The sequence below is a fragment of the Melozone crissalis genome, unplaced genomic scaffold, assembly GCF_028551555.1.
Source record: "Melozone crissalis strain CALT ecotype California unplaced genomic scaffold, PUWL_Pcris_2 ptg000006l_1, whole genome shotgun sequence".
Taxonomy (NCBI): Eukaryota; Metazoa; Chordata; class Aves; order Passeriformes; family Passerellidae; genus Melozone; species Melozone crissalis.
In genome coordinates, this window is record NW_026535784.1 from 37034662 (window position 1) to 37178840 (window position 144179).

Consider the following 144179-nt stretch of genomic DNA (forward strand, 5'->3'; position numbering starts at 1 on the left):
GTTTCTCTGTTCTCTGAATTTTCAGTCAAGTAAGTACTGTGCTGTAGAGGAACAATGTCATTTGAATTTATTAGGATATTTAATGCCCTTCTCAGTGCTGGTTTGTTTTTGCTAGATGTGAACAAAACTGGGATTTCTGGTATAAACTGCCCCTTCCAGGCAGTCACACCTCCTTCTGCCTGAGGTCTACTCCTTCAGTGTGTGATCTGCTGCATATCCTGCTCTAGAGCTAAACACTTCACAATTCCTTTCAAGAGTGTCATATCATTCTTATTGGTAAAGTCTGAAAAGCATAGCATTAATTCTTTTCCTGGGTGACTTAAAAAAGGCTAGTAACTATTGTTAGGAAAAAAATTGTATTTAAAAATAGATGCACTTTTCTAATCCCCAAAGTGCTGGCACCCAGTTTTAGAGTATGACTGTGGCTGGGGGCATTGTGGCACTGGGAGAGGCCACCCCAGCTGTGCTGTACCCAAGACACCTACTCTGATAAACATGTTTAGGAATCCAGTTTCATTTTCCTGATGGCATTTTTCAGCGCAGTTCAGAGATGGGATGCATATTGAGTTATTTTGAAAGAAGCAGCCATAAACCCTTTGATGCAGGAATTCAGAAACAATGTGGTCAATTCAGGCATGAACACATGGCAAATGTAATTGAAATAGTAAGCTGGGCCTACAGACAGTTCTTGCCTAAAATTAGCAGTAGGAATTTAGTCTCTTTATGGTATCTTCTTGTTCCTGTTGTCATATTCTAGTGCATGAATGTACATGGGTTTAGAAGTCCTGCATTCCTTTTACAGATGCCTAGCAATCTTTCTTTTTTCTCTAAATACATTACAGAAGTTTATCTTATGCCTTACTTAAAGGCTTAAGAAACTTCTCCTTCCTATCCTTTTTGGCTGAGTTCACTCTGAAACACACTGATTTCTGTATTTACTGCAGTATGATACATGGAAGTATTGCAACCCATGCCTAGGGTTATGTTAAAGGTAATATAGTCAAAGATGTGAATATTTGTGAATATTCTAGGAGTGATGAAAAAACATTTAGAAATATATTTTTATTGACTATTTTATGGTGGGGAATAATCTGTTGTGGGTAACAGTGTGATGTCCATGTTTGAAGCTTTAAAACCACTGCTGTGATGCTGTGATCTCAAGCATCTCATAGTTGACATTCCCACCGCCAGAGCAGAAAATACATAGCTAAAATTGGTAAAAACCTGTGTTATTTTATTCTTGAATGCCCCCCCACACACACAGAGAAAAAAAAAAAAAAAGAAAAAGGTCAACAGTGAAATACAGCTAAAACAGGCTGGGAAAAGCAAGCAGGGAAGAACAAGCCCAAAGCCAATGCCTTGGGATGCAGGTTGTGCAGGTTGCATTGCTGATGCACACATGGAGCGAGGGCTCCACAGGGAGCTCCCCACCCCAGTGCATTCACTTTCTGTCATCACTGTCTTTGCAAAACTGCAAAGACTGTTTGGCACTAGAAACTGTGATGGTGAGATGGTTGGGGCTTTTCTGGCATATAACCCCACCTTGGGTCTGCTCTTTCAGGCTGGGGCCCTTTAGGGTGATGCTGTGACACCTCCAGCTGAAGAGCAGGTTCAGTTTCACCTCAGGGGTCTCTGTCCATGGCAAGATGTAAATGTGCCTTATCTTAGCATCTGCCTGCAGTCCTCTGTGGCATGGTGATTATGAGCCTTCTCAGCCCCATAAAGATTCTGTAGTGATAAACCCTTGGATAATATCTTGGATAATTCAGTGACAGCACTGTAAAAGTAGGATTTCCCCCTGCTGACATGAAGAGGCTCGAGGAAGCTGTCAAGAGCTGCTTTTAGATGCAGCTTATATGACCTAAATTAAAACAGGCAATCATCTTCTGTCTCCAGCCCTCATCTGGTGTACTTTCAATCAAATAGGATTTATTAATTAAGATTTGGATAAATTTGTTTTCACATCTAGTAAAAATAAGTCCCTATGGAGAAGGTACTAGGTGCTCCACTACCACCAACCAAAGTGACATGAGCAGAATTACCCAGCAATTGTACACACTGGCATTTGTATTACAGTTGCCAATAGAAACAAACCTGCTACAGGAGGTAACACAAACATCTGCTCCCCTACGGCTGCTGGGGGGTTTTCACCCCATCCAGCCACACCTCCAGCTGTCACCTCCCAAAGAAATACGTAGTACTGCATAATACTATGTGCCCTGAAAACCAGCAGGTCAGGGCACTTAGAGTGGGACAAGGAAAACTGCTTTGTTCTTGTGTATTTATAGCTTCGTCTTAATAGACTGTTTAAGAAAACATGTGAACCTTTCAGGAATGCAATTGTGGTAGTGTCAGTTGCAGCACAGCAGCCAAAACTCAGGCATCAAAACTCTTTATGAAATTATCATCTGGAAGAGGAATACAAAGGCTCAAAAACTGCTGGTGAATTCATTGCTTTTAGTGCTTGTACACGTGAGAGAGAGAAAGTAGCCAGGGGCATTAATTCACACGTGGATTATAGTATATTTCACTTTTACAAGCAAAGCTCTTTTCTGATTTACAGCTATTTAAAATAATTACTTAGCTCAATGCAGCAAGGGAATGCACTCTCAGCTGGCAGAGTGGCTTAGCATATTAAGATACAGCTTTATGTGTAGACCCTCCCTCCTCTCAGGGCCACAAGTCCTCAGCGGGGACCTCAGCTGATGAAGTGATAGCAGCAGGTTTCCAGTCTCAAGCACACTGTGTGGGCTGCTCTTCTGTGAGCAGGGCAGCTGCCCTGGGAAGCTGGATTTTCATAGATGGGAAAGCCAGAAAGGAACAGCCTAATCGTTTAGCTTGACTTCATTTTACTCTGCAATTCCTGCCTAAAGCCCTGTCATTTGTGGCTGAAATAGAACATGTCTGTTAGCTGTGTAACCTTGATTTAAAGACTGCAAGGGACAGAAAATGCATCCTATCCCATGGCATGCCATTGCAATCGTTCTTGCTATTTGTATCTTGTTTGCAGCTTGAACTCTGCTAACTGACTTTAACTTCCAGCTCCTGTATTTTGGCTCGCTGGCACCACTAGTGCTGTGCACAGTGCGGGCCAACATTCACATCAGCTAACTGACATCACTGAAGGGAAATCTGGGAAGAGCTAATTCAGAGCAATCCTCTGCTTGACGACTTCTGGGTCTTTAGATACAGTTGTAATGGTTTTGTTTTGCATGCTCTCAGACAGTTCTTGATCTTTAAAGCTTCAAAGCTTAGAGAAACATAGATTGGGAAGCATAGTAAGTGCTAGGATATCATCTCCTGTAGATATGGAATAACTTTCATAATGCTGCACTTACATAGCTGATTTAAGAGGCTGCATTCAGATGAAGATTATCTGGATTTGGAGCTCCTGCAAATGTGTTTGGTCATTGCATACTTTCAGTATCAGCTGCAGCTCAGACAAACACACCCAACAACAGGATTTGGTCCCATTTTGTTTCTCATATCTGCATCTTTTTTTCCTTCATTCTTCTATACACATAGAATTTGACTACTGGATCTGATTGCAGGTTGTAATCTATTACTGTGTGAGAAAAGTTGGTAATGTAGATAATCTCATAAATTTTATGTGAAAATTCAACATAGTGGTCAAGGGAGATATTATATCCAAGGAGTATTAAATCCAGCCTGGGATATATTTTTTCACGCTTTCTGGAGCTACCTTTCAGGTTTTAGAGAGGCCACCAAGGTCTGGATTCAGCAGTGGCAAGCAGATGGCAAAGGACGGCTTTATGTGGATTGCAACCCATGTAGTGGGAAGCTCTTGCGTGTTTGTTCCTGGCCTGTAAGGGTGAACCCTTTGTCATCCTAAAGAGATTTCTTCAAATCTGCATCAGCTTGTTGGAATAACAGGCAGCTAAAGAAATAAGCCTTTTTTTCTATTTTAAAGATAACCCCATATCATGTTAATAACAAATGAGGCAGTGAACAGCTATCAAATATGGGGTCTTTTACTTTTGGATAAAATCTCATTGCTAGATTAATTAAATCAGTGACCAAGTTTATAAACTAAATATAGGTATAGATATAAAATTAGTTAGGATGTCAAAATCTGAATGAACACCTACCTAGTACAATTAAATTAATTATGTTAATATTTTTAAATATTAACAAAATTAAATTAATAAATTAATTAATAAATATTTGATATTTCCTGTAAACTTTGCTCATAATAAAGGATCAGTTATATATTGTGCATAACAAGAAATGTCCTCATCCTGTAGTGGATAATGGGATAAATTTAACGTGTAGGACAAAACCAATCTTTTCAGGCAAAAGTAAGTATATTTGAGCAATCATCTTGAAAAGTGATTGGATTTGCAGCTGGGAAAGTGTGTAGCAACAGAATGGGATTGACAGCAAAGAGATTAATGAAGATCCATAAAATGGAAACACAAAATTGGGACAGACAATTAAGTCTGGTTGACAGCATATGAGATAAGTGGACTAGAAACAAAGTTAATGTGAAAATATTGATCTCAGTAATCCTACCTTAAATGGTTATATCTGAGTGACAAATTCTGAAGTAATTGCCCACAGAAGGCAGCAGCAACATGCTCTACAGGTGGAGTGAAGGCATTGTGGTATATCTGGAATGAAACTGAAACCCCCCCACTACTACTATCTGTATTAAAGTCTGTCCTACTTTTGAAGACCAACTCAGGTATATTATTTTCAATCAGATTCTGGCAACTACATGATTTTTCCACAGAGAAGGCAAAGCATCTATTATTTCACAGCAAAAGGAGTTCGGCAAATTAGCATGTGAGTAAGAGTTAAATGATGGCTACCAGAAAAAAAAATACTCTTAATTACATTTCTCTGCATTTATAAGAAGAGCAGTCCCTACATAGCTTTTTATTATAGTAACTGTGACCAGCCTCCATGTGGTCACCAGAAAATCTTTTGTGCAGCTGACACTCCTTCAAGGAGGTGTTGCTGAAATCAATATATGTGTGCCTGGGGAACTATAAATAATGAAACACCTGATGCTCTGCAAAGTTAATGCTTTCCCCATATATCACATATTAGAGGCTGAATATCCATAGTGACCCCAGCCAGTGAGGCTGGAGACAAACATCCTTTCTTAGATCCAGCTGCAATAGTTGAAGATATTAGTGCTTCCCCACACCACCATTTTGCCAGAAAGCTGATTTATATGGGCGTTCTGTAACCCAGCATAGGAAAAAAAATCGCTGGGGTTAATGGAAATCATTGTTTCAGCATTGCTTAAACTAATCTCTGTCCTTAAACTAAGCCCACAGAGGATCAGGGAACACCACCTGGTAGGCAGAAATGGAAGCATGGTGCACACTGGCTGAAAGGCAGTAACAAGCAGCTGAGACCATGCTGTTTTCAAACAGCAGGAAATAACTTCATGGAAAAATTTTCAGGTTTTATTTTATTTGCTTCAGCTCTGTCTGGAGCAGTTCAGCCACGCTCTGCCCTCAGCTGGCTGCTGCCGCCCATCTAATGAGCGCTGGAATGGATCCTGCAGCGCTCCCGCCCTGCGTCAGCCCGAGTCAGGTGCCTTGGCTTAAACTCCTGCTGCTGCTGAAGATGGTCTGCAGTGAGCCAGCGAGTGGCAGGAAAGGAAGTGGTCATCCTGCTTTACCACCTCAGCCATGTCTTCAGCATGGGAGAATCACACCTTCAGCTGCCACAGCTGTTGCGTGGGTGAGGCAATGTTTGCAGGCAGAATTAACTCTGTTGTGATAGACCTTCCTGGTTGTAGCAACACTATCTCTGTTTCAGTGATCTTTTGCACTCTAGTGTCATACCCGACTTTGGTTTGCTATAGTTTAATTCTCCGTGAAGGAAAAAGAATTTCCAATTATTCCAAGGAGGATTAAGCTATAGTAAATTGTGATTTGCAAATATGGGCTGATTTAATTTGAGCAGCTGATACAGCTATCACCTTCCAGCTTCCTTCCTTGCTCCTTTCCTGGAGGTTGGGTCCCTGCCATAGGACAGCTGAATTTGGTATGTGGAGCTGCTCGGGAGCACCAGAGTTCACTGCCTTGCATACTGGATTAGAGGGATGCTCATGTAGGGTTGCCTGAAGACACGGAGTTCAAAACTTCTGTGGCTTGAAAGTGGATTCCTATGCTGTTCACTTGCCTACAAAGTCAGAGGTGGCCACCTCCAGGAATGGGATGGAGAACAGCAGGAGAAGTAACTTTCTTCTATCTAACTGAGCAGGCTGGCTCACCAACAGGCAATCCCTTCTAAACTGAAATGCTTTGGCATTTTGTGTACTCTAACCAACTCATCTTCAAATAATATGCATCTCCTCCTGCTCAATTTTTACAGTGGAATACTTCATAGATCTGAGGAGCTGGCAAGTGTCTTCACTATGAGAGTGATCTACTGAGCATGTCAGAGGTGGCTAGTGCACTAAAACTTTGACACCCTGCTTCCCCTGGGATGTCATTGCTGCAGCTTCCCATCATGTCTTAGAACTGTCAGTTCTCTTTTTTGTGTAGGTCAGCCTGTCACTGAGAAGATGGGGAACAGCAGGGGCAGCTAAATATATCCAGGAGATGGCAAACATCTCCTTAAGATTTTAAAACTTCTGTTTGTGATTTGTGGAAGAAAAGAATGAGGTCATGAACATGGCAAAAGAGAGGAAGAAAAATGTTTAAGAAAAGAACAGAAAAAAGAACAGACTCAGAGAAGGCAGAAACGCAAAGAAGGTAGAGGAACACTTAAGAGGTAAAGTTCATGCTCACAATAGGCAAAACATCCATAGTGTCCCAAAGATGTAGTATTTCTGGAAACATGCTGTAGTTGGGCAGTGCTTTCATATGACTTTACTTCATATAAAACTGTTAAAGTGTCCTAGATTCACAAAATACATGGATACTGCCAGAACCACAGATAACTACGTCAGTCTCATTTTTCCCCTGCTATCTTTATGCATGCTGTATCTGAAGACAGAATTTTGCTCTTTAGGCACTGCCTGACCATGTCAACAGCAGGTTTTGTTTAGTTTTTTGGTGAATGTGCCTGACTGAACATGATTCACATGTTTTCTTAGTGACAGCATGGGCTGCAAGGGACATGGCCGTTTTTCCAAACTTGCTGTGATTCAGTGGAATTCAGGCATTTTCATATTGAACATCTGTGACTTGGGGAGGATCCATGTGTTTTCTCAATGAATATGAACTAAGCTGGCAAGGGTCTCTGCATTTCCTTCTTGCTTCTATGCTTGTAATTATCACAGTGTATAAATATACAGAGACTTTCTCAGAATGTGCCTAAGAAGATCTGACAAGACCTAAGCTTTGCTCTGCCCCGTTTATCTGTGTAAGGAGGCAAGTCAGATACAGTGGATGTGATCTCACGTGTTCCCCCTCCTGTCCATGCAACTACACATATGGAGTAGGACTTCTAAACTTTCTTTAGAACCTAGTTCTCTCTCTTAACCCAGATATGTGGTATTATGTAGGTTTCAAAAATGTTGGGAAAAAATCCTCTTCATCTTCTCCTCACTTGCAGTGAGTTTGCTCCCTCCTTAGAGTGCTCTGGCAGTGCACTTGGGTAGTTCTTCCATGACTTGGAAAAGAGGCAAATAGTAGAACAGCTGCCCTGTCAAGTGCCCCTTCATAGAAGAGGACTAAGCTATAGTAACTCCTGCTACTTACTGTCTTTGCCCTGATTTTACTTGTCTGTCCTGGGATGAATTTACTTTTCTCTAAACAGCTGTTAAATCTTGCCTGAAAGCTAAAGTTAAGTTTGTAAAGGATCAGTGGGAACAGCAAGAGACGAGTAACCACTAAAGTATTGTACTTGGCTTTCATGGATAGATGGATGGCTGGTACTTAGCATTTATATGACACTGTGTATTCTTGGTGTAATTGAAAAACACTTATTCATTCTTAGACCATTCTGAGATAGATACGGGAGTCAGGAATAGTGGTAAAGGAAAGAAGTTCCAGTCTTGCTGAAACTGATTGAAATTTCTACTTAAAGCTTACTTCTGGTAAATGCTTCCCTGCCATGCCGAGTTGCTATTTACTGACTCAGTGCTAGGATAACAAGGAAGCCTTTTAATGGAAAATGAGGACCAGAATATTAAGGCAAGACAAATCCTTGCTGAATTGTGCAAACTCGTTTATCCTCGCAGATTTCTGTTTCATTTAAATTCCTGTCCTTCACGAGCCATGCCTCAGCATCTAGAGGCAGCCCGTGCGCTAGTCACGCTTTGTCCCACTAGCAGGAAGCCAGCTGATTCCCCGAGTAATCAATTTCGGCGAAGGCTTCTCCGGATCCTGGGCGGCACCGGAGCAGCGCCACACCATCCCGACACGTCCGTGCGCGGGGGAAGCGGCCGCCCCCCAGGGCTGCGGAGGCGCGGCGGGGCGGGGGCTGCGCGGGGCGGCGGCGGCGGGAGCCGCTCTCCCGCCTCCTCGCACACGCTCGTCCTTCCCATCCCCGGCGGCGGCGTTCCGAGTCGCTCCCGCGGCGGCGAGGCGGAGGCACCTGCGTGTGGCGAGCAGCAGGGCGCGGGCTGCCCGCGATGCCGGCTTAGCGGCCAAGCATGGCGCGGCGGCTGCGGGCGGGCAGGTGCCGGGCCGGGCAGGGCGGCGCTCCCCCGACGGGACGGGCGCTGGCGCTGCTGCTGCCGCTGTGGCTGTGCGCGGCGGGCGGCGGCGCGGCGCCGGTGTATAACCTCAGCCTGGCAGTGGACGAGGGGCTGCCGGCCGAGACGCTGGTGGGTGACATCCGCGCGGGACTGCCGCCGGGCTCAGACCCGCCCGGGGGCTTCCTGCTGTCGGAGGGGAGCGGCGAGTCGGCGGTGTTGGCGGACTTCCACGTCCAGCCGGAGACGGGCATCATCCGCACGGCGCGGCGGCTGGACCGGGAGCGGCGGGCGCGCTACAGCTTCGCGGCGGCCACGCTGCGCGGCGAGGTGGTGCAGGTGGAGATCGCTGTCACCGACGTGAACGACCACCCGCCGCGCTTCCCGAAGGACAGTCTGCAGCTCAACATCTCCGAGCTCAGCCCGCCCGGCACCGCTTTCCGCCTGCCGGCTGCCCGCGACCCCGACGCGGGCGGCTTCGGCACGCAGGGCTACGCGCTGCTGGAGGAGGGCGGCGCGGCGGGGGAGCCGCCGCTGTTCCAGCTGCGCTATGTGCGGCCGGAGCCGCTGGAGCTGGTGCTGCTGCGGCGGCTGGACCGCGAACGGGCGGACGTCCACCTGCTGGTGGTGGAGGCGTGGGACGGCGGCAGCCCGCGGCGACGCGGCCGCCTGCGGGTGTCGGTGCGGGTGCTGGACGAGAACGACAACGCGCCCGCCTTCAGCCGCGGCGAGTACCGGGCGCGGCTGCGGGAGGATGCGCCGCCGGGCACCGCCGTCTGCCGCCTGCGGGCCACCGACCCCGACCTGGGCGCCAACGGCGAGGTGCGGTACGCCATCAATCGCCGGCAGAGCGACCCCGACGGCTACTTCGCGGTGGAGGAGCGCAGCGGCGTCCTGCGCCTCCGCCGCCCGCTGGACCGCGAGACGCGGGCCCTGCACCGCCTGGTCGTGGAGGCGCGGGACGGCGGCGCCCAGCCCGAGGTCTCCAGCGTCCTCGTCTCCGTGGCCGTGCTGGACGTGAACGACAACCGGCCCTCCATCCGTCTGCTCTACCTCACCGAGACCGGCGGCCCGCGGGTCTCCGAAGGGGCGCGGCCCGGCGACTACGTGGCCCGAGTCTCCGTCTCAGACGCCGACGAGGGCGGCGACGAGGAGGACGAGGAGGGCGACGGCGGCGGCATCGCGCTGGCCCTGCTGGGCGGCGACGGCGCCTTCGCCTTGCGGACGGCCGGGGCCGGCGTCTTCTTCCTCTGCGTGGCGGGGCCGCTGGACCGCGAGAGCCGCGACCTGTACGAGCTGCGGCTGGTGGCCACGGACGGCGGCACGCCGCCGCTCTCCGCCGAGGAGCCGCTGCTGCTGCGCGTCGCCGACCTCAACGACGAGACGCCCGCGTTCCCGCAGCCCCACTACCGCGCCGCCGTCTCGGAGGCCGCCTCCCCCGGCACCGCCGTGCTCCGCCTCAGCGCCTCGGACGCCGACGAGCCGGGCTCGCCCAACGCCGAGGTGCGGTACGCGCTGGAGGGCGACGCGGCCGCCCTGGCCCTGCTGCGCATCGACGCGCGGAGCGGCGCCGTCAGCACCCGCGCGCGCCTGGACCGGGAGCGGCAGGCGGCGCTGGAGCTGCGCGTGGTGGCGCGGGACGGCGGCGTCCCCCCGCGCGCCGCCGCGTGCCGCCTCAGCGTGCGCGTGGAGGACGCCAACGACAACGAGCCGCGCTTCGAGCGCGCCGTGTACCGAGCGCGCATGCCCGAGCACGCCGCGCGCGGCCGCCGCCTCCTCCAGGTGAGCCCCACACGGCCCCGCTCGGCCCGGCACTGTCCGGCACGGCCCGGCCCCGCTCGGCCCGGCACGGTCCGGCCTCCGGGGCCGCTGCCCTGGAACGCCGGCGCTCCGTGGCACCGCCGCCGCTCTCCAGCACTCCCGCGGCAAGCAGGGAGCGCGGCAGGCGGAGCGCAGTTAGTCAGCGCGGCCCTCGTACCGACAGTCTCACAAGCGCTCTGAGAAACGCGTTCGTTGTCCCGTAACACTTGCAGCGTGGGTAATGAGCACAGCTCAGGTCTTCAGAGGGAGTCAAGTGTCAGCTCTGGTTAAACCTCAGAGGGAGTTAAACCAGCTGTGATACTTCTGAGGACTTGAGATGATGTTCAGAGAGCCGGTAGGATCCGTCCCGAAGGCAGCATGACCCAAACTGAGCCAGAGAGAAGGGCCAGCATGACCCAAACTGAGCCAAGAGAGAAGGGCAGCCAGTGTAACATACAATTAACATGCACTTCAGGGTCTTTGTGATGGTTCCTGAGCTTTCTGATAACGATGTGAATCAACTCACCCTGCCTTTGAAGAAACTGATTAGTTCTAATAGAGAAAAAAGTTCTACTTGTTCATAAAAACCCCTTTTTAGTCTTTGCAGGTGAAGTTGAAGGAAAGCTTTGGAGAACCAGAAATTGACAGAGAGCCCTTTTGCTTTTAGCTTGGAAAAGCATTGCAGAATGTATACCTTTGAAATGAACAAAGCCTTTTCCATCAGAAGAAAATTCACAGCAGTTGGGCCTGTGAATGCTTCTGAGTTTGTGCAGAGCTTACATGAATTTGGGAAAAACCACTGCTTAAAGAGGAAACCTAGGGAGAACTGCAATGTGTTTCGTCAGTATATTTGATGAAAAATCCATCTTTCTTTATCTTCAGGTGGCCTACTAAATTAATTTTTTTCTTTTCAAGTCAGGAGTCATTGGTGATATTTTGGGTTTGACAATAGCTGATTGGAACAAAAGGCGTTTCCTTCCCTATATAAGTTTTTCTCTTTTTTCCAAATTTTACTCGGAGCTCAAAAAGTACACATTTTTTACAGCCCTAATACAATTTAACCTATAAAACCTTGGGCAGGTTGAGCTTATGGAACTTTTCATTTGGTATCCCAAGCCAGAAAGAAAATCCCATCACTGCCCTTTCTTTTTCTTTCAACACGATGGAGGAAAAAAGCCACCAAAAACCCAAACCCCAAAAAGACCTCAGAACGTCGTGCACCGCTGGCCCCAGGAAAGCCCAGGAGAAGGACAACGATATAATTTTAGGAGTTGGCGATGTCCCGGGGCGGAGCGAGCGGCGGTGCGGTGCCGTGCGGTGCGGCAGCCCCGGCCCCGCCGCGGGCGTCCGTGGTGCTGAAAGGCGGCGGGGCCGGCGGGGAGCGCTGCCACAGCCCCACACCCGGCCCGGCTGGCGGACAGCGGCCGTTTGCTTCCGATTGGAGCGGGTAGAAACCTCCCGAAGGGTTCCTGAGTGTCTCAAAGCGAATCACTTGTAATTGTGATTTTTAATATTTTTTTAAATGTTTTGGTGCATTAATAGCGCAGATTTTCTAGGGCTGCACCTGTCATGCACTGTGATGTCATAGGCGTGGATATCACTAACGGTGCACTGAATTTTGGAAGTGTCACCATGCTGCCATAATCCTGTTTAGAGAGTAGAAAGAAATAGTCATGTTCATGATTGAACCAGGAGTAATAAAGTCAGACATGAATGAGAAGGAGGCATGAGAGACGTGCGCAGGAAGAATAGCCGGTGAGTATGCTATGGCCTGCCAGGAGAGGAAGCTGGTTCTACTTGCAGCTTAATCCAGGATCATTGTAGTGATGTCCAAGTTTAATTCTACATTGTGTAGCGGGCTTAAACTTCAAACATGTCCACCTTCTACAATAATCCATGTACCTTTTCCCCCAGGAAAGGAAATCTTCTGCTCAAAGATTGTGAGCATGAAGCAGGCAGCTTCGTTTATGTTGCTCCAGGAGTTGGAGTGAGTGATGAGAATGTAGAAAATAGTTTTTGGTTTGGCCAAAACTGTTTTTCAGGATCTGTGGTATGAGTCAGCTCCAGGTGGGCTCATGAACTTCAGAGCTAGCATGAGAAGGAGGTAACCGTGGTACTGTTTTTGCTGGTCCTGGAGAATAGGAAACAAACCAAGATATTGAAGGAGGCTACTCATGTCACATCTGCCTCTGTTCCACAGCCTGGGAGGTGGTGATGAACATTTGTTTTATATTTGAGTCACAATCATGATACCTGGAAGTCTTCTAAACCCTCTAGTCTTTTCTCTGCAAGCAGAGGGCATTACTGAAGCAGTCATGTTCATCAGTAACCTTTGTTTGGGGACCAGCGGGTGACAAAGCACTGCCTCGTACACTGTTTGTCTAGAGCCTTCTGCCTTAGTGCTTTGCTGTGCCTCTACCCAGCCATTAAATAGCTGCACAACTTGTTCCCATATGTTCTTGACTGCATGTGGATAATGGGGGATTTCTTTCCTTCTGGGAAATCTTGAACTCCTATGGTGATCATTCAAGTTATCTCCATTTCCCCCCTACTCTCCACAGATGTAGCCCATAATAGGGTCTAGTCCTGTGAAAAGGATCAACTTGCATGTAAGTCTGTATTGGTGGTTCCTCCTAGTCCGTAGGAATTCACCAATTAGAAGAATTAACCATCTACTTAAAAGACATATTTTTCAACCACTTCTGGAAGTACTGCTTTGTTCTGGGCATGTGTCTGGGCTTTTCCTTGTGAACAAAAGACTCAGCCTTCCAGTGCAGATTGACCAGTAAGGGAGAATCTGAATCCTGACAAATAAATGGAATTTGTTGCATTAATTAATATATTGCATATAAAATATCACATCCTCAGGGTAGATAATGCAGGGTGAGATCAGAAATATGAGCAGACAAATGGGAGAATGTTAAATGAAGAAAAGGGAAAATCAGTGGGAAAATAGTGGGTTATCAGACTTTAGAAAGTAGAGCAGATTTATGCAGTGAAAGACCTAAGTAGAATTTTGAAGTCATTAACAGCATTTGTTTAACTTTGGCCTATTTTTGATGCTGAACTTCTGGTTTGTTACCAGTTGTTATAGACACACCTTTGTTAAAATTTAAGCATTACTGATGGCATGCCTAAAAAAAAAAAGGTACAGGAAGGTAAAAGTGAACACAATCAGAAATAAATTGTAGATCAAGGCAATTTGCGGTAACTAAAAGGGAAGCAGCAGAAGCACTCTTGGTGTCTTGTGATGTCTGCAGACATTTTAGTAATGCTTTGATTTTTGCAGATATGGCAACATCCTGGTTTCTTCATGTAGAGGTACTGCATGTTAATTTTGAGTGGCCACTGGCCTTAATCAGTTATTATGATGATGTTTCAGCATAATAAGAATCTATTTTCCTGAAGATCTTCAGCATGACCCAGAAATGGAATAAGATGGAGGAACGAGTGAGAACTCATTGGGTGTTTTCCTGTCTTTCTCACTATGCTTTCGCAAAGACCAGTGTGATTACAAATGTCCATCGACTGTTGAGTGATGGTGGTGATTATGTCCTATTTCTGCACTCTTTGGTGTAAGCTTGACAATTTTAGGTAGATTTAGCATCTGATGATGTGTAACTCTTTGATAACTGCACCTCTGTGGCCTAAGGGTAAGGGGGTGTGACAAAATGTCTGTCTTCTGAGACATTCACTTATCCTGAATTAAGAAATAAAGCTTTGTCATAGACCTGCCTTGATAATAGAGGTTTAATTCTGGTTACAAATTTTATTTTCAAGCTTTTTTTGATGGTTATAATGCTTCTCAATACTCATTGTTAAGGTTCTCTTTAGCACAATATATCTCGTAATTATAGTACTGTGTTGCCAGATTTGTCAGGATTTCCTGTCTTCTAGCTGAAGTAGGGTATTGAAAGGTAATATTCTTTCTCCCTCTTTCTGTCTCTGAGGAGGCTGCAACATTATCTGAATTAGGAGAAATCAGCACATCATGTTGGCATCAATTTGCCTGGTGTTTTTTACCTAGATGGGACGGAAACACCACATTCTCTTTCTTATCCTCCATGGACTCCTACATAAAAGATTATTTCCCTTACTGGCTTCTGCAAAGCTTAACAGTTTGGTGATGGTGACAGCTGTCAGTTCAACTCAAAGTTTGAACTTAATGAAGGTGTTTGTTTTGAGTTATATAGCACAGTACATTCTGTATGTGTTTGGGGCTTGTAGGTTAAACTTGCTTCCACTGCCAGAGTGTGCTGTAGCTTGTAGTGTGTAAATGTGGGATGGTCATTCTCTTACAGTGCACGTGCATTCTTATGAAAAGTCTAACAAGTTATGTACTTGTAATTGCATATTGAAGAGAACATTGTCATGAATTAGTAACAGCTATGTCAGTAGCTTTTTAGTAAATTTATTTTCTTTTATGGTGTATTAGAAAATTCATGTTTATTGGCTTTAGAGTCATTGCTGAAAGAGCAGAGGAAGTGAAAAAACATATGTTATCTGGCAAATGATAGAGAATCACATGCATTCCAGTGTTATGAGAACTTGTACTTTTCTGATCCATTAAGGAGGCTGTTTCAACTTACTGGGTAGTTTCTCTATTCCTTTTATTTAAAAATAATAGACTTTCTGATGCTGAGATTGTGGGAGGTTTGTAAATACAATGACATCAAAGAAAGATTTTGTTTGAAGGTCTTAAAGCTAATCTAGGTATGCCAGGAATTATGGAATAATAAATCAGTGAGACTTTAGAAAATACTATTTAAAGGTATAATATATGTAAGAAGGATGCATGTGGTTTGAGGATTTTTTAAGTGCTTAGTATATTTGAGAGTTGTTAATTGTACTTTCTTGAAATACACATTTCCAAGAGCTACTTGCAGAAAGAGAGAATTCTAAAAAGACAGTATAACATGCATCTTCTCTAATTTTTCTCTGCCTTCTGCAAAACTAAAAAGAAAACTAAGAGGACAAAAAGGAATGGAGGATTCATCCCTGCTTTGAGGGATGGAGACTTAGAGACCGTAATCTGTCATTGAGACACTAAGCAGGTAGCACCAGCATTGGCTGCAGACCGCATTTCTCTTCCTTTTCTTTCCCTGAATGTTGAAACAAGGAGCTAAAAGGGCAGTCCTTTCCCTCTTGGTTTTGGTTCTGGATCATTTAAGCCCCACTGCAATTACCAAAAGCAGAAATGAAGCCAGCAAAGAAGGTTCATGCAAATTCTAAAGAGTTATGAAATCCAACTCATCCCTGTTAGAGGTAAGCCAGAAAGATGCTAAAGATGTCATGCCATGAATTCCTCTGCTTCTTGAGTTCTCCAGGTCCTATTTTCACTGTATTCAATTTAAAGTCAGCTGCAAAAAAGACAGATTTGTTTTGTTGACTTGAAATGCTACTGTGTTTTAAGACTAACACAGTTGAAAACAGAGACCAAACCCCAGACTGAACTACAGCAACAGCAAAGAAATTTGTCATCTAATCTGTAACTATACGAACTGACTATACAAATTTGTCATCTAATCTGTAACTATCTATAACTAACACGAAACTACTTGTTCATCCAATTTCTGTTCTTATACTGAATCTGAAAGCAGTTAACATGTCATCATTTATCAGTTAAAAGTGTAATTTTGTAGCAATTATTTATTTTTAAATTCACAACAAGTATCTCTTTGCACTCCAGAAGCTGTTCAGTAGATTCTCAGTATATTGTCATATCTTTGTGGATATAAAATAGGTTTTTGTAGCTATGCACAGCTTTTTGTGATTTATTAATATGTAGCTTTAGGAAGTGTGTGTGGTCTGGGCTCAAAGATAAATAGATGTCTCTTTGAATCTGTGCAGTGGTAGTAGATGGCCATGCTGAGTTGATTGCAGGAAGGAAGAAAAAAAAATCAACCCCCAAAATACATAATTTTAATCATTAGGTAACTTCAGGTGAATTGGAACTCTCCAAATACTTTTGCTTAAGAATTCTCTGATGGTGGCCTTTTAGCATTTTAAAAATAGAAAAACTGTTCCATTTAATAATTAAAGCATTTGTAAGAATGAGACTCTGCTCCTTGGTGCAATCCTTACCTGACATCGAATGGGTGCTTTGTAGATTTAAGAAGCTCTGATCCTGGGAAATTGGTATTGGAAGCCTTTCACTTTGCTTCTCTTAGTTTGTGGTTACTCTTAAATGTGGCAAGTGTTAAATTTTCAGTGTCTAACACCTGCAAAAAACCAGTTCTCCAAAGGTAATTGCCCCCCATCTGTGTAATAAATCTTCAGCTGTTTGCTACTTTAATCCATGATTTTGAGAACATATGAAATATTGAAACATCAAAAACACATTGACACAGAAACATTTGGCTTTTATTTGAGAATTAAAAATTATGCTAAAGTTTGAGAACAAAAACTTTTAAAAAGTTGTGGCAGTAAATTACCTTTTTTTCCCAGTTCTCAGGAAAATCTTTTAATTGATGTCAGCAAACTGGGTCTGGAAAGAGGGAAGTTTTGAAAGTTTATGTAAGTCCAAAATTTTCTGCATACTTCACTCTATAGCTGTGATAGAATGCGAGCATATGTAATATTCTTGTTGGAGAAATTAGATGTGTCCCTAACTATGGAAAAGGAGTAATGATATTAAAAAGTCTTAATCATAGACTTTATATTGCAGAGAGCTGTGTATTAAAATATTAGCTAATAGCCTACTCAGAGCACCCGTGGCAAAGACAGAGTTCTTGAATACCTTTGGCTGTTAAATTTTTAGATTTTTATGCAGCGTAATGAATAACATTTCTTACAAGTGTCCAGCAAGAGTTCATTTATAGCCACTGACCTTCTGGAGTAATGGTCCTGAACTACTTTTTTAGATGGAAGTCATCCCAATTCAGAAATGGATGGATTTTGCTGGCGTACACTTTTATACAAAGAATTGGCATCAGCAGTTGTCTTATAGTACACTAGAGCAAATTATTAAAAATCTGTAAATGGATGGATATGGTTGGTTCTGTCAATTTATCAAATATTAATGGCATTTTATCATCCTCACAGATTTTCATGAATTGCTGGGTGAGCAGAATGCTCAGGCTTTCCTGGAAGGCTTTAAAGCATTGGGAAACAGATGAGTTAGGAATCCCTTAAATTCCACCTTACTATGCAAGCAGATTGACATGCAGCAGGATGAGCCTTTTAATTTTACTTCATGGCTCATTTCATTCCTGAAAACAAACTTCTAGTTGCATGCTGAAAAAAAAAAAAATCAATGATTTCCAGAGTCTGCATTTTTCTTTTAAATTTGTCTGAGCAATCTGTACTCCACATTGAGTGTCAAACTATTGTGAACACTTCTGTAGTGAGGAATGGGGCTCTCTGTCCACCTGATTGTTCAAATCCTTCTGCAGGTGTGAACAGCATGGAAGCAGAGATATCAGCTAACAAAACTCTTGGGGTAAAATATCACACAGCTCATTTGGGGCAGGTGTTATGTGCAGCAGTCATTATATGTATTGTATCAGACCAATAAATTTCCCATCTAGCCCCATATCCTTCTTGTTTTAGAAGCTAAAAGCATACATCCTGGATGAGTGCAAGAGCAGGGCAAACGTGACATTTTCCCTCATGGATTCTTGGTGTTTGACCATTTTCAGTTTCAGGACATCCCAGGCAAGGTAGTTTGTGCACATTTGTAACCCTGAATGGATTTTTTTCATTTTAGTTTTAATGAAATTACCTAGCCCTCACGTCAGCATTTCCCAAGTATCATTGACCCTAACATGTTGTGGTGGTGGATGTGTCAATCTGCTGCCTACTCCAGGAGAAAGCACCTTTTGCTCTCAACCTAGAGACAAAGAGGATGTTGGTCCAACTCCTCTTGATTTCACATCTGCTGTATCACCTCTCCATTCATTTCCAGTACTCCTTCGTGTTAGCTGAAAAAAATAAAAAGCATCTGGCCAGCAGCTACTCTTTAACACCAAATGCTGAAACGTGCCACTGGTGAAAATATAAAATTAAGTGTTGTTTATAAAGGAAATGTAGCAGAAGAAAGTTCACATGTTACAGAATTAATAGAAGATAGTGCCTTGCTCAGTCTATGAGAAAAGCATACTAATCTGTGTAAAAAGGCACTTCTTTCAGGAGGAGTAATGGATTTTTAAAATGATGCTCATAAATCACAGTTCATTCAATCAGTTCTAAGCTCTTTGAGACAAGTATATAAGAAGCTGTACAAAATCATTAATTTCATTGGCACTTAGGTGAAATAATTCTTCTCAGAATATTGAATTGCAAAGGATTTCTGTCATGCCTGAAGAGTGGTGGTATATTTAGCATTGCAACAGAAGATGTGCAGCAACTTCTCACCTCTTTGTACTGAGCTACTCTCCTATATAAACTTGTGTATATAATTTTATATTATATTTAAATAATCTGCAGGTGATTAAATAGCTGTATTCTTTCTAACACATGCTTGGCCAAATGTAGTAACTGTAAGGATTTACAGGAACTACTAGTGCACTCTAATGCAGAAGGGATCTTTGTAAGGACCTGTGTGCTGGCTGGATATGCTCGGATATAAAATCTCTGCTGACTCCTCTGAATACTTGTTAAGTGTTTTTAGGGTGGAGGCAGGAAATATGTACCAAAGTAGGTGGGTTGCTGGTTGTGTTGTGTATGGAGTCAAATCATATTTCTCAGTTAATCCTATTAAAATGAAATAGGATAAAGAAAGTTTTAACTGGGCTTTCTTTAAGTGGGTGGACTTGACAGTACAACCTAAGCTTCATTGTAGCATCTGACAGGGAGAGTTAGCAGAACATAGTTTTAAGGGACGCACAATGCTTATGTTGCAATCCTTTTTTGTGCCTATTTCCTCACTTCCACAAGCTTCCCGTTGATAACTTGGGTTACTCTGGATGGGTCAAATCTATGGACTTTGAAATGCTTTGAAGTGCTTTGTGTGGAAGTGGGTTTTCATTCTATTACTGAAAGTATGTTAGAAACTCATCTCTAGGTTCTCTTTCTTCCTGTTCTCTGAACTAAATGAAAACAAGCATTACATTTATGCCAAACTTTACTAGTTCCATTTCCTGGGGAAATGATTTAAAATAAAAAATCAGAGTAGTTGTGCCTATGTAGTTATGCTCACAGGCTGCACTGCTTTCAGCATAAACTGTTGCAGTACTAACATTATTGGCTGTAATAAAAGCAAATGTACTAACTTCCAGCCCTGACAGATGTCTCAATCCCCTGCACTGACCTTGTGTAAAGTGTTTATGTCTCCCCTTCCCCCTCCTTGTCCCCAGCTACTTCCTTCATGCAGCGAATTAGGTTGTCATGCCTATGTCTGCTCCACTTCCACTGACTTGTGCCTACATCTGGTACTAGGAAAAGGGCAACAGGAAGGGCAGTTTTTAGCTAATGTCTGGCTAAACAGATGTGAGACAAACAACTTGTGTATGCTCTTTTTTCAACAGTTATAAACAAACACATATGGTTTAATGCGGTGTCCAAGGAACTGGATGTATCTTACCAATGAAAGAAACTGTGGAGATGACTGCATTCTGCTTCTGGTGCATTACCTTCTACATGACCTTTTGTTTTCAGTTGCATAAACCCCCAATGAATAGAATTTTATCCTACACATTCAGTTTTTCCTGCTTTGAATTTTGAGCTCATGTCCAGACATACCAGAGTAATCATTTACGAAAGCCTTTTCTTCCATGTGTCCTTCTGTATTGTGGCATTAATATTAAACCTATCATTTGCATGAAGCTGTTTTCTCATAGGCTGTCACAGATATATTGATAGCTTCATCTCTGCTTCTTTACACCAGTAAGGTCACATATTAAACACTTCATAGATACATAGACACCTAATTATTTTTACTTAAGGTTATTTCATTAATCATTGGATAGGCTATTGCATTTTTATTAATTAGGTAATTTTATAGATACATTTCAGTTTGGAACTTTGATCACTAAGATGCTTAATTGACATTTCTGTAGGATTAATGTGTGTTTACGTGGACATGGACTCAATAAAACATGTCTGTTATTCTCTTCTGAAAAGATTGTCTTAAGATGCTCGCAAATGGAAGAGAATAATCTCTGGGAGAGAGGGATTATCCCTCTGTTAATATTTAAGCCATGCATGGGACTATAAGTGCATGTGGTATAGATAGGGTTTTTGGTGTACCACTGGAAAATACATTCATCTACATACATGTATCAATCAGGGTTTAGACTTTAGAATTTGCAGTTACATTCAGGGGAAGGGAAGCAGTGACCTTAAAGCACCAACTCAGCACTTGCTCAGTATAGTACACAAAACACTCAAAACCTGTTTTGTGTACTGTACTGCTGCTGCTGCTCACGAAGACATGCAAGAAAACCTGATTTACAGCATTTTGAGAAAATAAATCACTTTGGATGTTTTGGAGCATACTGTGCTTACACTTGTGGTTATTCCAGTGAAGCTCTGGGGTAGCTGTTCAGCACCAGTGGTACCAAGGGTCACTTGGTGTTTGGAGCCCCATCAGGGTCTAGTCTCCAGCTCATGGTGCAAAAGAAGGATGGGGCAAAAATTACTCGAATTGAACATTGTCTATTGAATCAGACCACAAGGTTTGGTAATGATGGGTTTTAAAATAGACAAAACCTGGTGTTTCCTGCCTCTGCCTTGTGCTTGTGTAGGTCTATAGTAAGACTATACAACAACATCACTCCAGCTGGTGGCTGGACAAGTTGAGAGACAGTGGGGAGAACTGGGAGCATCTTTTCAAAAAACTTCAGTTGTTCAAACATACAGGGAGCTCAGGAACATATTCTGCAATGAAATCAGCCACAGCTTGTCCTTTGGGGGGATTTTCTGCATTTTTAAAATCCCAGTTAGTTTAATGTGTGTCTGTGGCTTTCTGAGAGGAAGAGAATGCTGTTTGCATGCCCTGTAGGAGCAAGGGGATGAAACAAACTAATACTAAACAAACTAAATATGACCTGCTTTCCCAGAGCCCAGAACTCCTTCTTAATGTAACACATTTCAAAACAATGTGTTACTGTGTCTAGTAATAGTAGAATAATTATTTTCCCCAAAAGATTACATTGAAAATGAAGTCAAAAGTTAGAAAATTCTTTCTCCTTTAGTTTTAGATTTGTATAACTTTTAAAGGATCTAAGAGAGAGCATTTCATTCTGGTTTTCAAAAGAAAGAAGAATGGCAACCTCCCATGTATTTGGCTCTTGTTTGCTTGTTTGCTCTCTTTTGTTACTATGAAAGTAAAATTCCATATCCTGGAATTTGTTTCTTTTCCTTTTTTAGCTGTCTTTGAAGTTGGTGTCTTTAGCAATAATTTTGGCAGGGGTACAGCTTTATAATGATTTTGCTATGATACCAGACTGCTTTTGTGTTCACTTTCCATTGATAAAAACCAAACCCTAGGTCTCTTAGCTTTGTAATATTCAATTAAAGAAGTAATGTTTACATTTTCTCAAAACTAATCAAAATTTTGGTTGAGTTTTTAAAATTTTATTTTGATATCCACTGTGCCTGTATCTGAGGATGGGGGAAAGACCTGACAGTTGAAACAGACTTTTTGGAAGGCTAACTGCTTTTAATTTTCAGAAATGTTTGTCTGAAAGGAAGACTCTAACCAGTGTTTGGGAGTTACACTAGACCATGTGTTAAATTTCCAGAACACTGTGGTTGTGGGACACAAGTTATCCCTCGGTTTCTAAACGTTGTTGAAATGCCATGTTCAGAAATTGCCAGGAAGCACAAATGTTTTCTATGTCTGTTACATCTTATTGGAGGCCATTTATCGTGCACTCTCTGAGATTTTGATTTCATGCTATGCCATCATTCTTGCTAATTGCTTCTAATGGAAACCATGTTTCAGGCCTATGAGCATGCACTAATCATGGTAATTTTTCCTTGAAAGTATGGATGAAAATTAGAAACATTGGTAGGGATTATCAGGTGCAAATCTCAGTACCCACCATCCCCAGAGGCTCCCAGTGACTAAACCTCCCCTTGCCTACCCCACATTTCTGGAAAACATACCAGAACTGCTGTGCCTTCTGAAATACATGGTCAGGCAGGTGTTTTCATCAGGTCACTGGCTCTAGTCAGACCACTGGACCTTGTGGATATTCTCAGTTCAGTCAAAGAAAGAACAGAGATGATTTCTCCCCAGGCTGAGCCTGGAAATTTTAGAGGAAAATAATTAAAACAATTACTGTCTCTCTTTCTGTAACAATTGCTTATAGATATGGTTCTCCCCAGTGTGCTATTCACAGCTCACCAACAGTGTGAGATGTTTCTACTTTGAGACCAATCCAGCATCACCTTAGTGAGTCACATTATAAAAGACCTGCTGCTTTCATTAAATGCCTTTGCCTTCTGATCCACCTGGAGACTGGAGTCTTTCTTTCCTTCCCTGACTCAACAGCATCAGGACCTCTCTGATCCAACATCCATATTCAGCGTTTTTTAAGTGGACAAGTTATTTGCTGAGGAAGGTTAGTACTTAAGGGGTAACATCTCACCTAAATCAGTTTGCATTTATCTTTTTTCAGGCTGGATCTCTTTAACTTATAGTCATCCATGTTTGGGGTTATTTTCTTCAGATTTCAATGAATAAATTCCCAGGTCACAGCAACAGATATTAGTGTGTTTGTTGGTATGTAATTTCATATATTGTCATTCTATATTTATTACTTCAGTCTTCTTGTTCTTCTGTATAAAGATCCTCTTGATCTCTTATACTGATAGTGCTTTCTAGTTTCAGGAATTAGTGAATGTTAATTGAGTTGCTTATGTTCTGTTTTGTTTTTCTGGTTAATTAATAGATTTAACAAGCTGGTTATCAATACAACATATTTGTTAATTCCCTTTTTCGAGGCAACTTGTTTTGGTTCCTTCTTTACCTAGTTTTATAAAATATAACTCTTTGACTAAAAGTTGTGCTGCCTCTACTAAGTAGTATGTAAAGAAATGTGATTTCTATTGGTTGCTTTATTAAATACAGATCAGCTTTCTTCTGTGCATAGAGAAAATCTGTTATTGGAAAGATACTGAAGTACTTGACAAATATTTTGTCTTCCTTTCTGTCTTTATTCCTTGAAAGTTGTTCTAATAGTCTGTTTAAGTCAGGCTGATAGGATTGTAGTTGCCACATTCAGTTTTTCTCCTTTTCTAGTAGTCCCTCCATTTGATTTTTTTTAGAGAGATTGTTTTGTTAAGGTCTAGAATGCTTACAGCTGCAGGCTTGCAGTTTGATTTGTCTGTTTTATAATAATTCTATATCGGGTCCTCCCACTTGGAATGCTGTTTGAATTTTATTTGTAAGGACCTGTTGTGTCCTCACTGTAGTTATGCTGGCCACAGTCACTGCTGATAGCAGAAGTGGGGAAGGTACTCCTTCCCCAATGGCCAATTAAAATGGCCAGTTTTAACAGCATGCTCTCATTTCATCTTGAGACACACATTTCTCTTCATTTTCTTCTATCCAGAAATACCTATATTTTTTAATATAAAAAAATATCACTTCAGTGATTAATTGAAGTACTAGGCTTTTCTCATACCTCATACATTTCTCAAACCCTCCAGGATTTTTTGGTCTGTGTTAACTGCTCATTTGAGCATTATGTATTTATCACATAAACTTTGAGATACAGGCTAACTGTTGTTCATTCCTCCATTTAATTTAAACTTAAGTGGTAATTATATGGTCTGCAACATTCAAGTCCAATGGCTTGGCTGTTTTCATTGGCTTATGAGTCTCTGAGAAGTCAAAGCTTCTTATAAAGAAGTGATTCCTGGTGATATTCTTTCTCCAAGAGCATGGTAATTCTCTCTGTATATCTTCAAGTCTAGTCCTGGGACCAAGGAGGCTTAGAGCAGATACTCAGCTTTACTCCATGTGATGCTGAGGGAAAGAATCCACCAAACAGCAGAATATCCTCTGAAGCATTAGCTCAACACTTTGCAGCTGTTAAAATCTCATCTTCTTGCTCTGAGGACTAACCATCTATGTTTCTCTTGGCTCATGGACTTGCACATGAATTCATTCTGTTTTTTTTTCTTTTTAATAACATACAGGTTAACTGGGGTTGCCGGTAGAGTTCCTTCTCTGGTGGGACATTTCACTGGCTTATGTGTTAGGGATTTATTTCATTAGGCCATTCATTCTTTGAGCCCCTGGAATCTGAACCTCTGTGGGGTCTCTAAGCACCTTCTGAAGATATCATAAATCTTTCATGTGACTATTGGGATTCAGCCCAGCTCCTCTTGGCTTCTGCACTTTCTGGCTTTTCTTCATAACAAAGCTTTTCTGACATTTTGTTCCCATGTGAACTTATGTGTCTCCAACTAAATAAGACCACCTTCTTTCTGCTCTCTGAAAATGTCTGAGATTGCCCCCTCTGTAGGCTTTTCTTTCAAAGCTTTTTAAGCTTATGTTTTATCTGCTCAGTGAATATTTCTTGCTCGGGTGTTCTCTGCTCTCTCCACTTCCTCCTTGTGGACAAGCAGGAGAAAACTCTTTACTGACTATAATCAATCTCTCTCAATGAAGCTGTTGTTATTCTTAATGGCCAGTCATTCTGTCTGGTTCGAGTGGTATGATTGGAAATAGTGTTGTGAGAGTTAGTCAATTAAAAAACAATATTTATTTAAAAATTTCCAAATGTCAGACAAAGTTAATGAATTGTTTGCAGGGAGGATTCATGAACTGTCACAGTGAGTGTGGATATTCTTATCATGCTGTACTAAAATTGCTTTTCTTGAGTGGAATTGTTAATGAAGCCTTCACAGAGCCTCAAGAGACAGTCATCTGTCATATTCCTCACCCTGCTTTTAAAAATCCTCTAGAAAATTCAGGACCTCTGAATATTTAGAATATCTGTAATCCCTTTTCGAAATTAATATTCATTGAATTAAATAAGATACATCACTATAAGCAAGAGATAGGATCTCTGACTTGGAAGAATAAAAATCTCAGTTGTATTCCTCTTGAATCTGTGATAATGTAATTGTGGTTATAATTCAGCCTAGTTTTGTTTATAGGTTTGCTGTTGCATGTATGGAATGGGAGAAAAGATTACACAGGTAATTAAAGTCCTGATGGAAGGTTTTAAAAACAGTTTTAAGATAATAGGAAGGAGGCAGACTAACAAATACAGAGATGAGACTGGAATATTAAGCTGCCCTTCATAGCAGCTGGGAAAAAAGAGGTATTGTGTCATTATCATGGTGGATAGCACCCTTTAATACCAAATAAATCTAGAATAATTATTTCTCTTCAGGTATCTGAATGCTTTTTACCAAGTATACAGTACTAAGGCCATTCAATATTCTTGCCATATCCTTTTGCAGCAATAAAGTGGTACTGTTAATTCTTATCCTTTAAATTATAATAAAAATGGGATTCAATATAATACAGAACCATAAGTTGAGTCCTAATTATTTGGCTACTCTCATTTAAAATGTGAACTTTAAGAACAGTTTTTTTCCGTAGAACTCCTCTAGAATCATTCATCTCACTGGATTAGTTCACATTCTCCTCACATCTACAGTCATTGCTGGCCTTGGAAACCATAATGTAGTACACAGATTTAGATTCTGGAAACATTGTGTGTATTCGTGACAATTGCAGAGGGATTTTATATCTTCAGAGGGTTACTAAGCTATAAGTATATTGATCACATCCAGCTGCAGCATCAATGAATATGGATGATTTTTATGTGATATATTATTCAAAACCTTAAAATACTAACATTGATTTGGTGGAGCCGTCCTTAATTTGCTCTTCCAATCTGTGTTTTGGAGTATTTTGTCAATTTCCAGTCACTCCAGTACCATTAGTCTGAAGTTCTTTTCAGTGGATTTTTTTGATGTTAATATGGTTTTGACATTTAGACCAGAAGCAGAAAATAAGTAGTAGCAAGATTAGGCTGTTGTTATCTTCTGTGGTTCAAATCCCCAGAGATATGACTTATATTGGCTCTTTTATCACACTTACTCTGGTTCAGTGCTTTAGATCTTATCCTGCCTTTTCTGAGCTGAAAAATTAATACAGGCTTTCACTTAGAATGATCCTGAAACTTGTTTCACTGCTTTTTTTTTCCTATTTCCTATTAAATATGAACATATGAATTTAACAAGGTGTTGCAGGCTGAACAAAATGTTGACATCCTTTGGAAATAAGGCATATTTTTGATCTTTAAGGAAGCAAAGAAGTTAGTAAAGTAAATGTTCTATCTCCTTTTTTACCCTTTTTTCCCCCTCTGATAGCTCAGTTGTTAATTCACTCATAAAGGGACAGAGGCAGAAATCAAGCTCCCATTTTCCTTTTTCTGAAAAGGGGTGTGTGATATGTGTAGGTGAAGACTTTTCTTGTTCATTAAAACCAGAAAAAATTCCATATATGTTTTCCACAATCACAGCTCTAGACCTGTGCTCGGAAAGCATTTCTGGTCTTGAAGGTGTTCTTAATCACTGTGATATAATCTGGTGAGATGCTGTAGCATGCCAGGATGTTTCCCAGGAAACTGATTATAATAAATCCAGGACATGAAATTCATTTTGTGGAAATAATTACTGGACACAGTAATTGCAACACACTGAACCTCTGTGTTGCAATTAAAACCTCTGTAAGTGTAGACTGCATCCTGAATGTCCACTGGTCACAAAGTTTTCCATTTTGGTAGTTGTATGTTGGGAAAAATCTTTATTAATGTTAGGTGTTTGAAAGTCTCACAGATTGTGTTTTTCTTTGACAAATACAGCCTTTTTGTGAACTCTGCTTAACTAGAGTTTATGCTGTTGTTCCCTGCAATTAGAAATGGATGGGTTTAAGAAGTTACAGTAGATATCTTTGTTATCTTGTTGTCTTTATTAATTTTCCTAGTATCTGAAAGGTATTGTTAAGAAACTGAGATGTGGTAAGGGCATGCCCAATTTAAAACTCCCTGGCTGAAGATCATTAGGACAATGTGTTACAGTTATCCTGCTACCAGATAAAAGTAATCAACTATTCTGCCACCAACAAGCTTTATTATTTGATTGGAAAGGCCCCTTTACATATATATACCAGGTTGTGGTAAGCCTCCACAGCAAAAATTAGGGGTTTTTTAACACCTTAATGGAGGTAGTACTCATATTGCCTTTTAAAAGTCCAGCAGGTACTTTAAAAAAAGTCCTTAGTGAATTTTAGATATCAGAATTTTCGATCAGAGTTGTGCCAAACAGTGCACTAAATTTTCTTGGTGATGCTGATGTTTGTAATAAGCTACCTTTCCCTCTCTGGTCCAGCTGTAAACCATGTTTAGCCTTGTGTGAAGCTTTTGTCCTTTAAAGCCTCAGGTTACTGAGGCTCTTCTGCAGTTGTGCTTTCAGGTAAGACTATATTAATGAGCAGCTTGAATGATAGTGGTTAAATCAGAATAGGAGGGAGGGTACTTTTCTCCCACTCCTCTGCTTTAACTGCAGAACTTAGTCTTGTTTCTTCTGTATTTTTAGGGTTTTTTTTTACCAAGGTGTCTAGTATGTCTACCCTAGATCATGTGACTAGTTTGTTTTTCTTATTTGATTTGTGACTGAAGCTGTTTCAACTTCTTACACGTGTCTTGTGTGGTCTGTCTGGACAGGTACTTTCCTCCCAAATTCACTTGTATAAAACACAGGAGTTTGCTGCCCTGTGCTTGATCCTGTGAAACTCTTCACGTTGTGAGCTGTAGCATAGAAAAGTGAGACATAAAGACTGTGAAGACTGAATGTGATAAAAAAACTTGTCCAAGTATACAAAGAACCTTTATTTATTATGTGGGGTTTCCAATTGCTCGTGTTAAGCTTTTGTGTTATAATATTCATCGGTGCAATAGAGCATTAGAAACTTTCATAGCATGAACCAGGATGGTGACTTGTTTTGTGAAATTTCTCCTATAAAAAACATGCTTTTAATAATACAGCTGGCTTTTATGTTTGTCAGCAGTATTTCCATTTCCATGTTTTAGCAATCAGGAACACTTTAGTAATATCTATGTGGCAAATGCAGAACACTTAGTCTTCTCATGCTTTTTTTTTTGTGTTTGGCAGGGTTTCTCTTTTTCTAATTAAGTCAACAGAAGATGCAGTTTTGGTTTCTTTCTTGTCTTTCTGTGTTGTGGTTGATAAATCTCAAATAGTCCTACCCAAGATAGTAGTCAGTCTGCTTCATTCCTATAGAGAATTGCAGACATGCATTGCTGACATTAGCAAACTTTTCCAAGCTTCAAAGATTAGATTGTTAACTGCCAAGCTTCTCTGGTTCTGTCAATGTTACTATTTTTTCTATCAAAAGGTAAATGTTTCTCCTGTGTTTCTGGACATGATGGAAAAAAACCCCCTGTCTTCCAGCTTATTCCTGTCTTAAGCCCTTGAACATGTCCAATAGCTAGGACTTTACTGAGACATTTAAGTACCTGTATTATGTGATCACCTGGCTTGTAAATGTAAAAAGGAAGACACGATTTAACTTTCTCTGATGTTTTCTACATAATAATTTTTTTGTATTGTGAATTTTTTCTCTGTGTCTCTGTGATACTGTGAAGAGTATCACAACTTTGAACAAATTTTCTGATTCTCTGTAGTCTGTCTTTAGATGCATCTATAAATGAAGAGCTGCTTGGTTTTATTGTCTGAGTCCAGAGATGCTTGACATAAGAATAAAGGCTTGAATTCTTTGATAGCAGTGTATCAGCAGGAATTTAAAACTTTTGAGATTATTTAGTTGACAGTAGTTGTCGAATTTCCAGGTGTCTTTATTGCAGAAAAATTCCACTCTAGCTGTGTAGATAGCCTATGTATCTTTCAGATACAGTTCATCAACAACAGTCCTAAAACAAATTTAAAGCCATACATTTTATACCTTCAGGATGACCATGGGCAGTATTTTATTACAGATTGAAATTTGCTTTCTTCCGGAGCGGAACAGCTGTAGTGTGTCCAACTACCTTCATCTGAGGAGCTCCAGAACCAACAGGTCAGCTCTATTGTGAAAAAGAAACCAGCTGCCCACTTCCCTTTGTAAAACAGGATACTGACTCCTCACGGTGAAATCAGGGCTCAAAGGAGAGTGAGAAATTTAACAGCTGCTTTTAATTTCTCTTGAGAAGGCTCACATGCCTCCATGAGGCTTGTGGTCGTTGTCTTTAGGCAGCAAAAATCCCAACTGCTTGAAAATACTCTCATTCCTTCCATTGCCTGGATATTCTTCTTTGTGCTGGGGTGATAACTCTCTCCATGGCTGTTTATCCTCAGCTTTGACTGGATGAGTAGGTGTGTGTAGACTTATTCTCACAAATAACTTTGTTCTGATGGCTGCATAACAAACACACGAAGGAAAGTCCACTGGGCAGAACTTGAAATAAACAGTAAAAAGTACTTTTTCCTTTTCATGCTGGAACTATAAGCAGGGCAGATGCAGTTACAGTAAAGGAGTTGTATGCATTATGTTCTGGGACAAAAGCAGGGACTGTAGATGCTGCTTCTTGGGAGTTGAGTTTATGGAACAGAGCTCTGGTGCTACCTCCTTATTCAGACCCTTGGATGGGAAGCTGAGCACTGCCAGATGATATATGCAAAGAAGTCATTAAAGTGCAAAACAAGGCACTACTGTGTGACATTAATGACTGGAAAAGGAGCCCATTAAGTCTAATTTATAAAACTTGTTAATGCACTGGGGTTTGTTAGTGTGAGAAAAGAATTCTATTTTTCTTAAGCACATTGGATGATACTATAAAAATACTATTTTCATAAACCCTCCTTGGGTGGTTTTCATTTAGTAGTTACATAACTGCTTAGCCTGTTGAAATGGCCATATTGAAAAGGTGTGGTGAAGTATTACCTTAATAACTTTTAAGGTCTCCTCTTCAACTACGTTCATATGTTTTTTAAGTGAAAGGATTTTTATGTTTGTCGACAAGAATATTTGAACTTAACAGATAGAATTGTATAAATAGGGTTGAGAATGCTCTTCCACCTCCTCAACATTTTGTCAGATTTCCTTCCTGTAATGGACGTCAACAACATATTTTCTTTCAGCCCCAAATGATAGCAATTCTTTTACCGTAGTTTCCCTCCAGTGATTATGTTCTTTCATTTCCCTCTCCTTGTTTATGTTACTGTGTTATCACCAAGTGGCCTTCTGACTCTCCAGAATCTGCCAATGCTTCTGAAAGCCTTCATTCCTGCACTGTAGGACCTGACTGAACCACAACTGAACATTCTTCCCACTGAACAGCTGTTTCAGTGTTCATTGCCTTGTTGAGAAGGGAAGTTCTGTAATCATCTGGAACACTTTCATTTTGTTCAAGGGAAGGATTTTGTTCAAGGACACATCTTACTCATTCAGAATCTAGTGGTGCTTTTAGCCATGGTTCTTGCAAGCCTAATATTTGATCTGCTATTTAATGGGAGGGGAGTTAGTCAAAGGAACATAAATGTGCTGAGCGACTGTGACTGCTGAGCAGCTGCTGCACTGTCTTTCAGTCTGGTAGGAGCCCTTCCAGGATTTGAGGCTGTGGTCTGTTCAGTTATCTGCTCTGTTGCAGTCAAACTTGAGGCCTAAAGGTGGAAGAACTTGTGATCATTGTGATGAAATCCAGCTGTGGAAGGAACAGACCCCACCCCCCAAATCCCCCCCCCCCCCCCCCCCCCATCTCCTCCCCCGCAGGTGTTCTGGCTTTCTGAGAGTTTGGGAAGGATGTTAAATTCAAATGAATACCAAAGCAGTTAATCTAATGTTCTGTAGGGAGATTACATTTGATGTGAAGGATACTTGAAAGGTGTTAGGGTTTTATAACAACTCTCCTTTTCCACTAGGGCAATCTTAGGATTGCTAGGGTTCAATCAGCTGTCCACTGCATATCCTACATCTTGGATACCTGTGAAATCATGCTCTTGTATATCATAGTGAAGAGGGATGTTGGCAGTACGTAAGCCATTATATTTCATTTTTCCCCTGTGGTTTTGAGGCGAGGAGGAGCAGGAACACTTTGATTTTCTGAAAAGAGCTCTAAAACCAGCTCACCACAAGCCCAGTGACCCCTGTGAGGTGTTTATGGCAGTAACATACTCAGCTGGGAGGAATCTCACTTCTTGGCAGCTCCTGAATAGACTTGGAGGCAATTCTTGTCAAGTATTTCACTTGGCTTCCTTGGGAACTGGGAGTTTACAGACAGTAAGTAAATAAGGGAGTTGAATAAATGGATAGCTAAATATTGTGAGCTTTTAAGGAGATCCTTCTCAAAAGATTTTTAACAGGGAATATGACATAACTGAAAAACAAGAGGGAAAAGCTAAATTTACCCTGATCTTAAAAACCTAGATTCTTAGGAAGAGCTTTGTAGCATGTAACAAATGAACTGTCTTACTTTTGTACAGTCTTATTCTTCATGAATGGGACTGGGTATCTTGGATTTGTTACTGCTGCTTCATTTGTCACAGAACACACTGTGAAAGAAACTAGTCCTTTTGGCAGCCAAGTGAGAAACAAAACAGCCCAAAGCTGTACAGATAGTGACATCTCTGAACTAAAAGTGGGTTTCTTTGTGGTTGGTGCTGATATACTCCAACAGGAACTTCTCCTGCCAGAGTAGAGAAGGGCTTTCGTTTTGCCAGGGCTGGCTGCTTGGGGCTTTTATGGGAACCAAATGCATGTTAAGGAAATATGTGAGAGTTTCCCACAAAATTTATAAAGTTTCATTAGCCTGTTTACATTAACATGTCCAAATGCAGTTGTTCACATGACATTATCTGGTTGCACACAAAATTACTGCTGTGTGACCTTTCAAATTTGATAAAAGTAGTATGTGATTGTGGACAGGTTAACCCAATAGACAAAATAATAATAGTTACTTTACTGAGTCATTAAAGCTCAAAAAAGAGGGAGAGTAGATATGTTTAGCTATAACCCAGCCAAAGAAAATAAGGACCAAGACCTCAACAATAGCTCAGATTTAGGGATTCTGACACTCGCTAAAAAAAGGGGCTAGTATCAACTATATACTAGCTTAAAATTAATGCAACATTTGTAATTTTGCATTTATATTGTAACTGTATTCATGTTGCTAAGCATATTAATGTGAGACAGCTGCTACAGCTTCATACAGAGACTATGTGCACATAATGAGCTGCTTTTGCATGCACCAGAGAGGATCTAATACTATTCATACTTTAAAGCCGTGTAGAAAAATCCTGTTTCACCTCAGAACTTTGTCTTGGCACTAAAAAAGCAGGTTTTTCTGATTTCCACTGATTCAAAGTTCAAAACTGTAAATCCTTGTTATCTGCAAAGCAGCAGAAGCAGCTTACTTTCCCAGCTGCTGTTGGTAACAGATGTGAAGATGAGAAGCTTTTAAAAATTGTCAGTGTGTCTGTCAATGACCAGTAGGCCCATGGATGAAGCCAGACGATCTTTAGAGTTAGCATAATTCCTCAAAGAATGCAGAGGAGCTGCATATAAGTAAAACAGACATGCATAGTACATGTATGCTCACCACAGTATTTGTTAACTAGAGAGTGTGGCTTTCTGCATTTGATCTTTTGAGTTATGCCATTTTTAGAGATGTAGTTATTGATTTTTGCATTAATGAGTTTGATTTCATGGTGAGATCTCTCTGACAAACCTGCTTATATGATAAGCAGGTATTAAGGATTTAAATATATTGTTAAGGACTGCTGTAATATTACTTGCTTGAAGAGACTGTTTCACTGTATTTTGCAGCAAGAGACATCACTTCTGTCATGGAATTATCCCATTTACTAATAACATACCATCTTTGCTTTTGATTTCAGTTTCACAGTGGGAGACTTCATACTTAATGCATGAACAGTATAGTCTGTTTAATCCAGAAATGTATATTTTTTTTCCTTGTGGCATTCAATATTTTGGCGTTGGCAGCTTGAGCTGTGGGCAGGGCTCTTTGTAGTGTTACCATTGATAGGAACAGTCATGCTGGAAGCACTGGGCTGTCATGAAGCTGCAGTCCAAAAAGCCCAATCAATCATTCAAGTCTTCCTATAATTTGTTTTTATCCTGTTTTTTGTTTTGCAAAACATCAGCAATATTTATTAGCAATTTATTTTTGTTTTCTTTGGGTACATTATCTCAATGTGCAAGTGGCAGATAAATACATGCCAGCATGACTTTGCTCAGAGTTTATCACTGGCACTACTTGCCACAGAGTGATATTATTTTCTATACTAGGTGTAAAAGGAGCCTTAATAAAAGCACAAAGTCTGCATTCATTTGCCTTTGATTGCCAAAGTGATAATGTTATAATGCTGAAGGTAGTATTTTTGAAATTTCCCAGTCCATGGCTATCATGTTAAAAAGTAGTGGAATTCTTTGCAAGGGAAAATATTATTAAAGGAGGGTAAATATGCCATGACACAGTTTGGTTTGAATTAGGTATTAAATCTATTTTTATTAATTTCAGAATGAAGAAGAAATTGCATAAGATTTTATTTGTGAAAATTCTTAGTTTAACAATTTTAAATCAAACACTGAAGATGTATTTCTGTAACTAAAGGAGTCATCTAGACTGGAGGGAAGCTAGAGCAAATAGTTGTTTTTCATCAGATTGTAGATTGGATGGCATTACAGACAGGAGATACTTGCAGGGTAGAAAATGATGCTGAGAAAGAGATCTTTTTCTGCATGCTGGCCTGCAAAAAGGGCTTTTCTTTTGTCTGGAACCCACAGATGTTGACAGCGGGGCTGGTTTCAAAATGTGTTGGATGCTGCCATGGTTAGTTCAAACCAGTCCCTCAGGAATTCAGGCAGTAATAGAGAATACTGCCTGTGCTGGGAAATTGATTTTGACATACATTTTGCAAATGCCTTTGCATGCTAATGTGATAGTGTTATTGCTAGTGAATTCCTTGTACTGCAGAACAGTTGCAATTCACAGCAATGTTGCCATTTAAAAAAAATCTTTGTAATAGAACCTGTAATTTTGTTTTGCCAATTTTATTTGTCTAGTATAACTTCATATTAATTTCACAGTGGAATTTCAGAACTACTTTCCTGCCTTTTCTTAAAATTGGGGAAAAAAGCCCCCACCTGTAACTGCATTTTTCTCCTATTTTGTCTCATGGTTTTATGAAGTGTTTTATTTTTTTTCTTCAGATAGTTTCTACAGGCTTTTTTTCCTGTTCTGTAGTTGGTCTTATCCTCTCCTTCCTTTACCTTCTTTTATTTAGGAGATATTTTCCTGTGGCTGTATGTTTACCAAATAAATATGAGCTGGAATTTGCTCTTGGTATTTTAATTTTGTGTGAAGCTGCACTTCTTCCTGGAAAAGCTGTGACAAGCAAGAACGATGCATAATGCTGCTATCACTGTCTTTACATGAAAGCTTATTCTTCTTCCCTTTAGTTGTTTTATTTCTTTATACAACAAAAAAATTTGAATGGAATTTGCCCTTTTATTTGTTTAATTTACTCTAATTTTTAAAGCTATCTTTCTAATGTAATTAGATTAGGTTCCTAAACTTACTTTTCTCTTGAACTTTTTTTTTTTTTAATTGGTGGTGGGCTGACGTGGAGGAACCACAGTGACTTCAGAGAAAGCGGGTTTTGGCTCTGAAATTATCTTGAGAATTCATGTTTTTTGCTACAAATGGGAGAATTTCTCTAATTTGCTGGAAGTGAATCTTCAAGGAATCAGAAAGTAGACTTTTGCATTGTGGGCTGTGAAAAGTCAGATGCTGTAGCCAGTAGGGTGTTACTGTTGAGGGCAGCTTTAGCACAAAGGACTGTACAACCTGGTACTCATGATGTGCGCCTGCTTCTTTCTCTTAAAGCTGGAAATTTGGATTTCTGTCATCATCTCACTTTCCCGGAGTTTTGTGCTGAGTTTGCCCTCTGCTCCTTTCCTGCTTCTGTAATTCAGTTTCACAGCACTGTATTATAGTACTCAGCCCATGAGTTGATATTGCCATAGCTTGTATTCATTATCACTAATTGTAGTAACCCAAATCTTGGTCTGTCCTGCAAAGTATGACTAAGCAGCTCCTGGTTTTGAAGTTGTGCCTATGGAAGTTGCCTATAGAACCAAGTGGAAATGAAGTAAGTACTTCTTCACAGAACAAAAACATGGTGAATGGCCACAGGATTTAGTAGAGGATCAGTTTGTAGTTCCAGCTTTTTGAATTTACTGCAGAAGTAGACCAAATCCTGCAGTGGAGAAGGCTGCAGGAAATGACACCATGATGTTGGCCTTGGACAAGTGATAGAATCAGAGGATGATGGGAAGGGTCTTTTAAGGATTAAATTATGCATAACTCATGAATCTATCTCCTTTGACTTCACTGAAATATATGTATATAAAATCAACTCCCATTCTCTGTAATTGTGTGTTCCAAGCACAATAACATGCAAAAGACGCTTCCTTGCCCTAATGGCATGGATTTCATATAATAGAGAAGTAGTAGCAGTGCATGTCTGCAGCAGTGCTTTATTTGCCTGATATTTTCTCCTGGTGATGACAATCTTTTGTGAGTAAAGAATACTACACTATTTCTGGACAGTTTTCAGAGACATAAAAGCCATTTTCAATTGCCATTAGTGAGAGGAAAATAAATGTAAATCTCACTGTTCCATCTTATGGTGCCTTTGGAAATTGCCTCTCTGGCAGACAGAGAATGTATTGTAACTTCACAGAAAGCTTTGCCCCATAATGAGAATACAAAGTAGCATTTCTGTTGTTTATTTTTTCTGTAAATCTGTTTCCCTTGCTTACTTTTACTTGCTTATTTTTGAGCAAATGGCACAGCCTAGCAGATAACTATTATAATGAAGTAGTTGGCGAGAATCCCCTGCTTTGTAGTTCTGTTTAGCTCTGTTGCTGTCAAGAAGAAGCAGTTTTCTTCTTCAATGTAGGCTACTTGTGTGTTAATGGTAAAGTAGCTCTACCAGGAATTATTTAAGACATCTCACTGTTCACGAGCTTTGGTTGCTACTGTTATGGTCACTGTATTCAATTATTTCTAGATATACTTCCAATCCATTCTGCATTTGCTTCAAAACATGCTCATTTTTGTGTAAGCCCACCTGTGCTCCCTGTGCACACTACATGCATGACATTACCAGATGTGTGTCCAGGCTGAGGCATTAGGTTACTGGTGTGAAAACAGCTCAAATGACAGAGTTGTGAATTGTGAGCATGGTGGCTATGTGGAGATCATGTTTCTGTTTCCTGTCTCAAAAAACTGCATCTGCATTTACAGTACCTGACTATTAAAGTGCTCAGGCTTCTTTAATTCTCCAAGTGTGCATGTGTAGAACTGGTGGGCCATAAGAGTATACTTACTTTGTAATGGAGCAGTTGCTTTCCCACGAAGCTCCATCACTCTTGTCATAATTAATTCTTTCATAAACTTCTGAATTGTATTTTGTAACATCTTGTAGAAAAAAATCGCATTTAAAAATAGTCTCTTGCATTTAGTTTTCCTGTGAAGACTACTTTTTTCACTTTTAGGTTTCACCACTTTGGAAAGTAGTTCTTTGATAGTAGCACATGTGTATATTCATGATTATTTGTTTTGGTTGGGTATTTTCCCCGTCTGTGGAACTGACTTTTTCAAAATGTCAAGGTTGTTTTTTTCCAACTTTTTCATTTAAGACAGTGGATGTCCTCCAAATGAATGACCCTTTCCCTGCCATTGCTTTTCTGCTGGAGATAATTTGAGCTGCAGAGGTGCTGTGCTCACTTTAGACTGCATGAGTTGTTCTGTAATTCCATAATGTCAGTTTTTATTCCTTAGCCTTTCTATGAGTTGATTTTCATCCTGCTCCATGCACCATTATTGCATCCTACCTTTCACTTAGCACACTGGAGGCTTCAAGTGCTACAGTAAATGCTGTATAGCAATTAAGCAAGCTCTATACTTTGTGGTGAAGTGAATCTAAATGTCAGAAGTTGTTGTGGAGGTGTTCCATAGTGTTGCCTGTTGGTGCCAGATCCAATAGTGATAAAGGCAGACCAACCAATACCATCCTCCTTCTTGATGGAGGATTGGTGAATTATTCAGGGTCAATTTAGAGTAGCTCACTTAGTCAGAGCATGGTGCCGATGACACCAAGGCCATGGGTATAATCCCATTCATTTAAGAGTTGGACTCGATTCTTGTGGGTTCCTCCCAACTCAGAATATTCTGTGATGGGTTGAGGTCATTCCTTTAAGAGATCACTTTGTGACTTTTCAACTTTCATTTAAGTGATCATTAGCAGCGATTATTTATTAGTCATTGCCAACATTCCCACAGGCAAAAGGGACCTTACTGCAATCCATAGTAGATCATTATCTGTGGAAAAGGATCTTTACTGGTACTGTTCCATCATTTTTCTAGGACAATGCTGGCTCCACACTTGTTAAGGAGATGGAATTTTTAGTGCATTTTGATGGGACTCTGCAGATACATTAGCCCAGCTTCCCAACACAAGCTGTGACTGATGTAAAGTGTTTCCTATTTCAGAAATGGGAAAGAGAAGAGAGAGACTGGTATTGTTTGTCTTGGCCAGAAAGTGAGTAAAGAGACACTGAGTAATGGAATTATGAAATAATTGAATATTTCAGTGTAGATATTAGGAAATTTTCACTCATTGTCTAAAAATAGAAAATACTTCATTATATTGAAAAGGCATAAATTAAAAAATTATGAGAATGTTCTTCCTGGGAAGAAGATTTGTAGCCATGAATTTTCTTGGCAAGGTATTTTTTTTTGAGAAAAGTTGTTTATTTGTGGATTTAACACAAGTGAAGACAGTTCATTTAGAAGAGTTTAAAGAAATAATAAAAGCCTGACCTTTGGTTATTAGCCTGTTTAACTATTATATTTACATTGAACACTTCATGGTAGAGGGGAAGAGAGTAGTTTAGTTGACTGTGCAGTTCTTGCATCTTGCTCTTCAGACTCTGGCACTGGCCATTGTCCAGTAACCAGGTCCTGCACTAAAGGTTCTGCTGCTCTGCTCCAGTCTGGAACTTTTCTATCTTTATAATGTTCCTTCAAAAGCTGCAGCTTCACTTGGGAAGGAAGGGGGGGGGGAGGGAAATGAGATCATAATGTGGTGAGACAAACTAGGAAATAAGCTCTGATTCTGTGTACTGGAATGAGATCTTGAGAATAGAATATGGTGGTATATTTACAAGCCAAGTGGAAACCAGTTGTGCAAAGTGGAAAGAGCACACAGAGCCCAGATATTCCCATCTCTCTTCTGTGCTCTCTCCAGGGTCCCTTGTGTGGATGAAATACAATAGTTCTGTTGTGAAACTTTAGTTGCTGTGATTCCCATTTCTGTTGTTTAGCAGGAGCCAGGTCTCAGAAAGAAACTGTTTAAAAAGTTAAATTAAGAGTCTGTTGCTATGTGTCTGCTGTATAGCTGCTGGTGAGGGAGAGCTGCCACTCTCTGAGGAGGTATGGCAAAGGACAGGAAAAGCAAGCCACCTTTTTTGGCCATATGGTGAAAAGTTCCAATAAAGGCAGCTGAGAATAACTAACATTGTGGACAGGTACCAATAATATGCAAGAAGGATGGAAGCAATTGAGAGCAGAATCTCATTATTCAGTAGTTTTCTATTCTAATGTCTTTTTAGCTTCTCCAGAAAATGGGGGAACATTACACAGCAATGGAAATTAAAGGGCTACAAATTTAGCACATAGATGTGACAAAACTGCAGGGATCCTTCTGTTTTAATCAGAATATCTGGTCTGTTTATACTTTAAATACCATGGTTCAAATAGTCTCATCCATTAGTTTGAGAAAATTTCTCAAAGTAATGAGGAAATAGGGAATGGGTTGTCTAAAAGCAGCACATGTGATAAAGTGATTTAGTATTAGAGACATACTCTCTGAATACTCAGGGAGGCCTCAATCCTCCCAAAGATTATGGATGTATAAATTCTGTATATACCAAGTTGGACACTTCTTTTTGGAGTTGCTATGTTTCTAATTTTTGTTTCTGAAGAGCAAATACTAAAGAATTTCTTTACTTGCCAGTGCGATCTCATTCTTCTGATTGCTGAAGTTGAAATTCATTCCAGTTAGCCCTTTTGATAACTGAAGGGGCTAAATCCAAAACATTCAGAACCAGTTCCCAGAACAGAGTATTTCCTTTCCTAAGAGAAAACAAAAGACTTTGGAGAATTCTGGAGCTGAGCAAATGGACCTAACCGTCTGATTTTCCTAATCTCCCACTTCAAAACAGCTGATTTGTGTGCAAGAAGTATAGGAACAGTATAGGGCTTCAGTGTCCCTGTTTGGAGGAGAATTCCTAGTCAAATGAAAGGGGTGCTTGTGTCCATATCACTGATGTGGCCAATTTATACCATCAGCCTCTCTCATTTCCTTCCCAAACTTACTACATCTGCTGTTTTTTGCAAATTAAAAATTGCTGCTAGTACACAGTGTGCTTTCCTTAAATGTTACACTATGAAACTCAGTTACTTTCTGTGCTTGTCTATTTGCTTGAACTATTCCCTCATATGATGTTCTGTAGTTCCTGTAGTAGGTGGTGTGTATTTTCTAAAGGTCTTAAGGTTTGTCAGGTACTGGATCATGCTATTCAGCATGTTCCTTCTGAACTCATGAACAAAGGATTAATGTAGAAATTGGAGTATGTAATGCATCTGTTATAATGATGGGTGGGAGGGGGGTTGTCTACTTGTGCTGCAGATTCATGATGCTTTCTCTTTGGCCCTGTTAGTTGGCTCAGGACTGTTCTGGCCTGGAAGCTTTTGTAACTTTGTATTTCTGTGTGGTGTGTGCAGCTCAGCGGGACAGTCTGTTCCTGGGTTTCCATCTGATGGATGTGCATCCCTTACAGTGACAAATGAAATATTTTTCACTCAGTGCACAGTCTGGATGTGTATCCTGACTTGTGCACATATAACATGCTGGTCTTGTGGCCACCATATAGTTGGGTTTGTGTGTGGAGGCTGTATGAGCAGGGATTGAATGTGGAAGGAAAGGTGCATCTTGTGGTTTCATTCAGACATGTAGCCTGGTCTGAAAAGGGCAGAGTCATTCTGGCCCCATCATTCTGAATGACATAGATGTCACTATGTTAATTTGAAGATCTGTAGCTTGTGAAAGAGAGTGTGCACTCAACTATTTTTATTATCGATGTGCATGACTTAGTTGGCATGATAACGTGTTTCAGGTAAATTTTACTAGCCTTCACCAAACAGAATTTCTGTTGTATGAGTAAGTGTAATTCTCATAATACTAATCAGGACTTCTAGTTTGGGAATGGGAACTATTTTATGGTAAGCTCAGTTTAAAGTATTGAGAGTGTTTAAAAGAGTTTTAAGTATTTAGAGTGTTTAAAAGCTGTGTCTTGTGTTAAATTTAGAGTGGTGGTGTGTTTGTCATGCTTCTGCATATCGTTCAAACATCATGGATCATAGGTGATACCCTTTAACTCCTTGGGAGTGGCTCTGCCACCTCCACATATTCAAAGCTGGGCCATCTGAATCATGTTTGTAAAATGTACAGCTAAGTTAAATTGAAGAACTTGCTGCTTTAGTTACGTTTATTGGGCACTCAGTGGGTTTTGTATTTCAAACCAAATAAATTACTAAAGGATTCTTTTTTTTTATTAGACATTATCCCAGATTTTGCTTCATGTCATGCAATTGAGGTTAACATTTGCACGTTCTGACTTTTGTTCTTTCTGGGGATTGTTTATAGTTACACCTTGTCTACTGCTAGCCCCTAAATTCTGTGAGTGTGAGGCTTGTGTAGAGCAAAAATAGCTAGAAATGTAGACAGGCAGTGTTGGAGAGAGAGAAAACAACATTGGTGTGTGTTTATGAAGAAATTGATTTAGAAGGAAGGAGAAGGGAAATGTCTCAATACTTTGTGTCAGGCTTCATTTTTGCACCAATTTTTAGGAGATATATAAGATCCCTTGCTAATTTTTAGCCTACAGTGAACAAAATATAAAAATATTTTTTCTCAAGTGCTGTGAATACAATATTCAAGCTGTGAGTTTGGCCATGTTTTAAATTTTCCATAAAAGTTGAAATGAACTAAGAGAGCCCTCATCTGCTTACTTCCAAATATAAATTGGACATGATTTATAAGACTCCAGTTACACAAAATGTATGCTTTCCTTAGAAGAGAGTTTATTCTTCTTTTAACACTTAGGAACACAACATTTTGCAGGCAATAACTGAAAGTAGTGCAGGCCATATTTCTGAAAGCCAAGCTAGAATATGCTATTAATACTGTGATTTTGGACATAAGCACGTTAGCAGATACTCAGAAGGAGTCAGAACAGAAGAGGCCAGCTTTCTGAAGGGATTCTGGAAGGAATTTCATATTTGTTAATATTTGGCAGTCTGTTTAAATGAACATTCAGATTCTGAGCATTAGACATGCAAAGTGATAGAAGCCTTTGCCTTCATTTACTTATGTGTTCTGCAAAGTCTGCCTTGAAGTGGTGTTGTTGAGCCTCACCACGGCAATCAAAATAAAATGGGACAGATGATGATGATGATATATTGCTGTTTATCTAACTTACATTAGTACACTTGCTGTAGTCATTAAATGTAGGGGGATCCAGTGTGGGTAAATGAAGGTGATATAGAATGTAATCTTAGCCCCCAATGAGTTGCAGCTGGACCAATTACTAAAGATTAGGAGCAGGCCTGATCTTAACAGGCCACACAGTAGCCAATAAGAACAAGTGGTATAAAAGAGTGGATTGGTGGGCTCTGGAGTTAGATGACTATTGTGAGGGCCGGGAATGGTCAGTGCTTAGAGGAGCTCCCTGTGAGAAACATCAAGGAGGTATGAAACTCTGGTGATATGGCATTCTTGCACTATAATGATAATACAACTCTTGATATATAAGACAAAAATTAAACCCTGATTTTTCATGGATGAACTAGAAATACCTGCTTTTCAAGTGTGTGTGGATGATTAGGTAAACAAGTCCATTGTCGTATAACTCATTGACTTGAGTAGCAGTCTAAAAGGTAAATAGAGATCTGTAAAACAAGTGTGTGGGCAGTAGGAAGCCTATCACTATTTGAAGAAAAAAACTGAAAGAGCTGATGCCATGAGGAAAGCAAAAGAATCTGTCTAACTTTGATCAACTTGCTTTTTCTGAGGATTTTTATTTTTTAAAATGAGGACTTCTTCCTGATTTATGGAAAGTTGGTGACCAGTCAGCTCACTGCTCTGGCAAACACCCACGTACACTGCATGGAATACCCACAGCTGTAATCCAGACGGGCTCTGGGCTGACCCTCTCTGACATTTTTGGACCTGAGCATTTTCTGAGTTAACCTTCTGCTAGGGCTTTTTGGACAGGTTTCTTCTCCAGTGACAGCAGGCCTCCTGCTGGCCTGCCATACTTCCTTTCCCTGATGTTAAACCACCATATCTACCCAAGGAGTGCAGAAATTTACAAATCTACTTGTAAGTGGCAATTCAGGTAGCCTACATATAGTCTTTGCTTACTGTAAAGGTGCAATACAAATCCTTTGAGGCTGACAGCAAAGTAAGTTTGAGCTTTTAATCTTGGCTGCTCACTGCTACTTGCTAATGTGACTTGGAAAAGAACTAGGAAAAAAATTTTCAGTAATCTGACTATACACAAATAAAGGTTCTTGGGTTTCATTCTGTCTTCTTTTTCTTTAAAAGGACCACTACTCTTAGTGATCTTGTTTGCAACAAAGCTCCATAAATTGTTGTAGCAGTCCAGTTAGGAATGTTGGTTGGAGCATTGTGATTGGCAGGCAGGATTTAGCAGCTCAGACTGGTTTTGGGGCTTGGAAAATGTTTACACAAATGTGTGTAATTGTTCAGATTTAGCCTCTCTTAAGACTATGCCACTGCTTAAAGAGAGTTCAGACTCTACCCGGACTGAACTTTTCCTACTACCTTCTTACCATTTGCCTCAGGTCAGTTGTATCAGGAACCGACTTCGCTGAAATCAAATGTTGCACCAATTACAAAGTTTTTATGATGACCTTTTATTGGATCATGTTCTTGACCTGTCTCAAAATCCATTTGCATAAAACTGTGCCAAAAGGAATGCAGCTGGGTGCATGGTTTCTTTTCTACTTAGAGCTCTTTCTCTCCTTTGTAGCATCCTTCTGCAGTTTGTCTATCACAGTATGACTATAATCAAAAGATTTCGTCATTAGTGTTGTAAGATCACGCACATATGCTGAATTCAGGATACATACACTTCAATCAGTTAAATAATAGATCACATTACAGCTGTATAAGTATATACTTGTTACTATGAGTATAGTAATGAAGTTAATTGATCTAAGCAAAACAATGGAATTATTCTAACACTTTTTTATTCATCCTATAATACATGCTACTAATAATAAGTTACACTATTCATTTGCTTTTTATTCTAAGTTGCCCTAAACAACATAGCTAGTACCTTGACTTTTGCTTTCTAAAACAACTTACTAAATATAATTCTAAAATAATCCTGCCACTAAAAGTTAAAGCATGCTCCAGTGTACAATTATTAAAATAGCATGTTCAGTATGAATAGTTATTTTTGAGATAGATATTCTCAATTATAAAACCCATTGCTCCTTGCTTTATGCAATTAGCGCAGAATAAGGAAATTTTTGTGCTCTGCTGTTGCTTGACAGAGGTATTCAGTCTTGGGGCTCTGTAGCTTACTAATAAATAAAAATGAATTTGTACTTAAACTCTCAAGTGTGCATAGCAAGGTTTTAGCATGTTATAAAATCTAAAATTATAGCAGAGTATGTGAACAGAATTAGCAAATGGATGGAGCTGCTCTCACTGAAAAGTAGGGGATTTGACTTTAAATAAGACATTAGTCATGCATATATTTGCTAGTTGCTGTTTATTTCTTTTTCTTTCCTCAGAAATACTTTCTTTTCACTTCTGTTCTTTCAGCTTACATTTACATTAATGATAAAATTAAGTTACTTTGTTTTTTATTATATTTGCACAATAAGAAGGAAGGCAATGTAGACCAAACAGACTGAAGGAGTAGATGGTGCTTTTAACAGACATTTTCTGTGTTGGAACTCAGGCTTTGTACTCCCAAAAAGACATTTTTTAACCCCTACTCTATCATGTAATAAGTAGGCATTTAGCAGTACAGCTGCTTGCTATGAATTCAGATATTAACAATGTATTTTGTAGCAGTCCAATCCAACCAGGGTAATTAGAGTGATAAGGTCAGACATCCAGGTTGGACCTGCCTCCCACACCTCTGGATCCTGGCTCACTTCAATGGGATCTAGCTGCCTGTGCTGTTTTACACAAGGCACCGTAGCAAAACTTAAGGCATGTCAGGAATAGCTGCATTAAACTGGAGTGAATTCAGGCTCTGGCTAGCATCAAAGCAGGATTTGCAGATTACAATACAGACTGAAATGCCTAGTTCTTCCTGGATCTGGACTTCACTTGCTGAGTAGTGTCTGGTGTTCAGAATGAAAGAGTGATGCTGTAATGTACTTAGGCTGTTTTCTCCTCCAGTGATTTTAATTTTTCTTGCTTTCTGTAGACTAAGTGAAAGCAGTAAATCAAAGATCTGTCAATATTTTTTATTGGCAGGTTTGTTCACAGTCATCAGTTAGATACACAGAAGAGCAGAGAAGGCAAAAACTAAGATCTCATAATCGTTCATCATGTAAATTAAATTTCTTTTCATTTGTTTGTTGTGGGGAAGATGGAGAATGTTGTAAAAAATTGTGTATTATAAAGAAGGTAAAAATTAGTGTGATTTTTTTTCTTTACGAGAGATTCATATGTGAAGCAGGGTTAGTTTTACTTTATTTTAAAACCATGTAGTTAGTTGGAATTTCTGTACAACTCATGGGGGCACAAGTGGAAAAAAAAAACCCCAAACAGATGTAGTTGTTTGAAAAGTCAAAACCAATAGCCTTATAATTAAGTAATGTTATGTTTAGTTGAGGTTACAGTGAATACCACATTTCACATGCTGTCCTTGAGCAGAGAGTGTGCCTGGCCTGTTTTTTCTGCATTTAGGCTTTTCTCTTTTCACTTGAAAGGCTATTGAGAATTATTGAGTGTTTTGATGGGACTTGCTTCTTATTAGCACCTTCATAAAACTGATGGCAATTTCTAGAGTGAATCAGAAATCAGCTGGAGGTATCAGCATCAGCTTTAGTACAGATTAGCAAGGTTGTGTCTGTGCAGCGCTTATTGTCAGTTGCGGTTATCTCCTTCCTAGAGCAGATCAAAGGAATGCAGAAAAATTGGCATTAGTCAAGTCCATTGACCTGACCAGCACAGTGAAAATTTTTTGTATCAGAGCAAGGATGAGGACTAAGGATTTTCTTGTTTGTTGGGGATTTTTTGAGTATCTGGTACTGTGGTGGTTGACAAAGTAAGCATCAATGCCAGTTGAATTAGCAGCTTAAATTTCAGTTTTTATTTTGATTTGTGGCTTTCCAGATGCAGCCCAGTTTGAGAATGAGGAATGGGGCTTTTTCTGCTGTCAGTGCAATTGTCAAGGACCAGCTGTTAAGGCCTCAGGCAAAAAGTTCCTGTTCTTGAAGTCAAGGCTCATGCTTTTAGGACTTCAAGTGGATCTGCAGCTTTATTCCCATTTCCATATGTTAAACCTGCTGCACTAGGGAGCAGGCTAATCGTGGGTGCTGAGGCAGATAGATAAAATTCCAAAGTAATGTATTTATTGCACTCTTTAGGTTTGGTGTCAGCATTATTGTCTGCACTGCCTGAGGCAGCTGTGAGGTAGAGATCATTGGTTTGTGTTTGATATGCTATTTTCTCACTAACCAGGGTTGTAAGTCAGAGCACTGGCTTGAAGACATTTGATGATGTGTGATTGTGGCAGCATGCGTGCTAATCTATCATACAAATACACCCAAGTAATTTGAAAAATGTCTTCTACCAGTAACTTCACTGCTAATATTTCTATGGTCACGTGTTGCTGACAGCATGCCACCAACTCAGACTGCTCCTCTCCTTCCCTGTGGTTGTGGACAACATGAAGGTCTGACAGAGCAGATGCTTCCACAGTAGCTAACCATTCCGGTGGTGCTTGGGTTGCCTACGTGAGGAATTAAAACACTTCTCTGGTGAGGGTTTGCCATCAGGTATTGCTGTACTGCCTGGAACACGCCTGCTGTCCTTCAGTATGTCAAATGTAAGGACGCTGGATAGATCCATTTTACACCATTGATCTAACTGAACCTTTTCAGCTCCCTGGTAATTTCGTCTTTTTTTTTTTTTTTTTTCTTTTTTGTGGTTTCTTAAGCTGTGAAGAATTGATTTAATATTTCTTAGTCTCATTTAATTGCTATCACAGATGACCATGGTGATGACTTGACTGAATGGCCTGGTCTTTCCAATGGTCTGGTCTATCTGAAAGATGTAAAATTAATCCTGGCCACTCAAATGTGAAACTCAGCATTGCCAGTCAGTCATCTTTAAGGCTGCATACTCTAAATCCTAAGAATTATTTTTTATAGGTTCTGAAACTTTGATCTAGAAGCAATAGGATTGTCTTTTTTGTTGTGGTTTTGTGAGTACAAGACGCTTTCCCCATTTTGCATATAATGTAAAATATTTAATCTGCTTTTCAAATTATGTTCATTTGTTAGGAAATAATATCTAGGAAGCAAAATAAAGAAAAGTAAACATAACCACAGGGACTTTATTTTAATTTTTTGAGGATAAAAATGAGTGGAAATTTAAAAAAACAAAAAATATAACAGGGGAGATTTCTCTTAAAATGACTTTATGTTTAAAGCAATGTAGAATTTAGTAGCAGATCTATTTCTCTATAATCTTGCTTACAATTAGTTTATGGGTTACACAGTTCAATGACTGTAAAATATGGAGGCATTGCCCATTGCTATGAGTTGTCATCAATCCACTGAAGTGAATGGAAGAAGTTGAAGATCTGCCAAATGTTTGCTTTCTGTAAGCTCTGAAGTCTTTGCTTTCTCAGCATAGTGCTAAAATAGTTTTGTTCCCTCTTATTTACATGTACTGCCAGCAATTTTTTTTTCCATTTAAACCTGGAAATGTGTTACAGGGTTGAAGTGCACATGTGAGTGAGGAAATTAGGGTAGTTACTTCTAAAATGATGGATTCTTTGAGGTCATCCCCTCTTTCCATATGCAAATATAAGATGATTTCTGCACTTCCAACACTGTTGAATTTTATTTATCTTCTTACACTTTTTAGTATCTACCACTTCACACCATTTATTTTCCTCTTGCACCAGTCTGAACATCACACAGGTGGGTCAGATTTTTTTACTTGTTCTGCACAACATTTCTCTAGGTCCCCCTCTTTTCTCCTCCTGAGACAATATCTGAAGTCTAACCACTTCATTGGTAGTGTCAACAGGACAGAACAAACTGGTTTTTTTCTCTGACAGATTTTTAGTCTAAACATTGTACAAGCTGACCACAGGATGTAGGCTACAGGAAGCAGGACTGACAGGAGAAGTCCAGCCGGGAGCTATGCACACATTGACTCTTATTGGCTTTAAAAATGTTTCTTGGGGAAATACTTTGTCCTGAACTTATTCCCAAGTTTGCACTCCTTAAAAACTTGGATGTTCAACTTACTGCATTGAAAACAAATTTAGTAAAAGGAAAAAGACCTTGGGGGCATAACTGTTCCTTTTCTTCCCCTTTATTTTTCTCCAAGATTCCAATCTTGTATTAGGCTTGTCAGAGGTGTTACATATTTGGTACTCTCTTGCCTCCCACTTCTTCAAGGCCCATAAATCCATTCAACTCTATCACCTTTGTGATATTGCTAACGTACAACTCTCTTGATCAGTCCACCGTGAAAATTCCTTCTGCTGCCTTCATTTCCTCCGGTTTGGGCTGCTGTAACTCACAGCTTTTGGGCAGTTAACTGCTGCAATACTCTGTAGGATTGGTACTCACAGTAGGCTATCACAACCCAACGTTTTTTGGACAATGACCACTGTGTGCTTTAATTCCTGAAATCTTTAACAATGCAGTCACTTAATTGTGTCAAAAAACTTGAATTTGTTAGCATGTTTTCACTGAATTCCTCCTTCTAAATCAGCTTGCATTTAGTTGTTAATTTTAAGGGTCTTTTTCAGCCTCAATGATTCTATGATCATATAGTTAATAGCTTCCCTGACCTCAATTGTAGTGCCATTCTGTGTCAGATCTGTCTGCTACAGGAAATTTTTCATTCACTTTTAATTCCAGATCTTCCCTCTTCAGATCAAAGGTTCCATGGTGAGTGATTAAAAAAAGGACTACTAAGTGGGTAGAAATTGAATGGATGTGAGGTGCTTGAACAGGAAGAAAGATTATTTTTTTCTCAAAAAATGGATGCCACTTAGTTCTGCTGCCTGAAAGATGATTATAGTAATTTAAGTTGATCACAATTAGACCTTTAAATTTGCATAGCCTTGAACTGAAGCATTTTTATTTAAATTCATCACTCATTATGCCTTTACATGTACTGTTCAATGTCTGAAGACTGCATAATTTACAACAAAGAAAACAAGTCACCGAACGTAATGAGCTAAACTTCTAACAATACCCTCAAAATTCACCTGCAATTAATCACTCATGCTCAGTTGCAGACAAAAATGTTAGCTTTTACACATGTAACTGCATGTAGGCACAGTCAGACAGAACCTTTCAGTACTGTCACCCCTGTTGGATTTCAGGCAAAAGAAACAAATTGAAATACTTTTCTTATAAGGGCGAAGTAAATTATTGTTCCATAACATTAGGGTGGTAGATTACGAAGAGCTCACTAGACGTGTGTTCTGGTCTTGTTTTTATGACAGAAATAATAAAGTACGAGGCTGGAGAAACGTGCATGTTGTAGACTTGATTTGCATACAGCTGTAAAGCATTTTTAGGACTGGATCTTTGCTTAGCTGTGTGTGATTGTGATTTTTGCCTTTAAATTGCCCAGAACGAGTAGTTGGACCCAGGTCAGGAGTGGCCATGCGTTGTACACTGCTGCAGCTGTGGGGTGCAAACTTGCAAGGGTGTGAAAAGGGCATGAAGGGCTCTGTGAGCACAGGCCTCCTCTAAAGGAGCTTTTGTTTTTTTTGTGTAAACTCTGGTATAATGGCCTTTGGCATTGCGGAAAACCTTCCTATGGGAGGGAAAATGTTATGGAGCATGTGGTGCAGTCACAGTGATACTTCTGAAATACAAAAAATCTTGCGTTTCCATGAAGAAGTGGAAAAGTCTGAAAAGCAAGCAAAACTCAAACCACAACAAGCAAAAAAATAATAATTGAAATAACACATGTATCTTTTGGGTTGTCACTTTAAAATTCTGATTGATGTAACTTCTCTAGAGTAAGTTTTAGCTTTATGATTTGAATTGGCACTTTTTATGTGGTTTCCTTTTCCCCACTTCCATGCTTTCCAGGCTTCCCAAGACATGCCTTGTTCATTTGGTTTTAATTCAGTCCCAACTAAGTATCTCAGTGCCAGAACAATTCCTGTGCGGGCAAAGAAGGGAGCTTGTGATGCAGGCACTCGCTGGTCTTTATGGCCACATTTGTTCTGGTAGGAGCAGCAGCCAAAGGCTCTTCTGGGTCCTATGGCCAAATGACCTGGCACAGCTTGTATCCATGCAACTAAATTAATTGATATCACCCTAACAGGGTGACCTAATTCAAACCTACTTCCAGGAATACTCCCTGGCCTGGACTGTTTATTTTGAAACTGTACCTAAAATTGTGCCAGATGGTTTTCTGTACAGGCAGGCACGTGCAGATCTCCACCTCTGACCTTGCTGACCTTGCTGGGGTCTCATCAGCCTGTGTCAGGTGCAGGCACTGACTGGCACAGGTCTCTCTGGGCTCCCACAAATTCTAACTCTTGGGCTTTGTGATACTAACGTTTCCAAAGCTCTATTAAGGTCTCCTCTGTTAATGCCTCTGTTACATTGTGCTTGTACAGACAGGCTGATGGAAAACCCATGGAAATTACCATTTTCAAAGAAAAAGGGGAAAAGGAAACCAATTGCAAAGAAGAAATTCTTCATGTATCTCCAATAATGACAAGTTAGAGAACTGAAAAGACTGGTTTTCTTAATGCATGCATAGTTTTCACTTAAGTTTAGAAACATTTTGGTAGAAAATAATTTATAACTACCACAATGGAACGTGCCAGAGAAGAGCCAAACTCGGCACAAAACACTTGTTATCAAAGATCTTAGGGGAATAAAATTGAAGGAGCAATGTACAAAACTTCTGTGTTTATCAAATACCACCTGTGGGTCAAAAAGCATGAGTGCCACCAAGCCCTCTTTTAAGTGAAAACTAAATTAAGATCTGGGAAGTCTTTTATAGAATACATTAGGTAAGGATGTCCTGCAGCACTTTTCTGATCCACATGTGACATAAGAGCTTTCTGATTTTTTTGTAAGAGCTACCTCCACTGGTAAAAACATAAAGGGAAAGTAGTTTAGGTATGGCTTAAGAGCATGGCTTTTCCAGTCTTGGGAAATGAAGAGGATTGATATTTACACTGTCAGTAGTGGAGATATTTTATGAACTGCTGGCAACCAGCTTAGGTAGCAGAATATGTTTGTATTTATTCTGGGTACAAACAATTGCTTTTACAACACAAACGGGTTCAAAAATCCCAGACACTTTGTTTTAATGAGTAATAGTTTCACTGGCTTCATTTTTATCTCTTGTCTCCTTGCAGGTCAAAGCAACAGATGCAGATGCTGACCAGTTTGCAGAAATTGAGTATTCTCTTTATGATGGATTTAATTTTTATGAAAAATCGAAAGCTTTCCAGATTGACCCACACACTGGTCAGATCTTTGTGTCTCAAGACATTGACAGAGAAGGAGATCCAACCACTTATGATCTCTTAGTAAAAGCTACAGATGGGGTAAGTTTCACCTTTCTACACTGCCAGATTTGTGAATGCATTTGCAAATTTGGATGTCTGATATACTTTTAAATGAGCATGTAGCAACTATGTGCAAAACTGCATGAATTTGAATAAAATGTCTTGTCTTTAAAGAGAGCAGAAAATTCTATTCATGAATTGTGAATTTCTACACAAACTAATACAATTGGCTGGGAAATACCCAATGACTCCTAAATAAAGTCTGGAAAAATGTTTCTAGGATGTTAGTCCTTGCTAATTTTCCTCCTCCTATTGGAACCAATGGACTCCAAGTTACTTCTGCTCCCTGCTTTCAAGATCACTGCAGCAGTAATAAGAGAGTACCATGGGCTAGAATTGCATGGCTACTGTGGGTGACAGTGACTTTCCTGGGTAAGTTCCTTGTCCTTTCTAGCTGTCTGGTGCCATTGCTGCTGCTGTGGCTGGGTGCAGCCTCCCTGCAGCTGCATGTCTGCAAGCTTTCCCACTTCTCAAGATCTGGCGCTTGGAAGTGAGCATTCATGGTACAGCAAGGGCGGGGTAGTTGTAGTGCCTGAAATAGTCCATTGCAGATCCTGGCAAGGAAGGTGAGGAGACATTTCTGTGGTGTGAACATGTTAAGATGTCTGGGGATGGATCCCTTGCCCACCTGATGCCATGTAACAAAAGATTTTGCTAGTAAGCTCCAAAAAATAATGGGAGAAAACTATTAATTATATTTTCATTATGAAATATTCATTTTGTGGTTTGCAGTCTGAGGTTGTTCCTTTGTAAGGCCCAGTTTGTACTTGTCTTTACCTTCTTCAGCTTAATGGTAAATCGTGAAGAAGCTGAAGAAGGTTATTGGTTGCCTTCAAATGTTAAAATTAACATAAGGACACTTTTTGAAATGTTATTCAGGTCCCATTTTGCAGTACAATTTGTCCTGAAAAACATTGAAATTCAATTATTTCAGACTAAGTAGTTTTTATTTCTTATTTTGAATATTAAAATTGCATTTAAGATAATGTCCTAAATGTATCTAATATAACTTTTAAAAAAATGCAGTTGTCTTAGAAATGCTGTGTTTTTCATTAAAATGCCTGTGGGGTTGTTTTATTGTACACTGAAGAAACTTAGTGAACTATGATTTCTATACCTATGAGTAGGTTCACTTAAGCAGCTGCAGTTGATGGTTGTATTAATTATTTCATTAAGAGAATTAATTAATTAATTAATTCATTTTGAGAATGTAGCCATTGAGGGTATATCTGTTTTGTTGAATTCAGATATTTGTGTAATCGTTAAACAATGTTTTTTCTTTAGCTGTCCCAATTCAGTGCTCAATTCAGAGGCTGCAGAAATATTCTTTAATTAATATTGCCTTTAGCAGTGTGCTTTTTCTTCCTCATAGATTTCTTTAGAGCAGAAAAAAATTACATAAATATATTGGTATATTTGTTTCCATACTCATCTGATTTTAATGTCTAATAACTTGACCCTGCTTATTGCAGGGGCTTTGAAAGGTGTCTTTGAAAGATGACTTCCTTTGAAAGGTCTCTTCCGACTCAAACCATTCTAAGATTTTAATATAAGGATATAGGAGTGGGTTTTTCCAGGACAGTGCCTGTAATGTCTATAGCAGAGGTAGTTCTCTCTGACCATTTTGGAATTTCACTTGTATGGGATTTCTGCCTTCAAAACTTATACTTGAATCCATATATCCAAAAAAATTTTGAAGAGTAAAGCAGTCTGTATTGAAATGTATAACACATAAAATTAGGCATTCTGCTATACTTCATAATTTCATTTTTCCTATCATTCTATCATTCACATGTTTTGGAGCTGTATAAATGTAAAGGACACATACACATGTCTGGAATATCAAGATGAATCATTAATAAAGGGTATGTGAGAGCTGAACAATAGCAGTGAAATTCTGAAAATTTTCTAAGATATTCAGTCAGCTACAGAAAATTAATTTGAAAACCTGAAAGAAAATGTTTGCGTGAACAAAAACTTCATGCCTTAATTTTTTTAGTTAAATTACTGCTCTATTGATAAATCTTAACTTAAAGGAAAATAGCCAATGCATTGAAATGATAGGGTATTATTTTTTAAATTGCTATGTCATTTATCTCCATTTATGGACCTTGTGTTTTCAGAAGTTCAGTAATGGGGAGAAAGGTTCAATTTTTTATTGCCTTGTTTGTGACAGGCAAGGCTTGATCTTTTTACTGGAAGTCAGCACTTTGTAGAAGTTTGCCTGTCTGAGACCTAAATACTAAAGCACCTAAATTCAATATCAGCTTTTCAAATTTTCAGTGCATCTGAACTTGTGTTGACCAACTCTCTACCCTTAAAGCAGAATTGTAGTAGGATATTTATCCTATTTCCTGACATTCTGCTGCTGATTTTGATGGATTAAAGATGTTAGGTGTGGGGCTCAAAGTGGAGGCTGTGATCAGGGGAGAAATGTGCACAGAAAGAGAGAGAGGAAGGATGAAAGGTCACTTGTGACAAAGAAGGTTAGAGAGATGAAAAGGAAAGAAAATAACCCAGTTAATTAGAAATGAGGAGGAAAATAAAGTATTTTCCAGGTGGTGTGCAATTTATCTTACAGCTAAACTATCAGTTTCCTCCACCTGTTCCTGGCTACTCCATTACATGGCTTTAGAACTTGTCAGTCATGTCTTAGATGCATTGAGTAGAAAATGTAAGGAGTGAACTTGAATTGTACACAAGAGCCCATGGAGAGGCAGGTGGGAAAGAACTTCTGTTAAACTGGTTTTAAATAAACATCCTGTGAGAGCTTGTGGGAGCACTCTCACTGATTAAGCAATGATGAAAAGAAGTATCATTGCCTCTTCTATATGAAATTGTAGATCTTCAGTTTTTCACCTGCTTCATCATCACTGCAAAGGGTTCAGTACACCATCAGCAGGGGTGTTAGTGACTCCCTTACTGCCTTTCTGCAGAGAGACACTTTTCCCCTTGCTTTTCAGTAATCCACTCTGCCTATCCAATTTTATTTGTCTTTTACATTGGAGCAATTAAAATCTAGATATAAACACTGGACATTCACAGGCAAAGCTTCTGAAGAACTTAAGGCTTTTGAAATAATTGCAGACATCTCTCCACTTTGACAGCATTACTTCAAGATGATATGTCCTTTAGGTTTACAAAAAAAAGGCCATTATGTCAGAGATTCTGTATCTAACAGTCCAGTTTGGAACAAAAATTTGATAGTATGGTTCACTGACAAAAACTTGGAAGGTTGTGATGAAAATCTTGATAGAGTTTTAACCATTTTACAGCACCAAAATAAAGAAATACAGCTGCTCAAAATAGCATAAATTTTACTTATTAAGACAGAGTTTCCCCTGCCCAAGGCAGGATTTTTTTTTTTAAGACTTGATAAAGAGGTCTACTAGCTTTAGCTATTTACATACATTTGATCCTTCTGAAGTAATGAAAACATTAATTGTTGTTATTTTGACTTGATGGTAGTTTGTCCCCTTTTTCTTCCATGAGGGACAGAACCCTCAGGACTCTGACAAGTCATTGTAGAAGTGACTTTGTTGCACCAGAGAGTACAACAGTAGTGAAAAATACTTGAATATTTGAGATAAGGGATTTTAAAATGAACAGCTGTGGCTTTCTGCTCCTTGTTAACATGTTTTGACAAGTGTAATTTTCTGTCAGCAATAGATCTTATATAAGTCAGCCTTCATGTTTTGGAAGATAAATGTTTTGCTTGCTTCTGAGCAGATGAAGTATATCCACATCATTAGAAATAGGAGTTTTAGTTCCTTCTCAATTGGAATGATGCTTTTTTTCAGATGTCAGCACAAGAATTGGGCCATAACCAGTTAATATCTTTAAGTTATTAAGTAAATGTCAAACTTGGCATGTGAAAGTATACACTGCTTCTTCAGGAAAGGAAGATTCTGTCTCCATCATTAAATTTGGTCAGTTTTCTTAGAGAATAGAAATTTCCCTATATACTTACAGTTAATCAATTTCAAAAGACTTTTCAGTCTTTACATAACTCTGTAGCACAAATACAAATTGGCTGAAGAATGGGGTTTGGGGATTTTTCATGTCTGTTTAGCAATAATGAAGCTTGAAAGAAACAGCTTAACACAAGCTCTTGTGAGTTTGGTCTCATGCTGTTCCAACCATCTTTTTTAGATACTTTTTATTCTTGACTTCACTTCTTCCCTAGTCCTTTTCCCTTAAAATACTTCTGATTTCTGTTCTAAAGTACCTGAAAGCTGTGAACACACAGACCATATTCTGACAGTGAGCAGAGCACATTCCCTCCCCTTCCCCTGCTTTCCTTTTTTAGCTCCTGTGCATCCCTCATCATGGAAATCAAGGTACTGGGGAAGGGGCTTGCCCTGAAGTGGAGGTGTTGGCATTGGGCTCACTGCCATTTCCATTTCGCCATATTGGCATGGGTTTCATGGCAGTCCCAGTAATTTGTAGGCTGATTGATTACTGTCCTTTAGAGTCCTGGTCTCCAGGCAAGAGTGCTGGCTGCCTGTGCAGCAGCATGAGCCCTGGAAGCATGCCATGCCTTATTTTCTTCAGAAGCACACCAGGAGGATGTGGGATAGATCTCTTTGTTTGTGGGTGAAACGCAGACACATGATGCATAAGATCATCTTAATTTTCCACTTACTTGAGCTTTTATGGGAATGTCACCTTACCCAATAGAGGTAACATTTACAGCACAGAAAAAAAACCCAAACCGGGCTAAACCCAAAAATCACTATGAAAATGTGAAGGTAAATGCTGATAATGTTTGTTTTTATTAAAAAATAAGTCTGAACCTAAGGACACACTAAGCAAACACTCAAAAATAGTGTTGTGGGAGATTGTTATATAGTAGGGTAAGTCTAAAGGAGTCATATCCAGTCTGAATCCTTGGATAGTTTAATGAAGGTCAGGTTTAAAAATAATTGGTGTGAACAATTGGACTGCAGAATTATGCAACATAGTTGGTTTTGGGTTGGTGTGGTTTTCTCTGTATCACAGCTACTGTGACTGCAAAATGAAGTTTGCACTAGCTCAGCATAGTTTGTGTGTGCATAACCATCTGATCTGTGTCAGCAGTTTCTCAAAGTGACTGCTACAAGCACAGCATGCTCAGTGGACTTTGAAGAGCTCAAGATTCTTCCACCATCTGTATTTTAATGTACCACATAAAGCACATGCAGACTGTACATGCTTGTGCTGTTTTGTGCCTCTGAGCATGCCAGTGCCCCAGAATTCACTGTTATCTCTGCCACAGTGGACCTGCTTTCTTTTAAAAATGCTTGTACTTCCTATGGCTACAAAATAGTCCTGGAAAAATGAACCCCTCCAAAGTAATGGGGGGAGTCCTCTGAGAAGTAAATTGCCACTAGTTTCACTTGGGTGCCTGTGGGGTCTATACTTCAGTACCCAGAGAATTGTCGTTTTTGCAGATTGTCAGAAAATTCAGCGCTTTGTCATAGCAAATCAGTATTTTTCTGTAGTATGGTGTTATAAGCCAGCTTGTAGCTGCTCCTTTCTTCTCTAGTTTCACTCCAGAGCAAGGCTAAATGTTGTCCCATGTGGTATTCTAGTGGGCTTTTGTAGGGCATCTGTCAGTAAATTGAGCATAGGTATTGCAGACAGCAGCCTGACAGGTCAGGTTTTGGCTGTCCTGCTTTTAGTTTGTGTCCCTGGTTGAAAAAGCCTCATGTTCACCATTATGATAGTCATGCTTTTACATCTGAAAGTCTCATAGAGAGAAGTTATTCCTGCTTTGCTGGAGCACCACAGTCACCTGAGGGGCATGTCTTCCTGGAGCATAAAGCCCTGATTTTTATCTGTAAAGGAATAAGTGGAGTGTTGGAGATGTCAGCAGAAGCATGTGAGGTTAGACTAGCAAAGTTTTTGATGTGTGTTGCTCATTAGCATTAACTAAACTGACTTTTTGTGTTCAGGCCTTGCTGTTGTAGAGAAGCTGAATTTCTTTATGCACTCCATCAGCCCTTGGTGTTGTGCTGAGCAACATAGCTTACTTCTGTGCAGTGTTTTGGGGTATTGCAGATACTGTAATTTGCTTTTAATGGACATTTTCATTGATCCATATTGTTGCAGCATGCTCCACTTCCTAATGACGGACTGAAGCCAGCTGTGTACCATCCTATTTTAAAAGTTCTCTTGTTTTTTGTTCTTTTATTTCTTATTTATCCAACAGGGTGGTCTGAGTGCCCAAGCTTTTGTTCGCATTGAAATAGAAGATATTAATGACAATCAGCCTGTGTTTGAACAAGACACCTATGTGACAAGTATCAGCAGTCACACACAGCCAGGAACAGAAATCATCAATGTTGCTGCCACAGACAGAGATTCAGGAATATTTGGCATTGTCACATATGAACTAGTCCCAGGAGAATTTTCTTCTTTTTTCACAGTGGATTCATCCACAGGTAGTGTATGTGTCTATGATTCAGAAAGGTTATAATTATACAAGATAAATGTTCTCTTTAATTATGCTTTTTGTATTTGGAGTCATGTCACAGGGGTGAAACTTAGATTCTGATGGAAGATAATTCTAGAGGTAGATGGGGGATTTAGGTTTAATGTGAAACTTTTGCATTTACTGGAATAAGCAGAAAAATGGAAAGCATGGTACATGACAGCACAATGAAGGACAAGCAGCATGCCACATATCCACTATTTTCAGCCGTAAATCTATAGATCATTGTAAGAAATAATAAAATATTGCTTTTTTTCAAAAATATCTGCATTTCTAAAATTCTTAGGGCTTACTCTTGAAGAGCAATAAAACACCCTTCACAATGTTCCTCCTTTCATTTCTTTTCTATTTCTGTTCTAATCTTCCTCTGTGCTAGGATAAGTCCTCATTCTGCTCAGTCTTACAAGGCATATTTGCCTCCCTGTTTGATTCAATGTTTAGCTTTATAACTGTGCTTTTCAATAAGTTATTGACTAAACTGAAATTGCCATTTTTCTTGAGGGCCAGCCCTTGCATGTGAATGTATCCTGATGAACAGATGGTCATGGCACAGATTATTTATATGTTTAAGATCTTTTTAGGCTCTGATACATTTGTGTATATATTAGGTCTTTGGCATTCAAAATCTTGCAAGGTTCTATTCTTTCTAATAGGTGTCTATTTTTACACAATTCCCAAAACATTCTGATGAACAGAAAAACTAATCTTCTTAGGAAGTTAGGCTGCTTGTCTTGGCTATTTCAGAATTTATTTAACTGTGGACTTTTAACTACCTGTCAAGTCAGGTTCTCAGGGGCATAACTGATGTCAAAAATGTGTAGGTCAGTCAATCATTAGGGAGCTGGATCTCCACAGGCATTTAACTGGTCATTTTAAAACTGTCCCATCAGGCTTGTTGAAGAGAGCCCCTGTGGATCACATTAGCAGCACTGGCTTTGCAGCAACCCTCTGCTGAAAGAAAGCCTTTTGAAAGGTTTCTTCCTTGGATTGTGACCTTTTGGCCTCTCTTTCCCGTTTGGCACTTTGTATAGGAAAAATGTCTTGCTTAATGATGAAGACTCTATAAGCTTGTAAGTTACTATTACCTCATGGATCTATCATGGTATTTTATCAAAGGCTGACCAAATTCAGGGTGAAGTTGCTTGAGGTCATTATTGCTGACATTTCATGATGAGAAAAGCTCTTAGGTCAGACACTATTCCCTGCATTATAGTGCTTGGAATCTGATTGCACTTAATCAGATCTCGTGGGTAATTCCCAAGGTCAGACTGTGTCTAATTTTAACTTATTAATATTAATGCTGTGTCTCTCTTTTTTTCTGAATACATTTTTTCCATTTATATTCTTCCATGCCTATTGAAAGTAAGGGCTTATGCTCAGTCACTGGTAAGGCAAATGATTTTTAAACTATAAGAAAAAAAAAACATTTTAAACAAAAAAAAGCCCTAACCCCCCCCCCCCCCCCCAAAAAAATGCCCTCAAAAACCCCAAAACATTAAATTGCCTATATGTCACACAGAAGTTTTGCCATCTTTAAGCTTGAAAACCTGTCCAGTATTCAGAGAGAGATGAAACAAGTGGCATACTGTTAGGGCACAGAGATTTTGAGCTCTTCCTCCTTACTTCTTGTTACAACAGAGACGTTTTCCAGTGTTCATTGTGCTAAAGCTGTCTTTATATGCTCTGATTTACAGCCTAGTTTAGCTGTGCCTCTCTGAAGGTTATGTGGGGGACTTCATCTAGTTAGCTGGGCAGCATTTTGTGGACAGAGGGCAACAGACAAGTGTGTGAAGGCATAGGCATTCTCCAGGTGATGGGTGCTCAAACCAGAAAGCCAAATGAGATATTACAGCTTGGCCTCTGTTTTTCTGATTTTATGGCTGTGCAGTCTGTTTCTGTTGTGTTCTTTATTTTTTCCACTTTATGTATGTATGGCATATTCTGTTTTATCTGCTCTTCTCATTATTAGAGGACCTGAACAGAAGGACAATGATGGTGTTGGAGAATTCTGTGGATTTGGCTGCCTGATAAGTTTTATTTTTTCAAATAATTTTTTCTCTCGCTGATAGAGAATTTAGAAAGGAGAAATGAAAATCAGTGCATTAGTAATTTTGACTTACTATGTTCATTTTAGCCCTTAATATTTTACGTGGACAGAGATATTCTCAGTATTATGTGATTTAGAATAATTAGTGGCAAATGGTGTGTCACATTACACTGTGATACATTAACATAATATGCAACATGATGCTGTTGTCCATGACGTATGTAATTTTTCTCTTTTTTTGCATTTTCCCTTTTTCTTGCCATGAAAATTTCTCACTGTAATTTTCTTCAGGGATGTTTATTGAGTGCTGCACTTCAAATATTCACTAAAAATTGACTTTTGGATTTTCGGAAGATAAATGGATAAAACAGTAAAATAACAGTTGAAAACCAAATTCTTCATTGCTGTCTTGCTTCTGGCTCTTGTTTGTTAAAGCTCTTAGTTTTTCTATGAGCTGTGTTCAAAATATCCTACCAGCTGGTCAACTCCTCACTATATACAAAATAACAATACTGCTTTTGATACATAGATATTATGAGGTTGAGGCACATCCAGGCTCTTTGAAGGGGCTCCATCTTTGGTTTCGAGCACTGGCACATGTGGATGTTGTAAATAGATAAATTCAGTTGGAGCAAGAAGGAACATCCTTTCATTGACCAGACTGACATTCCACTGAATTCTTTTTCAATTCTAAACAAGATTTTATTACTTATATTTGTTTGCTATGTTAGCTTTTAGACACTGCATTTATTGTTTGTGATATGCTCTTGTCCTCATAAATAACATTTATTATGTTTCCATTTTTGAAAAAGTTGATGTCTTTTTCATTTGATTGATGATAGACTTTCCACGAGAAAAACCACTTTAAGAACTGTGTAACTAGAAAAATGTATGGATAGTAAACTGTAAACCAGCTCTTCTGCTGGTTCGTGACTCTTGCTATCGTTTGTTTCTAGTGTTGGTGTAAACAACATCTTGGCTTCATTATGTTGCCTTTTGTAGATATCTGATCCATGCATGATCTATGAACAGTACTCGTGAATTGATTAGAACAGGGCAAGTTGAAGAGCTCTTCTGGCTAAGAAACTGTTTGAGCTATGTTTGTTTATTTTCTCATTGTTACCTAAGAAGCTATCTGAAACACAATGTATTTATAGTTATGGCTGAGCTGGTAATTAAAAATGTAAGTCACAGGATGCAATCATAAGTGTGGCAGAAAACCTATGCAGTGCTTGACTTTAAGACTTTAGGATTAACAACCGAATTAGTAAACTTCCATTACAATAACCGCATTAATACCTACCTTCACCCAAGGGCATGTAATTAATTTTACCATTGATCTTAGTGATGCCCTTTTCGAGAGATTGGTAGAAAGATGGTTATCATCATGATCATTGTTCTGGTTCAGAGAAGTTGTTTCAAACCAATGAAATTGTAATCCTTGAAAATTATTCTGGGCTAGTGTGACTTCATGTGTCAGTCTTCAGGTAAATAGATTGTTCATAGATTTTAAAACAAATCCCCTAGCTAGTCCCTGTGTGCAGAGAAAACTTCCATGGATGCTAAGCAAAAGGCAGCAGCCATGGTTTGTCTTCAGATGAATGTATTTGTTATTTGAACCTAGCATGAAAACCATGTAGAGAAAGTATAATTCGCTCATTGGATGTTACAGCAGTATAAGCATTTAATTTATCTTCTGTTTCTTTCAATTTCTGTAAGATATTTAGGCTCATGTTTCTGTGATTCCTACCTAAATTAGGTGCCTAGAACAAAGGCTATGACCTTTCTTTTGTGTATTTTATTGAGAATGTGTCTGTCAATATGGCTGATAGACCTGGGCTGGATGCCAGGTGCCCACCAAAGTCACTCTATTACTCCCCTCCTCAGTTGTGCAGGGAAAGAAAATGATGACAAAAGGCTTGTGGGTCAAGAAAAGTGCAGGGAGAAATCTCTCAGCAATTACTGTCACTGGCAGAAGAGACTAAATTTGAGGAAATGACTTTAATTTATTGCCAATCAAATCAGAGGAGGGTAATGAGAAATAAAAACTGCATCATAAAAGACATTCCCCCCATCCCTCCCTTTTCCTGCACTTAACTTCACTCCCAATTTTCTCTGTGTCCTCTGGCCCCAGCAGCGCAGGAGGATGGGAAATGGGAACTGTGCAGTTCATCACAGATTGTCTCTGCTGCTCCTTCCTCCTCACACTCATCTTCTGCTCCAGCATAGGTCATTTCAGCAGGGTCCAATCCTTCAGGAACAGAATGATCCAATGTGGGTTTCCTCTGGGGTCACAAGTCCTGCCAGCAAACCTGCACCAGTATGAGTTTCCCATGGGGTCACAGACTTCTTTGGATGTCCATCTGCTCCAGCGAAGGGTCTTCCATGGGCTGAGGGTGGATCTCTGCTCCCCTGTGGACCTCCATAGACTGCAGAGAGACAGCTGCTGTAGTGCCACATGGCCAAAGTGCCACAGCCACTCCTGTAGTGCCCACATGGCCAAACCCTTGCCGCAAAAACACAGTACACTGAAATACTTGGAGATCTTGCCATTGACTTGAAGATACTTGGATCACCCTTCTGTAATAATACTTTCTGTTACTTATTTATGCCAAAAACCACATTGTGAGGAGAGCAGACAAGCCTTGTTACAAGAGCTGGTTAGTAGTTGAACACTTAAAAAACAAAAACATAGCATAAAAAAAAATTCAGCAGAGAAGGGCAGCTCCTGCAAAATGAATGTTCTTTTGTGGAAATTTTGACTTTAGGATGCTCCCTTTAAGATGCACTCTGATTTCTTTTTAGCAAAGGGCATCATGTGACTAAAATGTCCTGTAAAAGATTTAGAGCAGTCTAGGAGCTTAGTCTGTTGGCAAAGAATAAAAGGATAAATACACCTAAAGATCATGCAAATTTAAGAATGTATGAAGTACCTCATCCAAAGGCCAAATTCAATTCCAGTGTCTTGTCACTTTAACAGTGCCTAGTAATGGCCACAAGAAGAGGAGTTGTGTAGAGTTTGTACAGAACAGTGCCTCACTGGTATATATTTCTTGTGGCAGTGTGTATTTTAGTGCTGTACTACTTTAATTACTACACTATGGAATTGCACATATGTAAATGCAATTTAATGGCAAACTAACTTATAATAACCTTTGATTTGGTTCAGAATAGATTCATTCCAGTTAAGGATGCTGAAAAAATTTCTTTTATTAAAAAATAGAGCTGTTTCTTAACAGCTGCATCTTCAGAAATTTTAATTGCTTTATTTTTATTCCAATACAGGTTGAAAAGTAATGTTGAAATACCAACACTTATTTTTATTGGGGAAAACCCCCAAAACTTTGCTTAACTCCATGTATTATACACTGTTTAATATATAACAGATTGTATTAGGCATCAAAGTAAAATGGGGATGCACCCTTTCTAAAGCAAACAAGGCCCATATTTATGATGATTGATGATGTTTTCGTATGGTATTGTAGGAAAAAAAAAACTTTATTTTTAAACTACTTTTGGCATTTTCCTACAGCATGTAGTACATTTGCTAAACATATGAAGAGCTTCACATAAATAGATTTAAAATTAGGAGTGCGTTATTTTGGAACATTTTGAGACCACTTCTTTTTTTAAACTGCAGTTTCTTCAATTACTGTCTTTTTGATCTGTCATATGATATTTGGAATGCTGCAAATCAGTGGAATATGTCTGAGACATTGGTTTAGCACAGTAACTTTTCACCTTTGAAGAATTTTGTTTGAGTTAAATCAAACAGGGAAAATTAGAGTTATTTGTGGGCATTTACCTTCACTGAGATCTTCCCTAATGAGAAATTTATCATAAAGAATGCAGAAAATAGTATGTTGTCCTAGAAGCACACGCTGTAGTAATTGTAAGGGTGCAGATTTTGGCCCTGAAAGAATGGTGTGTAGCAGAACAGCATGAAAAAATATCCATACTGCTAGCTCCTTATGTGTCTCTTTGTTTTTCTTTTATGTATAAAAGCCAATAGAATCAACTATCTACAAAGAGAAGTATTCCTACAAGCTATGTGCCAAAAACTCAACCATGCAATAGTGGAATGTACGTGAAATTATTTGGGCATGAACGAATGCAAAGTATTGACAAAAATACTCTAGCCCACCCTCCTATGTCCAGGTTAAGCCAATGTCAACAGAAGAACCCACCAGAAGAGGCAAAGAGTGAACTTTCTTGGCATTATACAAATGATGTGGGCTGATTAAAAAAAAGTGGTGAAAAGGAAAAAATTATGCCCATTTCTGTGGAGGTGAATAGTGTGACATTTATTCACTAAAATTTAGATGATCAACCCTTTTCTTTGCTAGAGACTGCATAGGTCTCAGAGCACAGGATATATTTACTGTACTTTGTGTTCTCAGTTAACCTAAAGAAAAGAAGAAAGTGTCAGGTCACACCAAGGGAGCAGACAGCTGTGATACAGTGTTAGAATGAACGTAGCAGGGAAGTGTGTGCAGCAGAAAATCAGCCCATGTAAATGAAGGGCAGCATCTAGAATGTTTTGTAATGCTCTTAATACAAGAACAGTAAATATATCTTCTTTAGCTTATAGCAGGCTTCATTCTTTGTCTGTCCTGATGTTTTTTCTACAGTACCTTCAAAGAAAAGTTTTAACCATCCGTGGTTACCATGGCAGTTGAGTTGTGTTACCAGGTTGTGCAGTGAGCTTTTTTTGGATCTAGAGGCTGGCAGCTTGATTGAAAATGTCCTTGACTGAAAAGGTCCCTGACTAAATAGACATTTTTGAAAAACTTCGATAAGTAAGCGAGGAAAGGGGACCTGTTGAGAAGGTGTGGCAGGGCTGGAGCTGAGCAGATTATGGGGGGAGGTCTCTGCCTTTGTCTTTGAAAATACAGCAATTCACCAGGACAAAGTCCTGCCTGCTTACTGATGCAAACTTTGATTTCTGGATGGACTCGTGCTTGTGTGAGAGTGTTTGCTTTGTACACAGTCAGACAGCAAACACACTCTGAGTTACTATTAGGTCAGGTGAAAGGAAATAAACCAGGGCAGAAACAAAGGAAATCTCCTTGTAACAGTGAATTCTATCTCTTCAGTTATCTGTTCTACTGAAAAAGTAGAATTTTCAGAAGGAGTTTTTGTGGTGTTGCTTGTTTGTTTGTGGTTTTTTAAGGGAATAATTATTTAAATATGTAACAAAACAAAATAGAATTAGGAAGCACCTGATCTTCTAAACTGGCAAACTGTGGTCTCTAGGGGTGTAAAATTTTGCATCCCTAATTACAAGACTTTGTTTAAAAAGCACTTGTGTAAAAGAAAACAGCCTAGATGATACAAAACCATTCTAGTACTAAACTCATTTAGTACTTTCTTTTACTTGATATTAGAGGCTGATGCTCAGGTGGGTGTTTTGTTTGTGACTAATGGAACTGCTGTAATTAGAAATTTGTATTTTATGTGTTGATGAATACTTCTTAGCTCACAAAAACTCTCTGAAACCTATAGTATTTGAAACAGTAGCATCATGCTTCTGGGGGAGCTGCAGTGTTAAAACTGCTTATGTTAGTTTATAGATCCAGGTACTGGATTGTTATGTGCATACTCCATGGCCAGACTTTCACATGCTAAGCAAGTTCTTGTGATTAAACACAGTATGTTTGTGTAGTATTGGTTGAAGACACTAAGTCCTTTTATAGCTATTTCTCTTTCTAAGAGGCAAACTATCAATTGAGCACAAGAATTTTCTACAGAGGGGCTGGTGTTGAAAGCATCTGCAGTGCAGGGGTATGAGACCTGTAAAGAATAAATGTAGCTAGAAGATTGCGATGAGTTCAATCAGTTATTTACTACAAAAATATTCAAACAATGAATATTTTCAAACTGAAGAAGTCCTCTTCTTTGCTGAAATGCAAACCAGCATTAGAACCATTAAGTTTTTTAAAGGCTTTTCATGTGAGGTGAAGCTATGTGTATTACAGTAGGTAGATTGTAAATAACAATTTAATTCCTTCCTTCCCCTGGCCTTTGTTACACCAGCTGTTCAGTGTATTTGGCAGTGTTGCTATGGTTACTATCAAGAATGCAGCTTCACTAAAAAAGGTGCGTTTTAAGTACAGGTGAAATGCTAAAGCTGGAACCTGTATGCAGTGCCAGGATGACAGCATAGGCAATGAGTGGAACAAATTTAAATGGAAATGTCAAGCAGAAACACTATCATTGTTCCTTTAAAAAATGCTAATTTTAATGTTAATGCAAAATGCACACCTCCTAACTGCATTGGTCTTCTGGAGGATCACCCTATCTGTGCTCATATTGAAGTTTTTTCTGACATTTAAAAAGCAAAGTTGTGCATGCACCCCTGCAGTGGGAAGCTGCTGAGTTAGGGTGGGTGCTCTGGGCAGATCAGTGGGTCAGCTCTGACCTGCACAGTAGTGAACAGCAGGTACAGTGGCCAGCTTTGAAGGTGAACTGGGGTGAGGAACCGTTTGTACCTTTTGACCATCTGCTTGTTGTCTGAGCTGTGTCAGGTGATGCCAGCTGGCTCATCCTAGGTTATTTGCTGAAGAAATAGTGCCATCACTTCAAGTTTGTTAGGGTGTTTGCTTTCAAGGGCTTAGGTAAAATCACTGGTGACTGTTGATTTGATTCCTCTTGTCATGTTCTAAAGTTTTTTTATTTCATGAACAATTATATAATATTAGAAGCTGTTTAAGTATGCATGCTTATGCAATCCAGACTTTGTTGCTGAAGTTAGTGCATCCTGATTTTTGTCTTTGCAGCACTTGACCAAATGTGGAAAACATTTGGTTTACCTACAAATGCCTATAAGTGTAGGGCTGATTTTTGTTTTGTTTATGGGAGAACCCTGTGCAAAGCAGATTTTCAAAGTGCTCAGATGGAGATGTGTGTGGAAATCCTATTGGGTTTACCAGTATGATATTTTCCCATACAAAAAGTTATTTTGGTGAGTGAGCCTACTTTGGTGCTGGATACTGTGGTTAGATTAGGACTGAACACAGGATCATGAATATAATAAAACAAGTATTTTAAAAAATCATTACACGTGTGTTCCTGTCTCCTGCCTTCAAATGTTGAGAAGTGGCAGTTAACCCCCTCATGGAATAGGATGCACCTCCACAAAAATAAGAACAACAAAACCCCGTGAGAAATTTTGCCATTGCTAGAGGATGGGGGGTGGCAGAGTCCTGTCCTTCATTAGTGTATTTGTACTTTCTTGGCAAATAGGCACAAAGTGAAGAGCAAGACTTCCTGGAAGATCCTGCCCTACCATGTACAGTGAGCGAGGAAGTATGAAGCAGGTGAAAGAGTTGGCAGTCATGATTTTGCCTTCAATAGTACTATTTCTCCCCATACATTCAGTGCTCCAAACCGTGGTAACGATTTCTGCTAGCCCCTGAGCACAGATTGTTCTGCAGCAAAACATCTGTGAATTCCAGCATGGCTGTGCTGACCTGCCTTGGAGCAGAGCTGTTCCCAGACCACAACCTGCAGTGGCAGTTGCTGACATGCATCCAGCATTGCAGGCTCTGCCTGAAATCTGTATCCAGATCATATCCAGGCAGCAGGCAGTCTGTATGTCATGCTTTTGATTTATAAGGGTCAGGATCTGCAATCAGTTACACCCATGTGGATCTAGTAAAAAAAATGAGATTGCCAAGGTATGAATGAGGCTGGGTGTTAATGCTTCTTCCAGTGTGTAATTATAGGATTGTTCACCTGTGAAGCAGAATTGATTCCAGCTCTCTCTCATGCAGAATAAGGAATTAACTAGGGATAAAATCTTCAAAGCACTGCAGTGATATAAATATTAATTTGAAAAATAGAAATTAAATGTTTTTAAAGGCAGCAGATATTCATTTATACAGTGAGTCATGCTGCAAGAAATGTGTCCCTTTTCTTGAAGTTGACCCACTCTTTGTGGTCCCCTTTGTTGGGAGCTTTGGTAAAACATTCCTTGCAGAGGAGCTGTCTCATTATTCCCTTTTCGTTGTCAATGTTTATGGAAACTATTTTTCATAATGGAAGAACATATTTTGTACTGCAGCAACCTGATTGTCTTTTAAGTTCTCTGAAGCCTTGAATTACAGGCTGCAAATGATTGTGGCAATAACAATAAAAAAATTCCAATCTTAATTACAAAATGGGGAAGAAAGGAAAACCATGGTTTGTGTTCAGCCATTTACTTAGTGAGAGATGCCTCTGTTGAGTTTTGCACACTGAACCTGTGACTTTGACAGTTCCTGCTCCTTGAAATTTCCTCCATATTTCTGCCTTTGCAGTGTAGTACTCAGGCACCTCCTGTACCGTGCTGCCGCAAATGGAATGCACCCAGCCAGCCTGCTCTCAGGTGTGCTGGCAGCTGCTTTTGGCCCAAGTGGTCCTGACTGTCCATTTCAGTCACAGTCTGCTGTTTTACCTAATCATACTGAAAGTGAAATCCCAGACGCTGCTTTCTTCCGCAGCTTCTTTCCCATCATGTGGTGCCATAATAGAGCCTAATGAGGCATGCTCACCAACATATGGCTGAGCTATCTCAAATGTCTCTATAGATTATGTATCACCAGATGCAAAGCTAATGCCCCATCCTACAAATGGTGAAAGAAGCAGGATGCACACAGTTAAAACTCAAAATGGGTTATTAAATTTCTGCATACTACAGTTTTTGAGGTTGGAGGGAACCATATGGAAAACTCATACTTTTTACTTGGATTCTGCCCTTGTTCTCATGGTTTCCCTAGTCCTGCAAAAGAGAGCTGAATTGGCAAGACATAGTTGCCTATTCCCCTTTTTCCCTATGACACAGCAAAAGAATGAAGAAGGAAAACAAAATCTTTTATTAATTTTCTTTTTGCTTTCTGTGACTGAACTGGCATGGAGTGTGCAGCAATGTGTCTAGGTCAGCAGAGAAGGAGCTTTGATTCTGAAATATTTCTGTTCAACAGGTCTTCAGAGCTCCTGGAGTGGAGCTCTGTTTGCTCCACCCTTTGCTAAAGGATGTTCTGGAGTCTTTAGTTTCTGCTCTGAGAGTAAGACTTTCAGTTTGATGCTTTTCTGTAGAAGTTTTCCAGTTCCCACATTACTCTTGAAGTATCTAAAATGAGAAGGACATATTTATATCCTTGTCAATGGAAAAATATCCAGTTGGAAAATTAGTAACATGCAGCCCATTTGATTGGTTTAAATTAATTGGGCAGAAATTAAGTTAAAAATCCATGTGTACATGTTTATCCTCTGGAGAGATATAGTTAAACCCCTTTTTCCATCAAGCTATTATTGCTCAGATTACCTCAGGAAATACCAGAAGTCTATGTCCTTGAAGGACTACTTTGTTGAGCTGCTGAAGTAATCACAGAACTCAACCATCAGAAGAAAAAAAAAATTTAAAAGCCAAAATAAGGTTGTTTCTTAGAATTGTATCAGTTGCAATTCTAAGTTGCATCTGATTAGCAAAGAAGCTCAATCAGTACTGAACCTTGAATCTATCTGTACGTATCACTGCTGAGCTTTTAGTGTGGTTTGTCACACTGGAATAAGCTTCCCTTTTTGTTAGTGAAAAGTGTTCTCCCTTGATCCTGAAGACCCTTTTACTTCATTTTAAGCATGCCAAGACAGTTTATTATAGTGTCCTAGCAGTATATTTGGAAAGTATACTGCATGCACATATGAGTATTTATAAGAATTTTATTTCTCTTCCATTATTCTACTTAAAAATGGATTGTAGAAAATTCACCCTAAATTCTGAGAAGATATATCCTTATTGAGTCATCCATTGATTCTCCTAAGGCACTTTGAGCTAACTCTAGTTTTACCCTGTCTAACCACTAAATGTGCAACTTGAATGGCAGATATCATCCCTACTAAACTTGTCTTGACAGCCAGGAAATTATGAATGTAGCCCAAAGTTTAAAGGTTTGGTTTTACTGAACTGCCAGACCTTCTGTGTCTTCACCAGCTTCTACAAAAAAATTGGGTGATTTCTTAAAAATGTCTATAGGTATATAAAAGGTTGTCCCTGTTAGTTGAAGTACTTGAGTTTACTGCAATTTTACTACTTAACACACTGTGATTCTAGCATTTAGTGTATATTTAGTTAGACCCACTCATTGCTAAGAAAAATTTTCTTGCATTTGGTAACCTTTCATCTTCATTTTCATGCTGAAAAATTTACTTCACAAATAGATTATTCTGAGGAATGTACTTCCAAAGTACTGTATTTTGGGACTGGACATTGTATTTTCTTTTCAAATAATTACTTAATAAAGTTCATATAAAATGTAATTGTTAGCAGCTTGCAAATTCAATGGACCTTAGAATTCACTATTAAGGGGTATTTTGACAGAAAATTGTGATCAGACTGCAGGTGATTTCTTTCCAGATACTTTCCACAGAGCCCCTGCTCCTAAGATGTATATTTTGGAACTTTGACTCCTTTTGTGTGTATATTTTATTTCATGACTAACTTAAGCAGAATGTCTCTACAGCATGTTTGAAATAACATTAACTTTACCATTTGCAGAGATAAATTAATCTTCTGAAAAAATACTTGTTTTCCACCCTGATGCATCAAATAGGTATTGACTAGTAGTAGTAGTAAAATTTAGCACTGTTAAAGATTTAACTGAGTCTAAAATTAGATTTTCTAAAATGTTTCTAAATTACAATTATGGACACCGTGTTTTGAAACAGAACTTGCTGTCTTTCAGTGGCTCAGTGAACAGTAAAGATCACATAGTATGAAAAGAGCTTGGCTCTCAAAAATTGAATTGGGAGTCCTGATTTTTTTCTACATGGTCTGACCTTCTCTTAGAGTAGCAATACATGTTGAAACTATTTTGACAACCTGCTGAATTTTATCTTATATCTCTCTTAAGTGCTATTTTATTTCTGTGTACTCTCAGGAATTATTTACCTGACCTCAGCTCTTGGCCACCTGGCACATTCTGCATTCTTCCTGACTGTTTCTGCACGGGATGGGGGTGGCCTTCCCTCTGCCAGCAATGCAGCTGTCACAGTAAATGTCCTTCAGACTGTTTTGGCCCCTGCCATATTTGAGAGATCCCGGTATAGCTTTTCTGTTCCAGAAGATGCTCCTGAAGACAGCGTGATTGGCACTGTAAAGGCCAGAGAGCCTCCAAGTAAGTCACGTTCTCAGTCAGAGATTATGTTGTATTTTTGTTGTGGCCATTAACTGGAAATAGCTGTAGATTATTTTTTTTCCCCATAAACCTCTGTGTTATTCATTCAGTTTGTCAAGCATTAAATAGAATTTATCTTTGGTATTTACAGCAACTGGTGTAATGGCTGATTTATCGGGATACTCTTTAGAACAGTTGGAGATTTCTGGTACTCTCCTTGGTGGTCCACAGAGATTGGCAATGGCCTCCATTTTCTTCCTGATGGATTTCTATGATTGTAAATGAGGAGATAGGAAGCATGCTGTGAAAGTTTAAGTAAGTGTGACGGACTTTAACTCAGGTTAAAGTGTTAGCCATGCAGGGCAAATTTCAGAGCAATACTTAAAATCAGAGAGTATTCAGGAGTTTCTGAGGATCTGCAAGAAGTGCTCCTGGCCACCCCTCAAAAAACCAAACCAGAACCAACCAACCAAACACAACCCCACACTGTCTCAAATGAAGTGAAGAAGTCCAGATGAATGTTTGCAGGACCTTTGGAAAATATATTTAATCCATCTGGTTTTGTTGTCATTTCTAAATGGAAATGGATTAGCTCCTGACAGTCCTTGGTTATAAAGAGCCCTGTCCTGAGCGCTGTACATACTTGGTTCCTGTGCAGAGCAGTGGGACTTGTGAGTCCACATAACAGCCTGATGATGCATCTCTAAATGTAAGGTAGTAGATGGCAAGGTTTCGTACAAGCTTCATTAGGTCCTTCCATTTCTTTCTTTTGGGAAGAACAGTCCTCGGAGTGGAGATAGCACCCACTGCGTGGCCTTGATAGAAAGCCTGAATCTTTAGACAGCTTGTTCTTAAGGTAGCATCTGATGTATAAATGTTACAAGAATGGTCACCCATGAACAGCAAGTTTATTAAAATACATTTGTTTTCAGGGAACTGCCACCTGTTTCGTTCCTTGCTGTAATGAATGCCTGTGTGTAGTGAAATTGCTCCCACAAGACTAATTTATAGGTGTGTTCTTTCTGTATTTTAGATCAGGGAGAAACAAGAGGCTATTATGTGATTTTTCTCTATAGAGTTTTATAATACCAGTGTGATGAAAATCAAAGAGTGCAGAAGTGGACAAACTGTGTGGATTCATATTTTACTGAAGGGCTCCAGGGATGGGAAGAAGGAAGCATAAAAAGCCCAAGAATGTCAAACATCTGTGTAGCTTACATTTATTCCATTGAATTTAACAGCATGCATTCTCCCCAGATGTTCTTGCCAATGTTTATGTTATCACTTCCATTTTTTTTTGTTACACTTTTTGTTGCTGTTTCCATTTCTAGATTCTCTAGAAGTGATTTCTTACAGAATTTGCTCCGGTGATCCGCATGGGAAGTTCTCTATCGACCCCCAGTTTGGCATTATCCGCACCAAGAAACAGCTTGACCATGAAGCTCAGTCTGTTGTGGTGCTCACTGTTCAATCTCAGCTGGGTGACTCCCCCATCTACAGCAGCACTCAAGTCAACATATTTGTGACAGACATCAATGACAACCCCCCTGTATTTCTTTCCAAATCTGATAAGGTAACCATCTCACATACCCAGCCTCCTGGCACTGCTGTCTACATTGCTCATGCAGAAGACAAAGACAGTGGCCTAAATGGGGCAATCAAATACAGTATTGCAAGCAAGCAGTCAGATGCATTTAGCATTGATCCAAGTCTCGGAGTGGTAAACCTTACCAGGAGAGTGGTGGCGGAAAAGCAGCAGGAATATACTCTACACATAGCAGCCGAAGATGGCGGGAGTCCTCCTCTGACTTCCTTGCTGATGTTGACAGTGGTTATTGAAGAGCAGAAGATGGGCCCTACTTTGGTCTTCCAAAGCTTGGTATATCAAGTAGAAGTCAGTGAAGCTACATCTCCAGGTGCCCAAATCCTTCAGGTTCAAGCCCACTCCCTTGATACACACAGTGATACCTCCAATCTGACATATTCCTTAGAGCCTAGCACTGATTCCGTTGCATTTGGAATCAGCTCTGATACTGGCTGGATTTATCTTCGGAAACACTTGAACTATGAATGCGCACAGATGCTGAGTTTTAGAGCCTTGGTCAGCACGTCTGAGGATGCAAACCTTAGGCAAAATGGAAGTACATCTATAGTAGTTAACGTCCTGGATGAAAATGATCATTCTCCCATGTTTTTGCGTGAGAGCTACTTCTTTGAAATTGAAGAAAATCCGATTCCCAGTGGTGTGGTTGGCACCATTAGAGCTGTTGACAAAGACTCAGGAAGAAATGGACAGCTTTCCTATTTCCTCTTGTCTGATGGAAAGTATTTCAAGATGAATTCCAACACAGGTAGCATTTTATGATTTGTAATCTGCCTAATATTACTTTTGCAAAGCAGCCTTCCCTAAGGGTATGGAATTAAAGTATAAAGCTTCCAGAAACTGCTGTGGATCTTTGGGGTTGATATATGAATATTTTAACTCAGAGTGTCACAATTTGGGGAATGAAATAAACCAAATATATTTTCATGAAGAATGGACTGGCCCTTAGGAATTTTTTTTCATGAATTTGTTCAGGTCACTTGATCATAAGTTTTGGTGTTTGGCTGAAACAAATTGAAAGTAGAAGTTTTAAGTTATAGCTTCAGTAGTTCATATGAGAAAAATTTTTACCTGTGATCAAGTAGAGTTGAAAAGTACAAATCAGCCATAAGTAACTATAAATGTACTTATGAAGTTGGACAAAGTGATTTAAAATACTTGTAAATGGTTCTGTAACTGACATCAAAACTGAGTTCATGTTGTACATGGCATCAAAGAAGTCAAACTGGCTAAGAGAAATTTTTCACAGCATAGGATGTACTCTGCAGTGAGTACCAAATGCCTCAAGTAATAGGGGTTATGTCTACACAGTATAACACCAGAGACCAGAGCATGGAGAGCCTAAAGGAAGGGAATTCTTCAAGGGATACAGGCAGCGTAAATAATCCAGTTTCGCAAAATGCTATGTAGGAAGCGATGATCTGCTGTTTAAAATTCCTGTTTCCAGATGTCCAGTCCCCATGGGGAGTGAAAAGGCTTTTCCAGAATTTCTCTGTATGAATCTCAAAATAAAAACAGCTTTTGAGTACACTTATGGAACTTTACAGGCAAACAGAATACTAGGAGTTAACCAAGAACGTTTTTAAAAACCATGTGGTTGCCTGTGTGATAAGCTTTGGTCAACCACAAATCTCTGGCTGTATTGGGTATGGCTAAGCAGACAGGGAGAATATTGGTCAGATTTATTTGCTGGGTTTACCAGAATGTATGGGAGATGTAGGTGTTTATGATTAATGCACATAATTAATAAAGGCCCCTTGTCAGCACTTAAACCCCTGTGCTCATGTATTATCTGTCCTGGAGTGTGGTGAAGGCCAGATGGATTTCTTTGGAAGGTCAGCACTTTGGTTCATACTGTTTGATACCTTTGCTCTGGGGCACACAGTGTACAGTAAAACGTGTCAATAGGGCACTGAAGTGCATATACAAAACTATGATTGACAGAATGTTTCTGCAGGATGGGGTTTGGAAAGCTAAGGTTTTCATGTCGATGATCAGGTGTATCAGAGGGCACTTATCATTATTTCACATTAAATTAAATCATAATTGGACACACTTAGATGAGTGCTAGCACACAGTAAACACCTAACTCTATTTCTCCCCCCTTTTCTTTGGCCGTCAGGTGAAATAATAAACTGGGTGGCGCTGGACCATGAGGAGCAGGCGCACCACGAGCTGCGGGTGCTGGTGATGGATGCGGGGCGGCCCCGGCGCAGCGCCACGGCCGCCGTGCACATCGCAGTGCGCGACCGCAATGATCACGCGCCGCGCTTCCCACAGGGGGCACTGCGCCGACAGGTGGGGCAGAACACTGTGCTTCCCGCAGGGGACGCTGTGCCGACAGGTGGGGCAGGGCACAGCACCGCGCTTCCCGCAGGGGGCGCTGCACTGACAGGTGGGGCAGGGGGCACTGCACTGTGCTTCCTGCAGGGGGCGCTGCACTGACAGGTGGGGCAGGGGGCACTGCACTGTGCTTCCCACAGGGAGCGCTGCACCAACAGGTAGGGCAGGGCACTGTACCGCGCTTCCCGCAGGGGGCACTGTGCCGACAGGTGGGGCAGGGCACCATGCAGCGCCACCCCGTGGCCGCACCACACACTGCGGGTCCTCCCAAACCGGGGCGCTGCACACTGCCAGATCTAAAGGGTTGCATGAGCCTAACTCTGTTCACGTGTGCACTGGAATCCCTTTTGGTTTCTGATCTCTGAGTTTGCCATAGTAAAGATGTTCGAGTTAGTGTTCTATGCAGACTGTGACAGAGGGTTGCTGGAACTCTGTTGTTTAACTATCTCCTGAAATGCTCATTGCACACTCTAAATATTACTGAAATGGAAAATAGTGCAGCAGCTAAACTCTTGTGTTATGGCAAGGGATTTGTTTTAAGATGACTTTATCCGTGTATAATTTCAAATCATATATGAACTGCTTGGTAACAGGTTTTGGAAGGCCAGCCATCGGGGACACTTGTTGCCACCATCTTTGCAAAAGACTTTGATTCTGGAAACAACAGTGTTGTCTTATATTCAATAGAATCAGGTAAGAATTTCAAGGGTTAATTAATACAAAAAGGTACATTAAAATAACTAGCATTTTAGAAAAGCCATGTATCATACAAGATTTTATGTTTATTTTGTGTCAGGTAGAATAAAGCTGCCTTTGTAAATAGGAATCAGCACCACCATGTGTCTTACAAAGTATTTAAGGAAGTGTAAGCAGCTGCCTTTCCTCCCTTTGCTCTCTGCCCTATCTTTCATGTGGTTTGGTTGCTTCTGTGGTTGGCCAGAAAATGTTCAAGCAGCTCTCAGAAAAGACTAGGACCGTGATCTTTTATTGTACAGTTTAGTATTTCAGTCAGTTTAACATCTTAAAGGAAAAATGAACTCCTTTTCTCATGACCATTTGAAAATTATTTTCCTGCTAAAATAACAGTTTGTGACGGTCTGAGGGTCTGAGACGGGGATCAGAGGGATCAGCAGATAATCTGGACAAACAATGAGGTTTGTGGTTTTTGGTTCGGGTTTCACCCTTTGTTCAACAGTGTGTTAACCTGACATAGTGTGGCCCCTTAAAAACACTTCCCTTTAGTTTTCCCCATAATTCCTGCATGTGATAGTTCACTTCTGGGGTAAGTGGTAGGATTCAGTTTTGTTTGCAGTGAAATTAATAACAGAGCAGTCCCAAGTTAGAACATGAGTGGGACTGGGACATTAATACTGGTAGGAGACATAGCTGTGATGTCTGGATTTGCTGCATACCACTTGCTATGCTTCCATAAACGTGAGAACTCCATCTATAACCAGGAAGGAAAACAGGTCTGTTCCTCCTGCTTTCCTTCACTATTGCTTCAAAACAGTAAGAGTTCCCAGGAGCAGGACTATTTCTTTTTTGTTTGGTTTCTGTTCTGTTCTACCAGTTTTATGTAACCAATACTTTTTAAGCTTGAGATTCGTAATCTATGGTAATTTGCATGTAGATCTTACAGTTTCATCAGAGCAAGAAAACATAATTCCCTTAATTTGAATATAAATGACTGCCTATTCCAGAGGGAATTGGATGGTATCTTAGACTTCTGCATAGTGAGTAAGAATATTTTGCACAAAAAAAGTTCCCCCTTGTGAAAAGGGGATGAGCAGTGTGCAACCCTTTGTTTGAAGAGTGATGGCCAGGCAATACAGTAAGTGTTTTTCAGGGGTCTCTGCCTGTTCATGTATCTAACTGTATCCCCTTCCTTCAAACAGCACATTGGATTTTCTTACTGGCTTCACTGTAGAGCCCCCAGAGGGGAGTAAGTAAGAGTTCAAATTATAAAAATGACTAGCAACACAAAATATGACTGGTCTTGCAAAAGCTGTCTCTGGAAAGAACAAAAACATAAAAACAGCAGCAAACACACCCCCATCTCCCCCCATTTCAAATGCAAAAAACCACTAAAAATCCCTCCCAGCCTTGGAACTAGATATTTTCCTGATAAACAAATCCAGAAACAGCTGAGCTTCTCTGATACTAATTTTTGTTGTTGTTAGTTGGCTCACAACCTTTAACATCTGGTCTTCTGTTTCATGGTGAAGTTTTTGCCTGGTTTATATTTAAAATAGTATTTTCTTGTTCTGGGACACTGTTCAGCACTTAAATATGAAGAAGAAACATGATCTGATTTACAGCCATGTTTGTTAAACAGAGAGACAGCAGGTTAATTGGAGAACTCCATGCAGACCAGTGCTCTATTCTTCAGTCATGGGGCTGACGCAACATGGAGAGCTGCGAGTGTCAGTGTCAGCTGTTAAGCTTGTACATGTTGCTGGGTAACTTTTAATGTTCTTGAGATCTTAAAGAAATTTCAAGATAGGAGCAATATATTGAGCTATGTAGAAATGTTAATGATAAATGCCAACAAAATACATGAGGGCAAATCTGTAAAAGAACTATGAGGTTTACGCACCAGTTAAATTTTAGGTTAGAGGGAAGTGTTTCCTTCAAAATGCCCCTTCCTCTTCCTAGAAAATCAAAGCAAACCATGCTTTAAAAATGTATATACATCAAAGTGGATAGTCATATGACCCTTCTTCCACTTCTGTGTTATCACTAACTCGGAGTTAATCCCAGCTGTGTGTACTCTTTACTCCTTAGTGATGCTGGCAGTCAGAAAGTGATTTGCCTGGTCTTCTTTATGACTGTCAATAGGATATAGTATAGCATTTATAACAGAAATTAGTGTGCATTTATAGGGCATCTGGAACTACTGCCTTGTGTGTTGAGTCTAGCATTCACAGAGGCTTTTACAATTATATTTGGAGCAATTATGTGAATGCAACATTAGCCCTTGACTACACAAGTGCCAAGAGAAGCCTAGTTACACTGCTACCATGCACAAATTGGCAAGTGCTGTCCATGTGTCTGTGAAGAAGTCCTTGTTCTCCATAATGACTTGCAAGCAGCGTACAGGGAGCATTCACAGACTTGCAGAGGGCTACATTTCTGCACAAGCCCTCATCATGTTCAGGTTCTTTGGGAGCCATGGCCTTGCCTTCCTCTTTTCCGTTAAAGGAAACAACTTCTCCATGATCTCAATGGAGAAGGACATGGTCCGGGCACTAAGTATTTTAACGCCTAGGAAAGAAATAGTTGTTCAGGAAATTAGGTAAAAATACATATAGCTAACTATGACTGTGTGCTGAGGTCACTAATCTCTGAGAAATCTCTAGTGTTATTTTCTGTCTGCTTTCTGGGCCATTTTGCCTAAATGCCAGTTTCTGTAAGGCCTGAATGTTCAGCCAGCCAAAATTCACAGTAACGCATTGCTTGGTATTTCTCAGGGCACCATTGTTTTTTTCTTATTGGTTCTAAACTACAAATTCTCTGAACATCTTTGAGACCACAGAGCTGAAAGAGTGTCTGAGTTTTGGAGAACCTCATGTAAATGAAAGTCTGGCCAACAGTTGGACAAGACAGAGGTGAAAAATTTAATTGTAAAAACAGATATATTTATTGGCAGGTTACTTCTGCAAGCTCAAGAAGAGGCTGGAGCCATTGGAGTCTAGTTTTTGAGAGAGTCAATTTTCTTCATCTGCTCTTTCCACTTTCCTTATTTCTTATCCATTTCTCATATACTTTCTTCATTTTCCCCTCAGATGTAAAAGGACATATTTAGAGTGTTCGATATAAGCAGCAGTTGTCTAATTCAGGTAACTTATGGAGATGAGAGCTAAGGAAATATTTGTGGAAGAGCAGCAAGCATGAGCTTTTAGACCAATGACTGACATGCTGTATAGGTGTTAAACTTTTTCCCAGTGTAAAAGCTTTTTCTGAATTTCAATCAAATGGCTACACTTGGAATATTAAATAAAAGTATTTAAAAAATATATTGATAAAAATACCAAAAAACCAGACATGGGGCATTTCAGTTTTGACTGTCTTTATAATGTGTAATCAGATAAAAAAATGAAAACATGAAACACTTACAAAATGGAAGTCCCAAGGGGTTTTTCTTCTATACAGTGTCTCTTTCCAATATTTTCAGACTTTTTACCACCAAAATATGCACAAAACTATTTCATGCAATATCTGATTTTTAGTGTAACTCTAAGTGTAGGTTTTAGCAAAATACTGAAAATATATGCATGCAATTCACATTGTGTTCTGTTTCTCATATCTCCTATGACTTTTGCCTAGCTGGGATTTTGTGTCATTAAACATTATATGGAACTAAGTAGCAGATCTATGACAGTAGACATCTTGTTGGGACCTACACTAGGAAAGTAAACCAAAAGCTATTTATGAAAAGAGTGATATAGCATTAATATTTTGAAACTACCATGAAAAATGCAAGACTGTCTCATTCAATAGAATTGTCTTTATATATTGTTTCCTTTTGTTTTCCGTGTTAATGTTCCAGGCAGCAAGACTCAACTCAGAAGGGACTGATGGAGAATTAGAAAGCTATATTCATGCAAAAATAGCAGAACAATGTTGAAAAAAACTCCTATTTATTGGTTGTGAAAACCCAGTTTTCCAGTTTGTTTGCTAAATGTTTTTTTTCTTCAAATGTTACAGGTGCAAATATTTAACAGTGGCAGATGATATAATTGGATACAAAAGTGAACATCTATATGTGCAGTTAACTAATTTGAGTGTCCAGATTTGGAGAACGTCAACAGCTTCATGCTCACTTAGGTGTCTATGGAAATATAGTTATGTGTGTTTTGTGTGCTACATCTGCACTGAATTTATTTTTCCCCAGTTGCTTACTGCAGGAGTGGCTGTTATGCTGCAGGACTTTGTTTAACCTGCTAGCGCACCTTACTGAAAATTCACATAACAGAAAGCTGTTTGGATAGTATTCTAAGAGACAAGTACTTACAACAATTGTGATTTTCTCAGTTTCTGGTGATGTATACAGAGTAGTAGATATTTCCCAGTAAAATTTGAAAGTAATTTGTATTCTATTTCTTGAACATGGGGGAACTATGTATCAGTCTCTTTTCCCAGGGCAGGTTTAGATTGAAAAAATTTCTTTACTTAATTGTTTGCCAAGCATTGGAGCAGGCTTCCTAGGGAGGTAGTGGAGTCATCATCCCCAAAGGTATTTAAAATACATGTAGGCATGGTACTTAGGGACATGGTTTTGGGAATTTGGCAGTATTGGGTTAAAGGTTCCACTTGATGATCTTAAGGATCTTTTCTTCAACTTAAATGATTCTCTAATTCTAAGTCAAGAAGAGCTATTTATTAATCTGTGGTAAAGTTATTCTTTGCAACTCTCAAATAAATGATGTGGCTGCAAGTAATAACTTCAATTAAAAGCCACTTATTATTGGAGTGCCACCAGTCCTCGATGAAAGATATGAGCATAATTTCCAGTATTCACATGTTGCTCTGCAACAGCTTGCTGTAAGATTGTGGCTATCCCCATCTGGCTGCTGGTACAGAGCACAGGGAGGGCAGGTGGCATGGCTGCAGTCACGGTGTATCATAGGGGTCAACAGTACTCTTTGCTGGCCCTGTAATCTGTGAGTCACAGGAGATAGTTTACCCTTCATGCCAGTTTGGAGACTAAGACTTAATTCTTTCTCTGGCCCTGTCTGCAAAGGTTAGAAATAGGGGGACCAGTCCTGGGCTATCTGTAACCTTCATGATGCACGCACCACTGGTGTGAGTAAAGTTGGTACAAAACTGGGCAGTTGCTTTAGTACTCTATGGAGTTTCTCTCCATATTTTTCTAAATCCACATTAAGTGGTTTATAATAAGTAAGTACTCAATGAAGGAAGAGGAGGTGAACCAAAAAAGCCAGAGAGATCCAAATGAGTGCTGCAAGTTCCTATCCTCTGGGTCCTGCTCTTTTTCACTGTTCATTACAATGTTCAGTACTATGGAGGCAAGCTGTTACTGATTTTCAATAGCACATGTCCATTTTTACCCCACAGAAGAGGATATAGGATACTTCCAGATTGATGCTGTCAGTGGAGAGTTAAGAACAACCCGGCCTCTGTCATATGCTGAGAGATCTGACTACAGAATGATGGTGATAGCCAAGGACCAGGGGATGCCTTCGCTTCAAGGCCATGCTGCTGTTTACATCCAGGTACTTATTTACCTTGTGCAGATAGAGCAATTGTGTTAAATGCTTAGTTTCTTTGAAGAAAAAAAAAATTGGAAGAAGGTTGGGAAACAGAAAAAAGGAAGAAGCTCAAAATTGTAAGCACCTTGTCTCATGGTAATTTTCTTTAGCTGTTTTTCTGTTGAGAGAGGAAATGAGAGGGCACATCATTTTGATTTGTTAAGAATGCACAACAGCATTTGGGATCATCTTGCAAATAGATGATGCTTGTGCTTTAGGAGATCATTGGAAACACTGGGAAATAGGAGGAAAATATCCAGGTAGGCAGAGAGAAAAATATCAAGTGGGACTGAAAGTGGGGAAGAGAGTAGATTTGTTCCCTTCACTAAGTTGCTCTCTTTTCTAAATTTTGTCTCTAGAACCTTGTATAAGGATATCTTATTTCTTTGTGGTGATTTATATGGGGTGGGCTCCTCATGGGAGTGTGAAATGCAGCATGTGCTCATTCCATAGCCAGCCACCTGCTGTTCATTGAGCCCCAGTGGGGCTGCTTTGTCCAGGCTGCCTGTGCACTCCTCTGTCAGAGACTGAATGTTATTGAGGCTGCTATTTTCAAGTCACCCTAAAGATGATTAATTTTGGATAGCTTGTAGCTTCAGTCTGGGCAAGGCAAATGCTGTTCCTACAATTAAAGAGAGTTAAAGGACTTCTCTCCCTGAGCAACGGGAGAAGCACCAGTGATTAACTGATTGTAAACCCCATTCCCTGTCTCCCTGCACCCCTGGAGGAGGAGGGAGGGGTGGAAGGAAGGTGTGTTTTTAAGCTCTTATTGTACTTCTCATCCTGCTCTGATTTTGTTAGCAATAAGTTTAGTTAATATCTCTATTTCTAGTCTGTTTTGGCTGTGATGGTATTTGCTGAGTGACCTCTCCTGGTCGTTATCTCAGCTCATGAACTTTCATTATGTTTCCTGTCCCCTGTCCAGTGGCAGAGAGGAGTGAAAAAGCAGCTTTGCTGGTGCCTGGCATCCAGCCAGGGTCAGCCCACTACACATTACAATATTAATAATAACAGTGGGAAAATATTGCAATCCTTGTGTTTTGGTTGCAGGTGATCCCACTTCCCAACGGGAGACCTGGCTTCTTTCAGAACTTCAAGCACTTTGTCCTACCTGAAAATTTTAAACCTGCACAAGTGTTGGATTCTCTGAAGGCATTGAGTAACCATCTAGCACTTAACAGGAAACTGCATTTCAGTATTGCTAAGGATTATAATGTTCATTTTGAAGTAGACAGCATAACAGGAGACCTTTATCTTTCCAAGGAGCTCGACTATGAAACAGATTCACACTTTCTTTTGCAAGTTATTATAAAGGATTATAATAATCCTCCACAAAATAGCACCGTCTTCCTAAGTATTGATGTGGAAGATAAAAATGATCATTCTCCACATTTTCAAGATGACTTTGTAGTGATTGGCATAGAAGAAAATGTACCTGTTGGCACTCTAGTTTACACATTCAATGCAAAGGATGGAGATGGCGGTTTTCTGAACAGCAAAATAGAGTATTCCTTAGAAATAAGTAACACAGGTGAAAATCCATTTCTTATTCACCCTTTGTATGGCACCTTGACCACAGCTTCTCCACTGGACAGGGAGATTACTCGTTCTGTGATCTTGACGGTGTTTGCAGAAGATCAGGCAATAAACCTGACTGATCGTCAGCTGGATTCCTTGGCTGTCAAAATTGTTATTTTAGATATCAATGACAACAGTCCCAGTTTTACGTCTTCACCTCTTTCCTATGTCATGGAGGATGTGGAGGTGGGCTTCCTTGTACACCACATAGTTGCAAAGGATCCTGATGAGGGAACAAATGGACAGGTTACTTATCACATTCTTTCAGGCAATGAAAACAAAGCATTTGTACTGGATAAAATCACAGGTACGTGACTTTTCTTCTCTGGGGTTCCTTGTGTTGTGATTCTCACAGTAACATTTGGGAGTGCATACCATACAATAGTGAAATACCACATTAGTGTGCCACTCTGCCCAGGTGACTTATTGTCCTCAGGGGTAATTGCCTTGAGCAGAGCAGTGCAGAGCACAGTTGTCAAGCACTGTGAGACTCAGCTCAAAAATTTTGGCATAACACTGTTACTGTCTTGTGTAGGTGTACTGGGGCATTTTCCAATGGTGTATTGAGGAAGGTGGGAAGAAAATGCAACAGTGAAATACTTCATTCTGATTTTGGCATGATGTATACTTAAAGCATGTGCACACATGTACGTTACGATATATGCACATGCAGAAAGGCAAAGTTAAGATCAGAGAGTCTGCATTATACTGTGGATGGAATATGTTCAGTGGAGGCTCAAAGTGCTGATGAATTTCATTCTTCAGCCCTCTGTAAATCTCTTCTTTCTAACTATTATACTATGCTCTCACAAATGCTAATATCACTTTAATTGTTGTAATATTTTCTGGTTCTTATTCTGATTTTGAATCTATTAGGTGATGCAGCTTGCATTGGTTTGTGGAGCTCCTAACTGTGTAACTTATGTGCAAAAGAAGACAAATATTTAAGTTAAATATAGTTAAAAAGTTAAGCCCAAAGTTAAATAAAAAGCAATCTCTGAACTTCTGGAATTTTCCATGAATCCCAATTTCCCTGGATATCAAAGGCAGTATTTCTGGGCCAATTAGCACTGTAGAGGGAATCAAAGGTAATGAATGACTGCAAGTCCAGAAGCCTTGCAGCAGTGGCACGGTGATGCTACATTGCAGCTATGAGTGCTGGAACAGCTAGGATCCTAACCTGAAGCGGGATACTTTTTAAATGCCTTTTCTTCTTTAAACTAGGACTCTTAACTACAGCCCAGTTTCTAGACCGTGAGGTTCAGGAGCGCTACAGTTTGACTGTCATGGCTCTTGATGACGGCAGCCCAGCTCTCTCTGCCACACAAGTTCTAACCATCATTGTTCTTGATGTGAATGATGAAGCCCCGGGATTCCTGCAGCAACTTTATGAGACTGCAGTTCCTGAAAACCGAGATCCAGGGGAGTTTGTCATAAGAGTAGAGGCAGTGGACCGAGATGCAGGTAATTTGTGTCCTTCTGTTGTAATTTACAGACCAATCCAATCTTGATGCCTTGTGTGTACAGCTGCTGTGCTTTTCCCAAAATAATGTATGTCTTTTGAGTTTCCAAATATGAGTTTTGGTTCAGACTCTCAATCTTAAATTAGAGCTTGTAACTATTCTGACTTGCACTTTGGGGTAGCTTCAGCTCTGATGGTTTTATTAAATGTAAAATGTGTTCACAGCATATTGTAGATTTCACATGAAGAAAGACAACGTTCTCTGGTTATAAATCAGCAAACAATATTCAACTCAAAGTTAATATCTGAACATTTTGTCGCTCTCAATCAGAGCATTTTGGATAGTTGTAAAGCAGTTAGTCTAGAGTCCTGGTTTTGTAACAGAGCTGCAAATGTGCGCTTATCTTTTCTGACCAGAGAGGGGCACTGTCATCCAAGATTTTCAAGCTGGTTGAGCTGTAAAGGGATAGTGGAAACTGCTCAGGGTTTTAAAGACGCTTTATACATGCTAAAGAGTGTTAATGCATTACATTTCAAAAATACACAGAATGGAGAAATAAGATGTGGGGATGGTTCATCTCCTCAGTGAATCACATGTAAGGACTAAACCTGAGTCTGCTAAGCGACAAAAAATTCCCTCCAGTTCTTCAACTACCTGCTCTTTTGAACTGTCTAAAATGCACAGCATATGATGTTACAGTTAGTCCATGTGCTGGAGCACTTACACAAGGTCTGTGTGATAAATAATAAAATCTGGAAAGAGAGTTAAATATTACAATACTGCCATCTTTGGCCCAAAGGTTGTCTCAGCTCTGTAAATCACTTAATTTTTACTGTGGGTTCACTTTCTGTACTTTCTTTAGAATTGTGTAAGATTGTGCTATCTTAAAAACAGATAATGAAACTTGTTAGCAAAATAATCTTATGTATTCAGTAAGATTTGTAATTTTAATGTAGAACACATATTGATTACAAAAGGCTGATGTGGGATCAGTAGAGGTATTATATAGAAAAGACATTTCCCCACAAGTATGTAACGTATTTAGAGATTAGGAATGTGTAGGTATCCCTGTCTGTTATGATCTCCAAAATTACTACAGTACAAGCTGAGCTGTACTGTAGTCTGCCTCTGTATCTCACTCTTGGAAATATTTTCTTTCTTTTGTGGATCACAAAAAAGTTGATACTTGAAGAAAGGTTTGGAAGATAAAGAAGACAACTGAGAATTTGCTTGAATTCTTCTCCCTCCTTTTCCATCCCTTATATTTTTTTCGCATCTTGTGGGAAATACAGCAGAAAGGAACTTTCCAGAGCAGTTAGTGGGAGGGAGTCAGGGTGGCTTGGCAGGGTGGAGAGGAAGGGCATTCCAAGTGTAGTGGGTGGCACAGTGTGTGCCTGCCTGCGCAGACACTTTGGGCTGGAGCTCTGTTGTGGCTGATTGTTCCTTCCTGCTAGTTTTTTGAAGTACATTTTCCAGTAACCACAGTCCTTCTGTTGGGTCTTTTTCTTACATTTGCATGATTTGGCCCCATGTCGTGGGTGTGTCACACTATTGTTTCAAATTAATATTGAAGTGATGTTCCTAATGTAAGAAAATTTGATTTATATAGGAGTCATATAAATATAATGCTACTCAATTTTCTTACATTTTTGGAACACAGTTTTGGAATAAAATGACTCCTGTCATGGTGTCCTTTTTTTTTGTTTTTCCTTACTCTGAATTGCAGTTCGCATCCCATTAATATTTGCATAGTCTCAGTGGAGGACTTTCTCCCATCACACTTTTTTGTTCTCTTTGTATGTTCCCTGAGTGACCACTGGGAGGAACCAGTCATTATCAACTTTTTGTTTTCTTTTCCTTTCTTCTTCAATCTCTGTGACTGGAAGGGGGTCTTTTTTTGAGGAAATCACAAGTAAAACTTCTGACTTTGGAATGGTTGTCTTTCACATGAATATCCCTGAAGACTTTTGTTCAGCTACCTCCCTCCTGTATGTTACAACACCTGCACTTACTGCATCTCTATGTTGCCTTACTCTGGGAGCCTTTAGGGATCCCGCCATGCCCTCATCCCTACCCAGCTGACATCTGACAGCTCAACATCAGCAAATACAAGTGTAAAAGATGATAACATTTGAAAATATGCATGTTGGAAAAATACATATGGCAAAGCAAAGATATCAGCAGCATATTTAAGATAGGTCAGGGTTTTTTCTTGAGGTAGGTCTTTGCAGAAGACTAAACTAGCAAACCAAACTAGCATTTGGCAAGGCCTCCTTTTAATCTGATGTGCACCTCTGTGGTTCAATAGTTATGTCTGGAGCCTTAGGAAAAAAATCTTAAAAGATTAATAGGAACCATTGACTTTGAGTTATGAGACAGGGCTTACTGCCATCCATTAGACGTTATTGTAAAGTCCTATAAAGATGAAATCTGGATCTTGAATCTGGATTTGGGGCAGGGGAGACATTTTTTATTTCAGTTTTCAATTTCAGCTCCTAAAGTGTGACCAGTGCTACTGAATAATTAACCAGCAGGTTGGATTGAGTGCAAATGTGCTAGCTGCTGTGCTGTGTTCACATGTAGAGTCAGCATGCTCCTCTTCTGGGCAGCTGTGCAGCTTTTTCCTAATGCTACCTTACACTCCTAGCAGTTGGATATGGGAAAGGAGTCAGTAAATCTTTGGTAAATAAATGTAATTAAGATGTCACATATCTGTGTTTTTTAAGGGTTAAAAGTTTTAACTTCAGCATTGTGTGAACAGTCAACTTGGATGGCACCCATGTTTTTTCAGCCCTGGTTGTGAATAGTGTCCATTGTGGAATCTGCTGGAGAAGGAACTGGGTTGAAGCAGCTCAATTGCAGGAGGCAAGAAGCTAATATTGTCAGACCTGCAGCTTTTGTGTCTCTGTTTTTTCGTCTGTAGCATATTGGTGATAAAGGATAGATAAATGCAAGCAGAACTGTGAGTAGCTTTTAAAATTTAGTTGAATGTTATCTGATATGGGCAGATCAGATAAATATATGTTAGTAACCTGAGACTTTGAAGACATTCACCTTGATTGTCCTCACTGATGTGATTTTTCTTCCTTCTTCTGTAAAGCTGAAAGGATTTCTGTAAGTCATTTTTCCTCCTGCTGTGTATTGTACACATCCCTCCCTTGACTTAGTTTAGGTGCAAATGCATTCACGGTAGTAATTCTCTTAATCAAATTTCAGTAGCACTGTCAACCACTTAGCAAAGCTATTCAAAGGCAAATGAAGTCAAGTATGTTAAAACCTGTAGACTCTGTTTCTTCCCTCACATTGTATTTCTCCATCAACTGCAGTGCAGATTGTCCTGTGCTTGTCTGCCGCAGATGAGAACAGGCAGGCAGTGTTTTCAAATGACTAGAAGTGTCATGTAGATTTTCAGGTGTACCAACTGTCTCTGCCCTACTCAAGGACTAATTCTGGGTGGGAAAAACACAGAATGGTTGACTGGAATGTAAGAAAATGAAAAAAAAATAGGGTACAATAGTCAAATCCTTCAGGTATAATGTAGGATTAAACTAATTAAAGGCAATAATATAGGTGTGATGGAGATGACATTATACTTTCCTTGGGAGGATATTGAAACGAGAAGAAATATGAAAGGAATTATCTTACAACCATAATAGGTAAGAATGTTGAGTCTCATTTCCTGTTCAACTAAGGTGGGCAACTTTGAAAGAAAGGTTTCTAAAATCTTTAAAAGTTTTAACCTATTCCCTGGAGGAAGATGGGAAAGCTAAAATCCCTGCACTATATACAACTGGTAGGTCTGATCAGGAACTGTATAGAATTGTCATTCAGAAGAATCTGGAGGGGAAAGAAAGAAACAAATAAGTATACCTGAATGTGAGGAGAGTTGCCATGTTTTACTAAGATTTCTATTCTGTTTTAAAGGGCTGAATTCCTTGCTTCAGTATGAAATCTTACCAGGAGCTGGTTATGAGCAATTCAAGATGAACTCGGACAGTGGAGAGCTCGTAACAGCTGCATCATTGGACAGGGAAACCCAGGAGGTTTTCAGTATTAAAGGTAGCAGTGTGAAATATCTGTGAATGCCTCTAGAGTGGGAAGTGAGAGGGAGTGAGGTGTTAATATCAGCATTACTTTTTTTCATGCCTTCTGAATTCAATGCATGTTGTAGGATTTTCCAGTACAGAAGAGCATATGCTTTTTTGCATAGCACAAATAACTCTTCTACTCTGATATTATTAAAGAACATCTATTGTTACAACCACTGAATGAAAATTGCTTTCTTTTTATTGATCTTAGTTTTGGTTCGGGACAGTGGAACTCCATCGCTGTCAAGCACAGTGACAGTAATCTGCACCGTGCTGGATGAAAATGATCACTCTCCCACATTTCTTCTTCCTCCCTCTGAGATATTTATTCCAGAGAACCAACAGCTTTCTGTTGTTTACATTATCCGGGCTGTAGATATGGATGCTGGCAATAATGGAGCTCTAAGATACAAAATAACTGGTAAGTTATATTCCATCATTTTGTCAGTATAAATCAGGGAAATATTTAAACAGCAGCATCCAAGTTTTAGGCTAGTCTTGACTTTACCAGGCCTCCTGAGCTCCCATGCTTCTTTTTAGTGGAAAAGAAAAGAGAGATCTTTCACCCCTTTGTCAGCACTCATAAGCACAACCCAGTCATACTTTCATTCTGCGTTCTGGATTTGAAATAGTGCAGAACAGTGAAACAAAAGAAAAAAAAAAACAAATGGTGGAATGAGGCATTAATCATGAAGGCATAATTTTTGTCCTTTTTGTTATAGTTGTAGAAGTCTGAATGTAAATATTCCCTTGAAAATATACCCAAGAATTAATTGAAATTTATTTATATAATGCTATTTATTAAATTTTATTTTGTGAGAGCTTCTTTCACCCAGCAATTAATAATGTCATACTTGGCTTCCCTCTTGCCAAACTCTCCTTGTATCTACTATGCCAATGTAAGCTCCACAGCTGTTCAAAGCCTCCTGTAGTATCTTTGGACAAGTACAACTTTGCTGTGCTTACTTTGGTTTGTGGCTCTCAGCAATAGCTCAAATGTAGGCAGAGAGCTACTGTGGTAAAAACCAACACATTTTTCTTTGAAGAAACAGTTATGAATTCCTTTTTTTCCTTGGTTTTAATGTTGTGATCTCTGACATTTAATTTCATTACCTTTGGTCTTTTTGCATGTTATAAAGTATGTAAGCCATTCACTGTTACTAGAATTGCTGAATTTTCAGTTGACTGCTTCATATTTATTCCCAGTGCTCCCGAATCATGACCTTGCCCAACTCTTGAATTCCAAGAGATAGATTTGTAGAAGAGAACTAGGAGCAAGCAATTACAATTGTCAGCAATGCTTCATAGATTTGTGGAATTTGTAACTAAGGTTGGGAAGAGGTCACTTCATGGAGCAGCCTAGATGCATGAGCTTTTATAAGGTGGTCTGGTTTGGGAAAAAAAGATATGCAGCTGGCCAAAAGGCCAGTCTGTAAATTGTTATGACTTTCTGCATTTGCTATCATTGCCTCTCACTGGTTTAAATGAAATACAGGTTTTAATTTGTATGAGAAATATAATATGTGAAAGGCACATGAGCTCACCAGCTATATGAGCATTGGACCTTGTTATTGCAATTAGTATAGAGCATTCACAAGGGGTTCTTTTTTAAAAGTAGTTATTAGTGATAATTTTTTTTTATGTGTTTGAAAGGTGGAAATGTTGGAGAATACTTCACACTAAATAACACATCAGGCAAGCTGCTGGTCACTCGTAGCTTAGACAGAGAAGACATCAGCAATTTCACTCTTGTAATTGAGTGCCATGACCTAGGCAGTCCCTTGAGAAGCTCCACTGCACAGCTCTATCTAACAGTCTTGGATGAAAATGATCACAGCCCCTTGTTTGCGAAGACCCAGTATCAAATCTCTGTGACAGAAGACCTGGAGGAAGGCTCAGCCATCCTGGACCTGTCTGCTTCTGATGAAGACGCTGGCCCGAATGGTGAAGTTATGTACTCCCTTATTGATGACACCTATGGAGCATTTGCCATCAATAGTGCCACAGGATCCATTGTTACTACAAAGGCACTGGACAGGGAGACCAAGTCCCAGTACACTTTTAGGGCTGTGGCAAGTGACTGTAGCCCCCATTTTCCGAGGAGCACCACTGTCAGTGTTGTGGTGCATGTTAATGATGCCAATGACAACAATCCTGTCTTTTTGCAGAATCCTATCGGGGTCTTTGTGCCTGCTGAAACTGCGGTGAATGAGACAGTTGCCACTGTGAGAGCAGAGGATGTGGATCTGGGATCAAATGGAGCTGTTGTTTTTAATTTGATGATGGCAGAAACTGTATTTCAGGTCGATGTGAAGACAGGTGACATCATTCTTCGGGAGCCCTTGGCTTCCAAGGGCTTCAGTACCCAGCTGCTAGTGACAGCTTCAGATCAAGGCATCACACCTCGAACAGCCACAGCTGTGGTCATTATCTTTACAGAAGAGCAAGAGGAGGTGATCTCATTCAGCCACAGCCTGTACGAAGCAAGTGTGCCTGAGAACAGTGCAGCAGGTGGGCATGAAATCCCTCTTCTTGTAGTCGCCAATCTCCCCTCTTTTTGGAATTGAAATTGCAATGAATAGTATAGGGAAACCTTTTTTTTATGTGCAGCAGCAGGGAAAAGTTAATGTGGATGTAGCCAATACCCATTTGCCCCTTTCAAATGCACCAGCATAAAAAAGATGCAATGGAGGAGGCATTGTCTCATCATCAGTGGGTTCATTCATTTAGCAAAATTGCTTTAATGATGGGTGGACAGCATTTACTTGTTGTTTTGCTGGGCAGTGCACACAAGCTCAGATGAGCTGGGTGTTGGGAACCAGTTGCAACCTGACGTTTCTTGTTTTCACAAAACCCTTCACAAACTGTAGCTTTCATAAATACCTTGCTGAAGTTTTAGACTTTGCAGAAGAAGGAGAAAGCGGAGTAGGATGGGGTAGGGAAGGTCCAAGGCTATTGGTACGTGGTCACTTGGACATGCTTCTACAGTGTCTCTCTAGGTAGAGACTGCACTATGGAATGCCACCTATAGACCAACCAGCTTCTGTCACAAGGTGCTTACAGATTTATTTGGATTTGTTCTGGATATTGATGACAATTACTGCGCTACTTTTTACCATTCAAAGAACATTAATAGTTATCCCTCCAGCCAATTAGATGTGGTATCTTCTCCTGCATCAGGGATTGGCTCTGTCCTGATGAGGGGCAGAAAGGAATGGCTTTTGCGTATTTCTGTCCGCAAATCTCACTATATAATTGGCCAGATGTATTTAAAGATCTGACTTGCACTATAATCTCAATTAAAACAGCCCATGAGATGCCCCTTGAACAAGTAATTTCTCTTTTATAATTCAAACTTCCCTCGGTAAAACAAAAGCAGTATTCCCTTATATCCTAAGGGTTTTGTGAGACTAGTGGATTCCTAGATCTTGAGTAACAGCCTATATATTGGATTATGAATCAGTAAATAAGAAGTGTGTTAGTAATTTTGGAAAACCAATCAATATTGTTGGATGATTACAAACAGAAGAGAGAGTGAAGGGTGAAAATGGCTTCATGCAACTGATGGTCGCAGTAATTACTGCTGTGGTTATTCAGCCATTCCTTCCTCTGTGCTTGTTTGGGACTACAAGCCAAATTTTTTAATTGTTACATTTAATGAAAGAAAATAAAGATCAGAGCTTTATGGCAATAGATAAACTGCTCTGATCCTAGACTTTTTTTAAGTGTAGATGTGTTCCTGGATCAGGCTAAAAAGCCAGCCTGAAATTAGAGAAATGCCCCAAGGAACTGTGGTATCAGAATGCCATTGTGTTCTCCCATTCAATCTATAGAAATATAATTAAGATTCAATTTAAGTTGTTTTGATTAAAGGAAATTTAGCAAAGCTTCAGGGTAAACAGGCAGATTTGATCACAAAATGTTAGTTTGTGTTTAATAATACTCTTATTTGCTAAGAAGATCAAATTCTTCTAAGAATATGAGAGATTTTACCAAATACTAGTACCGCTTGTCTTTGTTTATACTATTTTCCTTTTTTCATAAGCATAAATAAATATCAAATATTTTACATTTCAGTGGGGAAGAAAAGCATGATTGTAATTAAAACTCTCATAGAAGTTAGCTTATAGGATAGATGTGATCCTGGGACCCCTACAAACGTGAATGGTACCAGTGTATTCAGTCCAGGGAAGATTTACATTACATACTGATTATTTGTAGAACTGGTATTAATAAATGTGGCTTCTCTTCATAATTTTATTTCTGCCTTAACTGATGGAGGGGAAAAATGCTATGTTTATTTTAAAAAGAATAAAAAATGTGAATAATATAAGCAACAAAAAAACCAAAGCCAAGGGTCCTTAGTTTTAATTTAGTCTAAACCCATCAAATAGGCAAGTGCCTCAGGAACTGGTCCTTGTGGTCACATTTTCTTTAAGTGTTTAACTTCCAAGTTTAATGACCTTTAGAAAACCCCACTTTTCTAATTTTTTTTGTTTAATATTGAATATTTAATGTCTTTAAATACTATAAACTGTTCTACAGCAGACACTTAGAAGCTAATCAATAAATAATCAAGTGACTGTGCTCTTCAGAGGGTAAAAAACCTTTATTATTTACCCAACTTTTAGTTGAATGGTTGTTTGCATAACACTTGGAGATGGATTGACCAGTAAAACTTCTTGACTCCTCTATTTTCTTTTTGTATTAGATATCAGATATGTATCCCCTCATTCTTTAAGTCAAAGAATCACAGAATGGCTGAGGTTGGGTTAGGATTAGGGACCAAAAGGGTCATCTGGTGCCACCTCCCTGCTCAAGCAGGGTTATCACAGAGCGCATGGCACAGGATTGTGTCCAGATGGTTCTTGAATCATTATCTCCGTGCTCAGCTTTTCATTTCATGGCAATTAAGAGGTCTGAAGAAATAATGGCAAGGATGAACACAGGTTAGATGGCAGAGAACAGTGAAAAGAGACTACTATAATGAGGATTGAAGAAAGTGCTACAGTGATACAGCAGCTCGGTGTGATGCTGGTGTTAGGACATAGATATAAAAAAAAGCCCTATATATAAAACATATATGCCCTAACAAAGAATTCAGCAAGTGTTTTGGAGCTGATTTGGCCAGGTAGGCAAATGCTGTTCACTCTGCCATGTTTTGGGTTTGAGTCTGTAGGCGTAATGGTGGGATCTAGGCTGTATAAAACAGTTTGAGATACTTCCATATGCAGTCAGAAGGTATGCAGAAAAAAACATTTTAAAAACCCTGAAAAAACCCTGGATTTTACATATTTTACACCACTCTTCATGTCTTTCAATATTTTTTACTAATTCAGAGGTCAATTGCCTAGCATTTCAGGCCGATCTGACTGCTTTTGCTTTGACCCTGATCTCCCTGCTGCCTTGCTCTATCTTCAGTGCTGAATGTGTTTTGCAGAGAGAAAGCTCCCTTTCACTGATTTCTCTCTGTTAAGAGTTACATGATGTGACCTCTGCTTGAGGCAATGTCTGAATTGGGTGTGATTGGAATGGCAGGTTCAGCAGATGGACATTTTCTATTGCTCTTTATCTGTATAGGGCCTGTTTAGGCCACAGCTGACCTCACACTTTGGTCATATTTTTCTGACAATGAACTGTAAAAATTCACTGTTGGGAGTAATTGTTTTCTGTGAAGGGTATCAGAACAAGAGATTTGTACTCTGCTAAAAAGAAGCTGTAAACAATTCTATCTGCGTGAAAAATGTGGAGCTTAAAGATTAGGATAGGAGGACTCAGACAAAGAGTTTATTAACCTAACCTCTGAAAAACAAGGATACAAGTAGAAATGCTGCTGCTTCCTTTGTTTCTGATAGTATTTATTCTTAAACACACAAACAAACAAAAAGATGCAGAGTGTGTTAAAAGATAAAGAGGGATATTCTTCAGACCTTGGGGTTTTTTATCTCTAACTCTGCTGTGAGGATGGTGTGAATGATTGCCGTTGCAGCTTTCTGTAGTAAACCCAAGTTGCTTGGCAATGAAAATTCAACCTACAGGCCCTTTTTTTAGTCCCTAAAAAACTCTAGGTCAGCATTCATATATCTCTCTTTACATATTGAACAGATAGATGTTGATTCCAGAGCTTTTCTAGTAAATATCTTATAAGTATATTGACAAGTACGGAAAATCACATGTCAAAATTGGCGTGCTTTTTCTTTTGGCAGACAGATTTTGAAAGCAAATAGTAAACCCTTAATAGAAAAATTCTGGTTTCTAAAACATAATATGTAACTGCTGAAGTAAAAAAGATATCAGGTTATTGTAATAGCAAGGTTTCCTCTCATTTTTTGTACTAAAGCCTTTTCTGTGGCATCCAGAACACTGACTATGACCTTTGTGATACAATAAAATAACTAGTTACCTCTAATGCTGTTTGAAAGAGCTCATGTTGCCTCATTCCATTACAGCTGCATGAAAACAATTACAATTTAATTAAATAATTAAAAACATTAAAATCAATGGCCATATATGCTAGACAATTTTTTAAATCACTTGAAAATAATAATTATTTGGAAGTTGTGATAATGCCTTTTGAATTTACTATGTTTTTGTTAAATGTGTTGGTTCTGAGCAGGATAATTTGAGTTCCACATTTCCCCTTTTATTTTATTCCAAACAGGATTTCTGAATCATGTCTCCTGCATTCTATGTTAAATTATTGGTCTTTTCATGGAATTTGGATTATCTGTGAATTGCCCCATAGCTACACACATAATTTCATCTTTTCTTTCTCTTTATCAAAAGGTGGCTAATTAAAATTCTGAGGGATATTTAATTTAAGGTGCTGTTCAAAAAGCCAAATTGAATCCTGATAAATGGAGAAAAAAAAAAAAACAACTTTCTTGTCATTTGTGGGTGACATGATGTACCACAAACCAAAAAAAAATTAGATATGACTTCAGGCAAGAGAGAAGTCCAATGATTCGTGTGAGTTTGCAATTAGGAAAAGTTAAATCTCATAATTTTATTTAGGCAGGTAAAGTTGTTATCAGATGTGTAATTTACTGAGGAAGGAGGTATAGACAGTGCTTTGTCTATGAATTTGTTATATAGGAAAAATAACGGAGACTTATTCTTATTGTCTACTAAACTAATGAATGAGCACCTAACCTAGTACGAAGTTGTGTTTCTGCTATTTATATCAATGCTATAAAATTAGAACAAAACCTTCTAGGTTAACACGATGAAAATGTCTTATTGCTTCCATAGGTACATCACTTCTAACAGTAGAAGCCTATGAACACAAATTAACAGAAGACATAAAATATAGCATCTTCAATGACCAGGAAGTATTCTCCATACACCCTGTCACAGGTACATTTTATAATTTATTTCGAGTGTCTGTGTGTATTTTGGAGCATTAGCAAGTTCCTACCACAAGAACAAGGGCTAGATATCGTAAGAGTACTCCCTAGTAATAATTCTGTAGCAATGAGCAGGTCATTAGTAAATCCAGGCACTGTTGTAGACTTGAGGTAAAAAGGAATTGAGCACCAGTATACCTGTTTAAAGCACTCAGTTCTGATTTACTGTTGATCACCAAGTGTTGGGAGTTGATAAACTACTGCTTTGTCATTCAAGCTGAGATTCTAACTTGTTTCTCATCATACAGTTTCCCAAAAACTCAATAAACAAAATCCTTCAAAACACTTCTAAAGTAGAAGCATTAGACTCTTATTGATTTTAATGCTCTTTGTTTCAGGCAAACATCAACATGTTTTAAAGTCAAGCCTGTTTATTTTTTTTGTGAATGTACTTGTGTTCTGCAGCAGTTCCGCTTTCACCTGCTCTTTTGTCAGGAATTCCAGGTGCAGGAGGGTGAGGTGTTCCCCATGTGCAGTTACATTTTCTCCTCTACGACTCCTAAGAGAGCACAGCTACCCTGGTTACCTCTCGGCTCCTAAACAGCTGCAATATGTTTGCTTTCTGAATAGCTGCAGTCTCTCTTTTTTGGATGGCATATAGACAGTGTAAGCATTTTTCCTCAGAAACAGTGTAAATACTTGTACCCTTAATAAATAGCTTTATCCCTGAGATTCTGAAGACTTTACCTCTGATTATCATGATGTCTCCAGACAACAAATGGCGTACCACTAGAATAATGTTTTTAGATGAGGGGTGCTTGAAGTGCATACTTCTGATTTTCAAGTCCTTCTTATTTCACTGAAATAAAACTAGAGAGATTGGCCTTAAAGAACATCTTAGACCCAGACAGGCTTTTTACTGAGGAAGTGGATCTTTTCCAATATCACCTCAAAAAAAAAAAAAAAAGAAAATTCAAATGGTATTTTCTCTTTTTTTATCAAGCTGGGCTGAAAAATGGTTATGTGATGCTTTGAAGGGTCTCATAAGCACTGTCTTCACCAACAGGAGTGGAATTTCTATAGCAGTGAATGTCACAAGCCTTCTTTTGAGACCTTTGATCCATTGTGGTTTCTTCTCTTTCCTTTCCTCTGAAGCCTCTCTTGTGTTTCTTAGAAAAAATTAATTGAAGTTCAGCCTTTAAGGACTTTTGAAGAGCAGTGCTTGCATAACATAATTTTGATGCCAGTAATTCTCTACCTCTTGCTTCTACAGCAGAAGTATTATGAGCCATACCAAAATTTTGCCCTGTCTGTAATTCATATTCTGAACAGCCAAAGATCTGCTCTACTTGCCTTTTCTAGCACTGATGTTAATTAACCACACTTTGGAGAAGACTCTATACCATTTTCAAGTTTTTTATTATGATGTAGAGTTGTAGAAAGAGTAGGAGATGACTCAAAGACATGAACTAGCCTGTCCCTCCGATGCAGGAGGGGAATCAATTGTGCCAAAATATGACAGAAATTTGTACTGTCCTTAAAAACCATCAGGGACAGTGATTCTGCAAACCCTCTCAAAAGCCTGCAAAAGTCTTGGCAATTGGAAAGTTTTTATTCATATTTGTCTGAATGTTTGCTGAAATGTTTTAAACTTATTACTTCTTAATCTAGTAAGAGTAGACCTAAGACAAAGGCAACCCCCCTTTTATTTGCATATTTGAAGATTGTTACGCTGTTTTTTCTTCAAGTGCACTTCTGAAGAATGAGCAACTCTGGTTCTTTCACATGTTCCTCCTAGGTGGTGTACCTCAAACTTGATAAACTGATTATTTGTTTCAGTCTTCACTAGAACCTTTCAGTTTGCTCTCTGTCATCTGGAAATGTATTTCTTCTACCACTGTCTGTTTTCTTATCTCTGTAAACAGAATGTGATATTTTGAAGTGTTGTGCTGAAAATAAAACACCTTTGAAATCTTTATGCTCAAGATGCAGGTCTATAAACAATAGTTAATGTTTACTTATCCTAGAAAATAAAAAATGAAAAGCACTAGCTTGGGGAGCCACAGTTGATACATTTTTAAGATAGCTGAAGTTTGGAATAACAAGATGCATGACATCATTACTGAAAAGTCATGCAAAACTGAATTTGAATTCTAATTAAAATTAATATACAAATCAAGTATGTTTTATGCTTAGATGTAATGGAGAATTATGAGTATGTTTCTAGAACATTGAAACTGTCTATGGATTTCCAAAGACATTTCATGTTTAACGTGGAGGTGGCCAGTTGTGCTTGTCATCTCAATAAATCTCATTCTTTGTTTATTTTTGATGGAGTAACAGCTCAGGGGAAGGAGGCTCACTGCCTCAGAAGGAGTGAGTGTTTTGCCTGTGTGTCAGTCAGATACAGAAATTGCTACAGCTGTTGCCTGATGTGGATTTTGGTGGAGGACAAGATGTAGCCACTGTCAGATGAAGGACAAGAGTCTCTCCTGATGTGGCTGTCTCACTGTCGTGTACTGAGGAGGAAACATCATGCAGACACTTTGTCTCTATTCTTCTGCTAGCAAATTGGCTTAGTTTTTGGAAATTGCCATTGTAGTGGTGGTTGGTGAAAATTTAGCTATCCAAGATTTATTCAGTACCTAGGATGTTGGGGTGATAGTAGGTAGAAAAAGGACACAATGGCAAGCTTGCTAGAATTCTGTCCTGTGACCATGACCATGTATGTTTGGACATAACTGCATTTGTACATGTTTTTTCCTGAATGAGTATGTCACATCTTGAGATTTTTTTCTTCTTATAATAAACCAGGCACAATCACAGTAAAAGACCCAAAGTACCTTGATTATGAAGATAAACGTAAAATACATCTTACAGTTGTGGCTGAAAATAGCTTCCGTTCAGTGTTCTGTGGAGTGACAGTTTTGATTCAAGATGTGAATGACAATACACCTAAATTTGAGCAAAGCTATTACAAAGCATCAATATGGGAAGGCCAGAGTCCTAAAACAGACATCATACAGGTAAGTGAAAGTATATCTTCCCAAGCACAGTGCTGTAGTTCGAAAGAAGTTTGGCTGATCTGTTAATTAGTACAATCCTGTTAGCTCTGTCTTGGACCATTCTGTCTTAAAAACTGGGGGTAAGGATCTTGGTGTTGCTACTAGTCTGCTTGGATATCTAAAATATTACATGATTCTTTCTTCTAGACCATATTTCAGATCAGATAATTCATTCAGGTCTGTTGAGCTGAAAGAGAATTCTGTATCTTCTGGGCAACTGTGCACCTGGAATTTAAATTCTCTTTTTAAAAAAATTCTGTTTCTATCTTCAAGCAATTGAAAAATACCATTCAAATCTGTGGTTATGGTTACAATATAGGCTGGGTCTTGTATTAATGCCTCTACTGAAAGGACTATAGCAATAAAAAGAATACTTTCTACTCATCAGACTAGTAGAGTCAAACCCAAGTGTTCAATTTGAAATCTGCTGCCTAAAGGGCAGCTTGTCTTAATTTAAATGTGCAAACACTTCTTCCTCTGAATGGGTCCATTCTCCCAAAATGTTTCCAGCTGGCTGTGTTAGAGCAAAAGAAGACATCAGTTGGACTAGAAGAACATATAATTTCCTCAGTACGTGTTCTTGCATTGCAAGTCAGGTCACGGTGAGGGTCATATTAGGTACTAAAGATATTCCCTCTCCAGAGAATAAATAAATGAAAAGCTCCAGGGCAAAGTGATTAGAAACTGATGGACATTCTATTTAGAGAAACATATGTCCAGGAATGGAGAAAAATCAAAAGGCAGTCAAACCAGATGTGTAATCAAAATTTTATGACAGAATACATTCTATTATGTTTCTTTTACTTAATCTGACTTGTTGCCTCTGCTATGTTTTGGATCCCAGATTCATTATAATGCTTGTTCAGCAACAAAAAAGTACAAAGATGACTCTTCAAAGAATAAGAGGACTCTTTGAGTAACCTGTTCACTGCTGCTGAATGTTCCTTATTCTGTTGGCCAATCTTTACAGATTGCCTCTGCCCTTTTTACATTTTCTGGTTGGTATTTTTAAGAGGTAATTATTGAAATATTCTGTGAAATCTCTGAAAACATAGTAGTTTAATTATTTTATCCTTTGTCTGTTTGTATAGCAGCAATACTTTAAAGGTCAGTTCTGTACCACTGAGAGAGTGCATTTTTATGTGCTCAACAGGGAGAGCATTCTAACAGCAACCTAATAGTAAAATGATTGCGTTCAGCCCTAATGCTTTATGTAGCTGAATTTCAAATTATTCATTCATGTGCAGCCCATTGCAGTTCACGAGCAGATTTTGTGACCTTACACAACACTCAAACTGGGGACAAAGATGATTTATTTAAATACTTGCAGTTGAAAGGAAAGTAATCAGAAATATCTGACTGTAGTATAAGGGTTTTCCTTCTGAAATCATGTTCTACTGTTTTTAATTAAGCCTCAGGTTTGCTCACAAACAGGTATTTGCAACTGACCTTGACAGTGGGCTGAATGGAGAAACCGAATACTCAATTGTATCTGGTAATGAAAATGCGACATTTCTAATTGATTCAGCACGAGGAATTCTAGCAACTAATACAGGCCTAGATTATGAAAACGCTTCATCTTACAGGTTTGTATTTAAGGTTCCCATAAAAATGTATTCTTTTTGTCTAGTCTAACTTGAGAATATTAATGTTACATATTTCATAGTTTCCTGTTGATATCCATTACCCACAGAACCTGGGTGCAAGCCAGACAGCACTGAGAACAGCTGTAAATCCATAGATTCTTGTGTAGTTACCAAATTTAGAGAAAGAAATATAGTCTAGTTTAATCAATGACAACACGTATTGATATAAGTGTGATTATTCACTATAGGAACAATGACAGTTCCTGGATTTTAGTTTATTAATAACTGTAGAACCATTCCCTCTCTGGAAATGTACTTTATAAAGACACAGTGAAAACACTCAAATCAAATCCAAGAAATAGGGATATTTTCTCATTTTTATTTGATAGAGAGTTCAAGGTTTCTATTCAATAATGTGATAAAGACTCTTTTTAAACTATTTCTATCTATAACCTGTCCTGCAGTAAGTATTAACTTTTTCCTGTTTTTCTGAAACTCTGAATAAATATGGCCAAGTGGACATGACAATTTTCCTTTATGGGTCATTCCATGGTTGGAATCAGAAAGCAAATAAATAATGCCTTGAAGGGAAAATATTACTATGAAGATTCATTAACAGACCGATTTTAAGTACTGCAGTCTCCACAAAAAGTAGTATTTCTGCGTATATGTCAGTAAAAATTACTTTTTTTTCCCATCTGGTATCAATTAAAATATTTGCACATTTTCCTGTCCTGTGGGACCTCAAAGTTTTAAACTTCCAGTAAGAATTCTTATGAATGAGAATAAGTTGTAGAAAACCACATTCAAGAATATTGATAGAGTATGTGGGGTTTTTTTTAGTATCAGGCTGATTTGATAATAATGTCCCCAAAATACTTTGTTTTAACTTAATACAAAGGACACTTAATTTGGAGGATTTTTTTCAGTTTTTCACTGAATCAAATACATCAAATCTGATTTTCATAAATTTAATACATTTTATTTGCAACTAATACTTTAAAAGAACACCTGGATTAAGTCCTTCAAATGAAGGATGTTTACTGTTGGTGAAATGTTCAACATGGGAGCATAATAATTCTCATGTCTCACTTTAAGTGGGAGCCTGATTTATTTCCCTATCTATGTTAAAATTCTAGACTTTCAGTTTGACAGTTTGTTCAGGGAATCTGTGGCTTCATATTCCTTCTCTCTAAAACAAGTTATTAATCTGGACATTGTTAGGTGAAAAGTGAATAGCAAAAGAAACTTTCAAAAGTATTTCCTGTTTGATGTCAAAATGTTACTGTTTTTTTCCAATTTGCAAGGAGTTGTTTATATATCTGAATTGAACATTTTCATCCCCAGAAGTTCTAAGTCCCTTACAACATGGTTTATAATGAAAGTGTTGACAGAACCTTAATTTTAATGCCTTGGCTAAAATGTTTTTATGAGAGGCTTTTTTTCCTGAAACCTTAGAAAGTGATTATTTTTAGTAAAATATTTCCATATGTATACCTACCAATTTTCATTCTAGAAAAAATACACTTTCTATATGGAATTATGCATGGTCACTGATTGAATACTAGCCTGCAATTTAAGTTATCTTCTGTTGGATCAGAAACCACAAGGATACCCAGAGTAGTGGTGGTGTGGTCAAGGAATGGAAATCCTGTAAACCACAGCTTGAGTTAAAGCCTTGGCATTCTATATTGTCAAGTGAACATTTAGGAAGTAAAATATCTGTTTGACACTTTTTAACTGTTACTTAGAAGAAAAATGGAGAAATAAGATGCTCAGAAGATCTTTGGGGAGGCAAAAAAAAAAAATATGGTGCAACATGAAAACAGTGTTAGTACATGAAACATTTAATTAAGATGCACAACTTTGACCTGTATATCCTTTAGCCTAACTCATTGTTTCCTTTTTTTACTTTTTCTTTTTAAGATCACCTCTTGAGTTAGATTTAATTTTGAATTCATTTCTGGAATCTCCCCCACTAGGAAGTGGTAAAGTCTTCCAAATAATCTCAATTTACATTTGCTTTTTATTGTTCAGAAGCTGCTTTCCATAAAGAGTAAACATTTTATCCATGTTTATCATGTTGCTGCTCACCATTTATTTGCTTCATTTTTTGTGGAAAGGTTGTTTACAGAATATACAACCCATCCTTATTTAGATGTGAAATGGAAGTTTAAAGTCATAACTCTTCTAATCTGACACATGATTTTGATCCCACTAAAATCAGTGGGAACTTTGCCATTGTCAAATGGTGCACGTATTCAGGGTTTTCACTTTATCACTTGCATTTATAATGCAATTGAAGGGCTACTCTGTGTCTGCAGGCATTCTGGCCGAATACCATTTTGGATGTTTTTGTATTTTCCAATTTCCTCATCCCTTTTGTCCCTTTATAAACAATGAAGAGAGTCAAGTTGTTTATAATGATAAGTTAGTACTAAGGTTTTAATTCCTGCTCTGAATTACCAATGGAAGAACTATGTCTTATTTGAAAGAGTTGCTCAGCCACTTACATTTGGTATGAAACTGGATTAAATGAGTACAGACAAACACTTCCTTTTCTTTGTATGATTTTACTATTCTTTTGCCATGTAGAATCTCCTGGACATTTTTCGTGCAAAACCAAAATGTAAAATGGTGCACAGTCAACCTTACAGAAAGAAAGAAAGATGTAATTTAAGAGTTGCAATGAGGAACAGAAGTGGCTATTCTTTTTGGGTTTAAAACTTCCCCTGCTTATAATAGTGGTGCATAATTCAGTGATTTCTGATCAAAAGTGACAATTAGTGCCTCCTTTAATTGTAGGTTGGTTGTACAAGCTGCTGATAAAGGAAACCCCAGACTCTCTGCTACAACTATTGTGAGGATACAAGTGTTAGATGTTAATGACAATGCTCCAGTTGTCCAACCACTAGGTGAAGTGGAGGTCCCAGAAAGTAAGTGTGAATGTACAGCTGTTTCCTTCCTAACTCCTATGGCTAGGAATTCTCAGATAGTGATTTAGTGCTTTTGGTCATTTGTGTAACCAAACAACTGCAGTAAAAATTATAATGGGTAGTATTAAAGCTGAAATATTAAAGCAAATTTTGATCTGCTTTTATTCTCAGAGTCATTATTTTTAATCTTTACGTATTGTGGATAGTTTGGAATAAAACCATAGGCTATTTAAAAGGAGTGAAAAATCTGCAGAAATACAACTTGAATCTCTTCATTTTCATTATTGTATTCTTCATATGTCTTTGATTTCTGCTCTTCTCCAATAAAAATGTTTGGTGTTAAAACCAGCATTGCTAGAAATGAGACGTTTTGAACTTCACTGTGATGAAAGAAATACTTCCTATAAATTTGAATGTAGTGTTGCACAAGCTCTATAGCTAAGTCCAATTGATGATCATTAAGCGAAGGACTCAGGACCTCCTGAGTTCTCAACCCAGCATGCATCTTGTGTGTTGTGTGACATTAGCTCAAATCTGCACAGCTTGAGTCCTGGGCCTGTAATTTTCAAATACAGGCATCTTACAAGTGAATGCATTAAGATACATAGCAGAAAAATTATAAACACCAGTACTCCTCTTAACAAAAGATATCAAGTTTGTCTTTTCTGATATATTTTAGTCTTTCCTAAGTTTACCTGCCACTGGTAATGACAAGTACAGAATTCATAGATGCACAGCAGCTCTAAACTACAGGTTACTTAATTAATATTTTGTATTCCCCTTAAGAACTTACTTTAGGACATGGCACAGTATTTTTGAGGCTTCATGCCCAAGGTATGTAAATGAGAAATGGTTTTGCTTCTGTTAGTTTCAGGCTTTATGAAATCATCACTAATAGGTTCAGTTTGCAGTCTCTGGTACTGTCAAATTGGCCCGTGACAAAAGCTGTCTGTATCCAGTTTCTCAATCTTGTAGGATTATACCTTGATCTCTTCATAATTTTGTGCCATGTAGGCCTGTCTGAAGGCCTTGTTTCTCTCTAGTGGCCTTCTCTTCATTTGGAAAAGCTCCAGAATTGCATTTGCTGGTTCTACACAGATCAGCGTCTCTAATGCCTCAGTTAAATATTCTTGTGGCATTGTTCAGTAAATACCTGTCACATAAATGCTTGTGGAAAACTATCTAAGTTCCTGCTCCTGGTGAAGAAACTGTTATGACTACACTGGATCTGGGAAAGTCTAAAGAAAATCCAAATTAAAATTGGGATACAGCACATACCTTTGAAGAAATACACTACTGTTTCCATGGCTTTTCTGGATACTGTGATTATTGTAATACACAAAGTTTGAATACACCAAAAGCTATACAGAAAGATTAAATATATCCAAGATCCAATATTGAAATAGGCAAAATCTTCAGAAATGGTAACATTATCTTTTAACTCTGACTTATTCTCAAAATGATTGTTTCAGATGCCCTGCCTGGTTTTATAGTGACTCAAGTGTCAGCAAGTGATGCAGACTCCAGGCCAGCACTTCAGTTTGGTTTTATTTATGATAAGAGTCCTGAAATGAAATTTGCCATCGATCAGCATACTGGTGTCATCATAGTGGTGGAACCATTAGATTTTGAAGAAACTGCTGTGTATACTCTGCATATCATAGTTTCAGATTCTGTGCATCAAACAGAAGCAGAACTCACCATCCTTGTTTTGGACATCAATGATAACCCTCCAGTGTTTATTCAAGATTTTTATCAGGTGGGAACATGGCAAATGAACAGTCTGCATGTGGTATCTTTCCATATAGGATGATAAATAGTAGGAGTGCTTGTTCATATTTGCCTTTGAATGCATGTGAGCACTGAGAATAAAGGTCTCTGCAAACTATTACTGAGCAGAAACAGAGCAGAGCTCTTTTAGGGACCTCCAGCCCCTTCCTAAGAATTCTGCTAAAAGCACTGAGGAAACTGCTCACTTTCAATGTGTGGTCTCTGTCTTCAGACGGCAATTGGTGTGAATGCTAGCTCATAAACCATGCATTCATCACTAGGAGTTACTGGATACAACCCAATCCAGTTTGGGTAGCAGAGTCCAGTGTTCAGAACTTCTTTCTTCTGAGAGAATGCTAAACAATTTGGTACCTTTATACTGACCCACTTACTAGGGCATGAATTTCTTCATTTTCAGTTACACAGCTCCACAGGTGTAGTAATTGCCTTTGTGGTAGATGATGCATGTCAAGTTTGCAATGTGTAATGCTGCCTTATGGCTATGGCACTCACCTAGGGAGTGAAGGATATGAGTTTTGACCTCCCCAATATCCCTTGAGACTGAGGAGGGTACAGAGCTCTGCTTTTGGACTCCTGGACAAGCATTTGAACTGGTACTGTTGTAGAAGTGAGGTTGTGCAACAGTGAAAGCAAACCTTTTTGTGACTATGGACAGCTGTGGGCCATAAAGAAAAGTGCAGATTAAAGAAAGTGGAGCATATATAAAATGGAATCATTGAATCCTAGCATAGTTTGGGATGCATGGCATCTACAAACATTATCTAGTCCAAGTGCCTGACTGCTTCAGGGCTGACCAAAAGCTGAAGCATGCTGTTAAGGGCATTGGCCAAATGCCTCTTAAACAAGGACAGGCTTGAGGCATTGACCACCTCTTGAGGAAACCTGTTCCTGTGCTTGACCACCCTCTATGTAAAGAAATGTTTCAGCCTCAGGAAGAGGAGGCTCAGTTTTACCAATATGTTTAAATACTAGCGTGGGCAAGTAAAGATGGGCAAACCAAAGTCATCTCTGTTGAAGGACAGGAGGCAGTGGGCACAAATGGATGCACAAGAAGTTCTGTTTAAACATCAGGAAACTTTTTTCTTTTTTTTTTTCCCCTTCAAACTCTAACAGTGATTAAGCATTGGCACAGGTTGTCCAGAGAGGCTGGGGCATCTCTATCTCTGGAGGTATTCAAAACTCAGCAGTATGTAGTCGTGGGCACCCTGTTTCAGGTGACCCTACTCTGACCAAGGATTACACCTTGCAGGTACCCAACAACCCCAGCCATTCTGGAACTGAGCTGTTTGACTTGGTGCTTTTTGTGTGTGGTAGATGTCCTCAGAGCCAAAAATATGAGGCACCACAGAAGACTTGGTTTTAATAATGCTCCATTTGTAAGTCTCAGACAGTTTGAGTAAAGAAACAAGTCTAAACATTTGGCCTAGTAAAGAATTTTCTACCTCTGAGCATTTGCAGGCACAGTAGTTTAGTCACTTTGATACCTCTGTGACAAATTGTAGACACCTGTGAAACTTTTGGGTGCCTGAGTGGACAGAATTTGTAAATTTTCCACTAAAAATCATAAATCCACATTCTGGAAAAAATGCATTATTAGTTACTCAATGATTTTTAGACTTTTATTTTCCTCAATCCTCATGCGTGTCTGATTTTGGAGAGTAGTTTAGGCAAGTACTTGCTTGTGCAAGTGCCAGAATTTTTGTTTTTGTAGATTGGAGCAGACCTTGTAGGGAGCATTATTAATTGATTAAAAACAGTGTAGCTTTATTTACTATTTTAATGTAAACTGCTGAGCTTCTCTTTCCACAGTCCTGATATTTTGATGTGTTGCTTGGCAAGTAAGATACACTGCTTCTTTTTTGGTTGATGATGTGTGTAATTCCATATTCATCATCTTGTATTTTTACCCTTTTATTGTTCCTTCAAATGTTTTCATATTTATGCTCCTCATATATAGCTTCATATATGTATGTGATTATTATATACATATAATCTCTCTGTTTAAATTAAACTAACTCTGAGTTATGACAGAGGTAGCTGCTATAGCATACTGTTAATTTGAAATTTGATTTATAAGGTGGAAGGAAACTTTGGTCACAAAAGTGCTGTATGAAACTTGAAACAATGAAAATTCTTAAAAAGGCAATGGATTTTCTTGGTTTCCTAGAAGAAAACAAAGGAAGTATTTTGAAAAGTCAAATTCTAGGAATAATCCAGTGGTAATTAAGTGGTCTAGTGCTGGACTTTTCAGGGTGCACATATTGGCTTTTTTATCATTCAGTCATATACTGCAGACTGTATTCCATGTATGGAAATGAAGGGGGTTTTGAAAGCAAAGGGAAAAGCTTTTAGTTGCAGTCCATAAGTGTACTCTTGAAAAAAGTGATTCATTTATTTTCTGAACTTGCTGTCATAATGAACTAGATGGATTTTACTACTGTTTAAAGCTTACTATGAATTTTGGCCATAATGAAGGCATAGTTTTCAATATCTCAACTCTTTCTGGTTTTGTCCCAGAAGAAAATGGGTAGGTAAAACTTCTTCCAAAGCTGGGAACTGTGTAGGTTTTACTGATAAGTTCAAATAAAGGCAAATTTTTTTAATATTTAAAATCTTCTATTAAGCTCTATTTTTGCTTTTTGTATCAGGTGAACTTGCCAGAGCTCATTTCTATGAATGCTACTCTTCTGACACTGTCTGCCATAGATAGGGATTCTGAACATAATGGAATGATTTCCTACAAAATCCTCTCTTCCTGTGAGGGATTTTCCATTGATCACAAGAATGGTGAGTCTGCATGGTATATTATTTCAGCTTTTTAAGTATAAATCAAAGAGTCCTATTCCTTTCTCACCTGTTGCCAGTGATTACTTGAGTTCTGGGAATTTGTGGTGGCCGAAGTCCAATGTGTTTTTGCAAAATCTGGCATTATCATTGAGGGACTATTGCATCAAAGACTGGAGTTCTCAGTTTGTCCCCAAACCATGCATATTTTTTCTGGTCTAAATGCAGTATGTGTATTTGATACTGCATCATTGAGGAGAGATCTTGCCTTCGCAGCATTATGATTTCGTAGAATCATCAAATAGTTTGGACATGATCTTTAATTGTCATCTAGTTCAATCCCCCTACAATGAGCAGAGACATCTTCAAATAGGTCAGGTTGCTCAGTGTCCTGTCCAACCCGACCTTGAATGTTTCTGGGGATGAGGCATCTACCACCTTTCTGGGCAATCTGTTCCAGTGTTTCATCATCCTCATAAAAAAAAAAATGTTCTTCAGATCTGATGTGAATTTACCCTCTTTTGGTTGAAAACCATTATCTTTAGTCCTATCATGAAAGGCCTTACTAAAATGTCTGTTCCCATCCTTACAAACCCCCTTTAGGGCCAAAATAAGGTCTCCCTGGAGCCTTCTCTGGGCCGAACTATCTCAGCCTTTTCTCAGGAGAGGAGCTCCAGTCCTCTGATCATTTTTATGGCTCTCCTCTGGACTCACTCCAACAGGTCCATGTGTTTTGTTTGCTGAGAACTCCATAGCTGGTAGCAGCACTCCAGCTGGACTTTAACAAGAGCAGAGGGATTGAATCATGTCCTCCTCCCTGCTGCCCACACTGCTTTTGGTACAGCCCAGGATACAATTGGCTTTCTGGGCTGTAAGTGCACATTGATGGGTCATGTCCAGTTTTCCACCTACTGGTACCTTCAAGTCCTTGTTCACATGACTGCTCTCAATCCCTTCCTCCCCCACCCCCTATCAATATCAAAAGTCAAAAGTTGCCTTGATTCATGTGCAGGACCTTGCACTCATCTTTATTAAACTTCATGAGGTTCATGGACCCACTTCCGCACCTTGTCCAGGTCCACCTGGATGGCATCCCATCCCTCAAGCACGTCAGCTGCAGCACTCACTTGGTGTAATCTGTAAACTTGCTGAGGATGCACTCTATCCCCACTGTCTGTGTCACTGGTATTAAACAGTACTGGTATCAGACCCCTGGGGTATGCCACTTGTCACTGATGTTCATCCAGACATTGACCCACTACTCTCCAGATGCAAGAGAGTAATTTTGTTGTGTACAGCCATTACAGCTGGGGTCATTTTCAAATATGACTGTTTAGAATCATCTTCTGGAATCTCATTTATTTGCCTGTGAAGTGTGGGCTTTTGTTAATTCTGTTTTATTTTCAGGTTCACTGTTTTCCACGGAACTAATTATGCAGCTGAAAAATATTTCCATTATTCATCTCCTGATAGAGGCCACAGATGGTGGCAGTCCCCCTCTGAGTGCAGTTACCTCCATAGAGGTGCGCATAGAAGATGTCAATAACTGTGCCCCTCGCTTCACAAAGGCTCTGTACAATCTCAGTGTGTGTGAGAATGCCTCAGTTGGAGAAAGTGTCCTCCTGTTCTCAGCCATTGACTGCGACTGGACACGTGACAACACGTTTGTTGAATATTCTATTATTGGTGGCAATGCTGAGAATTTGTTCTCCGTAGAAACAAGTGTCATTGGGTCAGAAACATCCTACAGACTTGTCGGCAGTCTTGTTTTGAGCAGTGCTCTTGACAGGGAAACAGCTGCTTCTCACCAGTTGGTTCTCCTTGCCTCTGATCGTGGAACACCCTCCTTGAATTCAACTGCTACAGTGCTAATAACTGTGCTGGATATTAATGATAACCCTCCAGTATTTAGCAGCCCAGAGTATCATGTTCATGTCAAAGAAAGCATCCCCATAGACAGTCATATCACGGAAGTTTCAGCAGAAGACCGTGATGCAGGCACTAATGCAGAAATCACTTATGCTATCATCTCTGGAAATGACAGAGGGCATTTTTACTTGGATGGTAGAACAGGATCTGTAAATTTGACAAAAACGCTGGATTATGAGGATGCCATGAAATTCACTTTGGTTATCCAAGCCACAGATGGAGGAACTGATGTAAAAAATATGGCTTTTGCTGTCATTCTTGTTAGTGTCCTAGATGACAATGATTATGCCCCGCTTTTTTTGTTTCCCAGTCTGAGCTGCACTGTCAGTGAAAATCTGCCTACCTTTTCTTTTGTGTGTGCTGTTTGTGCATTGGATTTTGATAAAGGCTCCTATGGGCACCTTACCTACTCCATTCAGTCTTCATGTTTGACTCATCGTGAAGCTGCTAGAGACCATGACATGTTCTTCATTGATCCTTTAACAGGAGATATTCATACAAAGCAAATGTTTGACTATGAAAGTCAAAATAGGTACTGTCTCATAATCCAAGCAAAAGACAAAGGCGATGCACTGGCTACCACTACAGTTCAGGTAGATATTGAGGGGAGAGATGAATTTGATCCAGTGTTTACACAAGAACATTATTTCTTTAATCTTCCTGAGAAGAATGAAGCAGGCCAGTTGATTGGTAGAGTGACAGCATCAGACAGTGATGGTGGACTGGATGGAGTTGTTCATTACTCCCTTCTAAAACCTTCTCCATTCTTTTCTGTGAATCAAACCAGTGGCAATATTTATTTGACTCAGACTGTTCACAGAAGGAAAAATGGCATCAAAAGGAATGATGATACTCTGAAATTGTTGGTAAGAGCTCATAGCCCTAAAGTTTTGTCAAGGTTCACAGCATGCACTGTTTTTGTGAATGTTTCCAATTCTCCTGAGAGTGATCCCACAGTGTCAGCACACAGCCTGACAGTGAGTGTTTCCATCTCACTGATGGTGTTTCTGCTGCTTGCCATCACTCTCATCATGCTTACTCTGAGACTTAAGCAGAAAGATCTGATGAATGCTTGTGTGAAAAGAAACCCAGTATCCTCCTCAGCTGCTGATGTGAATTCAATAAGAGAAGACGAGGACTGCCAGAAAATCCAAAGTACAGAGAGCAGTATGCTTCCCATGGGTGCTATAGCAAAATGGCTGAGCCTAGCAGGACTTGGAGAGGGGAAAGATGATGATGTCTCCTGCAGGCATTCAGACTCTAGTGGCCATGGTTCTGCTGAAGGAGAGGCTGCAGAGGACGAGGAAATCAAACGGATCTATGAGTGTCCTTGCAGAAAAAGCATTGGCTCAGCACTGAGCGAGCACGGCTCGCAGATGCCAGATTCGGGGATCCCAAGGCAGTCTGATCAGTTCTCCTATCATTCTGGAGAAACAGATGTCACAGCTACCATGCAAAGCATGGAGAATGTGAAGACCATTAAAGGAGAAAGCAGAGAAGAAGCCTGTGACACAGCCCATGCACACAAAATCTTGTCTCAAAAACTTACGGAAATTGGGATAAAAGAGGAAGGCACAATGACAGACCTCACAAGAGACTATGTCCTCATGCCAGATAGGAAAGACTCTGGGCATGATTTGCTTGCAACTGTTGGCACCTCAGATGAGGGTCTCAGAGGTGGTTATAACTGGGATTATGTGCTCAGCTGTGAACCCAGATTTCAACCTCTTGCCTCAGTGTTCAATGATATTGCAGAACTGAAAGATGAAAATGTTCATATTCACAGCTTCTCTCAGGAGAAGAAATCTCTTGTTTTCCCTCCTCCCTTGATAACATCAGTAGCACAGCCTGGCATAAGGACAGTGCCACCAAGAATGCCAAATATAACATCAGGGCAAGCTTTTAATAAATGCCCTTATTCTCCCATTATCCATTATCATGGATACCCTCCACCAACCATGACCCCCAGGTTTTCTCCTACTCTCTCTTTACTTACCATGCAGACACCTTCTGCTTCTCCAGTAATGTCTGATGGGAAAATGATAGGAACATGTCTTATTGATCCAAGCTACGAACTTGCAACAGAAGAAGAAATTCAGGTCTAGGTTATTAACTGACAGTATTTTATGGTAAAAAATATGGCTTAAAATGTATTTTGTTACTTTTTAACAGCAAAATATGCCTGTCAGAGCTTCATCACCAGTATTCTTTCTGTTTTCATGAGCCTAAAAAGTTAAAATATAAAGTAGTCAGAAATTTGGTAACTATACTTCTTGTTCTTCCCAGAATACACTGTGAGACCACGAGGCTTCTCTTTCAGTTCACAACTGTGGTTTCTATGTAAAACACGCAACCAAGTGCCTGATAACCAATTTGACCAATTTTACAATTTTTCTTATAAAATACATTAATAACAAACAAATGGAAGCAATTATTTATTGTGGAAAGCATTTGTTAGCATACTGGTGGGTTCTGACTGATTCTGTGGTGGTGTTAGAGGAGAGTACTGGAGGGATGTGTAAGTACAGCAGGTGTGGCGGTGGAAAAAGGATAAAACTTGGGTTCCTACTGAGCTCTTTCTCTAGTGTTTACCCGGGTTTCCCACATTTCAGCCTGTGGGTCCCAACGATCTGTTTGGTCTGGTGTGGCAATGGCTCCTCAGTGGGCTTTCTTAGCTATCTTCGTGGAACCCAGGTTCTGTGCACCTTTTGTTTATCTCCTGCTTTAAAGCCAGCAAGTCACAATAATCTGAATAATGGATGACCTTTGGAAAACAGAATAATCAGTGAAAAGATAAAAGCAACCATCTTCTCTATTACTATTTTGTTGCATTACAGGGGGCACCCTGGGGCTCAGGCAGCTGTAAGAACAGTGTTACAGTCCTGAAGGTTGGGTATGCCTCCACCCTGGTCTTGGTTCTGTGCTGGACCAAAGATCTCTGCAAGACCAGATAATCTGGCCTTGTTTGTTGTATGTATCATACACATGGCATTTTGTGTACGTATGTATATCCAGACACATACACGTGCTGTGTATGCTTGTATATTGATCAATAAAATACACAGACAATACATCTAGAATAACTCTGGTTTTTCTTCAATGTATGTTCCAAAGTCCTTTGCATCACACGTAGACGTGTGTAATTGGTGCCTATAGGAGTCTGCTACTACAAGCTGGATGTATACAGAGTTATATATTGTACAGGTCATAACAAGTGGAGGGAAAGCATGCAGTATGGTTAGGCTGAGTGATTTTGTGGGATCAATAGCATGTGTGCAGTGGCTGCTTTTCCTCAAGCATGCATGTCAACAATTGCAGCCTGTGGGCTCATAACCAGTCTTTGAATAAGATCCTATTTCTGAGGCTACACTGACACTGTACATCTTGCACACGCAACAGGATCCATGATGCTATGTGTCTTTTAAAGCTGGCATTTGTTCTTTGTACTGCCATGGAGTTGGAAATGAGCTAAGGAATTCATTAGGACAGATAAATTTTACTAAGAAAGAAGATGGGATGGTAAGTTTTATAGTCAGACAAAAAACTGTGCTAGGGAGAAGAAAGAAAAAAGAGGAATTCATTACCTGTTCATATCTAAACACAGAGATTCAATTAAAGGACATAATTTCAGAATGAATGTTGTTCTCTGCTGTCAACACTCTGCCTGTTGGCATTATGTATACAGCCTGATTGGCTTTAACTTATATGTGTGAAGTTGTAAAGTAATTTCTAATATACTGAAAGGTGTCCTTTGGCTGTTGACTTCTGTGCAGTTATAGTATCAGGAGGCACACAGAGCTACCTTTTCTAGTGAAGTCAACAACTTCACTAATTTGATTTTAGTTTCAGATGGTCATGGACAAGTGGCAGCTATTGCTCTGGTGAGCAATGAGCACGTGCCATCCTTAGAGGGGTCACCTTTTCAGCATGGGATCAGTGGAAGAATGAATGCTTTATACAGCAAAATTGTTTCATCCTTCACATTGATGGATATGAAGCAGGTAACAAGGCCTTCATTTCATGTATACAGTCTAGGCTAATGGATGAGTAGCTTTTTCTTTGCTAATATGGCTCTTACAAATGTTCTAATGCTATTAGCATTAGAAATCATTAGAAAGCATCACTAATCATATTTAGGGGACAATATTTGGACCTCACCTTGCTAATGGGTGCCCACCTCCTAGAGTTCTTGAAAAACAAGAAAATTGTTTGTTTGTGCATTTTTAGCTCCTTCAAATTCAGCTTGTTTTTGATGCCTTTCTAAGAAGATTTAATATGATTTGCATCCTATTTATCAAGCGCATGATATAACCAATGAATACTTTGTGCTCCATTTAAGTGTTACAGCAATCTTTTCATTGTTTCTTAAGTATTTATTGATTTTCTTTTTTATCAAATGGGAAACAATGCTTAGCTGATATATTGTTGTGTCATATATAGTCAAGCTCCAAAACTTCAACATTGAAACAAGTGTCTGCAATAAATCATGCACAGTTCTTTTAACCTTACTGGTTTTTTCCCTAAGTAAACAGTATAACTTTTATAATTTACCATGACTTTAATATTAGCTTGCCTTGAAGAGGCTGTGTTACTTTGCAATTCTGCACACCAGTTTTAGCACTTTGGAGAAGGTACAGAACTTGTTAGTGGAAAATCATATTAAGCTCAAAAAGCATAAGCTATAAAATAAAAGACAGTTGTCTCTTCTGGAATTTTGGCTGCCTGCCTTCTGGATTTGCTTGTTGGCAGCCTTGAAAACACTGGTGTAAATCACTACCAAATGGATATAAAAATTCCATCTACCGGTAGTAATTGTTCTATAGACGTTCAAGCAGATTTCTGTGCAAAGAGAAATAACCTTCATATTTTTGGGGAATCCGTTATTTACAGATTATAACGTTGTAGGCCTGTTTTCTAAAATGATACTAAAAACACCAGTTACCTTCACAAGTCTGTATTTATTTTGTATTTTATCTTCAGCTGACGACAAATATTATTTCTAAAGCAGTTTTAGGTTAAAATAGTTGTGATAAAAATGAACCTTTGTTGCTAAATCTATTGCACTGACATTTCTTAGTATCATTTACATTTGGTAGCCATCCATCCTCTGTGCTGCATGTCACTTCTTTTCTATAACTGACATGTAGCTTGCTGAAAACTATATTTAACTGTTCTCTTTGGGACATCTATAAACTGCAAACATGCTGTCCTGACCAAAAAAAAAAGTTACTAGAACATCAGCTAGTACCAGACTGACAATTGTGCCCAATAATATAATATAGCTTCATACTTCTTCAGCACAAAGACCAGTTGGCAATCCAGTTGGCCACCATAGGCATGTGTGAGGCCAGTGGGATTAGACCTACTCCAATGGCAGTGCCTACATTGCTCCCTGAAAACCAGCCCTCTGGGGGTGAATAACACAGAGGAATTGAATCCTTGCAGGAAGGGAATTACACTGGTTGGCTGCAAATGGAAGGGGGTGTTCCCTAAAACCTTGTAAAAACACTAATTGGAATAGGAGGCAGTTGTGACTTTGTAATTGAATATACTGTGGTGGGAGGTTTATTTTTAGGATTTGGCTTGCTTGGCAAGTGAAATCGCTTTGGAGCTTCTTGCTCTTAGTGTCTGTCACAACAGAACCGACTCACCATGGCAATATGTGGCTCAGTTGCCTGTAGAAGATCTGGTTGCAATAAATAAAGTGTTGCAGAATCGAATTGAGTATAGTTTTGGGTGCCTCATAGTTGCTAGTTCTGTTAGCTGTTTGCTAGCACGTATGGAAAGCCTAATGTATATTCAGTCTGTGCATGGCTTTGTATGTTCAGAACTCATTCAAAAAGCTGCAGTCTGACACCAAAATCCTCGTGGTGGCTTTGAAAATTCCTCCATAAATACGTACAACATTTAAAAAACACTGGAAAAAATGTGGATGCCTAAGCAAAAGAAAAGGGGCCTTATAGAAGGGAAAAAATGGAGATCTAAAACTTTTTGGTCAAGACTTGCACTTTACATTGCTGCTAGGACTATTCCTCATAAAACATCAGATGCTTTTTTCCTGTAATGTGTAAAAAGTAATAGAAGAGCATCTGTAAGGAATACCGAGGGGCAGCAGGGTAGGCTAGAATTACAAAATTATTCTGTTTCTTGACACTTATGAGTTATTTGAACAATGAAGAAAGTACCAAATCCTTTAGCTCATGATAGTCACAAAAATCACAATTACTGCCTTGTTACTATATAAATGTTTAACTGACCCTAATAAGTCCTGTACTGGATGAAGCATTAGGAGCCAAACCATATGCCTGAAAATGCAAATGTCCTAGTAAAGGGCTGAAGGAATCTATCATGGTTTTCAAAACTTCAAATGAAAATCTCATTACAATTAGAAAACTCAGATTTCTTGACTATCATGTTTAAAACAAGGTATTTCTGCCCTAGAAACCACACTGAAAACTGTCAGTCACATCTGTGTAGCCTTATCTTCTTGAAAATAGTCTTATGTTTTACACTTTTTTTGAAAGTTAGTATTTATATAATGTGGGTTACTTTCCCTAAAACTTCATGATGATTGCCTATGGAAAGCTCTCAGAAAACTCAGAAAATGGAAGTTAAGCTGTTGATTGTGAGAGCTGTTCAGCTGCCATTAACTGTTGCATAGAAGTGACTTTTCAGAGTGGCTGGGGGTAGATGGTGCCTACTCACTAACTCGGCCTGGGGGAATACCTGGCTGTTGCCTGTATCCAGCTCCACCATTTTGTTGGAAACTTTTTGTGGGAAACTTTTAAATGGGAAACTCAACAGAGTTTCCAAAATGGTGTTACTGGTGCCATAGCCAAAAGAAAAGAGTAGCAAGTCAAACTTGTTTTGTTGACCTCTGAAAGTTCTGTCTCAAGCCCCATCTTGCTGGCTGCAGACTACTTTCCAGCATCTCCCTTTTAACAAACTGTAGATTCTATTTAATTTCAAAGAGGTTTTTTTTAAATACTGGGTTCTGATCCAACATCCCAAGACTTCTTCCACTGATTTAACTGGGACTTGAATAAAAAATGCACTTAGAAGAAATGAGCAACATATGTGTTGCTGATGCTCCTGCAAGAGTCAGTGGCAGTGGAGAGCTGGCTCCCCAGTGTGCAGGGCTGTAAACCTTCAGGAGGGAGCATTGAGAGAAGAGAAATAGAGAGCCTAAAAAATAGTAGAACCAGCCATGGGGCAGGGGGCTGGGATTTGGAGGGGAGCTCCTCTGTGCTTCCAGGTGATTGATGCAAACCTTGCTTTATATGCTTATTTTGGAGCAACTTTTAGAGAAATCTGGGAAGGTCTGTAAGGGAAAGGTCATTTACTGTTTCCCTATTCTTCTTTTATGTAAACTACAGTTGGCTGCCGGATTTGCTACTGATTTTACTGGATACACAAAATAATTACACCTTCAGACAAAGATTTCTCTACTTTTCTTCTCTACCTGTCTACTTGAGATCTAGTACAGGGTTGAATTAGTCTTCAAAATTATCCTAGTTACTGTTAAGGTAAACAGGAAGGATTTGGGAATTGTTGAGTGGTTGTTGGGGATTTATCTGGGTTTTGGGAGATTTTGTGGCATTGGTTTTTGATTGTGTTTTTTGAGACATGCACATGTTTTTTCAGTTTTAGACTGAAATCTACAGCTTTTGAACTTTCAAATCTGTCTTCTGTCACACTATGGAGCATCTCGTGCCATTGGCTGATCAAATATTCACTGGGTAGAGATTGGTAAATTTCAGCAGCCTACTCTTTTCTCTGGCAATAGAATTGCAGTAAACTGTATTTAATTTTGTTGCTGAATGTCATAAACTCTAGGCTTGATCGCTGATATGTTTGAACTCCCCACTTTTCCTTCAGATTTTTTCCATATGTAGCTAAAATGTTTCACTGTTCACCATTTTCAGCCCTCACATACTTCTTTTAACTTAGTTTTAATAACTGAAAATTGAGCATTCTGATCCCTAAGCACTTAAGGTGTGGAGCCAAGTTGTGAATATTTCCTGTTAAAAGAATGTGGTGTGTTCTATCATTATAATTAGAGATAAATGCAGGTTTAGTAACACAAGCCTCCTCTTACCAATTGTTTTTGTGTGGGGTTTAATAAAGTCTTCTGTGATTTGCAGAGTTAAATAGTGAAGTTTATAGCCCAAAGACAAAAAGCAACAAGGAGATTTGATTACTGCAACTAGTGCAAAGGTGAAATGACGAAGCAAGGAGGACATCTTGATAACCAAATTTTACAATATGATAGTGAGTAAAAGGCCTATCCAGTTAACCCACATGCTTGAGACCTTGACTCCTTAGGAGTATCTTGTGTTGATACTGCAAGGTAATACTTTGGGGAGTGCAGGCCTGCTAGTCCTTTGTTACAGTTCTTTTGTTTTGTAGCAATGATAATTCTCACGTGTATAAACAAAAGTGCCTGATACTGTATCCCATGGCAGAATTAGTGATGCCTTATGGCAACAATGGGAACTGAAGCAATGCCATCAAACCCGTCACTCACTGAGCTTCTTAGTTTACAAAAAAACCTGCCTAAAATAAATAATGAAAAGAGAGATTTTGGGGTATATTTCCTAAGAAAGAAATTAATTATGAATCTGGGCAAAATCTTTGAAGAGACTGCTGATTAAATTCCTTTGAAATGTATATGTATTTGTTTACTGGGTGACTCTCCTCAGCAGAGAGGTTGTGAGTGTCAGCAATGGAGAGATGAAGGTTTACAATAGAGAAGATGGGATAAACTGGAGTTGAATGGAAGAGCAAAGATACATAACTGACATAGAGAAGATCTCGGTTAGTGAGGACTCCCTACTAGAGAGAATTGAGTACTTGACAGCTCAGCTGTTTTGGAAATTAATGTTGTGTTCTGAGAAACCAAAAAGCTTCTTCACTCATTTGCAGTCTCCTGACAAATGACACTATCTGCTGGAGTCTGTCAAGGACAGTGATGAAAAGCTGGGGCCTCAGGACCCTGCAGTCTAGATGACTGTCCTGGTTCCAGCCAGGACAAGGTTAACTTTGGCAGTAGCCAGGAGGAGCCAATATTGTCGATTGTCGGGTGGTTTTTTTCCATGTGAACAGTTTCTTTTCTTATACCCTCCATTGCCAGTATTGTTACTGTTCCTTTTCTTATCCTATTGCTCTTTCCAGTAACTTGTTCTTGTCCCAACCTTTGTTTTTTGCCTTTAATTCCTTCAATTCTCCTCTCCGTCCCAACACAGAAGTGAAGGTGGAGAGGGGAGTGAGCAGCAGTGTGGGAGCACTAAACTGGAGAACACCATTCCTACAGCATGACAATGACCTTCAGCAGAGTTCTGCTGATCAGCCAAGCAGAGGGAAAGAATAGGGGAAGACCGTGTGGAGAAGGTCACACATATGATTTCTCAAGCCTGGTTGAGTTAAATAGAAGAGAAAAGTCAGGTGAGGAGGTGAGATGAGTTCCAATTGTAATTATTCCAGTACAAAAAATGCTCATTGTCCAGGTAGAGCACATTTTGGTTGGTTACAGAGTCTGCTGTAGCCTCTAAGGTTGATTTAGGGACAGATATATATGGACACATAGGATTTTCTGTAACTGTACTGGTGGGGCATTTTCTGTAATAACATATATATGGCTGGTAAACAGATACTGCCAATTATATAGAGCTAACACACTTATTCACATAGTTATTGACAAAAGGTGATCTGTATTAATTTTTATTTTCATAAAAATTTGCATGCTATAGAAAACTTTACTGTGGAAAACAAACTTGTATCTGCAACCAAACGTTACTTTGGTTAAAATAAAAAAAAAATTAAAAGCCTATTCCAAAGAAAGGAGGAAATAGGTCTGTGACTAGGAATTACTTCTATACAACATTAACTACCTAGCAAAGTGATTACTTCTGAATGGGCTAATTTGAATATCTGAAGCTGTTCTGCCACTTTCTTTGCTCCAGCTAACAGACTCAAAGTTCACTAGCTCAAGTGGAACATCACACTGACACAGCTACGCTACCCACGAAGGCTTTGATCATATTCCCTACTGTGTTGTATAAGCTAAATTCTAGGATTACTGACTTCAAAGAACAAACTTTCATAAATATAGAGGTGAAGGCACTGGGACACAGCAGTCTGAATGCTCAAGAGGTTTAGAATTGTATCAAGCCAAATATGTGAACATTAACTGGAACTATCTGGATAGCAAAGATTTTTCAGGGCAAAAAAACCCCATGGGGTATGGACTGTCCAGTAAGAAGTGCTTATGTTTAAAAGGGGACAAAGTGTAAGGATTGCAAGAATTCAGTGAATGGACTTGAGGATATTACTGCAAACTGCCAAAGGCTTTTTGCTCATAAAAAGAAAGAAAAGAAGTAGGAACCCTGAAAATCAAGGTAAAGGTTAAAAATAATCTCCTCTAGCTAAAGTGAAGGCATTTTTAAATTTAATTTGCAGTGAAGCTACTGATAATGATGATCACGAGATTAATGACAGGACAAAGGTAATAATAAGGACAGGGAAGGAAAAGAGACAACCCCTACGGTGAAGACTGTACTCAAATAGAGGGGAAATAATAGTTCTTGTCCTAAGGCTGAAGTAGAGTATGTGGGTGCAGAGCTAGCTTGCCCAACAGCATGGTATAGTAAGGCATGAAATGCTGTGGCTTTTCACCAAAGAAAGGATAAAAGTGTGTCTATGGAAGTCATGGTTGAGTCCCCTAGCAGAGAAGGGGAAAATAAAAGGATTCACCCAGCTCTCCAACAGTTACTTCCACTGGAATGGAATCAGCTTTGGGGAAAAATCAGGACACACGGATGCAATAGTATTGTGCATGAATTTCAGGGTAGATCATGTGCCCAAATACTGCACTCCTTGAGAAGATAGCTAAATGCATAAATTCAATGGAATTCGTGCATTTTAGTTTCAGAAAGACATTTGACACAGTGCCAAGTAAGAGTTAATTCTAGAACTGCAATATGATACATTTATTGCAGAATATATTGGCAGGGAAAAATAGAGTTGGAGCGAGGTCATTGGTAGAGACAGATAGATTTTTCTGGACTGTTTAATATTTTCCATTAGAGTCAGTAACAGAAACATGCCTGATTGAAACAGAGCTTGGTCAGTTTAAAAAAGGGAATTTGGAATAATTTCATATGTGAATTGGTCAAATTTCATCTACCAACATGAATACCAACATGATCATATAATATCTTTTTCTGCTTTAGGTTAAAGAGCACCTTATATGATGGCTCATTGTAACTGTATCTATTTTAATCTTTATAACCTTTTCTACTGTCACACCATATGTCATTTTCTCTAATCCTTGAGAAATTCTTGTGGCTGCCATCAGAACCTACATTTTCAACACCTTGAAATATATTTAATTCAGTTGTTATTCCAGTATTCTTAAATACTGAAAATAATTGCAACTTTATATTTGTAGACCTGAAGTATTTGCAGCCAATTTTTATTTGATTGTTGTATGCAAAGTACTCCAGCTTCTGACTCAGCCATATTCATCCTGTTATGTGTTATCTGACCTTCATAATATCACCATTCCTTCACTTACTAATGGACTGGACAATGATTATAATCCATAAATAATGTTGGAGGTTCTTTGCGTTCTTCCTTCCGAAGAACAAACCAGAAAGAAGTATTGAACACTTCTGAATTAACAGTGCTTCACACACACTTGTATTTGAAGAAAGAATTTACCTTTATTTGTGCAGAGAAAGAAAATACTATCATTTGAAAAGGTTGCATAAAACATGAATGCAAGTTCTAAAGAGAGAATATGCATATTGGCATGGGCTTCAGTACTCTTCAGGGCACCATAACTCAAAGAGCTCTGTTGAATCCATTAGGCTATCTAGAACTGCCATTTCTTGATGAGAGTTTGGGACCAATTGAGTTTTTTCAAAATTTGCCCAGAGATTCAAATATTTCAAAATATTTTGTTTGAATTCTCATCAAGGTATTTTGAAATGTAATGGGGATGTTCACATTTAATAAATAATGGATGAAAATCCAAAAGCAGGCACATTTTACTTAAGCTTCCAGTTTCACAAATCTGCCTCTTTTTTTTCTTTTTCTGTTTCCTTGCCTCTCTTTCTCCCCCCACCCCCCAATATTTCTTCCTGCCAAAAATTATTTTGGGAATTGAAGTCAAACCAGAGAGCTGTAGTCAGATTGCTGAAAGCATATTTTGCTATCAAATGTTGCATTACTGAATCATCTCACTCCATTTTAGAGATGTGTAAGTACAGAAGATATGTGTTTGGGATAGATATAAAAATTGTAACATTTTTGGAATGTGGCCTGAGAAAGTTTTGCAGTGTGCATTTGGAAAGATTCAGTATTTCTGAGTGAAGATATTGTGGGTGAGTTATGTAGGTCATCTCCAAGAAGCCATGCATTTCACACCACAGCTCTGTAGATGCCTGATATTTTACAGCAGCTTATTCATAAAATATTTTAGTAACTTTTAAAGTTTTATTGTTTCTATTTCTGTCTCTGCCTGTAAAGCCAAGCTCCATTAATACTACAATTCCCGCTATAAAGAATTCTGTGAGAGGAAGGGAACTTATAAATAATGCATTTAGAAACCTCTAAAAAGGATCTTCAGAACTTTTGGCACTTGTTAAAGCAGAATATCTCATGATCAGTGACAGATTTTTTTTTTTTTTTAACCATAGACAGGTAGGAAGAGCTTCCTGTTTTCTTTAATTATACTAAATATTTTTTTTTTTTGCAGCCTAGGCATGTCGTTAGGCTTATCAGTAGTTTTTATTCTGAGCAGGCTAATTCCATGGATGAGATTCATAGTTTATTTTGGCAAGAGAAGAGTCAGCTTGGGGAAGGCATCACCTTGCTCACAGGACTGGTGTCTGAGTCCTCTGTGCATCCACAACTACCACAGCTGGATCCCAAGTTCCTATCTGCTGATACTCTGCAGAGCATAATCTGTAGCTGAATCAATCTCTGGTTTTTAGGTATTTCAGCCTATAATTGTATAATTTTATGTGGAAATCTTGGAGGAAATGCCCCAAGTTCAACAGTAGTACCTCCTCCCTAGGAACTTTCCCAGCAGGCTTTGTTGTCCTAAATGAATTGCTGGTGGTTTAATCAGTTCTTTTTTCCTGTGGATGTTCCTCCTGGTCAGAGTGCTCAATTCAAATGCAATATGATGTCCTTTCTCGAATGGACTTCAGGGCAAGAGCCATTTTTTGTCAGGGGACACAGGAGAGAGAAGTCCCACTGCTTTCCTTCTCTCTAATGTCTTTTCCTCTTCTAGACATCAGCCACAAGGTTTCCCTCTTTTTACTACCTGCAAGTATCAGACTGTAACTTAGCCATTTGGGAATTATTCATTTGAATCCAATTCTTCCCCAAGGCATCAGTGGGAATTCTCAACCAGGACAGATCTCTTAGATATGTGGAAGAGTGCTCACAGCATGAAAAATCACATCATTTTATGCTTCCTTCTGCATTAAATCTAACACTTTTTGTCTTTCACAAAACTCACTACTCAGAAACCAAATTTAGGAGTCAGAAACAACTTTAATAAATAGGCTGTAAAAGATGTAGAGTCCCAATAAGATAAGAGATAGTCTTTGTGTCAGAACAAAAATTTCCAGTGGTTGAAAAGTCTGTGGGAACATGTGCTTAAATCCTGTGCAGCTTCACATTTAGATCTAGAAGATGTAGCTCAATGTAGCTTGAAGAATTTCAAGAATTCCTAGCTGGCTTTCACCAAAGGAAAAACAAATCTTTTGACTTCTTTTGTCTCCTTCTCTTTCTTTTATTGTAGACATTCTGAATGCTTTTTTACGTTTTTCATCTTGCATAGTTTTGAAGCATTTAAAATTATTTTCTCTGTTGCATTCCCATAAATGTTAAACAGCTCCTGTCATTTGCACAAGGTATAGCCAAAACAGAATAAAATTCTAGGCAAAACAGAATAAAATTCAGTACAATATTCAAGAAAAAACTTTGTTTGACAGCGGCTGCTGTCAACAAACCTGGTGATCTTGAAGGGGAAAGCTGGAGACTGGACAAACAGATAAAAAAGGAAGTGAACTGAACACTTTCCCAAATTCTGTGGTTGTTAGATGGCTTGGCATAAGTAAGAGGTTTCCTTTTTTGGTGAAGTTCCTGAATTGCAGCTCAAGAGTTTTAAGCCAGATCCTGCAATTTCTGTCTTTGGAATGTGCTTTGTTCTCTGGTGGGCTCCTGAGGTGATGCACCCACTGCTAGGATGGACTTTAAATTTGTAATCTGGTCTTTGTGGGATCAAAGGCAACCCATCAAAATGAAACTCTTGAGGATAATTTCCTTGTTCTGCATCTTGCCACTTGCACTCCTGCCCACTGTAAAACCATTTACATGATCAAAGTCTTTCCATGGCAAGTGACAATAATAAGGATTGAGAACTATAAAAGAAAAGGTAATTTAGGGTTTTTAACAGAAACAACTTAATTATGTTGCCAAAGAATTTAAAAAATTACTCTTCTTGGGTCTGACTTGGTTCTTGCTTGCCTGTGCTGAGATGCTTCGGAGTATTCCAGTTGGTCCTTCACTGGTTATTAGAGGTTGATTAATACAGCAGTAAAATATCTTCGGTGTTTTGGAAAGAACTTATAAGTTGCTTATTTTGTATTAGATACCTTTCACACTTCAGTCTTGAATACTGCTAAAATTAGTACTGAAAGGAATTCTGTGTTTTCAAAGATATATGAATTGTCATGGATATTTTCTCTTTGATTTTATGTAGCAGGTTTTATTCAGTTATAGCTGCAACTTTGCAAATAGATTGAAGCTTGTAAAGCAGTGAAAACCTAAGGTTTTGCAGAATTGAAGACTTTTTCTTCATATCTAATTCTTCCCAGGTCACCTGTGATAGTGTTTTCAATATTGAAAGTGATTCTAGCATAATTTTTCTGCATAACTTCCTATGCAGATTTTACCTGGCCAACCTTGTTTCTTCACTTCATTTTCTCAAAGGGCTCAGAGAAAGTTGTGTGCTTTGATGAATGACACAATAGATAAATATATTAAACTGATAAGCTCTTAACAAACAAACAAAAAAAGGAAGAATATACAAAAGGTGCAAATCATATAAATAACTCCTAGAGTTCTGTGTTTCAGTATTGCCTGGTGGATAATGGCATTTTCCAGTGGTGCATAAGTTCAAGGTAATAGTCTGTCATGTATCCAAATGCTTTAAAGACTTTAAAAACAGGTAAAAGACAACAGTAATTTTCAGATTAGTCAGAATGGTGTTATTTTCTTTATCCTTGCATTTATAAATTCTGTCAAGAGTTTCTGTTGTAATTTGTTGTCCAAGGAAATGATTCCCAGAAGAGGAATCTTATTTTAAAGTGCTAAAAATTGACATGGAGGAAATTGCTGAATAAGAATTTCTTTGAAGATTAATGCCAGAATTGAAACCTTTCTGACATTGTGGGAACCATTTATTCATGTAAACAGAGGTGCAGATGAGTGATGTGTAGGGATATTGAGATACTTCAGAAGAACTCTCAGAAAATGTGACTGGGTAAAGCTGAGGCTGATTTTTGTTTGTTCCTTTGCTGGTTGTGACCTTATGGGATTTTTTATATTGTTTCCAGCACAATGAAACTTTTAAAACAATCAGATGTGGCCATCCTTGAAGGAAATATTCCCTCCAAAAGCAGAGTGGGAGGTTCAAGTAGGCTAGCTTAGTCACTGGCTTATCAATTTCCTAAGCATTTGGTCTTGCCAAGGTTCTTGCCTATGTTGAATTATTTACTCAGTCAGTGAACTCCCTACTGAGGCAACAGGTGCCTCTGGAGATGTTCCCTGAGAAATCAGCTTTTAACTTTGTTGGCTCCCTAAAGAGTCACGCTCAGAAGATGACCTGGCTGTCATCACTGTCCCAATGAATGCACAGAATACAGTGGGAATCTCAGATTGCCTCTGTTGACCCAGAATTCCTGATGTTCCATGGCTGCAAAGGAGTAAAAGCTCTCATCCAAGAACTAAGAGTTATGAGGTAAAACCTATCTTAAGGAGTTCTAACTAGCAACATTTTTGTCTCAGGGACATCCCTGACTTCCTGGTGACCACTGGTTTTTCTGAGGGAGGACTCTCCCATCTTCAAAGCTGAGCTGATGCAAGGATTTTCTTAAAACAGGGAACAGTAAGAAGCAGATTTTTTTTTCAAACTTAGTAAAGCTCTTAGAAAAGGTAGCTGGTTTATTGATTCTTCCCTTTTAGCTGTGCTACCCTATTCTTACATCTGAGCACATGACCCTCACACCTGGTGGAGTTTGGAGGAAATTCAAGGGCTGGATTAGCTCAGATCTCCATACCCATAAAAGAGAATTATTTCTTCTACAGGATGACTTCAGTGAATGGCAGGCTCTGCAGCAACACAGAGATCTTGAAATCAGTACATGTTCTCACTCACCCCTTCAGTAGGTCCACCTGTAGACAACATCTTAGCCCTGAGTACACAGCATGCTGTTTGTGAAAAGCAACAACTTTGCTAAATTAAAGCAAATTACTTTCAAAGCATGCAAGGGCACTAATTTTCATTGATTACTCACTCAGTCATGGCCAAGTTTCAAATTTCATCTGTTTTTACTGTAGTTCTTCTGGAAAAAATTTGGTTAGAATCACTCTCCCATAACCTAAAAATGGTTGCAGGGATTTTGCTTTGACTGTAAGGGGATAAGAAAACCTCTCTTTAGGCATGGAAAACTTCAGCCTGAACAATGAGTGATTCAGAAGACTGTGGTTGTGGGGAAAATGGACTTTTAATTGGATTCATTTTGCTTATGTAACTATTTGGCCCCTACTAAGCAGCTATTCTAACAATAACTTTGCTTACCAGTGATATGTAGTCTCTTCTGAACTAAGGTATCAATAGCAACAAAAATGTGCTGCTATAGGCCTATATATATAGGCTTGTATTTGTATGCAAAGTTTAAAAATGTCCAGCAAAAATTTGTGGAAGAAAACCCTTCCCAGAGACCTTCATAGAAAGACATTGTTCTGGCTCAGGAAATCCTCCAGCCACAAGTGGCTGGAACTTGGGAACATATTCTGAAAAAAACTAGACTTTCTGGGTTAGATGGAGCTTTGATCAAGTTCACTCAGACTTGGGTGAACAAAACAACAGTAGCGTGAAAAGAAGCTTCCTGTGAGAAGATTGAATGTTTACTGCTTTGTCCTAAGTTCCATGGAACAAAAACCCAGATTTCACCCTCCTGCTGTGGCTGCTGTCATTGCAAACATCCTGAGAGCTTCTAGCACCCCACTTTGGAGTTAGACAGACATACTGAGTCTGTTCTTGGTGCTCCCCTGCACAGGATGGCTGGAGAAAGGTCTTGCCTTCTTGTGGCTTGGTGAAGATGAGGAGCTGGGAGTTGTTTTTTGGGTTTGCAGCTGGCTTTGCTTTTAAATGATTCAAACTGGTTGATCCAGCTGGGTCAGCCCCAGTGGATGAAGCTAAGCAGAAAAGCTTAGAGATGCAGTTCCTGTTAGGGAAATACTGGAGGTGACAGATAGAAGAGGCAAGTAAGAGATGCTCTTATTCTGGCTGGTCATGCAATGCTTTCCACTGACATAGTCAAATAGATTAACCCACAGGTCTCAATAAATAGCTTGTAAAGAGCTATGTGAGAAGAGACTGGTTTTTAGATGTTGCTGTCCCTCACACCATGGGAAGCTCATAAATGTAAATATTAAGTCAAGGTTGACATTGAGACAACTGGAGTCATTACTGTGGGCTTGTCAGCCTGGCGGAGCAAAATGTTGGAAATGTGACTCAGGAGGGAATTAAACAGCAATAAAGTACCTAATGTCAGTTCACAAAGGTGAGGTAAGGGAAAAGATAGTTTATAATATAATTCAGTAGAAAATTTTTGTTCTGCATATATTGTATAATTTACAATATAATTCATGAAGTAAATTCACAACCTCATCAAAACCTGTCATGAGCTTGTGAATTTACTTGCTAATGATTGCTGTAGTGGTACACGATGCCTGGTATTTTACTTGTTCTTGCTGACTGTTTTAGTTTTGACGTAAGAAGAGTATAAAACCCCTATGATCTCTAGACAATGAAATTAACAGGATCACATCTTGGATCTGTGCAGTTTCTTACCTTTCATCAATGGCCCAAAGAGTAGAGTTGCAGTTTAACCAAGAGACCAGTGAATGAAGAGCACCCAAGGGAAATGTTATGGCAAAACAGGCTCAATCAGATGCTTTTGGTGTGGCACGCTGTCCTGGTGCAATGTCAGCCACATTTGTCATAGTATTCTGCAGTCTGAGGAGAGAGCTGGGAATCATGGTGGCTAATGGATTAACTCAGGCTACCTGTTCAATTGTCTGAGCAAATGTGAGCTGACCTTCAGCCTTGCATCTGTGATCAAGGAGATCTTACATTGTGTGGGGACTTTCTCATGTTTGTACTTTGCAGAGAGACTCCTGTGCCAAGTCTGTCCTTTTCTAGCACGTGTTATTCAAGAAAATGTTGCATATTGGTTGGGTTTAGAGTTGAGGCATGACAGTGATAACAATATTGATAAGTGACACTCATTTCCTTCTGCCAAACTTATCCTGCTGATAAGGATAACAAATCCAGATCCAAATAAATCCAGATCCAGTCAAATGAGAAAGGCATCTAAACTGCTCACTGGGGCCTGTACCTTCCAAGGAACTGCTTATTGTAAAACACTGAAGCCTTAGGAGGAGGCAATAGCACAAGCCCTTTTCACAGGGGAGAGGCTGCCTCTCCTGGCATGAGAAGTAGAGCCAAGAGGGCTTTAAGAGGAGTAACTTCCTGTGTGCTACATTTAATGAAGTAAAAGCTCTAGACACAACAGACAGCCCCATGTAGGTAAAAATAGACCCAGCTTTAGGAAAACTGTGATTGTGCACCAAGGTTTGGAGCATAGTGCCCATGCAGTGATCATAAACTCCCTAAGCATTTTGACCATTGCTATGAATATATGGTCAAAATAATTTTGACCATTGCCATTTCCCTATGAACTCTTTCCTTATGGATCTGAAGGGTTAGGGAGTATTAATGCTGTATAGCAGCAAGTCTCACTAGAAAGGCATTTCTAAATTTCAGCAAGCAGGACAAATGGTTGTCCCTGGCTGCCTGCATGGGAGAGGTGTTAAGACAGTAAGTTTTTGGGGTTGGTAGAAGGAGTGAATAAGGTTCAATGAATTATGTCCTTGTAAAATCATAACCACCACCAAAACTGGATTTAGTTGAAAGCTCAAATAAAAGCATTTGTGGTTTTTTTAAGTCCTTAGTAAACCAGGAGGCAAAACAGTTCAACTTAATGACAAATCAAAACATTTGGCTTCTGAATTGTTTGAAGGTCCAATTTTTTTTGGCCAAAAAATATCAGTTAAATCACAAAGAATTTTGACTGATTTAAACAAACTTCTTTTAGAGAAAAGCATTTCTAAAAAAAGATCATGCTTTTTTAGTCAACAGAGCACTATAAACAAGCCAAGTAAACTCATTGATATGTTATGCAAAACTGTGTAAAGACCCCATCAGAGAGTGATAGTCTCTTTTGAATATCTGTTCCATCTGTTTGAAAATGTGAGCAAGAGCTTAGGTATGATAATAAACTGAGGGATTAAGGTCCCTCCCTTCCCTGCCCCACAAACATTATGAAGCGACAGTTTAATCCAAGTGGTCTAGTATCCAAGAGCTCAGAGCACATCTACTGATCTGCAAGATTTCTGCATTTTTGTTCTGGTTTTGTTTGTTGCCATGGAGTCCAGTAGGATATTTAGATGTGTGACCATTGGACAGGATGTTGGTGATTGCAGCACGTGGCTGCTTGCCTTCTCCATGTGGAGAGGAGGCAGGGCCTGCACTCCAGCCCTTCAGCTCTCTCTGGATTCTGGCTCAGGCCTTAGGTCCCAGTCTTCCACCATGTTGATCAGTGTAGTCCCAGCTACATTAGAAGGTTGAATTCCCGTTTGAGTGTCACCAGCAGAGCTGCAGCACTGCAGACCAGCACACCCAACTACGCTGTGTGATGTCTCAGTCACAAGAACCTGGCAGAGATCAGGCTAGCATAGAGTGGTTCCCATGAGGAAACACAGCAAAACCTCCCTCTTTCCTGCCTTCAGAACTGCCATTCACAAAACTAGTCTCCAAACCTCTTGACAACCACAATTAAAACCTTATTTAAAAAAGCAACAGGTTATTTCACAATAAAAATGTCATCTTTGGAAATATGTTTCCTTTTGATTATACATTGAGAAATAAAAATATGGCAGAGTCCCATATTTGACATTTCAAGCTGAAGGTATTTACATTAAGAAGGAAGAGGAAAAAGAAGTATTGTATCTCCAGCCTGCTGTTTCTTCAGATATGCCATCAGTTTAAGCCCAGAGACATCTCTTGAGGAACTGTCACTTACATCAATGTCTGCAAAAATCAACAAAATGGAACTGTCAATTATTTAGAATTGCAGATGCAGCAGCTGGTGAGCAGTTTGCTGTGTGGCATTCCTCACAAAGAGAGGTGCCAGAAATTTACTGCCAAAACACTTCAGCTAAGTGATCTCAGATGAAAAAATGACAGCTTCTGCTAATGAACAGTCAGTGCTGTGAGCATAAACATTCATCATAGTCCCAGAGTGGCAGGACTGTGGTAGTATCTGGCTTTGCAAAACCTTTTATTTGCACCTTGTGCGTATTTAGCCCAGTTGTTATTCTGTGATGGTTCTGGAGCAGGAGTATGTACCATGAGAAGAAAGAGCAAAGGGCATCTGCTGCCAAGGACACAGCTCAAATGCCTTGGTGACGTCTCCTCAGAGAGTCTTAGCTTTGCTCCAGAGGCAGCTGCAGGGAGGCTTGCTGTATCCACAGCTCCTAAGGAAGGCAGTGAAGATCACAGGAACCATCCCACATTCTGCCCCAGCCACAAGCAACTACAGATATCTGGGAGAAGAGTGCCACAACCAGAACAGTGTTGTCCACTGGGGGCCTGGCATCCACTGTGACACAAGGTAAGTTACAAGGTGTAGGGGCAAAACTATCTTCAAGAGCCACTGCACTCCCCTATTTCCTGTTAACTGCCCTAATCTCTTTTTTAATTCCTTTAAACTTCTGGTTACCATATGGTAAGGACAATGTGTTTCACCATATCATCGTGCACTCTGGGAAAAGGCCTTCCTTTATCTTTGTGGCATTCAAAATGAGTTGTTTCAGGTGATGTGTATGTTTGGGAATTTTCCTCTGTGACTGCAAATGAATTATTAAGACTGACGCATCTACTTGATTTTAAACCTAAAGCAGTAGATCAGAAGATTATGCACTGCAGACACCAACAAACACCTTAGAGTGTTCTATAGTAAATACCTTCTAAAGAAAGAAGACAGCTGTGGCTCTGGAGCTAAAGGTTTTTATTTGTGGGAAGCCCATGTTAACTGGCACAAGTAACAAACATCCTGACAGTGCCAAAAGGGGCCTTTGCAATGCCTTCCAGTCACCTCCAGGTGACAAACACACAGATGTCTAGAAAATTAATACAGGCCTGGAAGAGATTTGGTATCTGCAGAAGGATTTTCTACAGCATTTGAGAAATTGCACACATCATCTGGATGTGAGAAACCTTGCAAAAATATCCAGGCTCTGAGAGAGTACAGGCCATGGTGGGCAGTCATGCCCTGGGGTGACAGGCCAGCTGGGACTACACTTCCCACCTGCCAGAATCAGATTTCCTTAGAATTCCTGATTGCCATGGAGGGAAGTATATTCAAAATTGTAAAATCAAGGAAAGACATTTCACTATTTCCTTAAAAAGAATAGATGGAACCAATAAAGCTGATCACCCATGCCAGGGATATGAACCCTGGCAAATGAAAGAGTTAATGTTGATGGCCAAAAAAAATCCCTGCTCCCTCAGAGGGGGCAGAGGTGAATGAAGCTTCTCTCAGTTTTGGTCTACTGCAAAAACTGTGTTGTCATTTTAAAGAGGTTTTGTGAATCCACTGCTATAATCCCCCTGCCAGAGGGGAATATAGCTAAACAGAAATAGTTTGCATCTAATTTAGTCAGACATGACTCAACAACTTGTCTTTTATCATTAAACACTATCCATTTCATACAATAAAGCCCTTTGGGGCTTTATTGTGCTCTTACAATTCTTTACTTATCATTTTCCAGGCAGGAGGCATGATTTTAGTCAGTCTGCCACAAAATGCAGTTTTGGATAGGTAATCTTAGCCTGTTCTGTGCTCAATCCGCTGCACATGGAAAAATGTTGGTAAATAATATCATGGCTCCTGAAGGGGACTATCCATCCATCCATCCATCCATCCATCCATCCATCCATCCATCCATCCATCCCTCCCTCCCTCCCTCCCTCCCATACAGAAATGTAAGGATCTAACACAGAATTTGTACTGCAGGGTAGTTTTCTTTCTAAATGTTCCTGTATGAAGTCACCAGGATGTGTTGTCCTTCCATGTGTCTCACTGTTGTTGCTTTGGTAAAAATAACACATTTTTGCAGTTTCATAAATAGCTATCAGGTAGTTATTAGCTCATGTTCTCTGTTGTAGAATACGTAGCATACTGAGTATAGCTTGTTTCCTCTCTCTTTATCCAGACCAAGAACATTCTCCAGTTTTAGGGAGCTCAGACTTTCCACTAACGTTCTCCATGCAATTCAGTCCTCTAACTCAAATGTCCCATGTGTGACATCTATAGTCATCCTCTCTGAGGAACTGAGAAATATAATGTTTTAGAGAGGCTTGGCAGAGAGTTCCCAATGGAACTGCCCGTGGCAGGCTTTTTCTCTGCAGCATTTGGGGAATTTTCAGCAAAATGACAGCCTGTGGATGTAGGCAAAAATCCACATCAAAACAAATACAGAACACGCCCCTCCAGATTCAGCAGTGCACCTGAAAAGTGAGTTTTCTTTGTGGGAACTTGGCTCATACACCTGCCAGTCAGGTGGGCACCATAAAATGCAGAGACTGGGAGTTAATAAATTATGTTTTACCAGTCTTATAGGCTTTTCCCTCTGCTATAAAAAGTCTTTATAATCCTTGCTATGTTTCTGGCTTTATTTATTCACTGCCATCTGCTCTTTGTCTCCTTTCACTTTTTCTGAGGCTTGATTACCATCCTCCTGCTTGTTTGTGTTTTGGAGTATCCTCTTCTTGATGCTTCTGCGCTCTTCCCAGTGGCCTCTTCTCCCCATGCTTTGCTGAGCAGTGGCATTCTTTCCCATGCATGTTTTATGTCTGTGGGGATGTGTTAAGTTTTAAATATGGGCATTTCTAGCTAATAGGGCAGAAGGAGACAGTAGCCAATTTCCTTCACATCAATCACTTGCAAAATCGTGTTTTCAAAAGAAATGTGAAACACAAAAAGATTTATCTGAGCTGTCTGAGGTGATCCATTGCATCTTTTCTGTAGCTATCAATTAATAGCAAGGCAGTTATTTGCTGTCTCACATCTAAGTTATAAAATTAATTTACCATATTTACCACAGCTATCCCTGCTTATGAAATTTTTGGAAGAACCACTAGGAGGAAGTAAAATAACTTCTGAATTTTATTGAAAATTAATGTCATTTTTTAGACAATGAGAAGGTTTTATTCTCTAAGTTAAAACAGAATGTATGCAGCCTGTTTCTAATTCACATTTACTGTAAAACTGAAGCAATGGATTCATCTTGACTTTCATGTTTGTTGTCTCAAGTAAAAAATGCTCTCCATCAATTGCTCATTATTTGCTGAGGTTGTTTACTGCTAAGTTTGCGTACGATTGCAAATTAGACAAGCAGCATTGTCTAACACATGGCCACTATTCATGTTTTTCTCATTGAAAAAGAAAGTCAGATATAGTATTTTTCTTGATATTAAAAAAGTTCTGTGTTTTAGATCTTCTGTTGGGCAGAAAGTAGAGGAGATAAGCAGGTGGGTTAGTATAAAACCAATCTATTCTATGCCTAAAACAGTAACTAAACTTGTTCTATGCAAGCAATTGAATATTAATATAATGAGGTGAGAAAATAAAGATCTCATATATGACTATATGTACAAATATTCCAACAGAATTTGATTGAGTGATTAATTATTGCTACATCAAAATTATAGTGGAATGATTCCGAGTTTTTACAAAGACTTTTTTAAAGCAATGGATACCTATGTAAAATAGCATTTTTCCTATGTAAAATAACTATGTAACTATTTACCTATGTAAAATAACTTTTTTCTTGGATACCTATGTAAAATAACTTTAGAAAGGATTCATTTTCAGAAGATTACTTCTTGATGCCTTCTGAAAACCAGACATTGTGAGAGCCTCTCATGTAAACACCTAAGATGTAATGCCCTCAGTGCCATTATTTTTTAAATTTTACCCACTTTCATTCAAAAACTAATGAAAAAAAATACTTTTTAAGAGAACAGATTTATCAAAGGAGAAAATCTTTTGTTCACCACCACTTCTTCTTGCTGAAGGATGACTACTTTCTAAGCACTGAGCCATACAAGAACACAAATACCAGTAGGATCTCTTCAAGGCTGAATTTTCAGAAGCCTCTGAGTCTGCAGGAGCTGCTCCTGGCAGCACAGATGGCTGGTGGTGGGCATTTGCTCTGCTGGCTGTGGCTACCTCATGTGGCTGGAAACACCTCCTGAAGGGGAACTACAGCTGCTTTACATTGCTGTGTGCTCTAGGAGAGCTCATTGGCTCTTTTTTTTTTCCTCACCTCCAACTGCTACAACCCATCTATCATAGTAATTGATTTCTCTTCCTGAAGACCTTCATCTGGTGTCTCCTGTTCAGAGCCTGATCTTACAGGAGACTGGGAAGCCACAGCCTACAGACATCTGTAGCAGATAATGCAGTAAAATAAAGGATGAGGCACTGCCACATTTGAGCACAGCCCTCCACCTGTCATACCTTTCTCTCTGATTTCTTTGTATTTCCTTTTCCCTGCTGCTGCTCTTGGAAGGGTGAAGCCTTGCAGAGCTGGAGCCCAGCTGATATGAAGGCAGCTGTCAAATTGTTCCTGGCTAAGGACACGAGAAGCCGCAGCCTCAGGTTTGAAAACTACATAGCACCATTGCAATGTCAGTGTTGCTGCTCACCATAAATGCTGGATTTTCCTATTCCCAGTGGCCCACCAATGGGCTCCAGGATGGGGCAATGGTTGGCTGCATCAGGGGGTGAATGGTGCTCAGTCCTCCCTGTGGCTGGCAGCTGTGAGTGTGGGGAATCACAGGAGGCAGGCAGGCTGCTGGGTAGACGAAAGCTGTGCAATCTGCACACAGTGTTTGGCAAGCTGCTGGGGGAGAAAGGGCTGACAGCAAGGCAGGGGGAGTAGCAAGTTTTATCTTCCACGTGGCAGCAGTCAGTGATAACATAGCAGTGGGATGTATGTCCCAGGATCCGACTTGTCCAAGGAGAAACACTTCATGGGACAAACAGCAGTGTCAACAGAGCATGTGTGTGGAATTTACATTTCTGCATAACCCAAGAATGCCAGCACAAGGTAACAGCTGACATCTAATCATGACTTCTTTAGGCCTCCATAGGTTTATCTTGATTTTATACCCTATGCAATTTACCCTTGAGCTTCCATCTGTAAATTTATCTTCTGTAAGACAATGTGACCTAGCCAAGGACACTGAAGAATGAGGTGACTCAGCTGAGTTACATGGGAATTGAGATTGCTAAGCAGATCTGGAGGTCAGGCTGCAAGTTATATATAGCTCCTCAGAATTTTGCAATATCACATTTGGCATGGGTATGAGGCTTCTTAAGTTCTGTTGTTAAGGAAAAAAAAAAATTATACATTTTTCACACCACAAGGAGAAGTCATATTTGGCAGTGGTGTCAGCTTTACAGGGGCATGTAGGTGCCTAAAGCTATTGGCAGACTCCTTGTGAAACTGATAAATGGATGGAGCAACTGTCCTGGACCTCCCAGGGGCTCCACCTCCAGCAAGGACACACATCAGCCTGCAGGTGGTTTGCCACAACTTGGGCACAGTGCAGCGCACTAAAACTGAATCCCTGGTGAAGGCAAGAGGAAGACTTTTCATCCTAAAGAGGACCTGTCCTCCACAAATTTAAAGTAGAAATTACAGTTAGTTCCAGTAATTATCTTATTTCCTAGTATGGTATGTTGGTAAAAAGATGGATATTGTAAATAACCATGTCAGTAATGGATATGAAATGTAACTTCAGAGAGAGCTCAAGAGGTATTTCTTGTCATTCTGAAGCATCCAGTCCTACAAAAAATTGTTTACTACATTTCTGCAAAATGTGATGCTTGCTATGTATCTTTCAGGCAGAGAGCAAAATGTGGTTTAATTCTTCATCTCCATTCCCCAGCTCTGGGTAAGTCTGTGGCTTGGGGTGGAGAGGAGAAAGGCTCCAGGCAGAGGAATGAAACAAAATGTTCTTGTGGTCATTCATGTGGCTTGTCGTCAGCTCCAGGGGAGGCAGGCGCAGCTCTTGTGAAGGCTCTGGCAGCACTGAAACCAGCTGGGATTGCAGGAAAAGATGCACAGAAGGAACAGTGTTGTGAAGAACCTGTTTCTCACGTGGAGGGAGCCCATCACAATCTGTAAAGCCAACACTGCAGTGATGGAAAGTTGTGGAGGGCTCTGAGTGTATATGAGCATCAGGTCACTGGTGCTTAAACATGACATTTTCTACAACCACACAGCACACATGCACAAAGTCCCTGTTCCTAGAGGGATAGGTAGGAGACTTCTTTTTGCTTGGAGCGGTGCACAGGCAGTGAAAAGGGCAAGCACTTGCCATCATGAGCAGTGGGGAGAGCAGCTGCCCACCACTCCATGGATGCCTGCCTGCTCTGAGGCATGTGTCCTGCAGCCAAGGGTCACTTTGCCCACTGGAATATCCGCTCTGCACGATGCTTTTCCTGACGCAGACAGCAAATTATCCACACTTAAGCTCCACGGGGGAACTTTCCCAAGAGGAAGGAAAACCAGAGGGAAAAATGAAAATAACATCCTTCCTCTTCCAAAGAAAACAGTCCTTCTCCCAGACCCCTAATTAAAATGCAAAGGTTTAATAGACAAACCAGCAGAAGGCTTAATCACTGTGACTCAGCTCACAGAAAGACATCCAGCATTGAGCTGAACAGCAGCAGATTGTTGGCTTCATTGAGGAGAGACTACAGTTCATCATTCCCTGGAAAGTGCCGGATGGTTTGATTGCAGGGGATGTAAGCAATGGCCTGTCATCTCTCATTTGTAAGGGAGTGAGACTGGTGAAAGAAAGAGGTGAGGACAGTCAGGAGAGCAAGCCTGGAGTCGCAGGCTCACAGAGCTGTGGTGGAGGTGTGGGCTCATGAACCACCCAGATGTTCTTCCCTTTCATACTGGATCATCAGCTAAACCCAAACCTTTTCCAGCAGGCGCTTCCTGGGTCTGATCTTGAGTATCTCACTCCTGCACAGACAAGTTTGGGTGACATTTAGGTATGTCATAAAAACCTTTATCTTGATGCCTGAGCATCCCCAGGTGCAGGTCTGTCCCACTGATCCAGTACCACATGGGCACCACAAGCCTCAATTCTCCTTTCTCATTGCCCTTCTCCCAGCTGGAACTGTGCCCTCTACTCACCTTTACTGAGGTCCAGTTTTGTGCCACTCAGCTTAGGCATTATATATTTTCCAGTTAACTGTATTTTCAAGCTGGGCACCTCATAGCATGCATTATGTTTATATATACATTTATGTGTTTTTAGAAATACATGTGAACTCAGCATCAATATTTATTTGTGTATGATCTGTATGGTACAATATGAAGTTCATGACATGTTATGGAAAAGAAATTAAGATAACAGGCATATAATTTTTCTTGTGAATTCATAAAAAACTCCATGAATGCTTCTGGTCAGGAAAAAACTCACAAAAAACCAAAAAAAACCCCATACTTTTTTTCAACATTTGTTAAATAAATTAAAAAAAATAGATTTTTAATAGCCTTTTACTTGGAAGTTAGTATGTTCTAAAAGTTTTGAATCAGATGGAACATTTTAGTCCAGTGGAAGTAACGCTGAGAAGGGAAATATTCTGCAAACAAATGCAACTTGAAATTGGGATCAGAGGCTGAAACCATTTAGTTTTTGTCTCTCTCAGGTTGACTGGTGAATTGAGGAGATTAAGTGCATGGCTTCCACTGTCCCTCCACACAGGAGTTCAGGAATCCTGCTACCCTGGATTTGTGACCACAGGAGCTTGTGAATCATGAAAGAACATTTAAGCAGAGGACTCTGACTACAAATAAAAATACATCTTTGCGGAAATTTAATGTGAAGATAATTCACAGGTATGTTTATTGGGAGGAAATCATTGCATAAAATGTAGGGGTAAGGTAAAACATTGGTTAAAATACCACCCAGGTAAATCAATTTCCCAGGCAATATATGGAGAGTGCTGCCATTTAACTGCTCTGAGGCAGCCAGCAAAAATTCTAGAGCTGTCTGCCAAACAGCTAGATGTTGCTGATGGAAAAAATTAGCCTCAGTACATTGGCATCTGGAGTCTGTGACTGCCATCCAAAAAGAAAAGGGACTGGTGCTGTGGAATTGGGTAATTGCACTCCAGAAGCCTACCACAAGTCTGCTGTGGCTTTGACATTAAAAAAAAAAAAAAAAAAAAATTTTTAAAATGTTCTTAATTTAAAAATAAGAGTTTGAAAGTATAGAAAGTAAGATGTTAGGGGGAAACATACAGTTAACTGGATTAAAACAATGTCAGTTTCTATGTGTGTCCAAGTACAAAACAGATATATATGCTTTTCCCTGCATGTGCTGGTTTTTGTTTCAGAGTACTTGTTTCTGTGTCAACTCTGTGTCCATTTCACAAGGAATTACACACTCCATTTACTTGAGATTCCAATGTATATTACTTGGGAAAAAACCCCAACAATTTCTGAGTACAACCTATGTTTTAACAATTATATTCCTTCCTCTCTTCCCTGCCCACTCCCTGCTGTAAATAAATAATGTGGGGGGAGGGAAGCTGTCAGTTACCAGCAGTCACCCCCTGTTGTGATTCCCAGGGTGGGAGTGTAGCTGAAGTAACCACAGTGGAGCAGCAAGTAGAGATAAATTACCAGTTCTTAATCTGAAAGCATTCTTATTCATAGGAGAAATTTACAGGAATCATGAATTTTAGTTACCTGAATTGTCACAGTTTGCTTTACTGCTGATGTCCCAGAGATGACACTGAAATCACTCTGCTTAGATTTCTGATTGGCACTTTCTTTTGAAGGCTTTAGTTGCAGGTGTTAGGAGTCCTTCTCTCCAAATGAACAATGACACATACTTCTCACATTTGAAACTTCGTGGAAAATCCACTTAGTAATTTTCCCATTGAATTAAAATTCACTGTATTTCTTGTACAAGACTGACTGAAAGATGGTGTAGGTTTAGAACCTCAGGCCCTGAGAACATCTAGTTCTCAGACAGGGATATGTTCAGTGCTAAGTTACCTGTTCATAAGAATTCAATGATTTAACAATGACAGGAAACTGCACAATGTGTGGATTTCAACATAAGATTGTAATTCAGACTTTGCTGGGTGTCTTTTCTTCCTACAGTGTTATTTTTGTGTGTGTCTGTGACAGTTAATTAACCTCACTTCTTATGAGCAGAGCAACAGATAGGTAGTGGTTCATATGCCATGGTGGAATATCCATGGAATAAGACAGCACCTGTCTTGTTCTGCCTGTCACAGCCTTTCTATACTACAGACAAATGTGAAGAAAAAGGGGAGGAGAAATCAATTACAGGTGAATTAATTGTTGGGTGAAAATATCTGATGTCAAGAGAGGAGTTCAGAGGTATTTTGTTGGAATACAAATTTTTTTGGGATGGTAGACATACTGAAGTCAGTGCTAATTTGTAGAGGCAGTTCTTGTGTGCTTTAATAATGGCAGATAAGAAGCATTAGTGAATAAATATTTGAAATTTTTTTAGTCATTTCTGGAAAGCTATTTTTCTTAAAAATTAAATGAAGAAGAAACAGAATGCATTCACTAAGAAAAAGGCAAGACAAACGTTAGTACAGAGAGAAACCACATTGACTCAAGCACAGCCTTAGGCAGCAAAGCACTTAAGCAGGTACTTAAGGTAGGGCACATACCTATCTGTTTTTCTGAATCATTGCCATGATTACAGGGCGTTTCATTTGCTCTCTGTAGTGTCCTCTGTTCCAGAGATCTTTTTGCTTTCACAAAGAAATCGCGGTCATTAATCATAAGGCATTAACATTCCCACCGCTGGGATTATGAATTACATTTCTGTAATAAATGTGAATGCCATTTCCCTCATCTCCTGTTCTTTCAAGAGCCCTAAAAGTTTTATTTCAACTTTCAGACTTGCACTGAGGGCTTTGGCTAGGAGTTCGTGCTTCTGGCTCGCTTGAGCTAATTTGGCAAGTAATTTTAAAACAACTTCTATTGTACATAGAGCTGCAGGGTTTGAAATATTGCTCAGTCAGCTCTTACTTCATGAACAGTTTGTTTGATTAGGTGCCCAGGTGAAACACAATCAGGGAACCTGGTGAGCTGTAAGCCTTCCACAGGGAGCAGGAAATGAAGTGGATTTGCTTGGTCCTTGGCAGAGTGTTCCAGCTGTTCGGCAGTTGTGCAAAGGTGTGTCGCCTCCCCCTGCCCACCTTTCAATAGCATTGCTGCTGGATTTTTTGAAAAGTCCTGTTCTGAAAACTCCTGTGAGGCATGTCCTTGGGCATCCAGTGGAGTGACCATCTAAGTGAGTCTTGTCTGTGGGCCTTGACTTGGCTTAAGCTTGACAAGCTGCCAAGGCTTGGGCAACACCCAGTGTGGGCAGGAGAACCATGCTCAGCCCTTACCAAGGGGCCATCCAGGTCCTGGTGCTCCCAGAAGGGTCAGCTGCCTGTTGAGCATGGGCTGTCAGGATTCATATTTTGCATTTCAACTTCTAAACTTGAGTTTGATTTTACGGCTCTCAGGACTTTTTGTGGACTTTCATTTCTTAAAAGGTTCCAAAAGCTGCTTTGGCCATGGTGGATTTTACAGCACCTATATGGTGATAAAGCTGAGCTTTTCACCAGGGCCCTGGTGTGATCTGGCTGTTCGGGGTCTCAGCTGTTTCTCACTGGCCATGGTGGGCCCCTATTGGAGACACAAGCCCACAGGCTTCAAGGTGGGTTTTGGGATGTGAAAAGTGAGGATGCAGGCAATGCACCCCATTGTTCTGGAGAACCTGGCTCTCAAGGTCTGTGAGGAGGAGGAGGAATCCCAAAACTACTGACAGAAATCCCAGCAACAAAGAATTTACCTTCAGCAAGGAATTTATAGAAAGTATAAGCATGAGCTGTGGAGAGAAAGAAAAGCAAAGGAAACCAAAAAACCCCAGAGCATTTGTTTCCAAATTCTTCCTGAAGCAAGACATACTGTATCCCGAGGACAGAACAAGAAAATAGATTGAGTTTATATAAAGCTGCTTGTGGAAACCTCCCTAGTAACAAAATGAGCTAACAAAAACCAAATATCAATGAGAATCCAAATATTCATCTTTAAAATCACTGAGCAGTAAATTACACATCACAGACCTCCTCAGTCTTCTGGCAAAAGCTTCAGAAATGGAAACTCTTAAACGCAAATAAAAAATGTGTTTGTTTAATTCTGCACTAAGAGCAAGTCTCTGGACAAGCTGCATTTTCTAAGTAAGGCCTTTTTTGCCACCTGAGTGGAAGAATACCTTATCCAACACAACCTACAAAGCATTTGATCAGTCCTGATGGTAAATTTAAATTGGCAAATTTCTGCCTTGCCCCAAAGTAAGGAGTTGGGTGCATTTCCTCGGACAATTTGAAAGAATTTTTCAGATATTCTTTACTATATTCTGCAATCTTAAAATTAATCCAAATGAATTGTGTGGGTTTGGTGACCACCCTCTGTCAGGGGCTTTTATGTGTTCTCAGCTAGGGGTTGGATCAGATCATGGTGTCATGAGACACACATGTAGACTGAACTTCTGCTGTCATCTCCTGAAGCCTGAGCAGGAGAAAGAGGAGGATCCTGCTGTTCCAGGAGGAGGAGAGGAACACACAGGCAAATGCTCTTCCTGTGTGGATAACACTGGGATACAGGTCTTTTATGTCACCTTTTTCTCTGTCATGATGTGATGCCCATGGAGCTTCACCTCATAGGTGCTCTGCTTTTCTCAGTGCTTCATGTGTTGGTGATGGCAAAGCCTCCACTGTCTAAACTAGGCATGGACAAAATAGCAGTGCCTATCTGAGCAGCTACTCATAAGATATCAGAAGGACCTTTACATAACTCATTTTTTTTATTGACTGGGAATAAAGCAGTATGGTATCTGATATTTTATGAAGTAATACACAGTTAATCTTGACATAAGAAGAAGCAAAATGGGGTTGGAAAGCTCTTAAAAGCTATTTTAGTTGTTCTTTGCACCAAACTGGCATAAAAAGGTATATTGATGATTATTTGGCTCTTCTGCACTTTCCCCTTTGGTGAGCTGTGGTGAAACCATGTGAAAAGCCCATTTTTGGTAGCATTTAATTGTGGATGTCTGCACAAGACATTTTAAAGCTTCAGTGATAAATTATAAACTCTTTCTTTTAAACATGCCATTACAATTTCCCATTATATTGTTGCAGTGGACTGAACATAGCAGCAAACCAAATCCTAAATCCATAAAGGCAGTAAATTAAATGTGGCTCCAGTGGTTTTGGAGCTTGACCAACAAGTTATCTTTATTAATGCATTCAGGGAAAAGGTCTCATTTTATTACATTATTTTCTTAATGATAAAGGCAGTAATGGAATCTCAGCAGAACACACCAAAGGAATCTTAGTTTGCTGGCAGTTGGGTGAAATTTTTGTCTGTGTGTGCTTGGTACAGGGTTAAGACTTGGCAGTGTCCAACTCACTGACTTCTGTCTTGAAAAGCACAGTCTTTTGCTGCTTCTCTGTAGTTGCTAGTTGACGTTTTCTTGGCTTTAAATGAAATTTTGACACATAAATCCCACATGTCAAATGATATTGTAAAACAAGCATCCAAGTGTCAGCACATAGCCCAATAGTCTGGGGAGTAGAGAATAGAATAAGGAACACCTTTATGCAGTCTTTCATCTGCATCCAGCCATCTGCAAGTAATTTGAAACCAGTTTCAAATGAAGCTAGGTTGTTTGGTCTGTTAAGGCACACAAAGCCAAAGCAGAAGTTTGGAGTCTTCTTGGCTTTTATTGACTTGCTAATAAGTAGATAAAGCCTTTATTTTCCAAAGCCATACTTTTCTCAGATAGCCCATTCCAAAGAAAGCCTAATTGAAATTACAGAAGTCTCTTGCAGACTGCCACAAATTCCATTTTTAAATAGCCTGCTGATATTGAAAGACTTCATGATGAGTCTTTCACTTGCAAAGCAGGACTGGTGGGTTCCCCACTGATGAACTGTTTTGTTGGACTTGGGAAGACATTAATGGTACCAGGTTCCTACAAAACCACACCAACAAAGGAGTGTGGATTTACATGATGATGGGCTGGCCCCAAGATTCACCACTAAAATACTACAGCAAGCTTCATTTTGCTGCCAGCTGCAGTGTGTACTTTGCCATACATATTTCTTTTCTGTGTAGTACCATTGGAAAAACAGAATTCAGGTAAGCCATGATCTAACAGGGGTTGTTTGGGTTTTTTTTTTCAAGGGCCTTCAGCTGTGGCAAACTGGTATTTAGTAGAAGTAAACTGCACATTCAAATGGTATATTAGATATGAAGACAGTTATGAATTTCAGATGACACAAAAAGACAGACCTTGAATACAATTATCTGTGTTGCCAAGACAAAGTCGGTTTAGCTGGTTTTCAGCATTTCAGCCCTGCCTGGTACTTCTTCACTTGCAAATGTGTCAGAACTGAATAGCCAGGGTGTGGAGGTAGCTAGGCCCTCCTCATGTAGTTGTTGGTACTTCAGGTGGGCCTTCCAATGGTTATTGGTAGGCCAATAACCTACCAATAGGTTATTGGCCTACCAATAGGCCATTGGAAGGCCCACCTGAAGTAAGTGCTGAGATGCCTTCAATTTGTGCCGATTGTTTTTAGAGAAAAAAAAGGCTACTCAAAGCCTACATATACAGAAGAACAAAACAAAATATTCCAATTTTGACAAGCAAACTCTGATGGCACAAGACTGGAGTGGAAGGAAACTCTTTTGTAAGCTACTCAAAATACTAAGGCTTGTAAAAACCTTAATCCTGTTTGGTCTGATTCTTGACTGTTTATGGTGCTGTCTTGGAGTCCCTTGTGGTT

General features: G+C 39.4%; 1 protein-coding gene across 1 annotated transcript; it reads left to right on the forward strand.

Annotated features, from left to right (window-relative positions):
• Window positions 1-8584: 8584 nt before the first annotated feature.
• DCHS2 (dachsous cadherin-related 2) lies at window positions 8585-112178 on the forward strand. Its single transcript, XM_054295363.1, has 20 exons — window positions 8585-10408; window positions 51150-51341; window positions 57556-57787; window positions 70804-71040; window positions 72372-73391; window positions 74766-74941; window positions 75580-75679; window positions 81065-81222; window positions 82309-83143; window positions 84061-84300; window positions 88224-88358; window positions 88599-88808; window positions 90041-90898; window positions 95639-95743; window positions 98548-98759; window positions 100233-100384; window positions 103190-103320; window positions 104793-105079; window positions 107760-107898; window positions 109303-112178. The coding sequence occupies exons 1-20, from the start codon at window positions 8585-8587 to the stop codon at window positions 111927-111929; spliced, it is 9870 nt and encodes a 3289-aa protein (XP_054151338.1). The 3' UTR covers window positions 111930-112178.
• The last annotated feature ends 32001 nt before the right edge of the window (window positions 112179-144179 follow it).

Bases quoted from the DNA above. Each gene is read 5' to 3' on its own strand.
- DCHS2 (XM_054295363.1), top strand. From the start codon at position 8,585: ATGGCGCGGCGGCTGCGGGCGGGCAGGTGCCGGGCCGGGCAGGGCGGC. The intron at 10,409-51,149 runs GTGAGCCCCACA...GTCTCCTTGCAG, and splicing joins GCGGCCGCCGCCTCCTCCAG to GTCAAAGCAACAGATGCAGA. The intron at 83,144-84,060 runs GTACGTGACTTT...TCTTTAAACTAG, and splicing joins TGTACTGGATAAAATCACAG to GACTCTTAACTACAGCCCAG.